A 144,179-nucleotide genomic window follows, 5' to 3' on the forward strand; every position below is an offset into this window, starting at 1 on the left:
ATTCTGCTGTTAGTAAAAAGCAATCGGTAAATAAAAATTAATTTGTACTATAATGGTTTAAAAACAAAATAGAGAACTAATTTAATAAAAATAATAAAAAGAAGTTATCATTTAATCATTCATTTAAATTTTATACATAATAAGTCAGAATAAATATAATAAACATTAATAAGGACGTTAACAATAACAATAATGGCAATAATTAAATTAAGTTCATAATTTTTGTTAAGATAAAATGTTATGCGAACTAATTCTTTATGTTGTTTGAAATAAATAAATAAAGTTATGTTCCTTTATAATAAGAATAATTACTAGTTATGAGATTGAAACAAATTAAATCCATTATTAGTTACGTCATTGAACGGTACGAAATTCGACGAATAAATTCCAAGTACGACTATTGTCGTAAATATTATTACTACTTTTATTCAGTAATTAAGCACCTAACAAATTTTGCCAATAGTACGCTAATTAACTGCAATCATTGTCGTGAGATTATTATTTTTCATTATATTTTAAGATGATCATTGTCATAAGTATTATTATTTTATGTTCGATATATATCGAACATATCGATTCCAAAAATTTTTAAAAAGTGAAGTCACAAAGAATATATTATGATAAATAATGCTATAGTATTGAAAACACGTTTCATTTCATAAAATCCTAACAAATAAAACTGTGAAAAACCTATTATAATAAATCACGCCGTAACGTTCATGCTATTTATCGAATGTATCGATTTTGGAACTTTTACCGATGTAAACCTATAGGAAACATATTATAATAAATTCCTGATATTTATAGAATATTCCTGATATATGTAGAATAGTCGAATCCGAGAACTCTAGCAAGTGAAGCTACAGGAAAGGTATTACAAGTCGCGCCGTAACGACTTCGACGTATCTTCGATGAAATTTTTGCCAGCAACATTATAAAAAACCATATAATAATACAAATTATGAATTTTTTTAATGAATAAAACCTATAAAAAAGATAGTGCAATAAATCGCATTGTAGCGATATATCGAACATCTTTATTCTAAGAACTGAGTGAGCAAAAAATGAGCAAGAGTATGAATTATACACATGCTGCATGTTAGAATGTATCACGAAACGATACTTATCGTTTTGATTCTAAGAAGCGTTAATAAGCAAATGTAATTTCAGTATACTTCTAAAAGACGCAAAAAAATTGCTAATACGGGACAGGCCTATTAATTTTATTTAAAAATAAAATAATTCTTTGAAATACCAGATAATTGAGTTAGGTTCAAAATGATACATTCTTTTTTAATAATAAAAAACTATTAAATTCAAGCGTTATTGTTCTATTTCATAGTAGCGCCAATGAATTAATTATTTATTTTATTATATTTTCATTTGATATATTTCTATAGCGCAATATAAAAATGTATTCATGATTCTATTTCTTAGAAGCATGGGAATTCAATATAATTTTCAAGGATAATGTGAAACAACTCATTACTTTGTAAGGAGATGCGTGAGTAGACACACGTGCAGGAATGTAACTGGGTTGCGATTTTTCGTCCTTGGCAGAATAAGCGCGCGAGCGAACTCGCGCTTGTAAAATATATGTCATGACACAACCATGCAAAAAAGTGGGAAACGCCTAAAGTCTATCGACATAAAAATGCGATCTCCGGAGCAGCGAAGCGGTAGAGTATGAAAAGAAGAGTATTAGTTACTAGATTTCGAGAGACATAAACAAGCAGTATTACAATTTCGTCAGTTTTTTCAATTCCTAATGTTGCGTCGTGAGAACGCAACTACGAGAGTGTTTCTAGATACACGTCTCGCACCTGACCAGTAATGATAATTGATTTGCACGGAAAATATCCCCCATCTCTTCCTTGTCATCCGAGCTATAGACATACTGGTTACGATGAATAAGACCGACGGCACTAAGCTAGGATATCTTTGAAGGCCGTCAGCAAAATACCGCTCGCCGCGTTCCCGCAAATTAATAAGAGAACGCGTGTTCTTTGCGTTCTTTTAAAGGATCCCGTGAGACTCGCAAGGTAGATGCGCGATATCAAATATTGTACGCGTTGAAGTTATCATCGTATATTTTAATGAAATAAGTTACAATTGTTTTTGTGTTTCGTGTAATGATGTGTAGTTAGTTGTACTGGCTGTTTCTGAATAAGACTTGAGAGCTTAGAAGTGGTGAGTCTGAAAGATGTAACTTGACTGACTTTTTTGGCGTATTTAGAACTATCCACGAAGACTGTAATGAGATTAGAAAAGGAAATAAAAATTGGTCGGGGACAGTTCATTGGAATGTTTAAACATAATTTATTCTAGTGCTCGTGTAGATTAGAGGATATCAATCGATATTTCAAAACTATAAGTCAGATAACCCTAGCCTTATCGCGCCTAGGCGTTTACTTTCACTATTTACTTATGGGCTTGACATATTATTCAAACCCAGGTACTTTACTAAGAATGCCTAAGAATACCAGACAAAGGTGGCCATGTGTTTTTTATCTATGCATTTTGTTATCTAATATCCAATAGGTTTCCAAGAGGGAATATTTCTAATGATGATATATGATTATGAAATAAACACAGCTTCGTCAACGCTCAAGTGAAAACATTTTCGCAACTGGTTTGTTCTATGCCGTACATATCGCATATGATCTTTTAACCTTTTAGCTACTAAATGCCATTATAATGGCTTTCGCATATTATCTTTTTGAAAGGTACGCCACTATAGTGGCATTCCCACAAGTCATTTTTTCGAAGGATAAGAAGTCACTATAATTACATTCATGGATATCATATTAACTTATTGTGTATTTTTTGAATTCGTTACATAAAAATATATAAGTAAATTATTCATGTACATCCCTATTCCGATCTAATGTTCGATTTAATAATAAGAAATGTCATCTATAGATTAAGCGCCGAAACTTTGCACATCAAATAACAATAGTAATATTTTTATTTAGCTCGATATACTATAGGTATTTCGATATACTATAGGTATAATCAGGCTGTGACTTTCAGCAGCTACGACTTTGACTTCAAGAAGAGTCCATGAAAGAATAAATGATTTCTTTTGTGTTCACGGCATCTTTATCGTTTACTTTATTTTCGGCGGCTTTGTTGTTTCTCATTTTGTTTGGTTAGTTTCCCACGTGTGCGTGTGGTGGCGCCGAGGCGTGTTAATTACGTGTATTGCTGGAAAACGCGTTATATTCGCAACGAAATCATAATTGCGATTATTGCGCCAAAGCATTGAGTAACTACAACGTTATAGTCATTTTTATAAAATAAAATAAATTATAAATTGACCTTTGGTATTACCAATACTTAAACTATTAGTTGAATTTAACGTTTTAAGGCTGTTAACTACCTTTTGCACTAAGTGTGTGTGATGTCAGCGATAGGTATGGGCAAAATATGAACTAGAAAACAAGCAACGGTATCTGTCCCCATCGTGCATCTATTGTATCAGTTATTTCCCTTAGTTATTTCCCTCTCACGCGTACATAATAATTGGTTTCGTTGGATTATAGTAAGTTGCGTTAGTAAGTAAATTGTGAACTTCCACTTTTCATGCTCTTATATGTATACCTTTGATGGGACCGTTTATCTCGCAGTGGTCCGTATTAGATACGATGTCATCGTATCTTTTTGAAATTATTTCATGATAGATACATAGAAAATAATAAATATAATTAACATATAAGAATTAGTATACAAATCTGCGATAAAAAATAAGAATTTGTCGAATTTTTTCTAAAAAATGATTAATGAATACTTATATATTATATTATTAAGATTTATATTAGTAAGATTAGTCCACTTTATTCTGCTTCAACTGTCACTACTACTACTGATAATAATAACGATATAATATAATATAATGTAATATAATAAAATATAATATAATAATACTAATAATACAGACTTTGAAGAGTCAATTAAAGGGGTATCAAGCGCCTAGCATATGCTTCAAAGATGAAAATGATAAACTTGGCCTAAGCAATGCTGAAAACTGTGAAATACTTGCGAAGCATTTCGATCAACTTTTAAACTGCCCTGAACCAAAACATAAGTTGGACTTCTCTGAAACAACTGAGAATCTGGAAGAAGATATACCACCCAATGCTGAAGAAATTAAAGAAACAATTAACAATCTAAAAAATAATAAAGCTAGTGGAGAAGACTCTATAACAGCTGAACTTTTGAAATGGTCTCAATCAAAAATCATTGAAGAACTACAATTAATCTTTGAAGATATTTTGAGAACAGAGAGATTTCCAGAAGAATGGAAAGTAGCTCTAATTCACCCATTACATGAAAAAGGGGACAAACTGAATGTTGATAATTACAGAGGCATCTCTCTTCTGCAAACTGCATACAAGATAATCTCAAAAATATTGCTGAATAGAATAGAAACAACACTTGACAAGCAACTGGGCAAGTATCAAGCTGGATTTCGAAAAGGTAGATCTTGCTCAGAACAAATATTTAACTTAATATCCATAATTCGCCAAAGGATACTGAATTCAAAGGACATAGGTGTAACTTTTATAGATTTTAAAAAGGCATTTGACTCGGTTGATAGGGAAACTATAGATAAAACAATACGTGAATTTGGAGTTAAAAATAAATTGGCAAACTTAATACGTGAAACATTTGCTGTTTCATCACGATTTCGAAAATAAAATTTATGGGTGAGATATCCAAACCTATTGAGAATATATATATAGTATATATATATATAGAGAATATATATATAGTATAGAAGAATATATATATAGTATAAATACAGGTGTAAGGAAAGGTGATGGTTTATCACCTCTTCTCTGTTCAACTGTATTCTAGAAAAAATTGTCAGAATTTAGAATGTAAAGCTAAAAGAATATAACATTTCGCCAGTAACTTTGGGGAGAAAAAACAAAGGCATTGAAATAAGTTGCCTAGCATTTGCAGACGATTTTGCTATAGTGTTAGACAACCTAAAAAGTGCAACAACACAAATCAATCTCTTGGAAGAAATAGCCAACAAAGCAGGTTTGAAAATTTCGGTAGAAAAAACTAAATTTATTACAAACATCAAGAACGCTCCAAAATTTTTGACTACAGATATTGGTCTAGTGGAAAAAGTAAAGAAATTCAAATACCTGGGAGAAATAATTCAAGAAAATGGTTTAGAAAAATCTGCAGTAGAAGAAAAGTTACCCAAGATGGAAATAGCGTATGGTATCACTAAGAATTTTTACAACAAAAGGTGTTTATATAAAAATCTTAAAATAAGGCACTACGCTACAGTAGAAACTGGAATGCTTATACGCGAGTGAATGCTTGGTTCTAAATTATAGATTAGATAAACTAGAAGTACTAGAAAGGAGAATCATGAGAAAAATTTTAGGTCCAGTGAAAACAACAAAAGTATGGAAATTAATATCTAATAATGAAATATACAGGAACATAGAAGGCATAACTGAAACGACAAGGAAAAGAAGACTGCAATTTTTTGGCCATATTTACAGAATGGATGAGTCCAGATTAACAAAAAGAATACTCATGTACCTTTGGGAGAAAAAGGCAACAACTAGTTGGATTCAAGAGGTAAAGAAAGATCTAGAAAGAAATAATAGAAATATAAGTGAAGAAGAAACTATAGACAGAGAGATTTTTAGAAAGAGGGTATTAAGAATGGAAGGATTTCAAGGAAGATTGAAGAAGAAACCTGGTGCGAAGTGGTCTGAGGACAGAAAGAAACAGCATAGTGAAAAGATGAAGGAATATCGGAGGGAACGGAAAAGAAAACAGCTAAGTGTGAAGAAGTGAAATTGGCACGTCGTCCCTAGCAGGCCTCATCGAAAGAAGAAGAAGAATACTAATAATAATAATAATAAAAATAAACTTAAATATTATTTATATACACCTAGATATTATTTAATACATTTTATATTATAACAATAAAGACAATCAGTTTCGACTGATCGTGGTGAAGAAATAATGTGGAAACAAATACATAACGACCATAAGATAGTAAGACAATGATAGCGGATGAAAACCTTTTCATGATATGTTGTTTTCTTCTCCACTGCGTTGTCGTCGCTGCGGCGGCAACTATAAACAACTTCGTATTTTTATACATATATGGAGATATTTCGGCATCTGTTTATTCTAATCAATCTGGTCAAATGTTCCTGGAGTAGCTGGTAGCTCATTGTAAAAACAACTTAGAGTTGCTAAAAGGTCTTATTAAAAATTGCTTAGAGTGCAAAGAGTTAGTCGTATCTATCGTTGGATAGTCATGCGTTGAAATTATCAAGGACACGATTTGTTGAGAGTTCGTGCATAAAATCATCACATAAAATGACGCTTTTTACTCCTTTTGTTACCATAAATTACCGTTAGCATATGTGTCATGATGTATATAATATAAGTATATTTTTCTATTTTTTCTTATTACTATTCTTATTATTATATTATTATATTACATATTATTATTATAGTAATAGTAGTATTAATAGTAATAATATGAAGTGAACTCCTACAGAGGAAACCGTAACAAAATAGCACTGGGAGAAAAATCTCTTAATGTGGAAACGAACTCGTGTTTTAATTTTTTTTTTAAATAATATATAATATATATGTTCACTATAATATATATACTCCATACGCATGTCATCGAACAAAATTATTCGGCTGTGTCCTATTTAGTAGAGATCACCGTCAGAAATTCAACCATCAGTGGAGGAATTAAATATAAGAGATTGAATAGCAACACTGTACTAAATTATAAAATGAAGAGAAAAAGAGTAAATTAATTCATTATTTTCGTTTATATTGATACAATAAAAAAATAACTGGAAACATTTCTAGCCTCGAAGCTAACATTTCTTTAATTATCAATCTGGATACTTGCCAATGTGTTATACATTGCTTATAGAATATCTGTCTTTTTAATCTATAAAATCTATAAGGAATTATAAATTTTTCCGAAATTTAACAATATTTTAGAAACTCGAATATTACTCGAAAGCTTACTAAAATGACCGATTGAATTACCGTAGCTTCTCTGTGAAAAGCATTTCTTTGCGTTTGAAAATATTCAGAAAATTTGACTATCGGCTATTTACGCACACAGACGAGCTACTTCACGGATATATAAACATACTACATTCAATCGTGTATATAATGATCAGTAGAGGGGATACAAGTTTCTCTTCCGCCGCAAATTTCTAGTACTAAACTTTTTCATCGCGAAAAATATCGAAAATATCATTTACTTCATCAACAGGAGTAATTTTTGACCAATTTTGATGAAGGAAGTCTTATTTTAATCATGAATCTACTATAAATCTTCGTCGAATTTTTGGAAAATCTTTTTATTTGTTTATAAAATTCTTGAAAAAATACTATTTTTAACACGATTTTTTTGTAATAAAATAAAGGTTTTTCAAAAATTTGGAAAAATTATGTACTAGATTAATCCTTCGTCTTTAAAATGCGACCTTATTGTTCAAAATCGGTCAAAAATTACGCCTGTTCTCATTGATTACGTAAATCATTATAAAACCATGTTTAATGAACATCACTTAAACTAAAAAAATGTATATCTATTTTATTAATAATGCTTTTTTATGGGAAAAGAAATATTTTTATACAAAATATCTATTAATGATTGTAAAAATTTGTAAGTTAGATTCAAGTACAAGTCAATTAATAGTAAACGTAGATCATGTTAATGCAAAATAGCCATTGCTACTTATAGCATATATAAAATCACACTAGCATAAATTAATTTACAATTAAAATGTTCACTATCTATTTAATCTTTGCCTAGTGTAAGTCAATGTATATATTTAATTTGTTAAATAATATTTTTGAAACAAAATAAAGAGTTGAAAATTATATATTATGTTTTATACTATTGGTTACATTTGTTGTAGATTATGGTAATACCTTAATAAACAATAAACACAGATTTGTTAATGTTTTAAATGAAATTGAAAAATTTGAACATAAATAACAGTAATTTAGAAGACAATAAATATATTACATACATTTTATTACAAAAAATAAAATATTATTACTTTTTGTTTTTATATCACTATTACCATATATCAACATAAACATAGTTGTTGAGTTACGCTTTGGAAAATCTCAACATGCTTGAGTCTCATAAACAATTGCTTTTTATTGATCATCTACATAGTAGAGTTTTATCTGTGCTGGAAAGATTCAGTTTTGAATCTCAAAGTTTAGATACCTTATGTTCAGTTTCATATGTGTGTTCTAAGATTGTAGATGATTATTATTATTATAATTTTTATTTATTTTTAATAAAAACATGATAAAATGTAAATATAATATATAAGTTACAAATTTATGTTCGTTATCATGAAAAAACATGAGCTTTCCCAACAGACGGATGTGTCTTAGGATTAGATGTCCTTTGATTCTAATATAAGTATGTAAATGTTTTAAAAAATATTCCATTGCATAGAGTAATCTAATTAGTACATTTATATAAATAATTAATATTGTTTTGAAATATCATTATGAATTTCACTTGAAAATAAATTAGATTTTTGTTACTTTGCGACTTATGCTACTGCTGTCTGTAAAGTTTCAGATTTTCTATAAGGAAATGTTAAAATATATGAAATTGCAAAGCCAAAATTTTGACTCTTATATCAAAACCATAAAAGTCGTTTCATTGGTATGAAAAGAAAAACAATTTCTTCCATAGCCGCATATTTTCTTATTAACCTATATCCTTCCCTTTTTTAAATACAATCTTTTATCCATTTTTAATTTAATGCCACGTTCAGAATCATTAATTTTTCCGTACTAATGATGAATATTTTATAAAATTATATACCAGTTTCATGTATTAGTGAACTGGGAATTCTTGGCCGTTTTTTTATACTTTGAAGATTAACTTTCTGAAGATGTTTTGATAATATATAATCATAGGATAACTCTTTAACAATTTGTTACATAAAATGACAAATTAACTTTGTGTTTTTTAATAGAAAAATATATATAAATAAATAATCTTGTAAAAATGCAGAATTTTTTAAGTTATATGTATATAAATTGATTGATGAGTAAAAACTTCATAATTTGACAATAAAAATATCTTATCTATGAAATCACATAAGAAAACTATAAAATAATAAGAATGATTAAAATAACACGAAATATAATTATAAAATATTAAAATGTTTTTGATGTGTCAATTGTTAAGGCAATATGGACAAATGACAAAATATTTTACATTTTCTATGTATTAACCAAGAGTGGTATTACGAGTTAATAGATTTAGAATAGTTAGTAATAAGATTTAATAGTTAAAAATTCTATTCGATTAATCGTAATTTTTTGAATTTATGCAAGATATTTTAAAAGCGTGATACAGAAAATAAAATAAGATATAAAGTTTTTTACGAAGTTTCATATATTGCTCTATGTACAGATCACATACATTACAAGCAAAGAAGTAAAATGCGCTGTTTGCAAGCTATGTGGAGTTTTGTTTTATTTACTAAATATCATACTTTAAAAAGATTTTAGTACGCACAATTTATATCAAAAACGCATATAATTTCAAAGTATTTGTTGAAAACAAATATTAATATGACGATGTTAGAGATTTAAAAATATTTTATAAGAAAAAAGATGGTTAGTAATAAGATGTCTGATCCATAATATGTTAAAATCGTATAATATAATGACATTGTGTTTTCAATTTCTGATGAACAGATTATAGTAGAAAGTGTAATTGAAAATTTTAAACATTTTATTGTTACAAATATTTCTATATCATTTAGAATAGAATAAAATAGTTAGCTAGTGTATAATATTAATTCTTTATTCATTCATATAATCAATGTTTTATAATATTAGATACGTTTATATAACATTACGTAAAGCTTATATGAGAATATGTATCTTATTTTCTCCTTTGATTGCCGATAAATGATGCTTTACCGATTTCTTTCTCCTTTAGGTTCACCTTTCACCTTTATCGTAGATTGTAAATAACAATTTTAATTTCTTCACAACGTTCAAAAAAATTGGCCTATTCGATCTTGAGTTGCCATTGTATTATTTCTTGTTGACAAGATGAAATTTTTTCTTGAACCCGTGTACACGTATGTATATAAGTGTGTGTGTGTGTGTGTGTATGTGTGTGTTTGTATATTTATATATATATGTACATATATATATATATATATATATATATATATATATATATGGCGTATGTTTAATGAAGGCATATATGTAAATTCGTCCGCTAAGACAAATTCTTGTCAATTAAACTTTGCATTCTTTTCAAAATCATTTATTATAACAATCACTTTTTGTGTAACTTTTTTTATTTTATTTTTTTCTTAGACATGGTGATAACAAGTGTTTTATGAGTCAACAGGCATTTTTCTTTGTAAGATCTTTTTTCTAAGTATCCAATGTGATTTAGAAGGCAATGAAGGATGGAGACTATCTTCGAAATGGAGACTAATAGCGTAACAATACGAATATTTTATGTAATACATTATAGATTGATGTAAAAATATACAGAAATGAATTATTGTGTGTGTGTGTGTGTGTGTGTGTGTGTGTGTGTATAGAATGATACATATACACTTTCATATATTAGGTGGACCGGAAAGTAATGTCGTTTCTGCGCATGTCGATATTCGATTGTGATTAAAAATAAAAACTTGTTAAAAATTTATTCGTTTGAATTTAATTTAAGAAAGCAACATTACTTTCCGGTCTCCCTAATATATATAATAAAGAGCATGCAAGTCGACCGAATAGAACACGCGCGCCTGCCTGTACGTGCTGACATGAGTGCGACACGTGATGTTGGTGCGCATGTGCTGCCAATCAGTTGGGGTCTTTGTTCTTCTCATCATCTGTTTATGCTTATTTCAGTTCTGAAGGTCCACGAGAAGTGTCGTCAGTACTGTCGTCAGTTACTATCAGTTGTAAGGACGAAGAAGATGGTAGAAGAAATTTCATGATATTACTTTGAACAAAGAGCAGGTGTTTTATTTTTTGTTTCTCTTCATATATAGTAAAAGCAGATAAGTATATATGTATCAAAATACTGGTCCAAGAAAGTAGATTAGTTATTTTTTTGGGTAGGACATTAATTTATTAAAACTTGCTTTTTGCATATTTGTTGCCATTAATTCTTTGCAACGTTATATAATTTAAAAATTGTATTTAACGCTCATCTGTATTTTGAAAATTTCATTTTATTTCATCAGTAAAAAAGAAATTCTTACTTTATATGTAAAACTTTTCATATGTTTAATAAATATGTGTTATACTTAATATATATATATATATATATATATATATATATATATAATATAATTGTTTGCATATAATATTAATTGTATATATATAATAGTATAGTTGTAGAAGTAATATTATAATTTCACTTACATAATTCTGTTTGTATATACGAAAAATAAATTGACTTGTAGAGGATGAAATTAAAGAAAAAGGGTCACAGCAAAAAAATTAAATGTCGAACAAATGCAAGGTTTATAATGAAGATTTTGTGTAAAAGTCTTTATACCGTTATTTATTGAAAATTAATAGTACTTCACGAAAAGCATCACTTTCTTTTAAAAACCGATACACATTTCTGATAATACTCAACTTTCTGATTATACCGAATTCTAATATTTTATTTCAATTATATAATATTTTAACTATTATACAAGTTTATACTTTATACAATTTAACTATATTATACTATTATAATTATATTATTAAACCCTTACAGATAACAATGAATAGTAGAGATAAATATTGTTTTTTCAGAATATTTACACGAAATATTCAAATTTATTACATAGATAAATTTATTTATTATTCGATTTATTATTTGCTTGTACATTAGTATAAAAAATATAAAAGACGGTGTTCCATAGATAGGTCTTCGTCATTCTTGTTGCCGGTTTCGCTGAGATCAGTTGGGATCAGCATGTGGTAACGAAGTTTTATCATCTCGTAATTATAGGTAATAAAGATTTTTTTTTCTAAGTTACTAATTCGCCCAATGTACATAATCGATCACCAAACATGAGATATTTACAACATAGTGTTCGCAAATCAAGAAAATGTTGCATTTTTGAAATGTTGGAGAAAATAAAATTACCGTCTACATATGTCCACCGCCGTGCTATTGCGTCATATTTTTTCTCGAATTTTTGACCTTTATTTTCATAATATGTTTGCTGCTCTTGTTTTAAAATAACTTAGTCCATACTCTTTTCAACGAGTCGAATAGAAATAAACGAAACATTCGCTTATTAAGTACGTGATAGATGCGATGGACATCAGCTATTGGCTTTCAAACTACTACTGATAGTTAATTGTAAAATTCAGTAGCGAAAATGGGTCTTTATTAGATAATTTCGATTCTTGGGTTTATAAAATGGATAACGGATTACTGACAGATTGTTGAAGTGGAGTCAGAAAGTTGTAAATACGGTCCTGTTCCGATCACGCATGTTTATTTCTACTGATGACTCGTTGAAAGGAATATAATAATTTATCACTTATTAATCCTATTATGTGTTATACTCGACTTTTATCTAAATCGTATATATTCGTGTACATACATCTAAACTTAATGTATCATATATGTAATATATATACATGTGTCTACATTTCCGATAGATACTATACATGAATACTAATACTATATATGTGCGTACATATATCTCACGTATTCGTTGTATGTATGACTCGTCATGGATAAATATGTCATTTATTTATTACAGATACGCACATATATTATGTAGAATTCTCAAAATTAAGGCATTTCTTTGTCTCATCAACGAGCGAGTGACTTGTTTTGTCCGGTATTGTTAATATCAAGCACATGGTATGATACATAAATAAGACATGGAATGCTATCTTATTTATAATATAAATTAAGGATAAATATATGTAAATAGGTTGGAAGAAAATGGTAGGATTTGAAAGACAAGAAAGGACATTTTGTAAGAAGTTGTGTTGTTGTCAAAAGAATATTATATTACCTTTTATAAGTTATAATACATACTACGTATATTGGGTACTATATATTATATGTAACATACGTACACATTTTGTATATATACAGTAATACATAAAATTCTTTGAATCGACGAAGTTGGAAACACAGTGAAGGTCGTGTATTATATTTTGCTGTTTTTCTTATGTAGTCGAAGTAAGCTAAGTGTGCTGTTAAAAAAAAGATGAAGTATGTTTTGATGTATGAGGGCACGTTAAATATGAATAAATCTTCTATTACATCCTAGGAAATGATATCAGTAATTGTTAACGGAAATTTGTTTTCGTGTACGAACTTACGAAAGATTTGTAGCAGGGATGGGTATAGGTGATCTCTCTTTCTCAGAATGATACGATACCTACTCGCAATAATATTCTTGACTATTCTTCTGTTGTATAAGTATTTGCGTGTCAATTATTCCAGTGAAAATTTAACTATATTTTATTTTAGAATAATTAATAATTATTATAATTATTAATAATTATGCTATGTATTTTTATTAAAAAATAATTTGTATCGTGAACATTATTAATATTTTTTAGATAATATTGTGATTCGTAGGTGATATTATTTTTTAATTATTTTTGTTACCGTTACAATGTTTTTGTTTATTTCATTGCTACTTTTTGCTACTAAGAATTTGAGTAATCTTTTATTTTTTGACTTTATACTTTTAACAATTTTTTTGAATTGTACAATGATATTGATATTGTTTTTTTTTTCAGATTATGATTGCAGTTGTTCGTACAGCCATAGATGAATCGATCTTTGTTTCGATAAAATAAAGAAGGAATTGTGAAGTAGATTTGTTGTTAATGTTTTTCGGTTAATTTAAATTTGTTTGCTTTTTATAATGTTAAAAAACTTTTAGGAATATCTGTATGAATAATTTGAGTCCAAAGCAGTCATAGAGTCAATATTTGTTCGTATAAAATTTTCTTTTTCTTTTTTTCTACAATCAGATATACTGTAGATACTTATATATAAAACAAGCAATAGATATTTGCGAATTAAATTCATTGTTTGCCTCTTAATTATTAAATAATTATTGCGCATTTGAGTCAGCGCATCATGGAAGATGATCAAGGACCTATTACACTTCTGTAGAAGAATATTGGTAAATAAATGTTTAAATTTAATAGCTAATATAATTCTACATTTCTTTTTATTACGATAAATATAATAAAAATTGTGTTTAATCCTTTTTCAGATTTGCATTGTCATTAAGCCAATGTATTACAAATTCAATCTAATTAATTTTCCATCTACGTCGATTTATTTCATTTTGGACTTATGACGGAACAGCTTACATAAATTTCGAGCTACAACGGGGCGAGTGTTTTGGAGCTATTGTGGATCTTAAGCAGTGAGTGAACAAATTTCAGTCTCACCAGTATATATTATGTTGAGGATGAAAGATTCGACTTGACATGAGTTACTAGTTTTAATTTTTTCTATTAATAGTTGACAAATAACCATTAATAATTAACTTTTTGGATTTACTCTTGAATGGTACAGTTTTAATTTTTTTTTTATTGGGCATAGTCCAGTTTCATTAGCTTAGGATAGTATTTTCTTGTTTTATTAATGAATCATTTAATTAATACAAGTCATGCAACAACTCTTTGCAGTGTGATTTAAGTGCGATTGGTTGTCATAACTGGTGACGAAGGCGCTCGCTCACACGTTGGCTTCTGCAGCTTTTTGACCATGCGTGCTTGAACGTGTACCAATTATGTGGATGTTAACGAAATTAATTATTATAAAAATCATAAAATCTGATTAATTTGAATAAATATGTTTTTGCACATGCATTTAAACGTTATAATATAATCAGACAGATCATAACACAAAAAGTAAGCCTTTCGAGATCTTCTTTAGATGCAATAATCGAGAACAATTCATCCAGTAAAATGAAATAATTTTTGGCCTAGAAGTACTAGTAACATTCTATTTCAATTTGTGAAGATAAGCTTATTTTTAATTTTTAACGTTTAGAAAAAATTAATAATCGTGTGATATCTTTCAATGCAGTATGGTGCATCTAACACAATTTGGCATCTTTTGTATTTCCATGTTGTTTCAATATATTTCTTATATTTTTCACCAATTTTATAAGCTCTTATTTATTTTTTGATATTGTTAAATTGTTTTTTATTTTCTTGTTTTTTTTTTTATTGTTTTTTTATATTCTTTGAAAAATGAGCCCAATGTTGCATCTATAGTTTTCGTGATGTTTATTGCTATTCTATAAGTTATTCTGAATCGTTTTTCATAATCCACTAATTGTGCAGTTTTTAATAATAATTCTATAATATTTATTCTATATTCAATATAACTTTGTTTTTTTTCTTCATTTATTGTTTCGTATAGTATATATCTATTAAAAAGTGCCTTGTCGAATGTATATAAGATGAATTTTCTATATATTTTCATATATTATCTCATAATACGAAAAGAAATTAGCGATTAATTCCAATCATGCTTTTATTATATTCAGTGACATATTTTGGTTTCAAAATACGATTGAATTGTGTTTATTCTTGCCTACAATTAGTTATTTCTGCAGTTTTGTACTTTGTAGAAATGGCATAAACGTTTCATTTATTTTCTCCTTTCAGTTATATTTTCCCGTTTTTAATTTTTAATCGACAAAATCTCGGTATATTGGTTTTATTAAAATGCATAGTTCCATGTGTTTTATGTTTAATTATTGTTAAAAACAGGTTCGGTGACGCATATTATTTTTCAACATATGAAATAATTTATTGAAAATTGATTGTGACAATTTCATAATTTTTTGGTGCGTTATTATTAGAATTTATTTTGTCATTACCTATATATATCATAATATGATAGCAATAATTTCACGCTGATTCACATTATTTATAAATTATTATGCCAAATCTTTGTAGGTTGGATTATGTTTATATGGAATAAGTCTCTTAAATTGCAATAATGATTGATAATGAATGAATTTATTAATGATGACATCTATGTGTATACATTTTTGAATTTATGAATAAGTAAATTTATTATAACTTTTATTTTATGTAATCAGTCTGTATTGTCAACTGCATCATTATTTGTTAAATGCAAAAATCTAGTAATTTGTAAAATTCTAATGAATGGTATAATCTTGGCTATCCGAATATTGGCTATTTTGTAATGACTCTTTCAAAGCAGTCATTTGAATTTTTATTTTTACTTTTTTTTTATCTTAATTATTATTATACATAATTTAATTTTATTTCATCACAATTTATAGGAACTTCAGGCACGTTACAATTTTGCTTATTTTGCTTAAAATCAAAAATGAAAAATTCATTTTTATCAAATCTTCTATCTATCAATATATTGCACTAAAGCATTTGAAATATAAATGTAGCTGATCAATACAATCTGGGAAGTATATGGCTTTTTGTCTGAATTTTAATACTCATTGTTCTAAAACTTGCAAAATTTTTTTGCTAACATTGTAAAATTTTCGCACCGTGTATGCTAGTCCTACCTTCTTTTACATTTTATGATTTACTTTTCTTCGGATAGATATATTTGATGGCCCCAGTGTTTCTACATCACGGCACTATGTGAGATGCATTGACAGTTCTATTCTAAAGTTAAAGATCTTTATTTTTCCCTTTTCGTTGTCAGTTTATATATTCGTAGCTGATGTATTTAATAACAATTCGATAGCTAATTTTATATACCGCATAAAGGTTTTTCTGTGTGGTGTAGAATATCCTATCATCTGATTGGACAAATTACATCTCATTTTCCTACATTGTAATTTAAAACTACTGTTAGTTTTTCACGTGTGTAATTATTTTTGCATACAGTTACTGTTTGCGCCAAATATTTTGTGGAAATTATTAAAATATCTCGTCTGTTGTTCAAGAACCATAATCCTTTTCCTATTTTCCATTGTAGTCAATTTTTCTCGTTTTAATTTTTTTAGTTTAACTTCTACGGATATTCTTTTACGGTTTTCCCTTATAGTTTCTACCAAAGGAGTGTTACAAGGAATTAATTTTTTAGCTAAATTGATATTAGTCTATCAATTGTCTGCATAAATTGTGTGGCCTTTATGCGGAATATTTTTACACATGCTCATTACAAGACTTGTTAGTCTTAAATATGGTGCGTTTGATTTTTTTTCCAAAATATATTTGAAATTGGTATGTATATCTTGGATCATAAAATAATTTAAATAGTTTAATATTATTTTTATGATACTTCTGTTTTAAAAATTATTTAAGAATTATGCATCCTCAAAATGGTATTAATGATTGTTTATTAATCGTACATCAACTATTCCATCGAGATCGTAATATTTACAAAAATTTTGATTGGATACATCCCCAAGTCTGCTTATCTTATATAGCCTTCTGGTTGTTTAATTTTTTGCTATCTGGTTATTATTAATTTTATGCCAAAAATCTCAATGTAATTCCAGATCTTTGATTTATTACTTTTTACTTGACTCAAATCCATTGATCTGATGATTAATGACTAGTACCTTCTTTATTATCAATAGACTCTGGATGTTTATGCACGATAAATGTGTAAGTGGCATATGATATTTATCCACGAAAACATATGCAAATATGTACGAAAAATATGCAAATATACACAAAATATTTGGTATGTTAAGTATTAACAATTTATTTTGCAATTACTGTGATATATTAAATTTCGAATTATAATATATTATAAGCGTCTTTCCCATATTCGATGGTGTTAATTGGGGACTTTTATCTATAAAAATTAATTTATATGCGAAGAATGACCGTTCCACATCAGGATATAATGGGTGCATACTTAAATTTACTCTAACATTCTGGTTCCTTTGGTCTGACAACGAAATTATTATTCAAAATTTTTGAGACTTCTATTAATATAGACAATCCCATATTTTTTGTTATAATTCCCCATGCTTTCTTTTTGCTTTTTTCTCCACAATTACCAGGTATGTTGCACAGACCATTAATACAATTTAAATATATTTCTGTTGAATTGGTTAGCGGTAAATTTATGGTTTCTATCTTTTCCATTATGTTCGGTAAAAAGCTAAAATAAGTTTTCATAAAGATTAAATCTTGTGAGAGTTTTTCTTATTAGACCATATCTGTTGCAATCTTAATTACTGTAACATTTATTATATTAAAATTTTCAACTACTATTAACATAAAAAATAGAATAAATACGTATGTATATAGAAAAAAGTTTTTCTTATCAAATGATTGCATACTACTTACATTTCTTATTTTATTAAAATGTTCGATATAAAATAGTGCAGTTTCAATCTACGTATCCCATCTAATTAAAATAGGTTCTTATGGCAAAAGAATATTTTGTAATATTTTCTTATATACTTCAATATGAAGTGATGCTTTTAAAAATACTTTTTTCACAGATTTTTACCAAAAGTTTTTAAATTTTGATATATTACGTCACGGATCATGTCTCGAACAAAAAAAAACAAAGTTAAAAATTTTGTTTCTTTCGGCCCGTTTATTACAATCTAGTGACTTGCCTCGTTGTCGGTTAGCGCAAAACTTCACTCGGGATTGAGACTGTTTTTATTCTCTCTGTGATACTTCAAAAATGTAACTATCTTAGAACTCCTGTTTGAAGTTTCGATGTTTCTCAAAATGCTTATTCTTTTATTGATGACGTCACTGATTAAGAATGTAGTTCACCTCCAAATTAACTCTTGAATAGAAAACGACAGTTCTCTACTTGTGTTTCTCCCTTGAGGCATTTACTTTCTCCAGTAATCTATCAATACATTGATATTAAAAAGAAGAGGAAGCAGGTCGAAAGACTGAAACGATGGCTGTCAAATTGTAACAATTGTTTAACAGTAACAATTATTTAATATATTGGGTGGTCCGGAAAGTTCGTGTCGACTTTTAGAAGTTAATAAATAAAAGAAATAATAAATTATGATAATTAATAAAAGAAAAAGTACGATGTTCACTTCACTGATTGATCAACAGATTTTTAGAGATGTTTGTATAAAGTTATTATTTGCGCATGATGCTATTTTAACAAAGTTATTTGTATTCGCTTATAGCGCGCACAATATTCGTGTGTCTCTTTACCTTCGATTCGAGGTTTGGATTCGATTGTAAGATAAAATGATGTCATATGTAGACTGACTTTATGATCCTATTATTATAAATTGAATTCGGATTTAAACTGTATTAATTGTATTACAAGTACTAAGACTGTTTGTCTTATTATAAAAATTATTAACTTTCCAAAATATTAATGTACTAATAAGTGGAAAACAGAGTCGTCCTTCCTCATCTATGCTGTGTAGAATGTGTACTACATATGTAACATGTATCATGTTAGCATAAAATAATTTCAATTTCTTCCCTGTTTTGGCTATGTATGGTGTGCTGCATTCGTTGTAAGTAGAACTTTTTCTTCACTACCATGTGATAACAAAATTCTTAAGTGAATTTACAAAGTGAGATATATTTTCATAATTTATTTCTCCCATTATTTTATATTTAAAACACAATAAGTGGAGTTTTGTCGTTTCTTTCTCACAAAGTTATTCTACTATTAAATTTACAATGTATTGCTCAGCTTCATTGGTCGTTTCATCTACAGAAATTCATATGTAATATTCTCCTATATCTTCCCTAATGATCTGAATACTCGAATTATAGCAATCATCTAAGAAATTTTTGCGTAATATAGATTCGTTGAAAGCGAATGATCTATATATTTTGCAAGAAAATTTTTTCGTGTATGGTTATTTAAATAACTTCACAGTATATTACCAGCAACTATTACTTGTATTAAATATTTGTAAAATTCTTTGTTCCTTAATTTGATGGTTGGTGCTCACTTTTTCTTTCACATGGATTACCTCGATCTTCAACATTTCTTTTATATTTAAATAAATTTATATGTTGCACTAACTTTGTTTTTCTTTCACATTTAACACTTATCATAGATTTCATAATAAATACTTTTTTTATTATTTTCATGAATCTTTCCATTAATGAGATTCTATATATATATATTAGTTCTTATTATATTATATTCTATTTATATTAGTTTTCATTTCAGGCCCAGAAATAGGATATGAATATAGGTTATGAATATATAAGTGGAATCTCATTTGATATAATCTTTATATTGCTTCTTATCATTATCAGTTTATAATCTTTACTATACAATATAACATAATATAATGTATTATATAATACATGCTTTAATATTTATATATAATAATATATATAATATATAACCACACATAGGACTTAATAAGCATTATATTAAATTAAATTATTAAATCAAATTGAACTGATTAATTCAAACATCATATTTTTATTTCCGCTATCATGTTAGTACTCCAACTAACTTACATCTGCACTACTTCGTTAAAATAAATTATATCACCTCCATATTAAGATCAAGTGTTTTGGCTTTCTCAATCTTTACTGTACCCTGCACATCTTTTCGTAACTTAGCACACATTTGTCCGTTTTCGTCCATATCTGCTTTTTTTAATATCCCTCTTTTTCTTAATTATTCCTTTTAACCACTTTATCGCTTTTTACGTCCCTTCAGCACTGAGAACTTCTGCTACCTGTAACCACATTCTATTCACCATTTCGCATTCATTCACCCAGTATTCAATAGAATCTTCCTCTTTACTACAGAACTTGCAGCATTTCTCTTCTTCAGCTCCCCACAATTTTTTGGCTCTTTCCAACGAACCGCATTTTGCTTTTACACTTATTGCATAATCCTCATTGTCATCTGTTTCTTCTTCATTAATTTCTTCATATTCTTGAATGTATTTTAGTTTCTTAATGATATTCTGCTATATCAAGCTTTTGGCTTTTCTTATTAATATTCAAAAACAGTTACTAAGTTTACACAATTTTCAATAGTATTAAATTAATCTGATTTCACCAATCAAATTTGAGATATCAACTGAATTTGTAATTAAATATCCAAGTGAGTGATTTAAAGTCATGAAAATATATTTCATTGTGGTTTATATTTAATACATATTATGTGTTATCCCTCTCTGAAGATGTTATTATGATTGCTATGTAGACTGAATTTATAGATAGATGATACATTAAAATATAACAAATATAAACAAACTTTCATTCTCATGTATAAAAATTTAATCTTTGTAAAAAAAAACCAATAAACATAAAAACAGCATTGTAATAAAATTTTTTTCTTTTTCTATACCACAGTTTTACAAATCAATGGTTGCTCTACTAAGTACTTTCCTCACGTATATTTTTCATACTGCAAGCAGATTTCCGTTGTACAAAACAAAGAGTAACAATTAAAGCCTTGATCAAGTTAGGGAAAGAGGAAAGGATTATAGTACTTAAATTGTAACACTTTGAGTTGTAACCAGAATAAGTGATACGAGTTAGTTAGTCCATATCTTATAGGTAGGATTATAAAAAATATCTTTCATATATTGTATGAATCTGCATCTAGTATTAGTTGGAAACAGTTGTTTTTTAACGGTAAAATTCATGGCTAGCTTCTAACAATTTTAGCTATTTTCAATAAATTCATTCCATACTTCAGAAATTAAAGAATATTTATTAGTTTGTAGACATTGGCTTCGAATACTTTTTTCATTGATTAAATTAAAAAACTTGTATAAAACAATTCTTAGTTGTCGTATTTGGAAAAAATGTAGTCTCCCACCTCTTATTCCACAAACATGAAATGTTCAAATTTTTTTCTTCATATACTCTACGTGCTTACAAAATAACAAGAAATGTATTTAATTTTGCTGGAGGTAGATTCCATGTAATTCCTAACACTCGATTTACTTCTAGTTCTGTGCATTTTTGCATGAGTTCAATAATAATTATCAAGGCAAATATAGTTCTTATTTAATCCTTCATAATGTTTTTTTTTGTGTATACCGTTGGATTTGGTAATGGCCGTCCAAATCTTGAACCCTTTTTGTATTTCTTCTCATACAATTTCATTAATAGCAACTTCAATGTCCTAGTCATTTTCTTCAGTCTCATTTTCAGAACTTGACGGAAATCCTCTTCCCTTTTATCTCCTGTTTGTTCAAAATGTTCCTTTCTTCATCCTCATTATTTAAGCATTTATTATTAGTTTCGAATAAATTATATCCAATTAGAATTTGGTTATCTTGAATTTTAGAAAATTTATCTTTATCGTCTTCTAAATGCCCCTTACTTATATCGTTTATCTCTTTCACTGGTATCTTCTTTATTGAACGTCTTGTCATGTTCAGGAGTAAATATTAGAAATATTAGTAAATATTAGAACAATACAGTAAAATAAAATGTAAACTAACTATTAAGTTTTGTTCACTTTCTCTTTTCTTATTATTTTCACACTGTAATGCTCTATTTGGAACTATCAAAATTAGACTGTTTTTTGATGTAGCAGTATGTACGATAATAATATTCGAGAATAATTTGAATGATTTTGTTTAGATCAAATCTCATATGCCTACTTTATTGTCATTCTTACAAATGGTCATTTAATTTGTTACGGTTGATATGACAAAGTACATATTTTTCTCAGAATAAACAAAATAAAAGCAAGCGTAAATATTGATAAAATTATTAAATGGATATTATAGAAATCATAGTTATATTAATATAGGAATTATAATTATAAATCAAATAGAGAAAAAAATAACAATGAATGCAGAATTTGTATTCAAAATCCAAAACCGGTCATTTGAGATACTGTTGTATGGTTAGTGTTAAAAACATTTAGACGATCGTTATCTGTAATACTAACATTTACTATTTTACTATTTGCGATTATGTCAGCACATTTTTCCTTACTCTTATTTCTTTTTAAAAATTACATCAGGCTTTTTCTTAAATGTATTTAAACACGGACAGTAGAGAGCAACAATAAGATTAATATTTTGCTTTGGAAGATGGTATGGAAGTACATCTGTGAAAATTAAACCATTGTTCTCAATCGTATTTCTCATGTTTAGCTTTTATAGATCGATTCACATATTTCAGTTCAATCTTAGTTTTATTTCCGTTCCGTCTCCGCTCCGTTATTTCAGTACAGAATGCAGTTTCACCACTCAGTTCTGTTTCAGTTACATACATGTATTTATACATCAATAATATATTATATAATATACTATCCAATATATTAGATTCTATTCTATGGACATCAACAATGTAAAAAATAAGGATGGGTGTAGCCATAGAAAATTTTCTTTGTAATATATAAATATATAAATTTATTCATTCTGTTTTCTCCACTTGTTGACGGAAAATAACTTTTAAAACCTTTATCAACTTTACGTATGCAAATATTATTTTTCGTTCCATAAAAGTGACTTTTGGCATTATTTTAATAAAATTTTGTTTTGTGATCAGTTAACCATAATTTTTTTTTGGGGAAATATTAAATATGTTAGAAAATAAAGGATATTTTCGTCAAATTTGTTTTTTCTATTACCGAAAATGCAAAAACCTGTGGTAAATTCGTGAGGAAATTTGTCTTTTATATGGAGCCACAGAATGCAGTAGATGATTCAACATACAAAAAGTGGTTTAGAATATTTATAGTAAATTTGGATGTAGAAATATTTTACAAAAAACGTTAAGCCTAAGTTATCGCAACCAAATTTTATTGCCTTACGATTTAAGTTCCAATAGCATATTGGCATAAGCAACAACAAGAACAGTCACATATCGAGCTTTTTCACGATTAGGCTAAGCGTTCGAAGTTGTGCAAATTGTACATGTCTCTTGATATATAAATGTATGTGTAAGGTACAACTAATTTTATTTTGCAAGATGTTTGATAAATAATAACTGCCAATTGATCATTGAACAAGAAATATTTATTATCTTAAAGTGAATAATAAATTAATACAATATTTTATTACAATTTTTAAATATACACAATTTAAATTATAAGCGTCTTGTTAAAATGTACAAAAATTTAATATTCTTGCATCATGTGGTATCTTTCGAAGCATATTGGTACATGTAATGCAATTTTACATTTTGTGCACTCTTACATTGTTGGAGTTACCTTGTACGATATTGTAGGTTAAGGAGTTAAAATTACTTCTAAATGGAAGGTAATATTTGCGTGTGTGTAGATGATAATAGTGCAAACTGATATGTTTTAAAATCCTATTTTGTGAACTTCGACAGCATCAAATGAGATGCGTGAAACAATTGAAAATCTTCTTTGTCCATAGACAAAAAACGTTAATAGAATTCATCCCAAAAATATTGTTGATAAGCATCGTTGACATAGTAAACAGCGTTATCTATCAATAATAACTTTCTCTCATTTGTCCGTTTTTAAGTGTTCGTTATTCCACTGCTGGAATAAAAATCATTGAAAATTATTCAATAAAAATGTTATAATTCATCTAAGCACTTTTCTAGGACATATATATAATAGGCATAGTACTTAAATATACATCTTTTGAAACATCGAGGCTTATTACTTTTTCCAATTAATAGAACAGGATTCTTGTCACGGGAGAAGAGCTATGATTCGACCTTTACTGATTTTATGACTCGATGCTAAGCATTCATATTGACACATGTCCTTTGCGAAAATGATTTCCATAACAAGCTAGTTTCATCTGCGTTATACACATTTTCCAACAGATAATCTTCTTTCCTTAGATATTCTATAAACTCTTTTTTAAAGCTGCAGATTTATCCGATGAAGGTTTTTGCCTGACATACGTCTACGATATCGTAACTTGATTTGAAATTTAATAACCAACTCGATAATGCTTTGAAATTACAATCTTCATTCAATTTTCGATTATACTATAGCTTTTTCGTATACGATAGACCCAGATATCCAATGCTTCTCTTTTGACAAAACCATTGATACATAGCCATGTCAAGAATTTCATTGTTAACAGACTTTATATTTTTTTGTGTGCACTGCGATCAACTTACTATATATAATTTCACACTTTCGTCTTATAATGTCAAACTCTTGATATTCCAATTTCACAAGACGCTGCAATTTCAGTTATTATTTTACCACTATTTAACCGACTTAATATTTCACATTACATTTGAATTGATAAAACGGTATGATTACATTTCGACATACAGGTTTAGAAAGTAAAGATCAATTGACAATGATATGTTAATATATGTTAATATCGCTGATCGCCACATATCCTCAATATTTATCCGGCTAATCGATGTTCGGAAATCGAGGTTCTATTGTTTTATATGTTATGATGTAAATAATTGATTCGAACAAACTCTTAAGTGATGTTGGTGAATATTCTATCCTCTATGTGATGTAATGTAAATAATGATTTGGACAAAGCTTTGGAATTTAGTGGTAGAATTTCAAATAGATAATTCGAAATTCAGCCGAATAAATTATAAACCAGTGATGTATCGATAGATAATCTTTTTCTAGAGAAGCAGTGTAAGAAATTGTATTATTTTCATTTGGTCTTTTATTTATTGATGGTTTTACCAACTTACTTGATTTTTGTATTGTCTTACTTTTTCCTATATTACTGTTGCTTTTTAATAGTAGTTGTTCGAATTTCAGAATTTTTAATAAAGCTCTCACATCAACACTTATTCTGTTTGATATACTTTCACGACTAAACATTTTGATACATTTGAAAGAATTACACTTAATGTTTACTAGAAACATTTACTTATGATTCTTCAACTAAGTCATGTAAGTAATTTTGATTATTTTGGAAAATTACTATTATATTATCTTTTAATTAATTTTCATCTGTACGATTTTTTTTTATTTCATAATTTAGAATAATTTCTTAAAAAGATTAAATATTTAACAACAAATCCATGGGAAAAACTATATACTTACATTGAACTACATCATCACAGTATTCCTATTTTAATCCTGTTGTGTACCTAAAATAACTTTGTAAATAGTTGTAAAATTAATATCTTTAGTTAGCTGGTTCAACTCCTGTATCCTTACATATAATTTATGTTTCCGACATTTCTGCTATTTTCTTTCCATTATGTTTTCGTATTAATTTTTTAATATTTTAAGATTTGTAAATTCTGTAAAAAGATCGTGTCGAAATCTTTGGTAAGTTTTATTCATGTATCAGTTTTTGGTTATTTTTACTTATTCAAGCAAAGAAAAGTATGTTGTGCCTTTTGGCAGCGAAAAGGATGTTTTAGTAGACTGTCGTAAAAAGATGTACGGTTTGTTTTTAGTAGCGAAAAGTAGCATGCTTCCCTTTTAGCCGCGGAAACTATTACATTAAACAGGTTGTATTCTACTGCAAAAACGAAAAGATTTATATTTTTTTTTTACCTGAAATAAATTCTTTAATGAAATAAGTAAAACTTAATCAATTAATGTCGTCATGCACATGGAGTATTCATTTATGAGGATACGAGTAGTAAAAATCGACACATCATTAACAATAGCATGTGACAATCTTTGTATCATACTAGAATTATATATCTTTTATAATTTCTCTTAATAAATAATTATTACAACAAAAAATGGTGTTTATTGTCAATCACGGATCACAAGTGTAAACAAACGTCAATTAATCTATTTAGATAATATTACTAAATTATACAATTGAATCAATTTTCTCGGGATAAGATTTTTAAAAACCATTGATGATAAATTTTTTTTCTTTGAATAATAGTTGATTTTTAGTATCGTAGGCATTTTATATATATTTCATAATATTTTGCTTTAAAACGTAGTCTTAAGATTTTAATTTTTATATTGTTTCTATTAAAATCATATTTAACGCTAATTGAATTCCTATTTAATCGCATACTTATTTCTCTGTAATAATTGAAATAAAAGAATTGAAATGATTTAAATAAAAGGTCAATTAAATTCTTTCGAAAAATTTTTAAAGTTAAATATATTTGCTTACAACTTTTCTTTAATAATGTATGAATTATGAACTTTCCATTTTCTCATGTGTATGCACTATTCATTTTGGATATATACGGATTTGTTTTTATAATGCTATTCGATACAGGTATGCATGGAATCATCATCACTCTACGTATGGCTTATCTCCGAAAATTTAGAAAAATAATGCTAAAATAATTAAAAAATATACTTTCTTTTTTATACGTTTTTGATTTTGATATTAAAATGTACCTATGAGTGGAATCTAATGTTGAAATCTACAACAGCTTTAATAAACATAATAGTCCATTTTGTTATTGTTTGATCTGCTGTAACTATTAACACTAGAACTACCAACAGTTGTTATATACCTATTTCTACCAAACCGGTCATTTTGACTGGTCTGATATTTAGTTGGCAAAATATAAACATTCAAAAAAAAGTTTTAAAGAAAATAAAATGTATTTTGTTCTAATATTGCAAGTAAATGATATATACATCTATTTACATAAAAGGTAGTACTATTATTTGTTTTTTATTTAGGTTTAGTTATTATTTGAATCACCACAATTTTTGCATAAAGAAATTTTTTTCGATGTACATTTACCACAAACATGTTTTTTACAGCCAGCACATATATTCATAGTTTTATTTTCATTACAAAAACCTATTTGGCAAGTTTTTCGTATATTAGAACTCTCGGGGCTCTTGAAGAGGTCATTCAAGTTTTCCAGTTCAGATGGATCTTTATAGTCTGTGCTAAGTTCTGCTAATTGAAACAAAAAATTTTTCCTCGATATATTTTCACCAGTTGTTTCGTTGTATAAAACCCAGGCATTTATTGCCTCTGAGTCGAGGATGTTAAAAAATACTTGAAGAGGCCACCTTCGAGATTCTGATTTCACATTATACTTCCTGGCCATCTGATCCGTCATGTCTACCTCGAATTTGGTTTTATTATAAAATATTATAGTTTCAGGCAGTTTTTTATTGTCTTTTTCAATGTTTACTGAATTATGTTTCGTACTCAGTAGAAGTACTTTTTTCGTTGCCTTACTTTTATATACTGTAAAGTGCAATTATCTGTTTTATAAATTTCAGATGAAAATCGAGGTAAATTATTTTTTTTTTGTTTGGCCAGTTTGGGCAATTTTCTTTTATTTGCACGAATTGTTCCAACCAAAGTAGTCCGTTTTTCCATGATTTTGATGCCAATGATTTGCTAGTAAAAAAATTATCAGTGGTTACATTTCTTCCAGCACCGGTAAATGGTTCAATTAATTTCAGAACGACAAATTCACTCAAAGGAATTGATGACTGTCTTGTTTCGTTCTTTCCCAAATACGGGAACCCATTTATTATAAATTTACTTTTGAGATCAGATGCCAACCAAAATTTTATTCCGAACTTATCGGGTTTGTTCGGCAAATACTGCGTGAATCGGCATCTCGCTTTGCTTGGGAATAGTTGTTTGTCGATTCTAATATTTTGTCCTGGTACGTAACAATTCTGGCTATTTTCAATGAATGAATACCAAACATTTGAAATTAATGCAAATTTATCCGATTGCAATCGTACATTCCGTTCATTTCTGTTATCGAAGCGGATAAATTTTAAAATATCCTTAAACTCCTTTCTACTCATAGTTTTCGAAAAAAACGGTCCCCACTTTTTAGACCAAAAAATGGTCCCCACTTTTTAGACCATAAATAAGATAATTTCAAATTCTTAGCTTCATAAGCACCACGTGCATATAAAATTGCAAGAAAAGCATAAAACTTTTCTTGAGATAGATCCCATTTTTCACCAAGAACTCTAAAAGCTTCTAGTTTTGTGCATGTTCTAATCCATCTAATCCATGTCATAATCCATCACTTGTCGATTAATTATAAAAAAAAAGCTCTACTTATAGTGCCCTTCATTACTCTTCGTTTTGCATATGCTGTGAGTCCAATTACTGCTTTGAAAATACTATTTATTAATCTCCTTCCTGGAGTAGATCCAGCTTTTATTTTTGTCCAGATAGTTCCATCAGGAGCAATTTCAGTTTGTTCACGGTCATTTTCATCCGAAAAGAACGACAATCTCAAAAGTCTTCTTGATCCACGTACATTCAGGATGTTCTCTTCTTCACTATTGCTGTCTGTGGAAACACACACTTCTTCTTCTGATTGATCCTCTGAAATATCTGCTGGTCCAATCTTAGGGTCAAAATCACCTTGGTCGATATCGGAAAAGTCTTCTCTTATATTTGTTATGATCTCTAAAATTTTAGGTATTTTCGGACATCTCGGTATTTTTAGGGTAAAATTTCTATATAAAAATATTCTAAATATATTTTCCCTTATTATAATAAAAATATTCACAATTTACTTACATTTCAAGCTACGATAACTATAAATTGAAAGAAATATATTCAGCACAATTGTTCACAATATTAAAAATATTTCAACCGTATACAAAAACTGCCAATAAAAAAATGACTGAATACTGTACTGAATGTAGGTATTTCAACTGTATACAACAATTATCAATAAGAAAATAAAAAAGTATCACAAGACATTAAAAAATTCCGAGAATTAGAGAAAACCCAGTGATTTCAAAGCAGTAATTTTGCCGGTAATTTCCATTGGCTGACGCCGTAGTGGCGGATTGCCGTATTAGAAACATTAAAAATACCGACCGGTCATTTTGATTATATATAGGTATATCACATATGTATATCAGAAAAATTTAAGTGAACGATCAAAATAATTTAGAATATATGTTAAATACATGAATTTAGTAAAAGTCATAATATTATTATAAAATATTAAATGAAATTTCAAGACATGATCTTGTGAACAATTAATATAATTGGTTATTTTGACCGGTCGGTAGTTCTAGTGTTAAAGATGCTCCATCACGAAAATCACCTATAAGTTGTTCCAACAAAAGCACGAGTTGTGTGTAAGTGAAAGTTCCTTGTAGCATTCCCCCACTTGCCTTATTTTTTCTTCGGTTAGTATACATTTAATTAAGTGTATTACTTCGGCTGCGGGAATGACCATATATCCAAGTTTCTTCATTATCGTATAGGCCATTTCATCTGGTGCGATGGATATTAGTGAAAGTGCAATTTTCAAGACTTGTTCCAGGATGCACTTTTGTCTCATGATGTCTATATATAGAGTGGTTGGTTACGTTTTGATGTCTCGTTCTACGTAGATGAATTTTGAATTTACATATGCGAATATGTCTCGGTTTTCCACAGAGGTTCTTGTTTTATTCTTGAAAATTCTACCAGGAGATGTTTCTAGTATTTATAGCTTTGGGTGCTCTATGCGTGGCAGAATATACCCGCACAGTGAGAAACCATTAGTCGTGTGAGCGCAAAGGTTTTTTTGCATGTGCCATCGGTAGAAATAGAGCCGCTTAATATGAAACTCCTTGTATCGATACTGTTTTTCTTTAATCCGGAGATAAACGTGTTGTGACCCAAAAGAAGACTTCCCGTTGCATGCATCTACTGACATAGTTGTTGAGTGAGTGAATACAAATACTTCCTACACCCATTGTGGACCGCCGAGACGTGTGAATGCATTCCACAGTGATAAATTATTCAATCTATTTCGATTCGACATTGTTGGATTCTTGCTGTATCGTAATCCGAAGCTTGCAACAGTTATCGAGTTGTTCCTTGGTTGCAGATCCGGTACTTCACATTCAGCCACATCCAAGAGGGAGAACGTTGAGATATTTAACAAACTGCCGGCACAGTCGTACACTATTAATGCGTTTATGGTACTTATAAAGGTAAGAGCTATTATAAGTTTTATTGTGCTTACTAGTAAGAGGTTTACGCGTCGACGAATGAATGATGCTCGGAGCTAAGCCTGCGCTGCTTATATCTAAGATTTAACAGCTAACGTAATGATGGGGATCTTACTTGACGATCGTCGTCATGGAAGGGAGAATGACTCTTGTGCCATGCTGCGCTTGCAAATATCATAGATCGGTGCTGTAGATTTTCATGACGGCGATTGATCGACATTTTATTTCGATTTATCGACCTTTAGTCGATTAGCGTGCACTATGCGAGTGCCTGTCGGAGTGCGTACCTTTGCATTGCATTTATTCATTACAGTTATAATTTTGTATGGTCCTATGTATTTGTCGTCAAGTTTCTCTTTATTCGTACCTTTAAGGAGGTACACAGGATCGCCTACCTTAAAATTAACAATTTTTGTTTTCTGTCGTAATAGATTTTCGACTTATTCTTTGCATTAATTAAATTTCGTCGAACTGCTTCTTGGGATTTATTTGTTCGTTTAATTCTCCTAAGTAATGTGTATATGTTTCGTTTTGAACGTCATTGTAAGTTGATTCGTTCGGAGTCCTTTCTAACCTCCCGTAAACTAATTCGTGAGAGTTGTAATGTGTTCCCTCGTGCACGCTAGTGTTATATGAGAATGTCACTATATTTTACCAATGATCCCAGTCACTGTTGCTTTGAATATGATGTTTTAAGAATTCGGTCAGTACATGATGTGATCTTTTTATTGATCCATTCGATTGCGAGTGATACGCCCTAGTTTGGTATTGATTGATTCTAAATTTCTTTGCGATTGCCTTCATGAGTTCTGACAGAAAATTAGTGCCCTGGTCGGTTAGAATGTCTTTCGGTGAACCAAATCTACATATTATATTTTTTATGAGAGCGTCTGCGACTTCCTCCGAAAAAGCTTGTTGTAAAAGTATCGCGACTGAATATTTTGTTAGTAAATCTTGGATAGTAAGTATATAATTATGCCCTGATTTTGTAATGGGCATCGGGCCCACGATGTCCATAGAAATTTTATCGAATGCCATTCAGGGTGTCTGTGATTGTCATCGGCTGATACGTTTTTAAACTAATGAGCTTCTTAGATTGGCAGCTGCAACAGTTTTGTATAAACTTCTGGATGTCGTGTTTTAATTTCGGCTAGTAGTACTTTTATTGGACTCTAACGTATGTTTTTGATAAACCTTTATGACCTCCAATGGGAGTTGTGTGATTACTATGGATTATCTCAATTTGTTCGATCTCTTTCGGTATCACTATTTCGTGTTTTAATATAACTATTTTCGTTTGTCTTCCTGAAAAGATTGAACGGATCTTTCGTCTTACGTCGGTCCAGGGTATATCAGCCACTGGTCTTTCAGCTATCCCCATCGTGTTCATTTGTAATTCGATAGCTGCGTCAAGTAGAGAATAAACAGCTTCGTCTAACGTTTCTAGCTGGATAGAGAAGGATATTCTTTCTTTGACGGGTAGTGCTATAAAATAACTTTTGTCATTTTTTCTTGTAACCAATACCCTGGCAAGAATTACATTGGTAATGACGGGTAATTCACCGTGGTCAGAGCTAATTCTTTTGCCCCATTGTCGACAGGTGTTCCATTCATCGTGACAAAATATGCGATGTTTCCGTTATGCATTCTAATTCGGTCTTTTATTTCTATGATATTGCTATCGATGTGTTCGAACGTTCCTATTTCGTTGCTTGTTTCGTTTTCGTGTATTGTTGACGTTTCGTTATCATTTCTGTCTTTGTATCGAGTTACATTGATCTTGTCGTATGTAGTGAAGGTTTTCTGAAATGTTTCGTTTTGCGTTACCGAAGAGTCAATTCTTCGTTTTTCGTGGGACTCTTGAAAAGTAAATCGTTTATTTCTTGGTTCATAAAGATCTTCGTCACTCGAGCTGCTCCCTGCTATCGGAAGGGCTTGTTTATATGAATCTATGGGTTTTTGATATAAGGCATCGGCGTTTACGTTTTTTTTTGCCTGCTTTGTAAATAATTTATAATCGTACTTTGTTTTTTAAAGTCGCCATTAGATCAATCTTCAAGTTGGATCTTTTATCGAGTTCAGCCAGACGAAGGGTTTTGACCAAACTGAATTGATTACCGTATAAATACGGTCGAAAATGACTGACTGCGTATATTATGGCGAGTAATTCCTTCTCTAATGTTAAATAATTTTGCTCGGCCTGATTTAATAAACGCGGTGTGTAAGCGACGGGCAAATTTTGCCCGATTTCTCCCTGACTCGAAATTCCGCCTATGGCAAATTTTGAAGCGTCTGTAGTTACTATGAATGGTTTGGAAAAGTCAGGATATTGAAGGAGAGGTTCCTTACATAAAAGGTTATATAAGTGGCTAAATGCGCGGTCGTGACTCTCTTCCTACTTAAATGGAACGTCTTTCTTTAGCAGATTCGTCAGAGATCGACTAATAGCGGAAAAGATAGGAATAAAACGTCTGTTGTATCGCGCTAACCGTAGAAATTGTTTAATATTCTTTACTGTTCGTGGTGTCGGAAATTCCTTTACTGCACTGATTTTTCCCGTCAAGTTTCACCGCTAAGGCTCTTATTATGTGTCCCAGATAAGCGACTTCTTTTCAGAGAAAGTTGCACTTATCTGGTTGTAACTTGAGTCCTGTCTCTCTTAACATATATGAGAGTTTTTTATAATTTATTGACGTGTTCGTTGAAGGAGCTCGAATATATAACTATATCGTCCAAATAAACAAACATTTCGCTTGCCTGTAATCCGGAGAGAACGGAATTCATCAGCCTTTGAGACGTTCGTGGTATGTTTTTTAAATCAAAGGGCATGCGAGTAAATTGGTAGTGCTCGTATGAGGTGTTGAAAATGCTGTTTTCTGTGTGTAGTCTTTATTCATTTCGATTTGATGAAAACCTGAAGCTAAGTCAATAGTGCTGAAATATTTAACGCTACTCAGATGATTTAGAATTTCGGTTATATCCAACATTTGTTTCCATTTGATTCTGCTTTTTTTGGTACGATTCATAAAGGAGAATTATAGGGTGACACCGATGGTCGTATCACCTCATTCTTTAGCTTGTTTATTTGTTTGTTAATTTCTTCTTTGTGGATCGGCGGGAATCGATATACCGGTGTTGTGCCTAGCATGTTTAACAGATCGCGTATGTGTTAATTTATTGCCTGTTAAGTAGAATAGGTCTAAAGCGTCTTTAATCATTTCTTTCGCTACTCCTTTTTCTTCTTTATTCAACGTTTCTAAATTTATGTACTCTAGTATTTGTCTGTAACGATTTTCATCTATTTTGGAGATCGTTCTGCAGGGTCGTTCAAAGTGAGAAAGTTTTGTACGGAGAAAAGAGGGATCGGAAGATATTTCTCGGTTTAGATTTTCTGCGTTTTCTTTTATGTTATGCCTGCATGGGTTTTCGTAAGAAGCACTCTCTATGTTGTCGGAAGCGTGTGAGTCACGCCCTAATACGGAGTCATTCGCTTCATCGGCCATTTCGAATTCTTCTATTTTGACTTCTATTTTGACTTCTATTTTGACTAGGAACTTAAACTTATTCCACATCCTTCTGAGTATTAAAGACTCTTGTATTCGAATGTCCATCGACATTAGATACAATTGCTTTGCAAGCGTAGATGCCATCTCCCAAGTTTAATAACGGAACGTAGACCGTTTTTATATTTGTATTTGAAACGTTTATTTTCAACAGATCGCATGTTCTGGCTGCGATTGTTTTCTTTACGTTTTTCCACATCTTACGCTTTTATTTAAAAAGTTGATTTCTACAGATTCGTTGAGGAAATCGGTCCCGAGAATGCCACCATGAGGAATCGGAAAGGAGTTGGGTACGAGATAAAATTTCACCGAATATCCAAATAGGTCAATAGTGCGAAAGTTATAAGTCAAAATAATCTCGTCGGTAATTCCACTTAATTTTATTTTTCTTGATTCCTCAACGAGGATTTCATCGTCGGCTTTCTAAATTTTTAATACATTTGGCTTGGAGTCTTAATCGATTAAAAATGTTGTTTCTTTTTTTTTTTAGATCTTTGGAGATTATTTTCACCGCTGGTTTTTCCGGGTTATTCTCTAGTTTAATTGTGTGAATGTGGACGGGATTTCCGTAGTTACGATTTTCACTGGACGCGTTTGTGTGGTGTTTCCCCGCGTCGCGTTTAGTCCCGGGGAGGACATTGCGTTTCCCGAATTCCTTTCGTGCCACATCTTTTTCCGGCATTCTTCGATTGTGTGACCCAGATTTTGGCAATATTTGCATTCCTTCCTCGGAGCATAGGAATTAGGTATGCCATGTTGTTCGTCGGGTTGCAGGGAAGATGGAGGACGATCCCTATACGAGTATTCGTGCGGTCCGTTCTGTCTTTCCCACTTTGTTTTATAGCACTCCTCTTTCACGTGACCGATCTTGTTGCAGTGCGCACAAAATTTTGGCGTCGGCTTGAAATTTATCTCTCGTGACTGTCTATCCCTAATCTCCATTGTACTACTGTTTAACGGTCTATCCCTATGAAATTTGGTTTATTTATATCTTTGGTGACGTAGCCGGTCCTGCTTGATCATCAGATAATGTTCCTGTGCTTTCTTGTATGCATTGAATATGTCCCTACACGTAGTTGGTTTGATCTCTATCCTGTAATCTCGTGGAACTTTCGCAGAAGCTTACCAGTGTAAATTCCTCTATCTCGTTAATTTTCTCTTCCGATAACTCGTTAGCTTTAAGAATCTCTTCCTCGTAAATTGCCTGCTGTAAATCTTTAACTTTACTTATGTATTGCAAGATGTGCTTGTCAGGTTCCATGCAGATGTTATTTAATTCGGCCAGATCGTCTAGTGTAAATATTTCCCGATCTTCTACGACGATGTAAGTTAAACCACTGAGATTATTCATAATGAGGCGAATTACTGTTGCCTCGCTATTTGGCGGTGTTAATTCACGAGCGTGTTTGCATGCTCGAATAAAATTATTTAATGTTATATTTCGTTTATCGTAGGTCGAAACAGCGTCCACGGCTTGATAAATCACGTGCTTCTCGTGAGCCGCTCCGCGTATCGTCTACCTGTCGCTGTGCGGTTACTATTTCCCGCAATAAAGATTCGAACGAGGTGAAATCCGGTTTAACACTTTGAGTGCAGAATACTTGTGGCCTATGCAGTCCGTACGGACGGCGCGTGGCTGGCGCTGACGATCGCCGGGGATTAAATACTTTTTCGCGCAGTGTGGATCTCGTTGACGTGTATGACACATTATAATATAGTATACAATCCAATTACTATTCCGTTGTCTATTTCACATTGAATGAAAACATTTTTATTTTCAATATGTACTGTTTACTTACTTGCTAGAATTTGAAATCCCAGTAATTTGATAATTATAATGTATTTGGATATTCAAAATCAGAAAATTAAACAAATTATAAGAAGGATTATATATAATCATGGAAAGGCTTCAAATATATATATTTTAAGAAATTAACATTTAATACAAAATTAATAATTGATTTGCGTATGATAAATCTCAAAAAGAAGTATCATTTCATAATCTGACGTTGCATTTTTTACATTCATATAGTGTATCCTTCGTTCTTTGCTGTCTTCTACAGACAAGATATTTCCTTCTTGTCGATTTTTTCTCTGCATTTCAAATTTTTGAAGGGAAATGTCTCTCAGTCAAACGAAATGGTAAGTTTTCTACGCTTCTTTTGCCACCGCCCGCTTGTTTTCTATTTTGAAGGTATTTTTGCAGAAGTTGTTTAATTAGTGACAGATGAAAATCGTTATATTGTAGTTTTTTACCAGTCACACATTGATACAGGACATACGACTTATATAATGAGATGTCTACTAAATGGAAAAAATACTTCTTATACCACTTTAGACATTTTCTGTATGAATTAATTGCACTTAGAACCATGTCAACGTGGTCTATAGAGTCCATTTTGATGTTGTAATCTGCAACACATTCTGGTTTTAACTTGGGCGATCCTGTAAGATAATTTCTTTGACCAGATTCTTTCATTTTCGGTTCGTGAGCACTTGATAATATACATACATCTTTTCTATCTCGCCACTTCAATGCCAATAAATTATCTGTACATCTGTAGTCAAATTGCCCTTTTGTCAATTTTCCCTCAATATGGGGCATATCTCTTCTGTTTTTCCGTACTGTCCCAAACGCATTAATTTTATGCTTATGAAGTACATTATACAAATGCGGGCTTGTGGACCAATTATCTGGTATCAATGTATGGCCCTTTTCAAGGTATGGATGTAAAAATGTCATAACAACATTTGCTGATTGCCCAATGGTTGTAGAATTATGTACAATATCTGTATTTTTTCCGATATATACTATATAATCTAATACATAGTTTGTTGTGCAGTCGCACAGGATAAATGATTTGATACCAAATCTACTTCTTTGGGACGGAATAAATTGTTTAAAATAACAGATTTTTCAATAACATAAGACTTTTGTCAATGCACAAATCTTTGTACGGGTAAAATGACTGTAAAAAAGAGTTCTTCAGAGTATCAATTGTATGTTGTATTTTTATCAATGAATCATCACTTTGTACATTATTATCATTAAAATGCAACATTTGCAATAATATCATGTATCGCACCATAGTTCTTCGAAAAATATTAGTTTTTAACATGTCATCGGTTGACCAATATTCTTTTAGAGTCAATTTCTTCATCCGCGACATTAACATCGTGATAGCCAAAAATCCGTACATCTCACATATTGATGTGTCTTTCCAAGTATTAATACGAGAAACAATTGCCGATCATATACATTTGACCATAGTACACTGATCATTTTTGCCAGGAGCGTATTTGTGTCCATAGTCCATACTACTATCGCATCTGCCGAGCACGTATTTGCGTCCATAGTCTATATCGATAGCTTTCACTGGACACATACGTGCGCCCATAGCACTCAAAGGGTTAAATATGTTACGTCTCACTAGGCACGGACCTTAAAACTAATTTTCTAAGGAGCTCCGACTTTCACGAGATCTTGTGCCTTTTCGGCAATTACCTGCCTGGGCAGTTCTTCTGGCTCGAGATCGGCACCAAACAGAATGTCGAAGCGACGTTGCAAACGCTCTCTTATCTCTTGGGAGAGTGATTCCAGACTGGATTCCATACTGAAGCCTTATTTCAAAATACCTCGGAGTTCTAGGAACCAAGACAGGAAGGTCCACTGAGGGGAATCCACATTCTGGATGGCTGCAAGGGCATCAAGCGGTACGGTGGAAGGTTCTCTTTCTTCTCTTCCACGGGCTCGACACTTAGTACGTCGTTGTAATTTTTCGTTTTATGTTAGAATTCCTCTAACACGTTCACGCCGGGGTCAATTTTCGTTTGTTTTCTTATGAGGCGGCGCTCGAATTAATATCGCGCTTCATCTGGCAGCGCGTGATTATTGCCTGTTCACCCTGGCATTGCAAGGGTCAGCCAAAACTTTGCTTGAAATGTTTTAACAAATTACATAAAAAATAATAAATAATGAAGTTATAAATAAAACAGTATCAGATTTTATGTTATTTTTACCGTATTTGTGTTTTTTTTATAATACTGTATAATTATGTTTATGTTATTGAACAAAACTTATGTTTCTGATACATTATTAATTATAATTATTATTAAAAATAAATGTTTTTAATGAATAGACGTTAAACTTTCATTATTTTAATTTTCAGTATATAATAGTCTAATACTTCAGAACACAATAGAATGCGTTCCGCCGGTGACCCGCGCTATCCGATGAGACAATCTAGTGCGGGTCACCGGTGGCCCGCGCCGGAGTGTACGTGTCAATAACCGACGTAATAGATATTTCCTGCCACCACGACGTACTTTAAGCATAAAGGTAGGAAAACGTGACATCTCCCCCCTTAAGTAAGTCGTCCGGAGATTTTGTTCTTCAAAACGTTTTCTGAGTGCGCATCTATTATTTTCTCTAATGTAGGGTACCTTACTGATTTCCTTGATGCAGGGGTTGGAATCACATCACTTCCTTTCATTATCACTGGCTGGTCATTATTTATGCTTGCACTTGAATCATTGCTATTCGCAGAATACCCTCAATAACCTCTTTATGGTTTCCTGGTGATGGTTGACGAAGAGAAGATGCATTAAGGAGCTCCTAGCAGATGCACACTCCAACCGTATACCACATGAAGTGTATACCCTCTGATTATTGCGTCCACGCAGAGTTTGATCTCTTTGATCATTGTGAAAGTCCGATTACTCCCACACTTGCCGATTCGAAGGTTAATCGACGTTTGTCTGTTCGTATTCTGCCAGCTAGACGAGCTGGTTATAGATTTCCATGGAGTTCGGCGTTTGCATGGGGATATTGCAGTCCTCCGTGTTCTAGAGTCATGATGTTCATAGATGCTCCTCTACAATCATATCCTAGCAAGGCGAAGCAGATTTTGGCCGAACATACGATTATTGTCGTTATCGCTAACGCCTGCATAGTTCTGAAATAGAATGTTACTCGACTTATCTTTAAATATTTTTAGTTTATTACAATTCGCTATTTTTGTTGTTCCGTCCATCTATAATTTAACATTATTTTGAGGTAGCAGTTCTAGTATCTTATATCGAACCTTTATATCGAACTCCAAATTTTGATGGAGATCAATATTTTCAACAAAAAGACCTCGTCTCCTTTTAATGTTTAAAGATTTATCTTGCGGTCATAATATTTTGACATCATTTTTTGACATCTTTTTGGTTCTCCTAAGATTCCATCGCGCTACCTCTTGCATATAATTAATCTTAACTAACTTGATATAGTACTCTAGAGATGTTTGGTACATGCTTTCTTCTAAGAATGGATCTGACGTCGGTATTCGAGTTATCCTCCCGAAAGCAAGTTCGTGAGGCAAGAAGCGTGTTTTTTCGTGAATGCTGGTATTATAAGAGAACAATCCAGCCATTCATCCCATTCTTTTTCTCTATTTGTAAATTGTTTAAAATATTTCATTAATACGTGTTGTGATCTTCTGATCGACCCATTAGATTGCGGATAAAATGTTGTTGTTTTATATAGCTTAATTCGTAACTTCCTCGCTATTGCTTTTATCAGTGAATTTAGGAAGTTGTTGGTTTGATCTGTAAGAATATAGCGCGATGACTCGAATTTGTATATTAACACTTTCGACAATTTTTGGTTTATAATGGCAAGAAAACTACAATTCGCATTTAAATTGTGGCATCACCAAGCGACAGAAAGACAAATGTGATAGCTATGACCTCTATCACAACTGAGAACAATAAAAAATATATGTTGCCAGAAAATGAAAAATTTGCAAGTAACCACAACGAACTAACAAAAACAGAAAGCTATAAGAGAATGAAAAAAAGCCTCAATCAAAGAGGGCAAGAAAGAAAAATATGGATTAAATGCACACAGGAAATGGACAGTACGTATTTTGATGAAGATGACAATATAATGTTTTATGATCTATATCTAGAAAAAATAGTGAAAACAATTGAAACAACATAGTAGAACAACAAACATATTAGAAACAAACATAGTAGAACTCACACAGAAGAAAGAATACCAAATAGATTTAAAGTGTATATCAGAAAAATTCATGATTGAAAAATTTGTATGTAAACACTCAAATGCAGAACAATGGTTAGAGACATTTGAAAAAGAATGTCGAAGATTCGAAATTAAAGAAGATAACACGAAAATTGAGATTTTAAGATTATTTCTTGACAGGGCATGTTTAGACTGGCACTCAGCAACACTAACAGCATTGACAAGGGCGGCTGGTTGGAACGAATGGAAACAGAAATTTTTGAAATCATTTGCAGACAAGGGATGGAGTACAAGTATATACACTATATCCTACAGATATAAAGAAGGTTCACTAATAGAGTACGCTATGAGGAAAGAAAAACTTCTACTGGACATGAACAACAATATCAGTACAAAGACTCTGATGATGTTTATAGCAGCAGGATTATCAGAATTCATAAGAGATAAAATAGATAGAGAAAATTGTCAAAGCCCAACAGAATTACTACAAGAAATAAAAAAATGTGAAAATCTAGTAAGTAAGAACAGTTTTACAAAAAAGAAAGAGGAAAGACAAGATAATAAGAAGAAATTTGAAGAAAAGAAACCATATAAGAATTGTGAAAAACTAAACAAAGATATTAGATATCATTCAGAGGATTCCTGTTGGTTCAAATAGGAAAATAGAAAGGAAACCAAAATAAATGGAAACAATTCGATGATAGAAGTAGATATATGCAGGGGACAAAAAAAACGAATAACCACACCATTGATCAAAGTAAAGATAGTATTATAAGAGAAGTTAGAGGTAAACGGAACATATGACCCAGGTTCCCAAGTCTCTCTAATAAATTCGAGACTAGTCAAAATAAAAAAAAGAGACAGAAGATAAAAATAAAATATTTTTAAAGACGGTTAATGGTGTGACTCAAATGTATATCAAAGAAATATTAAACATTGTAATCTATAATGGAACATAATTATTTAAATAACTATTAAAAATATTGAAGCATCAAACCTTGTATAATAATGTTACTAACCTTTCCTATTACAATTATACATAAATAGCATTCACTTTGCATGTCACAAAAAAAATATGTAATGCACATTACGTTGCTTAAAAACTATCGTTTATTAAAGTATTTTTTAGAATCAATTTCATATATAACAACAACGAAAAATATTACATCTTATAAAAATGTAAAACAAATCAACTGTTACAATCACTTTTCCAGCACATAAAAAAATGTTTAAAATCGGTAATAAGTTAATTAATATTTCGAATGATAAGAAGTGCACAGTTTGAAAGGATATTATTAAATATATTTTTTTCATGAGTCCTCAAAAATAATTATATTAAAAGTATAATTGATACCCCTAATTTATTTAAAAAACAAGTTTATGCATAATAAATCAGATCTTATTTATACAACTTTATTTTTTCCAATTATTATATATAGAATTTATATTATATAGAATTATCCTTAGAATTACAATCTTACTAAATAATTTTTGGCTCAGAGGAGTTTCTCACTTTGGCTCCGTTAACGAGCAACAAGAAATTAGCGATTTTAATACTTTAACGACCGCTCACACAACATGTGTGTGATGCTACCGTCACACTGATTACGTGTTAGCGTCAGCCACTGTGATCCGGTTGAAAACGTCGTAAATTGTTTCCTCGGAGATGATCTTCTAGAGTTCATCGCGGTAGAAAAAAATAAATATCATGCACAGAATTACAGGAAATTTAAAAGAGGGAAAAAATGCGGAATGTGGCTTTACGATATTTCAACTAAACAATTTTTTTAGATTAGTAATAATTATGGGGTTAATTAGAAAGGCAAGAATTAGCGACTATTGGACCACTAACCCTATCATTGAAACACCAATTTTTTCAAAAACCATGAGCTGTAATAGGTTTCGAGAAATCCTGACATATTTACATTTTTCTGACAACGTAAAAATGCCTCCAAACGCTAACAGGTTGTACAAAGTGCAATATTTTCTCGATTACTTTTCCAAAAAATTTGAAGAGAACTTTTTTCCAAGACAGAATATATCCATCGATGAGGGCATGATACCGTGGCGCAGACGACTCAATTTCAAAGTATACAATCCAAGTAAAATAACTAAATACGATTTACTTGTCAGAATGGTATGTGCTTCTGTTACTGGTTACATATTGGGCTTCAAATTATATTCCGGTACGGGACAAAAAATAGAGAAAACTGTAATGGATTTGTTAAAAAACTACTTCAATAAGTGGCATCACGTATATATGGACAATTTATACAATAGTGTAAATTTGGTAAAAATATTAGTTTTGTATAAAATCAGACTATGCGGAATAATTAGGGTACATCGGGGTTTACCAGAATTCTTTAATAAAGCTAAATTAAAAGTGATGGAAACCATATTTGCTCGTCAGGGTAATATATTGCTGCAGCTATATAAAACTAATAAAAAAAGGGACATTGGAATGATATCAACTATTCATATAATGCAGATATTTTTGATACCGGGAAAGAGAATAAAAATGGTGATGCAATCTTTAAACCAAAATGCATTATAGACTACAACCGGTATATAAAAGGGGTCGACCGCGCGGACCAATACTTGAGTTATTACCCCATTTATAGAAAAACAAGAAAGTGGACCAAGAAAGTTTCTTTATATTTCATAAATTGTGCCATATTTAACTCGTTCTGTACATATCGACATTTGGACAAGGAGCACATTCGGAAATTAAATTACCACATCTTTTAATTAAATTAGGAACTGCGTGGATTAAAACTAATGATGGTGATCCTACTACATCTCGCGTCGTTCGTTCCAATCCAGTGGAAAGATTAACTGGAAGAATAAAACATCAATTAGTTCAAATATCGGCAATAAAAAAGTGTGTACGAAGGGATTGCCATGTTTGCTATGCAAATAAAATTAGAAAACCTACATATTATATGTGTAAGACATGTAAAATACCATTACATGTAGGTGATTGCTATAATAATTGTCATACAAAGGAGAAATATTAAATTTGTTGTTAAATTGTTGTTGTTTTTTGTTTTATGTTAACTTTTTCGTGAATTTAATAAAGTTCTTTAAAAATTAATTCTTCAAAAATACTGCCGGCCCCTGGCGACGTTCGACTGCATAGACATGCGGTCGTTAAAGTGTTAATGACAAAACTTTCTCAAAAATCTACTTTGCCAGTTCACAAAGTATAGCAGAGTCTTACTTGTGCTTTGAACACTTTACATTGTATTGTGTCTAAAAAATTCAGTTTATCAGGATGCACCAAGCATTGATACATACACATCTATATGGATACAAACATGATTCCAATTTTTTTTTCATAATTATTATTCTTCTTTCTATAGTGGTCCTGCATTTACTACACTTTTATAATCGCGTCAGGGTATTTCAAATACAACTTATATACTTACTATATAAGTACCTATATAATTACCTATATACAGATTTATTACGGGCCACTATAATGGCCTTCCATAAGATGCCACTGACGTACTACAGGCCACTATAGTGGTCCTCCATAAGATGCTACTGAAGGCATCTATGGCGTCGCGTAACGTGCAGCGATGTCGCGGCGCTCCGTTCAGCGGAAGTACCGCGGCGGATAACCCGCCCGTAGCGAAAGGTTTTAATGAGTAATCATTGCGCTCGCAATATCTATAGGGGTGGTTTTGCAGAAGGGTACAGTGATGGAGTGCTTCCTATATTGGATCCTATATTGTGAGCGGATTCTATATTGATAAAATATATCTATACTCACTACATCCATCGCGACTTTGTCGCAGCTCCGTACGTGTCAATAAATATCATAAGCTGTTTACCCTTAATCACGACTAATTTTTTTAACTGGCAATCTAGACACAGTTTTGAATGAACATCTGGATTTGTTCCTTCATTTGCTCCCCTAGATATCTCTGCCGTTATATTAAATGTTTTCATAAACCCTTTATGATCGTCCAACTCCAACGAATGGTTTTCGCGTATCATTCTCTCTCTCTCTCTCTCTCTCTCTCTCATGCTCCTCAAGTATCCTTACTATGTTCTTGCATATGCATATCATCCAAGTCTCCTGGTCGAATAGCTCTCCCACTCTCTGTTGAATGTATGGCCAGTTGTCAATCACACTTGTTTGTGATATACTGATCGATTGGATCACACAGCTCCCGCATTAACGATAAAAGTGATTCTAGAATTAAATTTAGTATTTTGGTATGCAATATAACGTTATCTATCTCTTTGACCGATAAAGGTATTCATATTTTGTTCCTAAATTAGTTACATGTGCCCGTCCCAGCATCAAGTCCCTACATTTAGGGAGTTTCAATAATTCTAGTCGTGGCACGGCGCAAATCTGGTCGCATGACTTTGCTAAATTTTGCGAATCTTTCAATATATCTTCCAATTGAGGCGCAGAACACGAGGACGGATCGAATAAATCCTCCGAGTTGATATCTGAATCGTATTCTTTTTGATCGGGTTACTAAGAATCGTTCAAAATCCTACCTAATGCTTTATAAAATACTGGGTCCGGACAATAGTAGTTCACTTGTTGGTATGCATGTCTAACAATGTCATCAATTTTTTCTTTGAGATAATCCCATAAGTGTTCTATAACTTTTAAGTCTTCAAACTGTGGTGGGATTTTTAATTGATTTGATTTCGTGAAATATTTTAAGCGTTATGATTTGAATCATAATCTATAACACATAGTTGCGTTGTAATCCAGTTTTATTTACAATTGCTTGAAGATGTTTTAAAATTTACATATACAATTTTTCGTTCATATCATCTATAAAATAGAATGATCAAATTCCGTTTTCATTTATGTAGCTCCAAACTATGATCTACCTTCCTCCCGTTGCAAATTGTTTGTCTCCGATTCGGTATTTTTTTCTCTATATAGTACATATTCTTTCCGAACCAAATATGTTAAATTTACTTTCAACACTTAATATAAAAAGTTTTTATTACTTCATAGGAATATTAACATATTCTTTCGCAAATTCTAATCGTTTCTTTCTATTAACTTCATTTATGAAATATTTTGTACGGGCTACTCTCCCATGACATTAAGCAACTCGTAAAATATTACGCACTGTACTATTGCACACATTAACCCGTTGCACTCGAGAACATTGTCGCTTAATCAACTAGCAACTTGAGAAGATTTTGGTTATATTAGGTAAATGTTTTATAAGTACTTTCAAATGATTTATACTCAAACAAACGTATTCAAATAATAAAATTTTATTTCTACGCTTTACAAAACTTTAAATATTATATTCTTTTTGTTTTTATATAAAATTTTATAAAACAATGCCCGAGATGCATCTTCAATTTGTTAGGGCACATATTACAATAATTTGAGGTTTCAGATATACAGCCAGAAATACAGTCTTAATTCAGTTAGAGCAGATCTTACAGTCCCTCTTCACTCCTTTCAGAACAACGTGGATCTTTCCATTTATTCAGGATTCATTGATGCTTGACGTCGACGCTCGATCACGAGGCTGGCGATAATTTTCTCTTCATTGATGAACAACTGTTTTTAAATTGCGTTAATGAGTTAGTCTTTCCCTTCTTTTCTTCTTCTCAAATTTATAGAGTATGTACGAATTAATCAATCAAATTTCCAAGCCCAAAAAAATGTTTACGATTTTTTTTTAACACGGGTTTTCGGAGAAAACAATATGTCGAAGTTTATTGATCTGCTCGATCAACGCCACTCATATAATTTATATAATTTACTATAGTATTAGGTTTTTTGATATTAACTTTCATACCACTTCGTTAAATCCTTTTACGGAAGTTATTCCAAGTTGTCAATCCCTAGTTGTCAATCAAGTGACGGTCTTTTTATTTTTCCACGCTAAAAGTAGAGGTGTTACTTCTTCAATAAGGTACCATGGAAGGTACCATTATTGGGCATGTATTGAATACATCTACATCGTGCTTTTGTTGGAAACAATTGTTCATCTATAGAAAGATATTGTCTTGCTTTATTACAGTTTTGTCTGCTCTTGATATACTTGTGCCAGATATCAAAGCGAATTTATTGGTTTGTAGGAGTTCGTTTCGTTGATTTCTATTATTAAACCGAATAAACCTTATAATTTATGTAGTTATTTCAACTCATAGTTGTCGAGAAAAATTTTTGGTTCCATTTATTGTTCTATAAATATGATATGTTTTTGTATGCTACCTTATGTGCGCCGCGTGTTTACAGAAGTCCAATAAATACATATAATATTGTAATAGATAAATCCCATGTTGTTTTCAAAACTCGAAATGCTTCTAATTGCATGCATTTTCTTATGCACATTAAGTCATTCGATTGTGTTATGATCAACAATCAACGGAAATTTCGACACTTTTCTCTAATATTTCGTTTAGTGTAGCCAGGCGATCCTGATGTTTCCCTGAAAATATTATAGATCCGCTATTAGACTTTTATGTCATTTTCCGAACAATCTTCGTCGATATTATATATTTCGTCGAATAAATTGATATTTTTTGATTGTCTAGACATTTTTGGGATGAATATACAAATAATAAAGTAAAAACTAAAATATAAAAATATAAGCCAAACTGATGAAAGGTAAAAAATGGATACATAAATAGAGAAAAGTTCAAATTTTAATCCAATTACAAAATATTGTTAGTTCTGTTCATTTTGTTGAAACCACCATTTGTAACACGTAATTCACTCTGTTATACACTCCGTATACGTAATAGAACTGTGGAATTTTAATGCTTTATGATAGGATCACAAGATCGTACTGTCGCACAAAGACGGCTAGGTACTTTTTCGAATTGCGTATTTCTTTACATAGTGGATAAGATGATATAGAAGACAAAGACAATAGACTTTTAAAAAAATTCTAGAAATGCGTTTCCAGACAATTTCGTTGTAAATAACATGAACTGTGCAGGTCATCAAATGACCACTCGTGATAGGCCAGCCAGGCTACGAATTTTTTTCAGATAGTGAACAATAAAAAAAGTTGGGAATATTGAAAAATGGGTTGTATATATATTAATATAGGAAAAGTCATAATGTTAAATGGCAATACAATAACGTTGTATACAGGAAATCTTAGACGAAATTTTAAAAACGGTCATTTCACAGCACGTGGTAGGTTTAGTATTAATGGTATGGAAATGTTTATTAAGCTTATACAAAAAGGAGTTGTGATACAATGATTCATCTTTGGCTGTAAGAAATTATGCCGTAATGACTCGTTAAAGAGCATTTCTGATGCAGCGCCAAGGTTCTCTTTAAAGGCTGTGTAAATTTAGAAGCATAGTCACAAGAGTTGTATCCAGAGGATATTTGGATTACACATTAGGATTACCTTAAATTTACAACTTAAGTAGTTTCAACCTTTCCACTTTACTGGCAGTGATACGACATAGTCCTGATTTTTTGTGCTCCTATAATGTTCGCAAATTTCGAGAAAAATGATAATTTGAACTGTATACCTCTGTCGGTGGTGATAACGAAAGTGACAGATCTAGTGATGATAAAAAACTTCTATAATTATGTCCACTTCAATATCTCTTACAGAAACAACAAAGGGCCACTTGATAAATCGATTGAAATTTTGAGATTAATCTACTAGAAATAACGTAATGACATCGAGGTGAATATTGGAATGGCTATTAGCAGCGATGTAAAAGACAATTTTATTCTGATATTGTGATTACATTGAAGTGTGTAATATTGAAGGTTAATGACGTAGTAATGGTATTAATGCGAAAGAGAGATGAATCAGTTGAGAAATAAATTGATAAAATCCAGTTGACAAAGAAGTTTCCTTGGAGATACTTTAACTTGTTGTAACAAGCCATAGATAACTGGACAATGGTCGACTTTATTGATCAATTTCTAGCTTTTGCAGCATGTTCAAAATTTGTAAAGTACTACTTGATGACGAGCAATATGAGAGAGGCAATGCCTACAATAGTATAGTATCCCAAGAAAATGCCTAAGATCAACGATAATCTTAGGTTTGGAATGGTTGAGAATTATCATGATTGTGCACTGAGATACTTAATAGCTTTACTGATGAATGGAGCAGTATAAATAGATGACCTTTTCTTTACAAAACTGTCACTTGCCTAGATTAATACAGGGATGCTTCAATTTTTTCTTAGGATATTGAAAACTTTCCTAATGTATTGTAGGTGTTTTTCTTGAGTGTCTGAAGTTATTAAATCGTCGATATAGCATAAAGTACAATCTAGGTCTTATAGAAAATTATTCATGTGATGCTGATAAGTTCATGTAGCGAAGTTTTGGAGCATTTCAATGTACTCATATAAACCAAGGTAATAGCTATTTTGGGAATACCGTCAGTAGCTATAGACTATCTGGTGATACATGTGTAAATTTTTATCACATAATTTCTTACTTTCCGTTGGCTTATTCTATGATTTCGTTTGAATTTCTTAACTCACGAATAGAAAGCTTGAAAATAAATACTTTGGAATTGACTTGCAAATACTTTGGAATTGAACTTGAGACCAAGTTTCTTGTTGCAAATTTCGTATTGCAATGACATATAAAGGACAATGAAAAAACTACAAGGTCAATATCAGTAGACGATGTGGGAACAAAAAGTACGTATAAACTATTCTTCAAATTATAAACAATGATTAAACTAAATGATAACATTGTTCAGACAAAATGACGAGTAAAGTCATTCTAAAAGAATCGCCTTTCTTGCGCGAATCTATTGGGTAACAATAACATGCTCCATGCCACGTATACCATTTATGGTAGACATGAAACTTGATCTTCAAGCCAAGTGTACCATAAGTGGTACACTAAGACATGTTTATTTAATGTGCTAAAAATATATTTTATGGCAAATTTAATTCTGTAAAATATATTTCCACTAAAAGAATAAAATATTATAAATAATCTAGTATAGAACAAAGTACTTAAATTTGATTAATTGTTATCTATATAATAATTAATAATTACATGTAATTGTTGACTTTTTTAATGCAAGAAATGTATAAAAACGACTTGTTTAGATTACAGAACATCACTAATCTTCTAGTTTTTGTCTTGACATGACTTGATTTTTAAGATGAACATGTCGTTCAAAGATATGACTGTTTCTGAGCCAATGTTTACATCGCGTAAATGTTCATCTGTTCTGTTTTGTCATGGAATATTTCTTCGTTAACAAGTAGTAAGTAAAAATCTTCTTTCCACAAATAATCCGATAATATTATTTCAGGTGTACCCATGAATAATATAAGTGAATATTAATTTCCACTTGGATTTATTCATTGATCTGTTAAATTATCAGTAATATTTTGTACTTCATCTTCACTTTCGCAGCTATATACATTTCGGCAGCATTTCGATCTATGGCGCGCGGTAACATTGCTTGTCTCATCGGATGATAATACAATATAAATCTACGCGAGCGTTTTATACTAAATGGGAGTTCTATTTCATTGGAAATAGAATTGGAACTATCTGCGTCTTGTACTTTCATATTGCATATCATTAGGGATAAAAATTGAAAGTTGAATCACTCGATCAAATAAAAAATTAAAAGATGAAAGAATAAATTAATGAAAGTTAAAAATACAAACTTGTTTTCCAACACAAACGAATGAAAAACCAAAAATATTATTTCCATATGTTTACCTACTTATTCTCTTTTTTATTCAATATTTTATTTCTTTGGTTTTTTCCTAACAAATTCGAATATAGCAGGTTCTTTTTACTAATCGATAAGTTTCGGACTGATTGAATTTTACAATCGATTTACAAAACTGATTGCAGAACCACCAGGTTATATATCCACCAGGATAATTATTCTAAACAAGCTTATGGATTGATGATGTAATGAAATATTGTGTGATAATATACCATTCTTTAGTCAAAAAATCAAATGGCCTGAACGACAAGTCGGGCAAAAACGGCTTGCCACGGAACATGTTAATGAGAGGATACATTAAGAGCAAAAAGTTTAACGAACTTGAATGTGTCGTGTTAAGCGAATACTTCATTGAGGTTTACAACTAGAAGGTCATTCATGAATTGCTTCGCGGTAGCTGTTTCTTCCCTCGGATAATCTATGTAGTTATGAATCACGTATTTTTCAAACAAAATTTCGACTCTCTAAGATTCGCGGAAAATACGCAGCATTAGCTGAATATGACTATTCAGCCGTATGCTCGAACTTGCGCAAAATGTATACTTCTTATGATATGTATATTTCAGCGCAACAAAAGGAATTGTGAAATAATAAACAACGTTTCGGCGTAACTAGTACTTTTAAGCAATCTTAGCCGTAATCATGATCAATTCGTCAGTGAACAAAAATAATTTATTATTTCAAAGCGGATAATGAATCAATAACAATTTTTTGTTTTTTTGGACAATAATATCACAAAAAACATTGTCAAACATTAGATTAAAAAAATCCAACTCTCTATCATTTTTACCTAATTAGTCTAAAATTGCTGTTATTATGCCAGGAGTTTGCATATATTTCCAGAGTTTGGCTCGTTATTTTTTTCTTTCCAAAACCATAGCTCCGATAATTGCTGATAAATGCTATCTTCTTTGTCGGAGTCATCTTTAATGATTAATTTTTGTGAACGTTTGCTTACAGGAAGCACAATATTACTGTCCTCACTATCATTATCAAAATGATCAACCACAATGCGTAATAATAACACACTTCTCTTCACTATTATCATCAGATTTTTTTTTACTAACATGATGGGTATAAGGGATGTTTTATTTATTCTAGAGAATATATATTTGGAAACGTCTTAACGCAATGAAGCTTTAAACTTAACTAAAGTAAGAAATTATGAAGAGCAGTTGAACCACCTGTCGGACTCATTTGTTTTCGTTTGCCCCAAAAATGCACCACGAGCAATGCTTGACTTGTTTACATTTGATCCGAACACACCACGGCTTCAAAGTATTACGACTATGACTCCTCCGTACTGCTAATAACACAAATTCTTCACCACGAGTCTGACTTGTGATTTTCGCTTATGACACAAATTCCTTACCACGAGTCTGACTCGTGGTCGTAGAGCAAAGAGTAACACATTCATGACAGGCTGAAATACTGATGGTACATGCATATTTGTCCCAAGGGACGAGATGCACCACCGATGGTACACATACAAATATCCCATCGGACAGGCTGAGTCACTAGTGGTACGTGAACTATGAGCCAGAATATCTGTCTATAAAATGATGGTTGCTAATAATTTATCAATAACTTTCCCTAAATTTCAAAATGCTTATTTGACAACTACTCTCTTGTTTATGTATGTAATATGCATTTACCACTACTATACCGCAAAATAGCTGTACTACAACCTTTTTATATCATTGTACTGTCTTTCCTTGTACAATTATAATGACATTTGATTTGATAAATTAATGCCTTTTTGCATTACCAAAAACGATATTATTTCCTTCGAATAGTACACACTTATCATTTTTTGAAGGACAACTATACAAGTTGATAAAATGGAAAATGTTCTTTTATCAATCTACTTGATGAATTTCATGTCTGAACTATTTTTAACGGCAATAATTTCACCACGTTTTTACGTTTTCTTTTCTTCTATTGATAAAAATTTTTAGAATTCCTGCACTGTGCGGCAAAAATACGTTTGTTTTTGTAAAAGTGATTGTGCTAAAGGAATACTGGAATAATAGCTGCCTGTATACAAAGTTCGATGCTCAAATACTAAGCCATTCATCAGTGTTTTAATAACATCATATGAATTTCCATTTGTTGAAGCGGTAGAGTTTTTTCCGGTATATACATCTAAGTCATAAGTATAACCATTTGGTAAAAATAACATATATAATTTTATGCCACATTTATGACATTTCCCTTTGAAATATTGGCGGAAATGCAAGTGGCCATAAAATCATGTTCTCATTATTACATTATTACAGTTTTCCTAGGTTTTACTGTATTCTTGAAATTATAAAGAATTTCTTCTATGATGTCTCTAATTTTGTTTAAAGGATTCTCGATTCTACATGTTGTATTATCAAAGACATGTAAATACTTCAAAATGGCCAAGAAATGATCGCGCTTCATAACATTCTTTTTATGGGCATTACTGTACATTTATTTTCGGACCAATATAATCTAATGTCTGGCATCTTCATAATTAATAATATACCGATAAAATCCTTCATTTAGCTTATTGTAGTGGATACCCAATAGTTCCTATGTTTTTTTCTTTTTTCAGCAATGCCACCTTATGTAGAATATTTATTTGTTTGTTTAACTAGAAGTCAAATTATGCTATCGGTTACAAATAATTCATACGTCTTCAATGGATCATCACAATTAATATTTTTTGTTAGAAGTTCCGTGTCTTGGCCACGCTCGTGTTTTATCATTTCTTTTTCTATTTCTGTTTTCTGAATCGGTTGCCATTCTCTTTCTTGGAATGTTATATTCGTACACAAATGTAAATTCGAAAGTCCAATACATGTATTGTCAATATTAGATTTTTCCTCTAATTTACTCTCGTCTGAAATGTAGTAGATAGGTCGTAGCTTTTTCCTTCGATAATATATAACAGATTCATCTGACGAATTATCAAATTTCCTTTTTAACACCCTAATGGATATTTATTTTAACTGAAATTCGATTTGGATTATAATACATATATAATGTTATATTACTTCAAAAATATTTCAACTAAATATTGAGATATGTACAGAGGATCACCTCGGAACAATAATAATTATGTAAATTATTATAGCAAAATATTTATAATATGTTATACTACTTAGATGAATAACAATAGTCAGGTATAGTTCTGACAGAAATAATGTGTGTTTTTATTTTGATTGTTTTATGTTCACAAAAGATGGACAATGTTAAATCAAGTAGCATATAATTTATTTCAAATCGCCTAATTTATTTCGCCTCAGGGCGAAAACAATAAATTCAGGCCTTATATGACATAAACCTCGTTTAAATGGATAATGGAAACGATGCATTACTTTATTAGTAATAAGACACTATTAGATAATTTGTCATTATCATTAAGGCTTTGCTGCTGCGTTTGAATTGCATTATTGGAACGATTTAATTAGAGTACGAAATTAATTAGATTGGTTTCTGAAATAAATTAGTTTTTATTCGATGGCCAAAAAACTGTCAGTTAATGATATTAAATAACGGAAATTAGGGAAATTTATTATGAATAAAAAACTGAGGATTCCATCAAACGTTTTGACATTTAAATGTAAATAAATTCAAAATGTGGAGTTGATCGATTTAACTTGTCTTATACTATTCGCCTTATCCTTAAAAATTGAGTATTCAGTTTCTGAATACATATCATTTAAAACGGAAATTGTTTATTTTTAAATTTAAACAAGTAAATAGATTCTTGAGTGGCAGGTAAATCAGCATTGTCAATTTGGATATTTTCAGCTAACTTCGAAATTTATTTATGTCGGAAAGCACATTCTGATATATTTAACAATTATATCGTTATATAATAACTCACCAAAGTAATTTCGAACAAAATACTTAAAAATGCTCTGTTGATTACTATTTTACTACCAGATGTCTTCGAAAACTATCTTATGAAGAAATTCGGATATATATTCCGATATATATATTCGGCTGTAGCAGCCGGAGAAATTATTTACATATTCAAGTTCCCTTCTCACTCGTTGAAGTAATCGTGACAAAGACAGCGGAATGCTACTTTAAAGAAACTTAATTTTTTTAACATCTTAAATTCATACTGTGCTAAATCAATCTACTTAAGTAACATAAGACAACCTATCATTGTTATCTCTATGTTATATTAATAAAATTCTTATTACAAATCCATAACTCTAAAATACATAGAATCGTTACTATTTACTATGATAAAACCGATAACATAATCAACGATACAAGCCCTGTAGTATTTACCGATAGCTCTATATATTGTTATTAGCCGGCCTAGAGAGGTAAACTTGTAACTAGAAGGTCGTTTCTAGGTCCTCAGAAATTGTGATTAATAACAACGGTTTGTTATTACAAACGGTTGTCGTTTATCTTCTAAAGGAACTCAATCTGAGAGAACGTGATTCCCGGAATATTTGTATATTTTCTAAAGAAAGCTTGTAAAGCAGCTAATTGTACATAAGTTGTTCTATATTTTTCAAACATGTTGTCCTACAATATACACAAGAAAAGCTAAATGAATTGAGAAGCCACATAATGTTTTCTGCCGAGAAACCTGCAATATTAAACACACTAGCGTAAGGATCAATCAAAATCAGTTTCACAAGAAAGGTAAATTTCCATGTTACGTCCCACGCGGTACCGGCTTCAAAAAAATATATAAGTTATTGAACTTACCGATATGTAATTGCTTGGGTGAGCTTTGCTCGAGGATCGGACGGCGACAGTCGACTCGAATAGTAAGTCTTCTTCTCGACCGTGATGGGTATGAGGCGGTAATAGGTACACCTTCGTGTTGGTCAGTAGTTTCCGTTGGAACAATTTCCAAATCTTTGTGGTAACGAAACGAATCGTAAAGTAACACGAGTAGTTGGCGTAAATGGTACTCTCTACTACCCCGTCGTGTTCTCGGCATAAATGAAGCTAGGATTCAAGGATAAGATACATTAACTCGTGCGATTCGTACGCACCACCTAGTAAAAGAATAATTTAAGGTTGAAGATTCACGCCTTATGGAAAGATACCTTTTATTAGCTTTGAACTTGTCGACTGCGCGGCAGAAAGTTCTTGAAACTCGCGAGAATAATTAATGTAACTTAAAAATAGATTAGAACGTCGCGAGGTTTTGTTGGAAAAGCAACCACGGTTATTTAAGGCATACTGGCTTTAACTTAACAATATTAATTTATTAATACTTTATAAAAACTGTCGAGAATAACCTTCTAAAAATAACCGAGAATAACCGTTGGAAAAAAAATACAACAACCCTGAGATGCGTTGTGCCGCCGCTTATACACCCAGCTGAACTGCGGTAGGCGGCACGAGGTGACTTCGTTGCCGTGAGTGGTGGGGGGATGATGCCGCTGTGAGGCTTGGTCGGAGCGCAGCATCCGTTGATTATGGGAGGGGAATTTCCAGGTGTTTGGAAAATTCCATTTCATGTCATCTGTTTCTTATTCCGCTGTTTTCCTTCTCCACTTTCTCTTTTCTACATTTCCTTTTCTACCCTTTTACTCTTCCTATTTTTAGTTCGTATTATACACCTTATATAATTTTTGACGATTGTAAAACTACGAATATCTTAAGCACTAAGGCGTACTTGTTACTTACTATCGTGTGATTTATAATAAAATTAGTTTGTATTATTAATGACTCCCTTTACGTCGGGCTCGAATGATTTACAATAATATTATTAACGACTTATTTTTAGAAGACCAAGATTTTTATAGGTGGATCACAGGTTTTTAAATCTAAGTATGAGAGGGGTGTGGGATGTAACATTTTTCTCCTTATTTGAAAATGTGCGTAAATATACGTACATTTTAACATTTATCTTTATTTAAGTATGTGTTCCACTCTTTTGACGAGATGGTGGAAGAGGTGTGTTACTGAACTCCATAGGGCTCTTAAGAGATGTAAGTTCCATCCATAATATTATGTAATGTGTATCCATGGATGAGAGTGTCGACGATGAACTTGACAGATTGAAGAGCCATAAAAATGGCTAAGATTTCGACGCTTGCTGATCCGAAGGTTACGAAGGCTCCCCAGAGTCATTGTGTCGTACTTGATGCAATCTTACTTAATGATTCTTCATCCATTAGGTTATATGAAGAGATTTTGCCTGAAGGTATATGTCTCCCACTAGCTCCTCTAGCAAGGGTGTCGATAATGGCGGGTTTTTCAGCTGGTTGGTTTCATGATGTTCGTATTTAGAGCTCGTTCGTACCTGAGCTTCGTATTTAGATCCTCGTTTGAGTAAGTACTGCTTCTTCCTAGGTGTTCAGAGTCGATGTATCTCCACTGTGGCTTCGCTAGAGGTTGAATTACTGGGGGAGGTATTAATTCGACCAGTTTCGGAGTCATTATACCTGGTTCCATGTAGATTATATATGTTGGGCAATAATTCATTATAATCTTTTGGGGAAGCTTCTTTCAGGATATGTGTTTTAGGTGCTAGGAAATATGAGTTGTTCTGATAAGTGATCGGTAATTCCTTATAGCATTCCTCAGTTTGTCTGACCTTTACTTCCACATGAATACATTTTATAATATATATTACTTCTGTCACGATGACTACCATGAATCCTGGCTACTTCATCATAAGATGAAGTATATATACTGAATATAAGTATATATACTTCAGTATATATACTTATATATACTGAATAAGTATATATACTGAAGTATACATACTGAATCATAAGATTCAGACATAAGCCATTTCGTCGGGTGCTATTGTTGCTAAAGAAAGAACATTCTTGAGAACCTCTAAGATACCCGTAATGTCGACATATAACAAGGTTAGTTGTGTCTTAAGATATCTTTTTAATATATAAATCTCGAATTCACATAGGCAAAGATACCTAAGTTTTCTATGGAAGTTCTAATCTTTCCTTTAAATATTCTTCCAGGTGATGTTTCTATGATAAATAGCTTAGGGTGTTCTGTTTTGATGATAGAGTATCCGCATAAAACAAATTCGGTGGTTTTTGTTAGAGCAAACGTGACGTCTTTTGTTGTCACTGTGTAAAGTATGGGTCCTTGAGATGATTCAGCAGATGTTAGTTTCATTGCTGGCCATTCGTAAAAAACGTCATATTCATGGAAACCACAGCTGTCGGTCGGGACATTTGACCAGTAACTTTAGTCTCCATCTGAGTCGAGATAGGCTTCCTCGTCCAATGCGCATACGGTTCTAAATTTTAGATGAATTTGATTGGCCTTTGTCTCGACAGTAGCAAAGTAGTCTCATAGTGTGATCCTAACGGAAGCTTGTACAATAATACTACATCGTCTCATGTTCCATAGAGGTCGCTATATTGGGAACCTTTGTAAATACCATCTATCGTGCCGCTCAAGGTTTCTTGTATCGGTGCTGTTTTTCTTTAGGCCTAGAGAAAGAGTGCCCGTAGAGTGCAGCTGTTGGCACAATTGGTGGGTCAATGTGAATAGATATTCCCGTCGTTCATTGTGAATTATGGACGCGTGTGAGTGCATGCCGTAATGAAATGTGCGATCTATCTCCACGCGACATTGTAAGACCTTTACGGAGTGGTAATCGGCAGTCTGTAATACCTGTACGCAGACTGTGTTATTAATTGGCTGGAGATTCGGGATCTCACAGTCGGCTATATCTAAGAGGAAATACGAGGAAATGTTCAGGTATAGTCACAATGGGTTCCTACTAGTGCTACTGCTACTTTTACTAGATTAGAATTAAAATAAAGATTTTTTTATGTCGACTTCTGAGCTATTCCGTCTTGCAAAGCGTCGAAAAGCAACTGATGCCGTTAGCTCGTTTAGCGTTTCTTATATTCTAACTTATTGAATGTGGTGGAGGATCATCTTACTAACCGTCATCTTGGATGGGAGAGTGATCATTGCGTCCAGCTGCGCTTAAAGGAACCGTGTATCGATACTACAGTTTTCCATGATGGCGACTGTTATTTGAATTAATCGACCTTGAGTTTGTTGGCGTGTATTATGCGATCGCCATTATCGGTACGTATTTTTATATTATGCTTATTTAATACTTCTACTACATCGAATGGTTCGGTATATTTGTCATCGAGTTTAACTTTATGTGTTCCCTTCAGATGGTATACTCGGAATACTGTGCTATTTTAAAATCGACAACTCGGTGTTTTTTGTCATAGTATATTTTTGATTTGTTTTTAGCATTAATTAAATTTTATCTCGCAGCTTCTTGTGATCTATTAATCTGTTCATTTAATATTCCCAGGTAATGCGCATATGTTTCATTTTGTAAATCATTATAGGTAGATTCGTTTGGCGTTCTGACTAATTGGCCAAACACTAATTCGTGAGATATATACATCGTTCCTTCGTATACGCTTGTATTATATAAAAACATTGCCACATCAATCCAATCCCCCCATTCACTGTTTTCGGTAATGAAATGTTTAAGGAATTCTACGAGGACGTGATGCGATCGTTCGATTGTGAGTGATACGCGCTTGTCTGATATTCATGAATTTTGAATTTCTTAGCAACGGCTTTCATTAATTCCGACAAGAAGTTGATACCTTAATCGGTCAAGGTACTTTTTGGAGAGCCAAATCGGCGTATTACATTTTCAATAAATGTATCACCGATTTTCTCCGAAGAAGCTTGTTGGAGGGGAATCGCGATAGAATATTCACTGAGAAGATCTTGCATTGTTAAGATATAGCTGTGTCCGAATTTCGTGATAGGCATCAGACCTACGATGTCCATAAATATCTTATCGACCGTCTTCCTGGGCGTATGTTACGTCCCGCTCAGTACGGGCCTCAAAAAAATATATTACAATTTTTCTAAAGAACTCCTACTTGTTGCGAGATTAGTACCTTATTGGCCATGATCTATTGCAATTCTTATCTAGTGCAATTCTTGGCTCGGGATTGGTACAAGCACACACAAAATGATTCGAGACACGGCACTTCAGAGATTTAATTATGGATTTATGGAATTAATGGATGTACTTACCTTGTTCGTTGATCTTCGTGAATTCCGCTTCGATTTTCAAATACCTGGGTGTTTGCGGGTCAAAGGGTGGTAAATGAAAAACTGGAACAGCCTTCCTGTCGAACGTGATCGGGATGAGGCGGTAAGGTACCTCGTTCTCCTTGTTGGCTTCTTCGTTACGATAGATACCGATGACGTCAATGATACGTGTAGGTACCGTGTAATATCGCGAGAAGTCTGCGCAAGTGATACTTTCTACCGGCACGACGTGTTCTCGGCATATGTGAGGATTTTTAAGAGAATGGCTGATAAGGACTCACTCGTGCGAGCCGTATGCACATCTAGTGAAGGTTTGATAGGAACTACTTATCTTTCACTTGTGCGAACCGTACGCACCTCTAATGAAAATATAATTTTGAGGTTTTAAGGTTGAATAGTAAGGAGTGGAAGGATACCACGTGAGAGAATTTGTCTGCGCGGTAGAGAGTTCACTTAATTAATCGATTCTGTTACGTCCGATGCCGCTCTTACATTTAACAAAAGACACATATAATTTTTTTCCTCGTGCCCACCATATAGGGAGTCATCATACACATATCAATGTAATACGCCTTAGATATAATATGAGAATACACCTTACATACTTTTCAATCTCTTTATTATTCTAAAGGACCAAGTTTTCTAAAGTATTCTAAAGGATACAAGTTTTAAGAAACTTATATCTGTAAGTCACTAACACCATTATATGAAACATACTAGCCCGACGTAATGGGAGTCATAAATAAAACAAACTAACTCTATTATAAAACACGATAGTAAGTAAGTAATAAAGATACCTTAGCGCTTAAGACACTCGTAATTCTACAACCAAAAATTCCATAAAGAGTATAATACGAACAAAATGGAAAGGATAGAAAAGGGAAAGTGAAAAAGCAATGAAACACAGATGTTCTCCAGATGTGGAAAAGAGAAAGTGAAAAGCAACGAGACACAGATATTCTCCAGATGTGGAAAAGAGAAAGTGGAAAGGAGCGAGAAATAGATGACGCGAATTGGAATTTTCCAAACGTCTGGAAATTCTCTTCCTACGATTCACGGATGCTGCGCTTCTCACCATGGCTCATGGCGGCATCATCCCCACCACTCGCGGCAGCGACGTCACCCTGAGCCGTCTACCGCAGTTCAACCGAGTATATAAGCGGTCGCACAACGCATCTCAGTGGTTATTCTGACGTTTACTTCTTGAGGGTTACTTCATCAGTTACTTTCTGAAAGTCATTTCCGACGGTTACTTTGGCATTTTAAGAATTATAAGGGGCAGTCAACTTTGTCCGCGATTGTACTTTATTGTTATACTTTAATAAATTCATAAATTCATTGTTATACTCGCTTGTATATTCACTTGTATAACCCTGGTTGCGTGTATCGAAGTTCATTCAAGATCCTGCTTATCATCTCAATTAAAACCTGTAAGATTTCATATCTCTACGATTCGAAAATCGATTAAACAAGCGAACTCTTTACCGCGCAGTTGGCAAATTCTCTCACATGGTATCCTTTCACTCCTTACTATTTAGCCTTAAAACTTCAAAGTTATACTGTCGTTAGAGGTGCGTACGGCTCGCATGAGCGAAGGATAGCTTCCTATTGAACCCCCATTAGAAGTGCGTACGGCTCGCATGAGTGAATTATCAGTCTTTCTCCTGACATCCTCACGTATGCTAAGAACGCGTCGTGCCGATAGGAAGTATCATTTGTGTCGGCTTCTCGCGACGTTATATGGTACCCATATGTACTTCATCGACGTCATCAGGATCTATGGCAACAAGGAAGCCAACAAGGAAAACGAGGAACCTTACCGCCTCATCCCGATTACGTTTAACAGGAAGCCTGTATCAATATTTCATTTACCACCCCATGACCCGCGAATACCCAGGTATTTGAGGATCGAAGCGGAATTCACGAGGATCTCCGAACAAGGTAAGTACATCCATTAATAAATGTCTGAAGTGCCGTATCTCGAATCATTTTGTGTGTGCTTGTGTTCCAATTCCGAGCCAAAAACTCCACATATCAGGTAAGGGCCAAAAAAGGTACTAATCTCGCGACAAGTAAGAGTTCCTTGAAAAAATTTGTAATATCTCTTGTTGAGGTCTGTACTAAGCGGGACCTAACAATTCCCGAATCGTAGAAATAAGAAACCTTATAGATTTGAATTAAGACGATTAGAAGGATCTCGAATGAACTTCAATACGCGCAACCAGGGTTATTCAAGTAAATTTACACAGCGAGTACGAACAAAACTGAATGTATTAAAGTATAACGAATGCAAAGTTATAAAGTACAATGACTTAAAAGTCGCGGACAAAGGTAACATTTATATGTATTATACCGCTCGATGTGTGCTACTCGATAGCTGCCGTGAAAAAACCCACGATGACCATCGTGCACCCGCTTATATCCGCGTTCTTGGACGGTCATCGTCGTCGGCAATTCGAACTGTTCTGTTGCTTCCTCCAATCTGGGCGGCTGAATAGGGCCGGAGGAAGGGAGCGTCGCGTCTGCTGCTGGGCGGAGCTTTAGTGCCGTAAACATGGACGCTCCAATGGGGCGGATGATGCAGATGGGTTCTCTATAGGTTTGCATAGAGGTAGCTCCGGAGTGGGGAGCTTCCCTGCGCCAGTTGCCTGGGCCTCTCCAATGTTCCTCTGGCGCATCGTGTTGAGGGTTTCCCTAACTTTCTCTTTTCGTGCACGTCTATTGGGCTGCGGCACGAAGGCATTTCCAAGGCAGCTGTGTGCTCCGTGATGAGGAGGATTTCCCGCGTCAGCTGCTTGGGCTTTCCGAAGCTTCCTGGCCGCGTCGGAATAGGGTTTTCCCACTTTCTTTTTTCGTCGCTTTCTCTTGCATGTGCGTTAGGTTGCTTTGTGCAGGGATTTCTAAGGGTACTTGAAATTTGGAAGGTGGAAAATTTTCCGTTTTCACTTTCACTTAAGCATGTGTTAGACATATGCGCGCTGGAATTTCCCAGAGTGCTGGAAGTTCCGGAGTGAGGGAGGTTTTCAATGCAAGTACCCCGGGTGTTTCCGAAGGTTCTTTGAAACATCCTGTCGAGGCTTTTCCCACTTTCTCTTTTACCTGCACATGCGTTTGAATATTTTTATATGTTCGTGTTTTATTTTACTGTATGAAACATTTCTTATGAATAAAATATGATCACAATTTTAGTATCAAGCGTCGATCTGTGTAAACGTGTATCCCCATCTTATATCTAAGGCGTAATTACATTGATATGAGTATGATGACTCCCTTGTATCGGGCACGAGAAGTAAACGTATAATAGTGTTTGCATTTCATTTTGTGTCTTATGAGTAACAATATCTTTAATTGAATACATAAGTATTATGAAAATGACTCCCTATATGGTGGGCACGAAGAAAAAATTTATATGCGTCTTTTCGTTAGATGTAAGAGTGGCATCGGACGTAACACTATAGCTGGCTTTATATTTCTACATAAAATTTAGAAGGAAGATATTTTAACGTTATTTTATTATCATAATGTGAACATTTCGTAAATGAAAATTTGATTAATAAAATATTTGTAATATTTAAGGCTATGTACCATTTAAAGTAATTAGCAGGATGTAGGTCTAGTTGACGATCGCAAGTTTCACATAAATAAACGGTTTGTCTTCTAGTCTTTTTGGTTAAACAGACAAGGCAGTTTATTGCAATATTTTTGTTTTTTTCTTCACTACTGAAATAATGTCATTATTATCACAATCATAGCTTGTTCGCACGAAACAATTACTTTCATATTCGTCCTTAATAAATTTATCATCACTGCTGTCTTGAGACGACGATTCTTCTATCACATTTTTCGTCATATTAAGTAGTATTTTTTCTTTACTGGTCCAACACACGAATAAATTGTGAAATTAATGACATCATATATAACCTGTAAACTACAATAGTTTAATCTTCAGTGCCTTCATATTGTTGGTGTGCCTGAAAAGCATTCTGCAGACTCCAAGAACAATGCAAACTTTGGCAGTCTCTTTGGAGAGTATTGGAGCGCAAAGGGTTAAAGCGTCTGATTATCCTGAATACCTGAAAAATAAGATTATTTAAAAAAAATTTTAAATGTAAAAGTATCAAATGAACATTTTTTATTTTAGGCCACATGATAGTTTATAGCTTAGACAATACAAAAATCATTAAGAAATATTTAAAAATGGTGGCGCTGTAGTTGATACAGTGGATGTCCTCCGTTAAAACGCGAATCGTTGACTGAAAGTACATTTTTGTAATAGCGCATTTGAAAAAAAGTGGTTTTCTCATTTGTGAATATTATGGCTCTAATGTTACGAACGATTTTTTTCTTGGGAAAATGGCGCTGAGTAAAAGAAACACTATATTTGCACAAAAATTTAATTACAAAAAAAACAAATATTAAAAATACTTAACATATTTCGAAAATCGTACTCTACTTTGCAGATAATGTACCTGAGAATATTGCGTCCAAATTTCAAGTCAATCAGTGCGGTACTTTCCGAGATCTAGTTACAATTATGTTAAAAAACACACTTTCGAAAAAAACGAAAAAAAAGTGTCCAGTTATTTGGGTGATAAAATGATTTTTTTATTGTAATCGATTACAATCCTCTAGAATTCGATTATCGTTTATGACAAATTGGGATTTATTTGCAAAAGCAAGCCACTCTTCATGTTGACCGCTGAAAGTATATTTGTGGTAAATTTATAGTTCAATTACTCTTTAAATAAGCAGATGATAATCGCGTTGCAAATTCCATTTCGGATTGAACAAGTGCCACCGTTTGCGGTTCCGCTTTGTTTACTAATTCTTCCGCGATAATTATTATACCTAAGTAATGGTCGTCAATATCCAATTTTTATTCTAAATATGATTCCGCATTGATGAAGGAGCTTAGTAATTGCAATTGAGCATCAGTATAGCCAGCGAAGATTTCCTTCATGTACTGAATTTTCTTTTTTAATTTATCTAGAGCTTTATCTGCAAGATAGTTTCCAATCCCGTTTTTAATTGACCTTTGAAGGTTCGCCGCTTAACCTTGAGATCAGTTAAGTTTTGCTCGTCAGGGGCTTCCATTGTGGAAGAGGATAAGAAAGGAGTAATAGTTTAAAAATAAACGACGTTACTTGAGAGATGTAGAACTATCAGGTTGATGAATCCGGAGGTTGCAAATTACTTTGTTGCAACTTCGGACGGCTCGTCAAATGGTAGACAACAAAACTCAAAAAGCTGTGATTGAAACCGGAATCTCGAAAATTTCCTACTTCCCTTATGGATAGAAATTAAAAAAGGCGCGTCTTCTAGATCTAAATTATCCATGTCGATCTCAAGTCGATTAATTTGGATACTAATTTAATATCCTCAATGTGCACCGTATTAATGAAACAATTAAAAATTTTTTAATTTAGTATGAATCTCTTTATATTTACTATTTGATTTGTCTACTAAAAAATAAAAGAAAATAAATTGGGCTTCTTGGTCATGGCAGGTTTGAATAGCCCCATATTTCAACAATCTATCTGTAGCCTCCTTCCCCAGTTCCTCAACTGTTGAGCCTAATTCATTGACTCAGTTAAATGAAAAACAGACCACTTAAAATTCATCTTATAACCTTTTATACAATTTAAAATAAAACTATTATGAGTGATATTTCTCTACTCATTAATAAAAAATCTAAGTCCTCCTGTTTCCTGCTTGTGTCAGTGATCTGTTCTCGGACGGGCCGATTTGGATTGGCGTTAAGGGAAACAGTAAGCTTTTCTTGGTGCACTGTTGACTTCCGGGTTTGATCCCGATTGACTTCCTCTTGGAAGGTATCTATCCTCGATACCTTGGAAGGTGAGGCTTTCCAATTTAACTGATCCGAAGGTTTTAACAGCAATTTCCTTGGAGTCGGTTTCAGATTAATTTCTGACGCGACTCACTCAATCGATTTAATTTTGTCTGATAGGCTTTCTACAAAGAGAAATTTAGTGATCTAACAGTACTCCAGTACCTCTTTTTGCCGTCTCCCAATAATGAACCCCTAGTTGCCGTCTCCCAGTAATGAACCTCTGCTATAAGCTGACCAGTATCGCAGAAATATTTCGGCAGTAATTTCTATCAACCGCCCGATTTTTCTCATCTAACATTAATGAAATTTCCATACTTAGAGTGAGCATTACCGAACCAATAGTCTTTTGGATATCGCTAACATACTTGTCTTTTTTGAGAGCTACTTGTTTAATAGCTGCGATCTTTAAGAATCTCCTTCTAATTGACAACTGCTTGAGTATGAATATTTTATCATCACTCTTAATCTCTTCCTTTAAACTCTCATTAATCCAGCTGGACGAACGTGTGGCTAGTTGGGGTGTAAACTCCTCAGTAGAAGGTTCTCTATAAGATAACTTCCAAATCAATTAGATTATTGATCAATTTATTTAATGTTTCTATAAGAAAAAACAATAAAACATGGTTATGATTGTACCACTCGTGTAAGCACAACACCAGGTGAATGAACGATTTGTCCCACTACTTGTATGGGCCAAATTAAATATTAACAATAGTCCATAATACTGCAAGCAGTAGATATTAAAAGACCGATGCTTATTCGTTATTTTTACCATACCTATGAACGTTGACGGTTGGCGGTTGAGCACTGATAAGTTTAATGCCTCTTCCAATTCCATTGTGGAAGAGGATGAGAAAGGAGTAATAAGCTCAAAAATAAACAACCTTATTTAGAAGATGTAGGGCTACCATTGTAGGATTGCAGACGACAAAAAATAGGGTTGATGATTTCGGAAACTACAAATCTCTTTGTTGCAATGGCTTATTGTTCGTCTGGTGTTTCGTTATAAGGTATATACGACCTCATGATGGCACTGCTTCGTTCTCTTATGTGATGATTTAGCTTCTCTTTGGATTGCTCACAGTGTCATCAGAATCTGTCTCGAAGGACCAAAATTATGTTACATCGTGAAGGTGCAACTATGAGAGCGTTTCCAGATATGCGTTTTGCACTGAACTAGCGATGATAGTCAATTTGCACGAAGAATTTCTCTTGTCTCTTCCTTGTCAGAGTTATAGATTCACTGGTCGCAATGAATATGGGTGGTGGCACTAAGCTAGGATGCCGTTGAAGACCGTCAGCAAAATAACGCTGGCCGCATTCCCGCAAATTAATGGGAGAATGTGCGTTCTTTTAAAGGATCCCGTAAGACTTGTGAGGTGGATGCGCGATAATAAATATTACATTCATTGAAGCCGTATATTTAATGATATTAATTTATTAAACATTAATTATTATTTATTGTGATGATCGGTGACCTAGGTGCAACAGAAGGTATGTCAAGGAATTCAATACTGTTCGTAGCAGATGTAGACTCCACGATGTGAAGCACGTAATCTCGAATTATAATCTGATATCTTAGAATTAGTATCTGAATCATTTCCTTTCGAAATAGGAAATTGTCATTTGTTATATTTCTACTTTGTTTTAGATATGGTTCGGCTAATTTTAATGTTACAAACTCGCCCAACGATTTTGAGCATCGAGTGTCATCTTTCCCCATGTAAGGAAAAATGCTATTTGGACGTCAACTGCTAACCAAAACTTAATGCCAAATTTATGAGGTTTATTTGGCATATATTGCGTAAACTTGCATCGGGCTTTCATTGGAAATAATTGTTCATCTATCGATATGTTTTCATATAGTTTACAACAAGCCTGACTATTACTTATATATTTGTTCCATATTTCGGATATCAGCGCAACTTTATCTATTTGTAATTTTTCGGATTGTTGGTTTTTCTTTTTGTCAAAACGTATGAATCTCAGAATTTCCGTAAATTTATCTCTGCTTATTGTGTTTGCAAAGAAAGCGGGTCCCTATTTTTTCGACTATAAATAAAAAGCTTTCAATGATCTCACTTCATATGCGCCCCGGGCATATAGAATTTCTAAAAAACTACGTAACTCAGCAACTGTGATTGTCCAGTGTTTTTTCAAAACTCGATGTGCCTCCGTTTCAGTGCAATCTTTTATGTATTCCACTATGTGTCTGTCAATTATTAATTCAAAACCACTTGTTACAAAACCCAACATAATATTTTTCTTGGCGTAGCCAATAGGCCCTGCGATATCCTTGATTATCATACGAACGGGCGTCCTACACTCAGATCCGCCTGCTTTCAGTTTTATCCACTGTGTCCCGTTAACTACAATTTCAATTTCACTCATTACATTTTGAGATGTGCTTCAAATGCTCATCTTCTCATCTTCGGAGTCAAAACTAGAAAGAATACGCATCCTTTTCTTGTTACGACACATTTTCAAGAAGTTTTCCTCTTCACTAACCGAAGATCCTCCTATCTCTCCAAATTCAATATATTTAGAACTTTCACTCTCATCTTCGCTTTGGTCTAATTAATACTGATCTTCTTTAGAAGTACCCTCAGAATAATCTTCGTTGATATTATCATCTGTTTAATATTTTATTATATCTCCTGGAGTTACTCATGATAGAAAAGAAGGGGGATTGGTCAAAATAAAAAAATACTGTGCCCAAATTCAATTACCCTATTGTAAATACAATAAACGAAGACTGTCTACAATAAATGAAAATTGTACATACTGTCTTTGAAAAATATTCTTACTCGGTCACTGCAACAATTATACCGAACATCGCTTCTTGTTTTAAGGTTTCTACGCCGATAAGATAATCGATTTCACACAAAAAGACAAAGATGAAGATAAAGACTATAACTCAGACCATACAATCGGCTTTTCTCTTTTATCAACTAACCCGTCAATTTGACGGGTTTCGTAGAGATAGGTATACTACATACAAATTTCAAAATTTAGAAAGCTTAGGAAAAAAATAATTGTGTGTATAAATTCTTTGGATGAAATAATTCATTTACGATGTAAAATGGTTAAAATTAATGCTATGGTTTTTTGGCTATTTCATTTCAGAGTTTGAAATCCGTCAAATTGACGGGTCCCGTATACCTAGTGTTAAACATTCTCCTGCTAGATGAGAGCAGTCTGAGCTGGCTGCCAAAAGCTTCAACACATTTTTTCCTTTCCTCCGCGTTTAAATGTTCCAAACACAGTAATGATTCTACCTAACCTGCCCTATCACTTTTATTAATTCCATTCTTCTGAGACTTACATTGATTATTCCAGTGATTATTATCGAAATGATCTTGAAGCTAGCTGCAATATTTTAGCATCCGAATTTTGATACATTGTAATTAATAATTGGTTTTCATACATTGTATATTCTAGTAATATCAGCGTTGGCATGACAATCTCATGATCCTCGTAGGTAGTCGTAAAATAGACTCATCTCTGCTCATTTTTAATTAACGAGTCTCCAGTATATATTTCTTGCAATGATTCCAATCTGGGAATATATCCTTTCCTAACTTCTTTATTCTCTACGTGACACCGAAATAAAATACTGTTCCAAGCGGCGATATGAATTAGTTCCCTATGAATGAACAATATTTCCTGACTGGAGGATTCGTTCTTTGGCGTAATTCACGTATGCACCGACTCCTTTCAGGAATTCACTTCAGAATTCCGTCCTGCTCTATGGGAAAAATCGATTCAACTAAATGAAAGCGGACTGGTTTCCCGAAAAGATTTATATTGAGCGAACCTTTCGTACAGATATGGCTATTCGTTATGCTACTTATTCTTATAGTCTTATTTTCGTTTTCATATCATAGTTACTGACTGCGTTATTACCAAAAATTGTGCTGTTATTGACGCTTTATGGTATTATTTAATCGTCTAAATTAGATCATTAACTCTTTGCGGTCATTAAATTTAGATACATGCGTATCGATATAGGCTATGGACGCAAATACACGCCTGGCAAAAATGATCAGTGTACTATGGTCAAATGTATATGTTCGACAATTTCCACTTAGTAGACATCTCATTATATAACTCGTATACGTCCTGTATCAATGTATAACTGGTAAAAAATTACAATATAACGATTTTCATCTGTCACTAATCAAACAAATTCTGTAAAAATACCTTCAAAATAGAAAAAAAGCGGGCGGTGGCAAAAGAAGCGTAGAAAACTTACCATTTCGTTTGACGGAGAGACATTTCCCTTCAAAAATTTTAAATGTAGAGAGAAAATCGAAAAGAAGAAAATGTGTTGTCTGTAGAAGACAGCAAAAAAGGAAGGATACACCATATGAATGTAAAAAATGCGACGTCGGATTATGTTTTGAGATTTATCATATGCAAATAAATTATTAATTTTCCCATTGTTTTTTCTTGAAATATCAATGTATTAAATGTTAATTTCTGAAAATATATATATTTGAAGGCTTTCCATGATTATATAATCCTTTTTATAATTTGTTTAATTTTCTGATTTTTAATATCCAAATACATTATAATTATCAAATTATTGGGATTTCAAATTCTAGCAGGTGAGTAAACAGTATATATCGAAAATAAAAATATTTTCATTCAATGTGGAACAGACAACGGAATAGTAATTGGAATGTATACTATATTATAATGTGTCATACAGTGTCGATAATATCCATACTGCGCGAAAAAGTATTCAGTCCCCGTCTATCGTGAGCGCCAGCCACGCGCCGTCTGTACGGACTGCATAGGCCACGAGTATTCAACACTCAAAGGTTTAATTCTATGGCGATTGAACCTGATTCGATATTTTTCGAACCCATTTGTTTCGCTTTACGACGATTTTCGCGTACGCGGCTGTACATCAAAATATGAAAAATTGAAATCTTATCCTACATTCCCGAAACCGGATTCTATAAATGAGATTTATCGATAGTAACAGAATATAACATTCTTATGAAGATATTATTTGAATTACAACTGGAAAGTTGGAGTCATTTTGGAAATATGTGCGATTTCTAATTCAGCAATTAAAAATCGAAAAAACTTTAACAGAACTTGTGTCACAGTTCTGAAAAAATTACCAATCGTTTCAGCGGAGTGAGTTACAGAAGAAACTAGTTTCGTTCGAAACGGATGTAAGGTTTCGAAGAAAACGGGACTGTCCGCCAAAATATTCAAAGTTTAAAACGTACTCTTCGATACATTATCCGTTCGGATCCTTTTAATAAAACAGCCAATTTCCTTCTCGACTTGTTTCTTATAATTTTTAAATTCAATAAAAATATCTGAACATTTCTTAAGCATAACGGCTTGCGTTTATCTGATGTAATTTTCAATGAACGTCGCAAAATATTTTGCACCACTAATAGATCTGACATTAAATGGACCGCATATATCATAATGCACTAAATCCAGTTGTATTACAATGGTCAGAATCCTTATATGGTTATTGATGAATTTTCCGTTTATCACATACTTAACTTGTAAATTGAACACGAAATGGTTTCATATCCATATTCATCACCACTTCTTGTATCAATTTATTCAAGTCACAAAAATTAAAGTGTCCATATCTCTCATGTCATCTCAATTGCTTCATATTTTCATTTGTCGAATTATCTGTTACTTTATTATTTGGCCGTTTGGACTTCATTTGCCGCGTACAATTGGCTTTTTCCCTTCATTTTAATTGCAACAATTCCATCTCTACGCTTAATTTCTCCGAAATTCACTGTCAATGTTATTGGGTTGTTCAGAAAGTAATTTCGTTTTTTCCCGACAGAAGATTTAATTGTATTTTTTTGCACTCAAATTCACACTTAGGTCGCATAATCATTATATGTTTTGAAAGCTGATATACCAAGGCTTGTGTGTGAAAAAGTCCAATTGATTCTACGGAGTAGTTTTTGGTTGGTGCCCTTTTAAATATGGAGAGCAATAAGCAGCATTTTCGTCATATTTTACTTTGTTACTATAGAAAAGGTAAAAATGCTGTTCAAGCCAGAAAGAAATTAACCGATGTGTATGGAGAAAATGTGTTGACAGTATGCCAGTGCCAGAACTGGTTTGCAAAATTTCGTTTCGGCAATTTTGATGTCGAAAATGCACCACATTTTATGTGGAAAGCCGGTTGAAGCTGTTAAAGACACAATAAAGGCATTAGTTGAAACAAACCAACGAATAACAACACGTGAGATCGGTGAGATGTTAAATTTATCAAATTCAACTGTTTATGACCACTTGAAAGGCCTGGATTTAACCTCTAAACTCGATGGATTCCCTATATCCTCACGGAGAGAAATTTATATCGTCGCGTTGACGTCTATGATTCGTTTCTCAAACGTCACGAAAATGATCCATTTTTGAAGCGCATCATTGCAAGGGACGAAAAATGAGTTGTATATAACAATGTCAAACGCAAGAGATTATGTATCAAAAAAGGTGAACCGGCTCAAAGCATTTCCAAAGCCATATCATTAGAAAAAGGTGATGCTGTCAGTTTGGTGGAAATTGTAAAGGAATCGTTTTTTTGAGATTTTACCGAATAACACAATAATTAATTCGGAAGTCTACTGTCATCAGCTGGACATACTGAATGATGCACTTCAACAGAAAAGAACAGAATTAATCAACAGAAATGGTGTAGTGTTCCTCCAAGATAATGCGAGACGTCATACAAGTTTGGTCACTCGCCAAAAGCTTTTACAGCTTGAATGGGATACAATGCCACACCCACCATATTCTCCAGATCTGGCACCTTCGGATTATTATTTGTTTCGGTCACTGCAAAATTTTTTAGACGGTGAAACCTTCACTTCAAATGAGGAAGTCAAAAACAACCTCGATCAGTTTTTTGCCGGCAATGACAAAAATTTTATGAGCGTGGAATCATGCTACTACCAGAGGGATGGCAAAAGGTATTGGACCAGAATGGCCAATATATAATTTAATAACATATTCGTTCATTATACGAAAATTGCCTTTCATTTTCACAAAAAAAAACGAAATTACTTTCCGAACAACTCATTACTATATATCTATTCATTATCTGTCATACATGGCACTGACAATAAATTATTTCGGATTCCTAGTACTAATATAGTATTCTGCAATTTAATTTGGTTTACATTTCCGACTTTTAATTTGACATTTAATTTCATAGTTCTTGCACCAGTTGATTTTGTACGTTTTTTCGTAGCTATGTGGATTTAACAAATTTCTGTGTCGTCTAACTCTGAAAATTTCTTTGGGTTACTGCATTTGTGTCACATAGCGCTTCTATCTAAATACTATTCATTTAGTATGATTCTGCTATTAAGACCGTTGCAGAAATTGCATTCTCCGTATACGTCCTCAGTGTCTGCTTTTTTACACTTCTGCAATCCGAAGATTTATGTCCTGGTTGTATTTCCCCGCAAACTTCAATCTTCCTTTTGTATTCGCGTTGGTTCGATTGTGTATTTCTATTTGATTTAAATTTGTTTTTGGTCACTAAAGCGTCGTTTTCATCGTCATGGACGAAATGCTTACTATCACGTTCTAATTATCTTTCTTCTTCCTTTATTAATTTTGCTTTTAATAATTCAATTCATGATATTACATCTTTAGATTCTTTTGTATTGCGATGCAAAAGCTTTCGTATTCGTAATATAAAAAGCTTAGAATCATAATTGATAGTAATTCAGTCGGTATTTTTATTCCCACTTCTTCTAATTTTTTTAGCGATATTACACAACGAACTAATATATGATAACATAATTTGCGAAAATTCCTTTTTCATGCGATACAATTTCTTATGTAAACTAGCTTTTCTTACTGGACCTTTCGACTCATACATTTGTCCTAACGTTTCTCATACTTCTTTCGATGACTGGACTCTTTTTATGTGATTCAACTGATTGCTTTTACACTCAACGTGATTAAAGTCAATATTTTTCACTCTTTATCATCCATTCGGTTTGATTTTGCTTGGTTCTTACAGTTACTCTATTTACATAGGACCACAATTCGTTGCAAATTAATACACTTTTTATCATTGACTTTCATGATTCGAAGTTCGTTTCGATAAATTTTTCGATGTGTGCACATTTACATTTATCTTTGCCGTAATTATGAAAATCGAGATTTTTTTGTTGAAATATTCACCTGATTATTTGGAATTTGGATGTAAACTATGGCATAATTCTGAACATAATTCTCAACGTAATTTTGGGAGTAACCCTGGATCCATAGCCTATCATTTATTAAATATCTTGAGTTTAGAAAAGAACATTTTATGCTGCTTTCTTAAGGCAGCCGAGAAAGAATTTCTTAAAATTATAGTTCAGTTCATATCATTACGTTGCGCGATAAAGTCACGATTCTTAATGTTTACGCTAGCAAGCAAGAGAATAACATTATTGGCCATTTTTTATTTTCGCAACCCTGACGCAACCTTTTTATTTGTTTCGTCAGAAGGAAAAACCTTCATAGGCGTCCTGAGCCCAGTACTCAGGGCAGTGTCAGATTCAACCCGCCTGAACATACTCTCAGGTTCGGATCGCCTACCGACTAAAAAACCTCCCGATGCTTAATACTAACTTGCTGAGGAAAGAGGGAGTGGGCGGTATCGCGCATAGACGTAGTACATAATCACCCAATATCCCTCCTCAGTGAGCCAGGCCGGCATTCGCCTTGCTCTCATTCATTCATCTACATTCATACCACAAATATTTAAAATTATGACGCATTCGACAGGGGCCCACGAGTCCCCGGAGATGCAAGTACTCCCTACATATATACATATATACATATATACATACATATACATACCTAGACATACGTATTGGCCTGATCACTATCTCATGGTGCGCTGACCAGGCCCATTCACATCCGTATACACATTCTGTATACACTCACACCTAATGGGAAGCATGAGCCAGGCGCAGCCTGAGCCGTTCGGAGACTTACCCGAGGAAGCCGCACTGGAGCTACTCTCCTATGCGGCCTATTATCCTTCCTTCTGTCCACATACACACTTGCACGCACACTCCTACGTCCTCCTTCTTGCGTACGTTCCCTGCGCCTCTCAGCATCCTACTTTTCTCGCATGACACGCCCTGCGAAGGTCTGGAAGGCCGCCGATCCCCCCGAGGGAGGCCACCAGAGAGAGACCTTGACTTTCATGGGAAGAGTTAGCTGCACTCCACACTCCGCACCGATCAACTCATTCCTAGCATCCGTCCATGCCAGCCAATCTACCAGGTTGTGTTCCCCCGTATCCTCACTCCCCCACAGTGAAAGCAACGTGGCGAGGGAATCTTTCTTATATTGTATTAGTACGCCGAAAAACAGGCATGGCTGGTCATCAGCAGTGAAGCGTGAAAGGTCGTTCTGATAGAGAACAGCCTTAGTCCACGGGGAACAGGTACCTCCGCGTCCCCAACTGCCGCAAACATCTCCGCCAGCTGGGGTACCAGATGAACTAAAGAAATAATATCTGCAATCATCATAGCCGCGTGGAAGGTGACCGTCTTATAGGCAGAACACGCCCCAATGGCCACCATTCTCTGGATTCTCCGAATAGTTCTGATGATCCTTATTCATTCCACGACGTCGCACTACTACACTGACACCCCATAAAGAAGCAGCGAGTAGATCACTCCGCCGTACAGGCGTCGCTTCTTCTCCCTCGGTCCGTGAAGCTTCGAAAGGAGGCTCCTAAGGGACCGCGGCGTATACCCTCCGCTTTAGAGATTAGGACTTCACAATCATCATAGCCGCGTGGAAGGTGACCGTTTTATAGGCAGAACACGCCCCAATCGGCACCATTCTCTGGATTCTCCGAATAGTTCTGATGATTCTTATTTACTCCACGACGTCTCACTACTACACCGACACCCCATAAAGAAGCACAGAATAGATCACGCCGCCGTAGAGGCGTCGCTTCTTCTCCCTCTGTCCGCGAAGCTTCGGAAGGAGCCTCCTAACGGACGGCGGCGAATACCCTCCGTTTTAGAGATTAGAAATTCACAACCATTATAACTGCGTGGAAGGAGACCGTTTTATAGGCAGAACACACCTGAACCGCCACCATTCTCCGGATTCTCCGAATAGTTCTGATGATCCTTATTTACTCCACGACGTCGCCCTACTACATAGACACCGCATAAAGAAGCACCGAGAAGATCACGCCGCCGTAGAGGCGTCGCTTCTTCTCCCTCTGTCCGCGAAGCTTCGGAAGGAGCCTCCTAACGGACGGCGGCGAATACCCTCCGTTTTAGAGATTAGAAATTCACCATCATCATAACTGCGTGGAAGGAGACCGTTTTATAGGCAGAACACACCCGAACCGCCACCCTTCTCTGGAATCTCCGAATAGTTCTGATGATCCTTATTTATACCACGACGTCGCACTACTACACTGACAACCCATAAAGAAGCACCGAGTAGAACACGCAGCCGTAGAGGCGTCGCTCCTACTCCCTCCGACCGTGAAGTTTCGTAAGGAGCCTCTTAAGGTAGAACGGCGAATACCCTCCGCTTTATAGATTAGGACTTCACCATCATAATAACTAAGTGAAAGGAGACCGTTTTATAGGCAGAACACACCCGAACCGCCAAACTTCTCTGGATTCTCCGAATAGTTCTGGTGATCCTTATATACTGCACGAGGTCGCACTACTACACATACACCGCATAAAGAAGCACCGAGTAGATCACGTCGGCGTAGAGGCGTCGCTTTTTCTCCCTCGTTCCGTGAAGCTTCGGAAGGAGCCTCCTAAGGGACAGCGGCGAATACCCTCCGCTTTATAGATTAGGACTTCACCATCATCATAACTAAGTGAAAGGAGACCGTTTTATAGGCAGAACACACCCGAACCGCCAAACTTCTCTGGATTCTCCGAATAGTTCTGGTGATCCTCATATACTGCACGAGGTCGCACTACTACACATACACCGCATAAAGAAGCACCGAGTAGATCACGTCGGCGTAGAGGCGTCGCTTTTTCTCCCTCGTTCCGTGAAGATTTGGAAGGAGCCTCCTAAGGGACAGCGGCGAATACCCTCCGCTTTCGAGATTAGGACTTCACAATCATCATAACTGCATAGAAGGAGACCCTTTTTTAGGCAGAACACACCCGAATCGTCTCCTTTCTCTGGATTCTCGTAATAGTTCTAATGATCCTTATATATTCCACGACGTCGCACTACTACACTGACACCCCATAAAGAAGCACCGGGTAGATAACGTCGCCGTAGAGGCGTCGCTTCTTCTCCCTCGTTCCGTGAAGCTTTGGAAGGAGCCTCCTAAGGGACAGCGGCGAATACCCTCCGCTTTCGAGATTAGGACTTCACAATCATCATAACTGCATAGAAGGAGACCCTTTTTTAAGCAGAACACACCCGAATCGTCTCCTTTCTCTGGATTCTCGTAATAGTTCTAATGATCCTTATATATTCCACGACGTCGCACTACTACACTGACACCCCATAAAGAAGCACCGGGTAGATAACGTCGCCGTAGAGGCGTCGCTTCTTCTCCCTCGGTCCGTGAAGCTTCGGAAGGAGCCTCCTTAGGGACCGCTGCGAATACCTCCGCTTTAGAAATTAGGACTTCACAATAATCCTAACTGCGTGGAAGGAGACCGTTTTATAGGCAGAACACGTCCCAATCGCCACCATTCTCTGGATTCTCCGAATAGTTCTGGTGATCCTTATATACTCCACGACGTCGCACTACTATACAGACACGCCAAAAAGAAGCACAGAATAGATCACGCAGCCGTAGAAGCGTCGTTTCTTCTCCCGCTGTCCGTGAAGCTTCGGAAGCAGCCTCCTAAAGGACCGCGGCGAATACCCTCCGCTTTAGAGATTAGAAATTCACAACCATTATAACAACGTGGAAGGAGACCGTTTTATACGCAGAACACACCTGAATCGCCACCTTTCTCTGGATTCTCCGAATAGTTCTGGTAATCCTTATATAATCCACGAGGTCGCACTACTACACATACACCCCATAAAGAAGCACCGGGTAGATAACGTCGCCGTAGAGGCGTCGCTTCTTCTCCCTCGGTCCGTGAAGCTTCGGATGGAGCCTCCTAAGGGACCGCTGCGAATACCTCCGCTTTAGAGATTAGGACTTCACAATCATCATAACTGCGTGGAAGGAGACCGTTTTATAGGCAGAACACGCCCCAATCGCCACTATTCTCTGGATTCTCCGAATAGTTCTGATGATCCTTATTTATTCCACGACGTCGCACTAACACACTGACACCCCATAAAGAAGCACCGAATAGAACACGCAGCCGTAGAGACGTCGCTTCTTCTCCCTCGGTCTGTGAAGCTTCGGAAGGAGCCTCCTAAGGGACCGCAGCGTATACCCTCAGGTTTAGAGATGAGGACTTCACAATCATCATAACTGCGTGGAAGGAGACCGTTTTATAGGCAGAACACACCCGATACGCCACCTTTCTCTGGATTCTACGAATAGTTCGGATGATCCTTATTTACTCCACGACGTCGCACTACAACACCGACACCCTATAACGAAGCCCCGAGTAAATCACGTAGCCGTAGAGGCGTCGCTTCTTCTCCCTCCGTCCGCGAAGCTTCGGAAGGAGCCTCCTAAGGGACTGCGGCGTATACCCTCCGCTTTAGAGATTAGGACTTCACAATCATCATAACTGCGTGGAAGGAGACTGTTTTATAGGCGGAACACGCCCCAATCGCCACCATTCTCTGGATTCTCCGAATAGTTCTGATGATCCTTATTTATTCCACGACGTCGCACTAACACACTGACACCCCATAAAGAAACACCGAATAGAACACGCAGCCGTAGAGACGTCGCTTCTTCTCCCTCGGTCTGTGAAGCTTCGGAAGGAGCCTTTTAAGGGACCGCGGCGAATACCCTCCGCTTTAGAGATTAGGACTTCACAATCATCATAACTGCGTGGAAGGAGACCGTTTTATACGCAGAACACACCTGAATCGCCACCTTTCTCTGGATTCTCCGAATAGTTCGGATGATCCTTATTTACTCCACGACGTCGCACTACTACACTGACACCCCAAAAAGTAGCACCGAGTAGAACACGCAGCCGTAGAGGCGTCGCTTTTTCTCAATCCGTCCGTGAAGCTTCGGAAGGAGCCTCCTAAGGGACCGCGGAGAATACACTCCGCTTTAGAGATTAGGACTTCACAATCATCACAACTGCGTGGAAGGAGACATTTTATAGGCAGAACACGCGCCAATCGCCACCATTCTCTGGATTCTCCGAATAGTTCTGATGATCCTTATTTATACCACGACGTCGCACTGCTACACTGACAACCCATAAAGAAGCACAGAGTAGAACACGCAGCCGTAGAGGCGTCGCTTCTTCTCCCTCCGTCCGTGAAGCTTCGGAAGGAGCCTCCTAAGGGACTGCGACGAATACCCTCCGCTTTAGAGATTAGGACTTCACAATCATCATAACTGCGTGGAAGGAGACCGTTTTATAGGCAGAACACACCCGAACCACCACCCTTCTCTGGAATCTCCGAATAGTTCTGATGATCCTTATTTACTCCACGACGTCGCCCTACTACATATACACCGCAAAAAGAAGAACCGAGTAGATCACGCCGCCGTAGAGGCATCGCTTCTTCTCCCTCCGTCCGTGAAGCTCCGGAAGGAGCCTCCTAAGGGACCGCGACGAATACCCTCCGCTTTAGAGATTAGGACTTCACAATCATCATAACTGCGTGGAAGGAGAACGTTTTATAGGCAGAACACACCCGATACGCCACCTTTCTCTGGATTCTACGAATAGTACGGATGATCATTATTTACTCCACGACGTCGCACTACTACACTGACACCCCATAAAGAAGCACAGGGTAGATAACGTCGCCGTAGAGGCGTCGCTTCTTCTCCCTCGTTCCGTGAAGCTTTGGAAGGAGCCTCCTAAGGGACAGCGGCGAATACCCTCCGCTTTCGAGATTAGGACTTCACAATCATCATAACTGCATAGAAGGAGACCCTTTTTTAGGCAGAACACACCCGAATCGTCTCCTTTCTCTGGATTCTCGTAATAGTTCTAATGATCCTTATATATTCCACGACGTCGCACTACTACACTGACACCCCATAAAGAAGCACCGGGTAGATAACGTCGCCGTAGAGGCGTCGCTTCTTCTCCCTCGTTCCGTGAAGCTTTGGAAGGAGCCTCCTAAGGGACAGCGGCGAATACCCTCCGCTTTCGAGATTAGGACTTCACAATCATCATAACTGCATAGAAGGAGACCCTTTTTTAGGCAGAACACACCCGAATCGTCTCCTTTCTCTGGATTCTCGTAATAGTTCTAATGATCCTTATATATTCCACGACGTCGCACTACTACACTGACACCCCATAAAGAAGCACCGGGTAGATAACGTCGCCGTAGAGGCGTCGCTTCTTCTCCCTCGGTCCGTGAAGCTTCGGAAGGAGCCTCCTTAGGGACCGCTGCGAATACCTCCGCTTTAGAAATTAGGACTTCACAATCATCCTAACTGCGTGGAAGGAGACCGTTTTATAGGCAGAACACGTACCAATCGCCACCATTCTCTGGATTCTCCGAATAGTTCTGGTGATCCTTATATACTCCACGAGGTCGCACTACTACACATACACCCCATAAAGAAGCACCGGGTAGATAACGTCGCCGTAGAGGCGTCGCATCTTCTCCCTCCGACCGTGAAGCTTCGTAAGGAGCCTATTAAGGGAGGACGGCGAATACCCTCCGCTTTATAGATTAGGACTTCACCATCATCATAACTAAGTGAAAGGAGACCGTTTTATAGGTAGAACACACCCAAATCGCCACCTTTGTCTGGATTCTCTGAATAGTTCTGGTGATCCTTTTATACTCCACGACGTCGCACTACTACACCGACACCCCATAGAGAAGCACCGAGTAGATCACGCCGCCGTAGAGGCGTCGCATCTTCTCCCTCGGTCAGTGAATCATCGGAAGGAGCTTCCTAAGGGACCGTGGCGAATACCCTCCGCGTGATAGATTAGGACTTCACCATCATCATAATTGCGTGGAAGGAGACCGTTTTATAGGCAGAACACACCCGAACCGCCACCCTTCTCTGGAATCTCCGAATAGTTCTGATGATCCTTATTTACTCCACGACGTCGCCCTACTACATATACACCGCAAAAAGAAGAACCGAGTAGATCACGCCGCCGTAGAGGCGTCGCTTCTTCTCCCTCCGTCCGTGAAGCTCCGGAAGGAGCCTCCTAAGGGACCGCGACGAATACCCTCCGCTTTAGAGATTAGGACTTCACAATCATCATAACTGCGTGGAAGGAGAAAGTTTTATAGGCAGAACACACCCGATACGCCACCTTTCTCTGGATTCTACGAATAGTACGGATGATCCTTATTTACTCCACGACGTCGCACTACAACACCGACACCGCATAAAGAAGCACCGAGTAGATAACGGCGGCGTAGAGGCGTCGCTATTTCTCCCTCGTTCCGTGAAGCTTCGGAAGGAGCCTCCTAAGGGACAGCGGCGAATACCCTCCGCTTTCGAGATTAGGACTTCACAATCATCATAACTGCATAGAAGGAGACCGTTTTTTAGGCAGAACACACCCGAATCGTCTCCTTTATCTGGATTCTCCTAATAGTTCTAATGATCCTTATATATTCCACGACGTCGCACTACTACACTGACACCCCATAAAGAAGCACCGAGTAGATAACGTCGCCGTAGAGGCGTCGCTTCTTCTCCCTCGGTCCGTGAAGCTTCGGAAGGAGCATCCTTAGGGACCGCTGCGAATACCTCCGCTTTAGAAATTAGGACTTCACAATCATCATAACTGCGTGGAAGGAGACCGTTTTATAGGCAGAACACGCCCCAATCGCCACCATTCTCTGGATTCTCCGAATAGTTCTGGTGATCCATATATACTCCACGACGTCGCACTACTACACAGACACGCCATAAAGAAGCACAGAATAGATCACACCGCCGTAGAGGCGTCGTTTCTTCTCCCTCTGTCCGTGAAGCTTCGGAAGCAGCCTCCTAAAGGACTGCGGCGAATACACTCCGCTTTAGAGATTAGGACTTCACAATCATCACAACTGCGTGGAAGGGAGACATTTTATAGGCAGAACACGCCCCAATCGCCACCATTCTCTGGATTCTCCGAATAGTTCGGATGATCCTTATTTACTCCACGACGTCGCACTACTACACTGACACCCCAAAAAGTAGCACCGAGTAGAACACGCAGCCGTAGAGGCGTCGCTTCTTCTCCCTCCGTCCGTGAAGCTTCGGAAGGAGCCTCCTAAGGGACCGCGGAGAATACACTCCGCTTTAGAGATTAGGACTTCACAATCATCACAACTGCGTGGAAGGGAGACATTTTATAGGCAGAACACGCCCCAATCGCCACCATTCTCTGGATTCTCCGAATAGTTCTGATGATCCTTATTTATACCACGACGTCGCACTGTTACAGTGACAACCCATAAAGAAGCACAGAGTAGAACACGCAGCCGTAGAGGCGTCGCTTCTTCTCCCTCCGTCCGATAAGCTTCGGAAGGAGCCTCCTAAGGGACCGCGGCGAATACTCTCCGCTTTAGAGATTAGGACTTCACAATCATCATAACTGCGTGGAAGGAGACCGTTTTATAGGCAGAACACAACCGAACCACCACCCTTCTCTGGAATCTCCGAATAGTTCTGATGATCCTTATTTACTCCACGACGCCGCCCTACTACATATACACCGCAAAAAGAAGAACCGAGTAGATCACGCCGCCGTAGAGGCGTCGCTTCTTCTCCCTCTGTCCGTGAAGCTTCGGAAGGAGCCTCCTAAGGGACCGCGACGAATACCCTCCGCTTTAGAGATTAGGACTTCACAATCATCATAACTGCGTGGAAGGAGACCGTTTTATAGGCAGAACACACCCGATACGCCACCTTTCTCTGGATTCTACGAATAGTACGGATGATCCTTATTTACTCCACGACGTCGCACTACAACACCGACACCCTATAAGGAAGCCCCGAGTAAATCACGCCGCCGTAGAGGCGTCGCTTCTTCTCCGTCCGTCCGTGAAGCTTCGTAAGGAGCCTTTTAAGGGAGAACGGCGAATACCCTCCGCTTTATAGATTGGGACTTCACCATCATCATAATTAAGTGAAAGGAGACCGTTTTATAGGCAGAACACACCCGAACCGCCAACCTTCTCTGGATTCACCGAATAGTTCTGGTGATCCTTATATACTCCACGAGGTCGCACTACTACACATACACCGCATAAAGAAGCACCGAGTAGATCACGTCGGCGTAGAGGCGTCGCTTTTTCTCCCTCGTTCCGTGAAGCTTCGGAAGGAGCCTCCTAAGGGACAGCGGCGAATACCCTTCGCTTTCGAGATTAGGACTTCACAATCATCATAACTGCATAGAAGGAGACCGTTTTTTAGGCAGAACACACCCACATCGTCTCCTTTCTGTGGATTCTCCTGATAGTTCTAATGATCCTTATATATTCCACGACGTGGCACTACTACACTGACACCCCATAAAGAAGCACCGGGTAGATAACGTCGCCGTAGAGGCCTCGCTTCTTCTCCCTCGGTCCGTGAAGCTTCGGAAGGAGCATCCTTAGGGACCGCTGAGAATACCTCCGCTTTAGAAATTAGGACTTCACAATCATCATAACTGCATGGAAGGAGACCGTTTTATAGGCAGAACACGCCCCAATCGCCACCATTCTCTGGAATCTCCGAATAGTTCTGATGATCCTTATTTACTCCACGACGTCGCTCTACTACATATACACCGCAAAAAGAAGAACCGAGTAGATCACGCCGCCATAGAGGCGTCGCTTCTTCTCCCTCTGTCCGTGAAGCTTGGGAAGGAGCCTCCTAAGGGACCGCGACGAATACCCTCCGCTTTAGAGATTAGGACTTCACAATCATCATAACTGCGTGGAAGGAGAACGTTTTATAGGCAGAACACACCCGAATCGTCTCCATTCTCTGGATTCTCCTAATAGTTCTAATGATCCTTATATATTCCACGATGTCACACTACTACACTGACACCCCATAGAGAAGCACCGAGTAGATAACGTCGCCGTAGAGGCGTCGCTTCTTCTCCCTCGGTCCGTGAAGCTTCGGAAGGAGCATCCTTAGGGACCGCTGCGAATACCTCCGCTTTAGAAATTAGGACTTCACAATCATCATAACTGCGTGGAAGGAGACCGTTTTATAGGCAGAACACGCCCCAATCGCCACCATTCTCTGGATTCTCCGAATAGTTCTGGTGATCCTTATATACTCCACGACGTCGCACTACTACACATACACCCTATAAAGAAGCACCGGGTAGATAACGTCGCCGTAGAGTCGTCGCTTCTTCTCCCTCGGTCCGTGAAGCTTCGGAAGGAGCCTCCTAAGGGACCGCTGCGTATACCTCCGCTTTAGAGATTAGGACTTCACAATCATCATAACTGCGTGGAAGGTGACCGTTTTATAGGCAGAACACGCCCCAATCGCCTCTATTCTCTGGATTCTCCGAATAGTTCTGATGATCCTTATTTATTCCACGACGTCGCACTAACACACTGACACCCCATAAAGAAGCACCGAATAGAACACGCCGCCGTAGAGGCGTCACATCTTCTCCCTCCGACCGTGAAGCTTCGTAAGGAGCCTATTAAGGGAGGACGGCGAATACCCTCCGCTTTATAGATTAGGACTTCACCATCATCATAACTAAGTGAAAGGAGACCGTTTTATAGGTAGAACACGCCCCAATCGCCACCATTCTCTGGAATCTCCGAATAGTTCTGATGATCCTTATTTACTCCACGACGTCGCCCTACTACATATACACCGCAAAAAGAAGAACCGAGTAGATCACGCCGCCGTAGAGGCGTCGCTTCTTCTCCCTCTGTCCGTGAAGCTTGGGAAGGAGCCTCCTAAGGGACCGCGACGAATACCCTCCGCTTTAGAGATTAGGACTTCACAATCATCATAACTGCGTGGAAGGAGAACGTTTTATAGGCAGAACACACCCGATAAGCCACCTTTCTCTGGATTCTACGAATAGTACGGATGATCCTTATTTACTCCACGACGTCGCACTACAACACCGACACCGCATAAAGAAGCACCGAGTAGATCACGTCGGCGTAGAGGCGTCGCTATTTCTCCCTCGTTCCGTGAAGCTTCGGAAGGAGCCTCCTAAGGGACAGCGGCGAATACCCTCCGCTTTCGAGATTAGGACTTCACAATCATCATAACTGCATAGAAGGAGACCGTTTTTTAGGCAGAACACACCCGAATCGTCTCCATTCTCTGGATTCTCCTAATAGTTCTAATGATCCTTATATATTCCACGATGTCACACTACTACACTGACACCCCATAAAGAAGCACCGAGTAGATAACGTCGCCGTAGAGGCGTCGCTTCTTCTCCCTCGGTCCGTGAAGCTTCGGAAGGAGCATCCTTAGGGACCGCTGCGAATACCTCCGCTTTAGAAATTAGGACTTCACAATCATCATAACTGCGTGGAAGGAGACCGTTTCATAGGCAGAACACGCCCCAATCGCCACCATTCTCTGGATTCTCCGAATAGTTCTGGTGATCCTTATATACTCCACGACGTCGCACTACTACACATACACCCTATAAAGAAGCACCGGGTAGATAACGTCGCCGTAGAGTCGTCGCTTCTTCTCCCTCGGTCCGTGAAGCTTGGGAAGGAGCCTCCTAAGGGACCGCTGCGTATACCTCCGCTTTAGAGATTAGGACTTCACAATCATCATAACTGCGTGGAAGGTGACCGTTTTATAGGCAGAACACGCCCCAATCGCCTCTATTCTCTGGATTCTCCGAATAGTTCTGATGATCCTTATTTATTCCACGACGACGCACTAACACACTGACACCCCATAAAGAAGCACCGAATAGAACACGCCGCCGTAGAGGCGTCGCATCTTCTCCCTCCGACCGTGAAGCTTCGTAAGGAGCCTATTAAGGGAGGACGGCGAATACCCTCCGCTTTATAGATTAGGACTTCACCATCATCATAACTAAGTGAAAGGAGACCGTTTTATAGGTAGAACACACCCAAATCGCCACCTTTGTCTGGATTCTCTGAATAGTTCTGGTGATCCTTATATACTCCACGACGTCGCACTACTACACCGACACCCCATAGAGAAGCACCGAGTAGATCACGCCGCCGTAGAGGCGTCGCATCTTCTCCCTCGGTCAGTGAATCATCGGAAGGAGCTTCCTAAGGGACCGCGACGATTACCCTCCGCTTTAGAGATTAGGACTTCACAATCATCATAACTGCGTGGATGGAGTCCGTTTTATAGGCAGAACACACCCGATAAGCCACCTTTCTCTGGATTCTACGAATAGTACGGATGATCCTTAATTACTCCACGACGTCGCACTACTACACCGACACCCCATAAAGAAGCACCGAATAGAACACGCATCCGTAGAGCCGTCGCTCCTTCTCCCTCCGTCCGTGAAGCTTCGGAAAAAGCCTCTTAAGGGAGAACGGCGAAAACCATCCGCTTTATAGATTAGGACTTCACCATCATCATAACTGCGTGGAAGGAGCCCGTTTTATAGGCAGAATACACCCGAACCGCAACCCTTCTCCGGATTCTCCGAATAGTTCTGATGATCCTTATTTACTCCACGACGTCGCCCTACTACATATACACCGCAAAAAGAAGAACCGAGTTGATCACACCGCCGTAGAGGCGTCGCTTCTTCTCCCTCTGTCCGTGAAGCTTCGGAAGGAGCCTCTTAAAGGACAACGGAGAATACCCTCCGCTTTATAGATTAGGACTTCACCATCATCATAACTGCGTGAAAGGAGACCGTTTTATAGGTAGAGCTCACCCAAATCGCCACCTTTGTCTGGATTCTCTGAATAGTTCTGGTGATCCTTATATACTCCACGACGTCGAACTACTACACCGACACCCCATAGAGAAGCACCGAGTAGATCACGTCGCCGTAGAGGCGTCGGATCTTCTCCCTCGGTCAGTGAATCATCGGAAGGAGCTTCCTAAGGGACCGCGGCGAATACCCTCCGCTTTAGATATTAGGTCTTCACAATCATCATAACTGCGTGGAAGGAGACTGTTTTATAGGCAGAACACGCCCCAATCGCCACTATTCTCTGGATTCTCCGAATAGTTCTGGTGATCCTTATATACTCCACGACGTCGCACTACTACACCGACACCCCATAGAGAAGCACCGAGTAGATCACGCCGCCGTAGAGGCGTCGCACCTTCTCCCTCGGTCCGTGAAGCTTCGGAAGGAGCTTCCTAAGGGACCGCGGCGAATACCCTCCGCTTGATAGATTAGGACTTCACCATCATCATAACTGTGTGGAAGGAGACCGTTTTATAGTAAGAACACACCTGAACCGCCACCCTTCTCTGGAATCTCCGAATAGTTCTGATGATCCTTATTTAGTCCGCGACGTCGCCCTACTACATATACACCGCAAAAAGATGAACCGAGTAGATCACGCCGCCGTAGAGGCGTCGCTTCTTCTCCCTCTGTCCGTGAAGCATCGGAAGGAGCCTCCTAAGGGACCGCTGCGAATACCTCCGCTTTAGAAATTAGGACTTCACAATCATCATAACTGCGTGGAAGGAGACCGTTTTATAGGCAGAACACGCCCCTATCGCCACCATTCTCTGGACTCGCCGAATAGTTCTGATTATCTTTATTTACTCCAGGACGTCGCACTACTACATCGACACCCCATAAAGAAGCACCGAGTAGATCACGCCGCCGTAGAAGCGTCGCTTCTTCTCTCTCCGTCCGTGAAGTTTCGGAAGGAGCCTCTCAAGGGAACACGGCGAATACCCTCCGCTTTAGAGATTAGGACTTCACAATCATCATAACTGCGAGGAAGGAGACCGTTTTATAGGCAGATCACACCCGTTACGCCAACTTTCTCTGGATTATACGAATCGTACGGTTGATCCTTATTTACTCCACGACGTCGCACTACAACACCGACACCCCATAAAGAAGCACCGAGTAAATCACGCCGCCGTAGAGGCGTCGCTTCTTCTCCCTCTGTCCGTGAAGCTTCGGAAGGAGCCTCCTAAGGGACCGCGACGAATACCCTCCGCTTTAGAGATTAGGACTTCACAATCATCATAACTGCGTGGAAGGAGACGGTTTTATAGGCAGAACACACCCGATACGCCACCTTTCTCTGGATTCTACGAATAGTACGGATGATCCTTATTTACTCCACGACGTCGCACTACAACACCGACACCATATAAAGAAGCCCCGAGTAAATCACGCCGCCGTAGAGGCGTCGCTTCTTCTCCCTTTGTCCGTGAAGCTTCGGAAGGAGCCTCCTAAGAGACCGCTGCGAATACCTCCGCTTTAGAAATTAGGATTTCACAATCATCATAACTGCGTGGAAGGAGACCGTTTTATAGGCAGAACACGCCCCTATCGCCACCATTCTCTGGACTCGCCGAATAGTTCTGATTATCTTTATTTACTCCACGACGTCGCACTACTACACCGACACCCCATAAAGAAGCACCGAGTAGATCACGCCGCGGTAGAAGCGTCGCTTCTTCTCTCTCCGTCCTTGAAGTTTCGGAAGGAGCCTCTCAAGGGAACACGGCGAATACCCTCCGCTTTAGAGATTAGGACTTCACCATCATCATAACTGCGTGGAAGGAGACCGTTTTATAGGCAGATCACACCCGTTACGCCAACTTTCTCTGGATTATACGAATCGTACGGTTGATCCTTATTTACTCCACGACGTCGCACTACAACACCGACACCCCATAAAGAAGCACCGAGTAAATCACGCCGCCGTAGAGGCGTCGCTTCTTCTCCCTCTGTCCGTGAAGCTTCGGAAGGAGCCTCCTAAGGGACCGCGACGAATACCCTCCGCTTTAGAGATTAGGACTTCACAATCATCATAACTGCGTGGAAGGAGACGGTTTTATAGGCAGAACACACCCGATACGCCACCTTTCTCTGGATTCTACGAATAGTACGGATGATCCTTATTTACTCCACGACGTCGCACTACAACACCGACACCATATAAAGAAGCCCCGAGTAAATCACGCCGCCGTAGAGGCGTCGCTTCTTCTCCCTTTGTCCGTGAAGCTTCGGAAGGAGCCTCCTAAGAGACCGCTGCGAATACCTCCGCTTTAGAAATTAGGATTTCACAATCATCATAACTGCGTGGAAGGAGACCGTTTTATAGGCAGAACACGCCCCTATCGCCACCATTCTCTGGACTCGCCGAATAGTTCTGATTATCTTTATTTACTCCACGACGTCGCACTACTACACCGACACCCCATAAAGAAGCACCGAGTAGATCACGCCGCGGTAGAAGCGTCGCTTCTTCTCTCTCCGTCCTTGAAGTTTCGGAAGGAGCCTCTCAAGGGAACACGGCGAATACCCTCCGCTTTAGAGATTAGGACTTCACCATCATCATAACTGCGTGGAAGGAGACCGTTTTATAGGAAGAACACACCCGAACCGCCACCCTTCTCTGGAATCTCCGAATAGTTCTGATGATCCTTATTTACTCCACGACGTCGCCCTACTACATATACACCGCAAAAAGAAGAACCGAGTAGATCACTCCGCCGTAGAGGCGTCGCTTCTTCTCCCTCTGTCCGTGAAGCTTCGGAAGGAGCCTCCTAAGGGACCGCGACGAATACCCTCCGCTTTAGAGATTAGGACCTCACAATCATCATAACTGCGTGGAAGGAGACCGTTTTATAGGCAGAACACACCCGATACGCCACCTTTCTCTGGATTCTACGAATAGTACGGATGATCCTTATTTACTCCACGACGTCGCACTACAACACCGACACCCTATAAAGAAGCCCCGAGTAAATCACGCCGCCGTAGAGGCGTCGCTTCTTCTCCCTTTGTCCGTGAAGCTTCGGAAGGAGCCTCCTAAGGGACCGCTGCGAATACCTCCGCTTTAGAAATTAGGACTTCACAATCATCATAATTGCGTGGAAGGAGACCGTTTTATACGCCCCTATCGCCACCATTCTCTGGACTCGCCGAATAGTTCTGATTATCTTTATTTACTCCACGACGTCGCACTACTACACCGACACCCCATAAAGAAGCACCGAGTAGATCACGCCGCCGTAGAAGCGTCGCTTCTTCTCTCTCCGTCCGTGAAGTTTCGGAAGGAGCCTCTCAAGGGAACACGGCGAATACCCTCCGCTTTAGAGATTAGGACTTCACAATCATCATAACTGCGAGGAAGGAGACCGTTTTATAGGCAGAACACACCCGATACGCCAACTTTCTCTGGATTCTACGAATCGTACGGTTGATCCTTATTTACTCCACGACGTCGCACTACAACACCGACACCCCATAAAGAAGCACCGAGTAAATCACGCCGCCGTAGAGGCGTCGCTTCTTCTCCCTCCGTCCGTGAAGCTTCGGAAGGAGCCTCGTAAGGGAGGACGGCGAAAACCATCCGCTTTATAGATTAGGACTTCACAATCATCATAACTGCGTGCATGGAGACCGTTTTATAGGCAGAACACAGCCGAATCGCCACCTTTTTCTGGATTCTCGGAATAGTTCTGGTGATCCTTATTTACTCCACGACGTCGCACTACTACACCGACACCCCCTAAAGAAGCACTGAGTAGATCACGCCGCCGAAGAGGCGTCGCTTCTTCTACCTCGGTCCGTGAAGCTTCGGAAGGAGCCTCCTAAGGGACTGCGGCGTATACCCTCCGCTTTAGAGATTAGGACTTCACAATCATCATATCTGCGTGGATGGAGACTGTTTTATAGGCAGAACACACCTGAATCGCCTCCTTTCTCTGGACTCGCGGAATAGCTGATGATCTTTATTTACTCCACGACGTCGCACTACTACACTGACACCCCATAAAGAAGCACCGAGTAAATCACGCCGCCGTAGAGGCGTCGCTTCTTCTCCCTCCGTCCGTGAAGCTTCATAAGGAGCCTCTTAAGGGAGAGCGGCGAATACCCTCCGCTTTATAGATTAGGACTTCACAATCATCATAACTGCGTGGAAAGAGACCGTTTTATAGGCAGAAAATACCCGAATCGCCACCATTCTCAGTATTCTCCGAGTAGTTCTGATGATCCTTATTTACTCCTCGACGTCACACTACTACACGAACACCCCCTAAAGAAGCACCGAGTAGATCACGCCGCCGTAGAGGCGTCGCTTCTTCTCCCTCCATCCGTGAAGCTTCGGAAGAAGCCTCCTAAGGTACCGCGGAGGATACTCTCCGCTTTAGAGATTAGGGCTTCGAAGTGAGACCTGAACGACATTCTTGAATCTACTACTATGCTGAAGTATTTAACTCTGGTTCTAATTTCTACGCAAACCCCTCTGAGGCAAATCATAGGGGGCAGAACATTCCTGCGCCTGCAGCAGAAGACCATGGCCTCCGTTTTTTGCGGCGCCACTTTAAGACCCAATCCCTCGATCTCCTCCACCAAAATGTCAAAGTCCCGCTCGGCGTTCATGATAACTTGAGACAGGTCCCATCGCGATGACAGTAGCACCGTGTCATCCGCATAGCAAATAACACAGGAGCCACTTGGTTTCGGGGACACTGTCATAGGCAATGTTTAACAGCGTTGGGCCCAAAACGGATCCCTGTGAGACCCCACAATACACTTGTCTTTCCACGGCGCGTCCATGTTCGTCTGTATATGTTATGGTAGGATTGTCTAAGTAAGGTTTGATAATGGTCACCAGGTATCGTGTTTTTTCGCTCCATCACCCTAACGAGAACGGCCCACGTTAGGGAGTTGAAAGCGTTAGAGATATCAAAACTCACCAGAATAACTACTTTACTGTCCTGCGTCGATGCCTCCACAAATTTTTTAATATCGAGGACGGTATCTGCTCGTCCTAAACCCATACTACAATGGGGCCATGATCCGAGTCTCATTTAAGAAGCTGTTGATCCGCCCAACAACTATGCGCACAAATAGTTTCCCCAGTTCGCCAATCCCGCATATGGGTCTGTATGATCCCGGTGAGTCCAGGGGCGGGTCCCTTTTTTTTTATCAGCGCGAGCTTCGCTATTTTCCACGCTTTCGGGAACCTTCCTGTCCTCAAGCATGCGGAGAAGCACTGCGCCAACTCTATTCCACTGTGTGTCGACGCAGCACGCACAACCACACCCGGTATCCCATCCAATCCAAAAGCATTCCTTCCTTTACCTTTCCTGGCGGCAGCCAAGATCTTTTCCGCAGAGATAGTCACCTCTGGGAATGTAAGTTCCAGCGGCTCATCATTTCGCGTTCCTGCTGGGAATAGTTCAAAGAGGATATTCTCCAGTACCTCATCCTCCAGGGTTTCAGTTACTGATGGGACATAAGGCCTAAGTTTTCCCAAGACCAATTTGTAATGTCTGCCCCATGGACCATCCTCTATAGAGTCCTGCAGGTCCCTCCAGGAGTTCTTCTTGGCTTCCTTAATAGCCCTAGTCAGTGCCCTCCTTGTGTCCCTTCGGGAGTCCAGACAGCGCACTATTTCCTCCCTGTTCTTCCTTTTCCTGACTCTGGAAAGTTTCCCTACCGTGGTCGTTGCAACGGCCCTAAGGTTTGTTAGTTCGTCCGACCACCAGTAAGTACTTTTACTACCGCGGGTTTGTCCACTCACCCGGGACATGTCACCATATTTTATCGCTTATATGTTTATTACTTATTTTCTATTATGTGCTATATAATAATGTTAGTTTGTGATAATAGAGACTCCCTTTACATCGGGCTCGAATGTGTTACATAATTGTGTTAGTTATATATATGTAAGAATCTTAGTTTGTACGTTTCCTTTATTAATAAAAGTTTGAAAAACATTTATATAGTACGTAAGCGTAAGGTGTCCCCATTTACTCCTATACTTAATAATATAAGAAAGATTTATTTACAGATCTTAGTGCTTAAGTGTGAGAAGGGAGCGGAATGTAACACTTCCCCTCTTATTAAAAAATGTGCGTGATTATACGTGCATTTTAACTTCTTTTTTTACTCAAATAAGTGTTTAGTTCGTAGAATGTGTTACGTTTTTCATCAGTAGCGTACTCTCCTCTTTCCTTGTCGGTGGTGGTAGCCTCGGGTGCCGTACTTGTTGGAGTTTCTTCTTTCTTTTCTCTTTTTCCTAGGTAGAGAAGAAAATTTGTCACCAAGCTCCATAGTGCTCCTAAGAGATGTAAGCTCCATCCGTATATGTCATGCAGGGCATAACCGTGGATCGATGATGAATTTTACCAATCGTATGGCCATGAAGATTGCTAAAACTCCAGCGCTTGCTGACCCAAATGTTATGAACGCGCCCCATAGTCATTGTGCCGTACTTGATGCGATTTTATTTAATGACTCCTCGTCTATTAAATTATATAACGAAATTTTTCCGGAGGGTATGTACCTTCCGCTGATTCCTCTGGCGAGCGTATCGATGATAGCAGGTTTTTCGGCTGGTTCCATTATATGAGACCTTAATTTGCTTAGGTCTTCGTTGGAATAAATTCCGCTTGTTCCCAGGTATTCCGGATCGATATACCTCCATTTTAGCTTTGTTAGTGGTTAAATTACTGGCGGATGTATCTATTCTACTAGTTTTGGTGTTACCCTATACCATGTTCCGTGTAGGTTATACATGTTAGATAGAGCAGTTCGTTGCAGTCTTTTGGAGATGCTTCCTTTAAGATGTTGCGTGCCTCCTTATAACAGTCCTCTGTTTGTCTTATCCTGACTTCTACTGGAACGCATTTTATGATATAGATAACTTCTGATGCGATGACAGCCATATATCCCGGTTGTTTCATTAGGGCATAAGCCATTTCGTCGGGCGCTAACGATGCCAACGAGAGAGCATTTTAGAGGACTTGTTGCTCCAATACGTATTTTTGTCGGGTGATATCGATATACAATGCGTGTAACTGTGTTTTGAGGTGCCTTTCTACGTAGATGAACTTCGAGTTTACGTACGCAAAGATATCAAAATTCTCCACGGAGGTTTTCGTTTTACCTTCGAAAGTTCTTCCAGGCGATGTTCCGAGTATGAATAGTTTGGGATGTTCTATCTTTATTATCGAATATCCACATAGAATGAATTCGCCCGTTCTCGTTAATGCAAATGTGACATCTTTTGTTGTTACTGTATATAATATAGGTCGTTGCAACGATTCGGGTGTCAGTTTCGTTGCCGGCCTTTCATAAAGAATATCGTATTCGTTAAAGCCACAGCTATCGGTAGGTATGTTTGACCAGTAAGTCTCACTTCCGTCTGAGTCGAGGCAGGCTTCCTCGTACAATGTACAAACGGTTCCTGTCTGTAGGTGTATTTGATTGGCTTTTGTTTTCACGGTGGCGTAGTAGTCTCGTAACGTGATTTTGATAAATGCTTGTACCACTACGTCGTCCCATGTTCCATAAAAGTCACTATACTGGGAGCCCTTACAAGTGCCATCTGTTGTAGCAGTACCACTTAAATTAATGCTCCTTGTATCAGTGCTGTTCTTCTTTACGCCAAAGATAAAGACATTTGGACCGAGAGAGTGTACCTATAGAATGTAGCTGTTGGCACAACTGATGCGTTAGCGTGAACAAATATTCTCGACGTCCATTGTGAACGATAGATGCGTGTGAATGCATACCACAGTGGAATATCGTGCGGTCTATTTCCACACGACATTGTAGAACTCTCACCGTGTTGTAGTTGGCAGTCTGTAGTAGTTGTACGTATACGGTGTTGTTGATTGGTAGTAAATTCGGGATTTCGCAGTCAGCGATATCCAATAGAGAGTACGATGTGATATTTAAGGATTGCGTGGTGCAATCATATCCTACTAATGCTAGCGTTGATCTTGCTAAGGTAAGTATAAGAATATAAGTTCTTATTGAGTACATTGTGCGTTGATCTTTGAGTTATTTTATCACGTGGAGTGTCGAAAAGGTAACTGATGCCGTTGGTACATTCACAGTTCCTTATATTCTAATTTTTTAGTGGGAGACCACCTTTACCAACCGTCAACATGGAAGGGAGAGCGATCGTTGCGCTATGCTGCGTTGAAAAGACCCGTTTGTCGATATCATAGCTTTCCATGATGTCGACTACTATTTCGACTTATCGACTTTAAGTCTATTGACGTGTACCACGCGGTCGCCAATGTTGGTACTTAATTTTATATTATGCTTGCTTAATATTTCTACTATCTCGAACGATCCTATGTATTTGTCGTCGAATTTACCTTTTTGTGACCCTTTTTGGAGATATACTTTGTTTCCTACCTTGATATCTACGACTCTCTGCTTTTTATCATAGTACTTTTTCGACCTGTACTTAGCGTTTATTATGTTTTGTTTAGTGGCTTCTTGAGATTTATTTATTTATTCATTTAAAGTCCCTAAGTAATGTGCGTAAGTTTCGATTTGTAGGTTGTTATATGTAGATTTATTAGATGTTCGTGCTAGTTGACCGAATCCTAATTCATGCGGTATGTATAATGTTCCGTCGTGTACACGCGTGTTGTATGAAAACATAGCTATTTCAATCCATTCGTCCCATTCATTATTATCGGTAATGAAATGTTTTAAGAATTCGATAAGAACGAGATGCGATCGTTCGATCGAACCGTTCGATTGTGGATGATACGCACTTGTCTGGTACTAATGGCTTTGAAATTTCTTAGCTACTGCTTTCGTCAATTCTGACAGAAAGTTAGAACCTTGAACAGTTAAGATGCCTTTCGGAGAGCCAAATCGGCATATTACGTTTTTTATAAACGCGTCTGCTATTTCTTCCGAAGAAGCTTGTCGAAGAGGAATTGCCATCGAATATTTTGTAAGAAGATCTTGAATGATTAAAATGTAGCTTTTTCCATATTTCGTAGTCAGTAGTGTACCTACGATATCCATTGATATTTTATCAAACGCCTTCCCGGGCGTATCGGTGATAGTCATTGGTTAGTGAGTTTTTAGTCTGACAAGTTTCTTCGTCTGATAGCTTTTACATTGTTGTACGAAATTTTGTATGTCCCGTTTTAGGTTCGGCCAATAATACTTCTCTCTAATTCTTAGGTAAGTTTTAGAAACATCTTTGTGTCTACCTAACGGTGCCGAGTGGTTATCATATATAATACCTATTCGTTCAATCTCTTTAGGTATTACTATTTCATGCTTTAATATAATAATTTTCGTCTCGCTTTCTAAGAAGATTGAATGAATTTTACGTTTTACGTTGGCCCAGGGTATATCACCCACTGGTCCTTTAATGGTCGCAATAGTTTTTAATTGTAATTCAATCACCCTTTCAAAAAGAGAGTGAAGGACTTCATCTAAGTTTTCTAATTGAATTGAAAGCGATATTCTCTCCTTGACAGGTAATGCTATTAGACATCTTCTACCCATTTTAGTAATTTTCACTCTACCGAGAGTTGCATCGGTAATGGTGGGTAGCTTGTTATTGTCAATCAGTTCTTTCGCACCTATATCTACCAGTGTACCGTTCGTTGTTGTGAAGAAGGCGATGTTGCCATTGTGCATAATTATTCTATCTTTTATTTCTATAATTTTTCTATCGACGTGCGAGTATGTATCATCGCTCGAAATTTCGTCGTTCGTTATGTCTGTTGCGTCGTTTACGTCAAGTGGGGCTTGAGTGATTTCATGTGTCGTATCGTTCGCTTTCCTATCTTGAGGGGCTTGTTTATTCTTGGACGTGTATAATTCTTCCTCGCTTGAGCTTGTCCCTGCTGTGGGAAGTATTTGTTTATGTATTTCAACGTTTTATTTTTAAGTTTCCAGATAATGCGTCCGTGTTCACGTTTCTCTTTCCTGCATTATATATTAAACTATACTCATACTCGGCAAATTTCAATCTCCAACGTATTAATCTTGATGTTGGATCTTTGACTGAATTTAACCATACTAATGGTCTATGGTCTGTTACGAGTGAAAAGTTAGTACCGTAAAAGTAAGGCCTAAAATAATTTACTGCGTATATGATAGCTAGGAGTTCTTTTTCTATTGTAGAATAGTTTTGTTCTGCCTGATTAAGAAGTCTAGACGTATATGCGATAGGTAAATCTTTGCCCATTTCGCCTTGGCTCAATATACCACCTATAGCGTAATTAGATGCGTCGGTTGTAACAACGAAAGGTTTCGAGAAGTCTGGGTATTGGAGAAGTGGTTTCTGGCATAGTAGATTTACTAACGTTTTAAATGAATGCTCCTGACTGGTTTCCCATTTGAATGGAACATTCTTCTTTAAAAGGTTTGTAAGTGGTTTACTTCTTGCTGAAAAATTAGGTATAAATCGTCTATAGTAACCGGCTAGTCCTAAGAACTGCTTAATATTTTTAGCTGAGCGTGGTACTAGGAATTCCTTTACCGCTCTTATCTTTCCCGTATCGGGTTTCACACCGTCCGAACTTATTATATGTCCTATGTAAGTTACTCCCTTCTTAAGAAGTTTGCATTTCTCGGATTGTAGCTTTAATCCTGCGGTTTTTAATCGCGCATAATTTTCGATATTTAATAATGTGTTCTAAGAGAGATCTGGAGTAAATAACTATGTCGTCTAAATAGACAAAGAGCTCATTTCCTTGCAGTTCCGTGAGAATCGAGTTCATTAGTCTTTGGAACGTAGAAGGAGCGTTTTTTAAACCGAAAGGCATTCGTGTAAATTCATAATGACTGTAAGGAATCGAGAAAGCAGTTTTCGGAGCGTCTTCCTTGCTCATCGCAATCTGATGGAATCCGGATGCTAAATCGAACGTTCTGAAGTACTTAGCGCTTCTTAACTGGTCTAATATTTCCGTGATATTAGGTAGAGGATAACTATCTTTAACTGTTTTTTCATTCAACATTCTATAGTCGATTACGCCATCGTTTCTTTCCATCGGCGCCTGCTTTCTTAGGAACGATCCATAGAGGAAAATTGTAGGGTGACGTCGAGGGCTGAATGACTTCATTCCCTAAGAGCTTGCTTATTTGCTTGTTTATTTCTTCTATGTGAACGGGAGGGAAGCGATACTGTCTAACAAAGACTGGCGTCGTATCTACCGTCTCTATTTTATGCGTTACTGTGTTAGTAAATGTGAGTTTGTCTCCCGGTAAGTGGAATAATTCCAGCGATTCCCTTATAATCTGTTTTGCCATTCTAATTTCTTCCGCGTTCAATGATTTTAAATCTATATTCTGTAGCGCTGTAGCGTAGCGTTCGCTAGTTCTGTTTGTGACTGTCTTACAAGAGCGAGTGTGAGAAGAGAGGAAGAGGGAAGGACTCGTGGCGGCGTTTGCCGATTGCATAACTTTCGAAATCTCGGTCTCGTGCTTAAGGTGTTCTACGTGCGTCGTTATCTCGCCCTAGGGGAGATAAGGTCCGCATTCCAGACTTACTAGTCACGTTCGACGAATTGTTTTTGACAGGGAGATAAGAATCCCTTATATTCTTTTTATCCTTATCCGTGCTTCTAAGTTCTGGACTCGGTACAATGCATGCGTCGACCGTATCGAAATCTTGAAGCTCGATTGTTGAAATAACCACGTTTACGTCTTCCTTTTTCGTATTAAAGACTTTTATGAGAGCCTCTCCATTATTACTGTTTACTATAGCCTGGCCTGCGTAAATTCCTTCTTCTAATTTTAATGGAGGCACATAGCCTATTTTATTTTCTTTATCTAACGTGTTTATTTTGATTATATTGCTGATTCGCGCCGGAATGGTAATCTCCTTCGGTTTGACGACAAGGGCATAGTCATTCCATGCCATTCTACGTGTTCCTTAATAAAATTTATTTTTGCAGCATCTTGGAAAAAATCCGACCCGATAATGCCGCCATGTGGGATGGGAAAAGAGTCGGGAACAATGTGGAACTCTACGGGGTATCCATAAACGTCGATGATGCATGTTCCGTACGTACCCACCGTTTTCTTTGTAATACTGCTTAGATTTATTTTATTGGTTTCATTGCACATTAGATAATCATCAGCTTTACCTATTTTTAATATGTTTGGCTCTGACCCTGTGTCGACTAAGAATTCTGTTTCTCCCTTAAGATCTTTGTAGGAGATGACGACAGAAGGTGAGCTCGGATCACTGCTTAAGCAGACTGTGCGGACGTAGTTGGCTCGTCTGTTCTTACTATCATAATTTGACGCGTTTGCGCGTTTACCACCGAAGTCGCATCTCTCGTCGGAGGGTGGCTCACGTTTTCAGACTGGCGTTCCTGCCACTTCTTTTTACGACATTCCTCGATCGTGTGTCGGAAATTTTTACAATACCTACACTCTTTCGTAGGAGAGCGGAAAGATCCTACAGCCGGAGATGTGTGAGGTAGACGAGAAGGAGGAGGAGGAGGAGGATGGTATGATCTATGTGTAGGAGTATTTTTTACGACTCTTGCCTGTTATTAGCTTGGCGCGAATGAAATGTCGGATTCTTAAGTGAATATATTAAACTGCATATCTTTTTCCAAAAGCTGTTTATTTAATCAAAATATGCTCCATTTACTTCAATACACTTTTCCCAACGAGATTTTAATGCATAGGTGCCTGTCTTGAAGAAATTCTGATCTTTAGAATCAATGAACTCTGATATGGCATTTTTCAGACTGTCTTCATTTTCGTACTGTTTAGCCCGTAAAAACAGTTCTAAATGTTTAAATAAATGAAAGTCGGTTGGCGAAAGATCCGGTGAATAAGGTGGGTGGTGCAAAATTTCATATTTTAATTCATTTAATTTCGCAATTGTTTTGTACGATGTATGTGACCGAGCGTTGTCGTGGAGAAATATTGCGCTATGCCGATTAACAAGTGATGGGCGTATAATTTTCAATTTTTCATGCATTTCTTCAATGTACTGACAATACTTTTCGGCTGTAATTGTCATTCAAGTTTGAAGGAATGAGTAGTGTATTACTCCAGTCACATTCCACCAAACTGTGATTAAATTTTTCCGTGGATAAGGTGATGGCCGTGAAGTATGAACACAAGCAGGAGCCCTTATCAAGTCACCGAGCACACATTTTCCTATTGTCGTAAAGAACCCATTTTTCATCACAAGTAATGATCTGATCGAAAAATGAATCTCGATTAAATCGGGTTAGCAATGATGAGCATTCGTTCAAGCGATCCAGCTTATTTCGCTCGATTAGTTCGTGCAGTATCCACTTATCCATCTTTTTCACCACGCCAGTTTCAGAAAGCTGTCGCAATATTGTTGTATGGTCAACTTCCATTCTGGCAGCAAGTTCCTTTGAAGAAACAGTTGGATTCGTTTCCACCAATGCTTTCAGAGCATCATTTTTCACAGACGTTTCGGGTCTTCCACGCGGTTCATTTTGCAGGGAAAAATCACCAGACCGAAATTTTTTAAACCAACGCTGCACTTTTCGATCGTTCACAGTATTCTCCCCAAACGCCTGGTTTATATTGCGTACAGCTTTTGCAGCATTATTACCAAGTTTATACTCATATAAGAAAATTACACGAATATCGGTTGAATTCATATCGGTCCAAAATTCAAAGCAAATAACAAAAGGAAACACTTTTGAGAAAATCTTCTTTGCTAAAATGTGAGTCTGGCAATGGACAGTACGACTATAAACCAGGTTATGTCAAAAACAAAAACATAACAAAAACAGGGAGACAAACGATCATATTTAAAGAAAATCCAACATTTCGTATGCACCGACCTAATATTATAGCATCGATCCTGCGTATGTCCTACTTTCTTACAATACGAACAGACTTCACGCGTGTCTTTAATCCGTGCTACTCGCGTGTTGGATCCTTTTGCTCTCCGTGACTCATGGTAGTAATGGTCAGCTAGTCGTTCGCTGCTATTTCGTACTGCATTTTGGCGTGTAACTCGATTGCTCTATCGCATGCATCTGACAGATTTTTATTCCGTTTGTCTAATATATAAGAGAAGTACTCCATGGGGAGTCTGGCGCAAAAGCTATTGAGAGCTAATTGATCGATCTCGATCTTCTTTGCTTCGGACGCTTCTTCCCAATACTCTTCGTCCATAAGCGCTTCGTGTAAATCCCTCACTCTACCGATATATTCTATCATCGATTCATTCTCGCGCATCAAAATATTCCTAAGTTCGGCTCTATAAAATTCTTGGGAGTGTATTGATCCTAACGATTGTCTAAGACAATTACATAACGCGTTCATATTATGAAGTTCCTGTTTTTCTATGGCGCGGTACGCGGTATCGTATATTTTCCATATAGCAACTTTAGTGAATAGTACTTCTGGATACTCGGGTATCATTTGATGGGCCCTTTTGCATGCCTTGATAAACGAAGTTAGAGGCATATTCTTCCCGTCAAAACGCGGTATCATCCCTAGCGCTTCGTTTATTGAGTGCTGATCGGATTTGGAGCGAGTCTCGTTCCTCATGGCAAGAATTTCCTGCATCATGAAGATAAGAGGATCCAATTCGGTCTTTGTACGTTCTGTTTCGCGCCTCATCGCGTCTTCACGTGCGCATAATGCTTGTTCGCGTGCAACTAATTGAGATTCAAAATTGAGTAATTTTCTTTGAGCATCTTCTAACTCTTGCTCGTTGGGTCGCCTAGGCCTTGCACTACGCGTTTGCATTTTTTCGGGGAGGTTTGCCTTATCGGAAGACATCGCGTATATTTCGCAGCTCCCACCGTTGTCATCAGTTTTGTGCTACGTCCCACTCGGTACGGGCCTCAAAATTTTTTTTAAGTTTGAAACTTACCTTGAGGAGCTCCAACCTTCGTGAGATTTGTGTCCTTTTAGGCCGTTACCTGTTATGCGCAGTTTGTGGCACGGGATGAACACCAATACGCGCGGTCGTCTAGCTCAGCAACGTTGACTGGAAACTTCTGACTGTTCTTCGCCCTAGAATCGGATGGTGTCAAGTTCCTTGACATGTAGATACGAAATGTAGATTGTCTCTTCCGTAGTAATAGGCACGAAACGATATGGAATTGTTTCGCGTTTGTTAGTAGTCTCGGATGACGCGATTCCCAAGTCTCCGTGATGACGAGACGGATCGTAATACGCCACGAGTATCTGCCGTAGGCGATACTTCCTATCACCACGTCGTGATCTCGGCATAAAGAAAGATGAGGTTTAGGAACGGAAAATAATAACCTAAGTTATAATTTAAAGGATGGTTACAGTAACTCGTGCAATTCGTATGCTTCTCTAGTTATCGGGGATTGGATGAGGTTACAGCAACTCATGCGATTCGTACGCACCTCTAGTTATCGGGTAAGGATTTTATTGCCTTTACTCGTGCGATTCATACGCACCTTTAGTAAAGGATAACTTAGGTGAAAGGTTTTCACTTGAATAATGGAAGCTTCTTAGTTTCGAAATTGTCGACTGTGTAGTAAGAAGATCTTGAGACTCGCAAGAGAATTTAATAAGTTTAAATTAGAATTACGCGAGGTTGCCTAGGAAGCACAGCCGGGGTTAATTGAACGAACACTGAATTTAAACTTAATAAAACTAATTTATTAACACTTTAACGACCGCACGTCTACGAAGTCAAACGTCGCCAGGGGGCGGCAGTATTTTTGAAGAATTAATTTTTAAAGAATTCTATTAAATTCACGAAAATGTTAATATAAAACAAAAAACAACAATAATTCAACAACAAATTTAATATTTCTCCTTTGTATGATAATTATTAAAGCAATCACCTACATGTAATGGTATTTTACATGTCTTACGCATAAAATATGTAAGTTTTCTAATTTTATTTGCATAGCAAACATGGCAATCCCTTCGTACACACTTTTTTTATTGCCGATATTTGAACTAATTGATGTATTATTCCTCCAGTTAATCTTTCCACTGGATTGGAACGAACGACGCGTGATGTCGTGTCATTAGTTTTAATCCACGCACTTCCTAATTTAATTAAAAAATCGTGGTAATTTAATTTCCGAATGTGCTCCTTGTCCTAATGTCAATATATACAGAACGAGTTAAATATGGCACAATTTATGAAATACAAAGAAACTTTCTTGGTCCACTTTTTTATTTTTCTATAAATGGGGTAATAACTCAAGTATTGGTCCGCGCGGTCGACCCCTTTCATATACCGGTTGTAGTCAATAATGCATTTTGGCTTAAAGATTGCATCACCATTTTTATCCTTTTTCCCGGTATCAAAAATATCTGCATTATGAATAGTTGATATCATTCTAATGTCCCTTTTTTATTAGTTTTATATAGCTGCAGCAATATATTACCCTGACGAGCAAATATGGCTTCCATCACTTTTAATTTAGCTTCTTTTAAGAATTCTGGTAAACCCCGATGTACCCTAATTATTTCGCATAGTCTAATTTTATATAAAACTAATATTTTTACCAAATTTACACTATTGTATAGATTGTCCATATATACGTGATGCCACTTATTGAAACTTGTTTTTTAACAAATCCATTACACTTTTCTCTATTTTTTGTCCCGTACCGGAATATAATTTGAAGCCCAATATGTAACCAGTAACAGAAGCACACACCATTCTGACAAGTAAACCGTATTTAGTTATTTTACTTGGATTGTATACTTTGAAATTGAGTCGTCTGCGCCACAGTATCATGCCCTCATCAATGGATATATTCTGTCCTGGAGAAAAGTTCTCTTCAAATTTTTTGGAAAAGTAATCGAGAAGATATTGCATTTTGTACAACCTGTCAGCGTTTGGAGACATTTTTTCGTTGTCAGAAAAATGTAAATATGTCAGGATTTCTCGAAACCTATTACGGCTCATGGTTTTTGAAAAAATTCGTGTTTCAATGATGGGGTTAGTAGTCCAATAGTCGCTAATTCTTGCTTTCTAACTAACTCCATAATTATTACTAATCCAAAAAAATGTTTTAGTTGAGATATCGTAACATCACGCCACATTCCGCATAGTTTCCCTCTTTTAAATTTCCTGTAATTCTGTGCATGATATTTATTCGTTTCTACCGCGATGAACTCTAGAAGATCATCTCCGAGGAAACAATTTACGACGTTTTCAACCGAATCACAATGGTTGACGCTGACACGTGGTCCCGTGGCATCTTCGAAAACTTCATGATCACATGGTCTATCAATGTCAGACCAGCCAATTGTATCCTCCTCGTTTTCCTCTTCGTTACTGCTGTTTGGTGTACGAAGTCGGCAGAGATTTCTTCTTGGGGGCGGGAAAGGATTCTCCTTTTCTTCTTCTTCCTCACTGCTACTAGATATACGAAGTACACGGTGATTTCTTCTTAGTTGTGGGAAAGAATCTTCCTCTTCCCCTCTTTCAATATTTTCTCCACCATTACTATCGCTGCCTTCTTTGTCTTCGGCATAACTGGGAACGTCAGAAAAATTATCTGCGCATTCTTCTTCAAACACTTCGTCTTCCATTCTAAACGAGTTTTCGAGGGGTTTCGCGAGGTTTCCGAGAATTGAAAAATGCAAAAGTTCCGTTTCAATTTGTTCCTCTAAAAGATGCAAACTTTTCTGTTTCTCCTAAATCCAGAAATTCAATTAGAATATCAAATAAATTATCCGCACATTCGTCTTATATAAGCTTACCTTTTCCTTCGTAGAAAGATCGTCGAAATATCTGCACCAAACATGCCAAAATAAAACTTGCTAATATTGTCTTATTGTACTTATTTTTGTCATATTGAATTTTCTGTTACTTGTTGTTACTTCAAAAAAACACAAGTGAGACTAGCACTGTGCAGTAGCTTTGCACAAAACATCAACGCCATGGCACAATTCGTTATAGAAACACAATCTATTTCAACATTTTGAATTAGAAAACGCGCGCAACACTAGCGCTTGTACGGTAGCTTAGCGTACTACACCAACGTCGAGCGCCAACATTTGCTCCATAATTTACGTGGTACACCACTATAGTTTAAAATCAAAAATTAAAAATAGGCAATAATTACCTAAAATCAAAGACATGGCGATGAAATACGAAGCCTATAGCAATATCCACACTTGTTTACATTTATAAATTATCACACAAAGAGTGTGCTACTGGCCAACAAACTTCGGCGGTAGCATCATACACATGTTGTGTGAGCGGTCGTTAAAGTGTTAAAATTGTCAAGTACAGTTTATAGACGAAATTTAGTATAAAAATGAAGTTCGTATAAGAACAAGACTAACAGTGCGTTAGTATTACCGAAGAGAAGTATAATCGTTGAGAGATGAATCAATATAACCGCGGATACGAGCGATGCAGCTCCTTATCTGCGGTAGGCGGCTCGAAGTGGAGCCACCATGGGGATGAAGCCGAGGTGCATAGTGGGGATGAATCTGCCGCTGCCGTGGCCCTGTGGTGAGGATGGAAATTTTTAAGATTTCTACCTAGCAAACACGCACGTCGAGCGATGATTTCACTTCTTTACCAATTCCTCGAATTCCTGCGTTCCTTTTATTTTTCTGGAGTTTGGCATCGCTTTTCATAACTTACTTTTCGTGTCCTGTATTTATCGTTTATATGTTTGTTATCTATTTACTAGTGTGTGTTCTATAATAGTGTTAATTTGTGATAATAGAGACTCCCTTTACATCGGGCTCAAATGTGTCATATATTTGTGTTAGTTATTTATATATGTAAGGATCGTAGTTTATATGCTTCTTTGATTAATAAAAGTTTGAAAAATTTTATGTGGTACGTAAGGTGACCCCATTTACTCCTATACTTAATGGTATAAGAAAGTTTTATTTACAGATCTTAATACTCAAGTATGAGAAGGGAGCGGGATGTAACAAAAATACGTCTATTCCAAATTCTCTTCTAATGGCGGGTCTGACGCTGGTATTTTGGCTATCTTTCCGAAAATTAGTTCATTAGGTGAGAAGTGAGTTCCCTCATGAGTACTGGTCTTGTACGAGAACATTGCAAAACCTAACCATTCGTCCCAAACCTTTTCCTTCTTGTCGATCGTTTTTAAATATTCCAACAGTACATGGTGAGACCTTTCAATCGACCTGTTAGACTGCGAATAAAATGCTGTATTCTTATACTGTTTTATTTTGAATTCTCGCACTATTGCCTTTATAAAAGAACTTAGAAAGTTCTTTATCTGTAAAGATAGCGCGCGGTGCTCCGAATTTACAAATTAAGTCACTGACCATTATATTTGCTATGTCAATGGACGTGATGTTACAGAGGGTTGCTGCGATGGAGAACTTTGTAAGTTGATTTTGGATGGTCAGTATAAATTTATTTCCCTTTGGAGTTTAAAGGAGAGGACCGACAATATTCATTGCTACTATATCGAATGCAGCACCTGGTGTGTCTGTTAGTATCATCGGGTGTTTGTTATTTATTCTAACCAATTTTGGTAGTTGGCATTCTAAACAATTTTGAATAAAAAGTTGTATTTGTTCTTTCATGTTTTTCCAATAATAATGTTGTCTTATTCTGTTGTAAGTTTTTGTTGTCAATAATAATGCTGTCTTATTCTGTTGTAACTTTTTGTTATCTCTTTATGTATACTCCTGATGCGTGATATTTTCGTATTAGATACTCCTTCTTATGTTTCTCAGGTGTTTTTGTCAAATTTTTACAAATGCAAATCGTATAAGATTCTCCATTAAATATCTCTCCCAGCCTTTTTTCGATGTATTGCCATGGTACATTATCAACTTTGACAGTCTTTGAAATGGATACTGTACAAAGATCCAGCTCTCGTATTGCCGACAATAGCGATACGAGTGCGGAATCTTGTATTTCATCACTTAACATTATGTTGTCCGTTTCCTTAATGAGTAGAGATATTAATTTGTTCTTTCAGAAATTTGTTACTCTTGCAGGTCCCAACGTTAGATCTTTATATTGAAAAAGCTTTCCGAGTTTGGCCAATTGTTTAGCTCCTTCATCATAAACAATTCAGCGCATAGCTGATGAAGATCGCTGAATTGTCTTTTTTAATCGAAATTTGATCGTGTGATTCTACCATATTCCACGAATCGTTATGTTTCCTCTGAATGAGGCGATATAATGTACGGACACGAGGCAGAATCAAACATACTTTCTGATCTAGTGTACGAATCGTCGTCTCTTTGATTGGGGCGGAGAGAGATATTGGAACCACTACCTGAAGCCTCACGCAACACTTATCTTATTTCGGAATTATCACCATTTACCTGGTTTATACAGATGTCTAATAGCGTCGAAACTCCTACTGATGGTTCTTCTCTCAGGTCTAATGTTTGTTCATTTATCTTTGGTCTGATTGACATTGACTGATCTGACGATTTGTCAGATGATGTTTCGTTCGATGGAGGAATAGTTAAAATCTGCATAGTTTCGGGAAGATTCCGAGATAGAGCATCCGCGTTTGCATTAACTGTTCCCGATTAATAGATGATATTGAAATTATATTCAGCTAATTTAAGAGCCCCTTTAGTTAGTAGAGAACTTGGATCTTTAACTGACTTTAGCGCTACTAATCTCTGTCTCTCTCTCTCTCTCCTTCTCCCTCCCTCTCCGTCTCTGTCTCTCTCTCTCTCGTTTTCGACGATCAAACGATTCCGTTATAAATAATTCTTTCTGTTCTAAGCTCGATGATTTCGATCGTTACTAACCATTTTACACAACTATCACACCAAGTATCCATATAAGACCAGTTTATATTTCTCCATTGTTCCGGCGTAGTAGCGATAATGTTAATAAACCAAACTTACGAGTGACCAAGCTAAGATGAACGAGGAAACACAAAGTGTACGTGATTCTAAAAAAAAGAAAGAAAGAAAGAACAAGAGAGAGAGAGAGAGAGAGAGAGAGAGAATGAGAATGGAGTTAAAAAGCCGCAAGGATTGTTTTGGCTGGTGCACAACAACAAAAATACTAAAAGAGAGCCAGAGAGAATGCGGGAGGTAAAACTAAATTCCACGATGGTTCGGGAGAAATGTCAACTTTCTTAATGCGCATTTTGTTCTTTTTTTCGTATTATCACTGAAGTCATACATCTTGAACGATATTGGACAAACAACTTTGTGTTCAATCGTTTCTTACCATTATCTGGTAATTTTCAAGAATAAATTTCACACCAATACATGAAAGCCTGTTTTCTTTATTTCGCGATACAGTATGTGAATTGTTTGCAAATGCTTGAGGAGTAAGAAGAATTGCTTGTAACAGATAGATCACAATCACATATAGGGCTAAGAAAATGTGGTCCTACATCGTGGAAAGATTGTGAAAAAATATTGTTAACGCACCGTAACATGTTTTTGGCCATCATACCACGTGCGTGATTAAAGAATATTTTTGCAACGGAAATTAATTTATATTACGTAACTCATTAGTAGTATAAATACGAATGGAGCACATAAATTATCAAATAAAGATCTGAACATATATTAACACATAACGTACGAATATTTGTAAATATCTTTTTATAAGTAAATTTTTAAACATCTGTTTATATATCTTGTAATAATACTATAAATATTTTTGCATTTATTGTATATAATCAAACTAACGTAGGTTGTACATCTACATAGATTTGATTCTATAATCTTAAAACTAACAGAAAATTCGTCGCTTCGGCAGGAAAACTTGTATTTTACAATATCAAATAAATATATCTATTAATTTCTTCAAAATAATGTAGTGCAATAACTAGTTTATTATTATATGTATTTGATAATAATAGCAATATGAGAGAAAACGAAGAATTGTAATACTTTTTGCAAGTAGATATAAGTGTATCAATGAGCTCCTTCTAAATAATATTTTCACCAGTTTATTATTATAACGCATTATTTTTGACAAGAAGAATAATATGATAAAATTAACGAAGTATGAATCATTATTATTATTTGAATTGAAGCTATTGTCTGTAACTTTGACTAGATTTAACGTAAACCTATTTGTTCTTTGTCAATAAAACGAATAATTTTGAGTATATTTGCATTATTATTTGCGGTTATTGTACATAAGAACTACTCACTTGCCAAATCAATTAACTCCATAAAACAAAAACTGGAGAAATATGGTAAAATAATATAAATTGCTTTTTAAAATTCATAAAAAATAGCCAAATTACATGATCTTGGTTACCAAATAATATGATCACTTCACAAAATAACGAATTCTTTGAATTTTTCAGCCAGTAAGTCACTTGACGATTGATGAGAAGCCAATATCATTCGTGTTATCGATGAAATTAAGTCCTATTCGTATGATAATGTAATCGAAAATTAGATAGAAATGTGATCATACAGAGCTAAAGTGGTCACTTGACCATTATTATTTTTCATACATAATGATATCAGCTGAATGTATTTTAAAATGAAGTAAAAAATATTACAATATCACAAATATAATTTGCTTTGTTTTAATTTAACCCTTATAATTAACTAAGTGTGTTTATCAGGCATTACACTGACTATTTTATTCTTAATTAACTTTACTTTTCGACCACTCAATTGTGTCTCTAAATTCCGTATACTTTTTATTCGCATCTTAGTTAATCTTTTTTTTATTTTATTCTAAACGCATCCATTTCACTTTTATGACTAGAAAGAAAAAAATTATTTGCTGCTAATTTGGGAAGATAAGTGAATTGTAATCATAGAAAAAGTTTCAAAATCGAATATGATTACTGATTATTATCGAAATTATATTTTTCTTGGAAATGTATAAAGATTGTTTTAAAATGATTTGAAGATTATTATTTGCATGTTATGGTCGCATTTAAAGTAAGATATTCCAAATTTAATACGCAAGCATATATCAAAGATAAATTAGAGCTGCCGATCGTTAATTGCATTAAATAATCGGAGTGATAATAGTTAAAACTTGTTGTAAGTTCTTAATGGAAAATCCTATTTTAAATTACTACCTTTCTAAAAGCTTCTGAATACTTTGCATAAAATAATGCTATCTCTGATTAAATTCCCTATTTTATAATATATATATTGTAAAATTTCGTAATATTTACAATATAATATATTGTAAAACCTCTGCATTACCACTTTTAAATATAAGTTATTAGAAGTGATAATATAATATTTTAGATATAAAGATGTTAAATATAAATTATAGAAAATTGTTTATTATTTATAAAATATAAACTGTATTTACATAAAAAAAAACTATCAAAGCATAATTTTATACCTTTTACATTTTATAAATTAGTCAAGACAAATATAAAATTCTCCACAATACTTATATTGCCTATTTATAAAATATAAATATAATAATAATATAAAAGATATAAATTATTTTTTATTGTCCGATTCTAATTGTTAATTTTCATTTTGAGCAGTTTCACTACAAATTTTTTGCTTTATCCACGCTTTCGCTAATGCCAAGAAGTTAAGATTTGCTCTTTGGTATTCGTCTTCTGGGAATACGAAGTCGAATACTTTTTCCCGAAGCCGAATATCTACTACTTAATATAGATTATTATTAATATAAATTAAGAATACTTCTTTTTAATTTAAATTCCTCCAAAACTATTCAATGTTATTGTACTATTTAATGTATATTATAAAAACTACATACTCCATCTTCTTCAACCATTCGACTTCTTCATTTAATTCTTCTAGGCATTTTGACAATAATATTAATCTATTTTGTTTGTCTCCTTTCTCTTTTTCGAAATCTCTCCATGTTCCCAAAAGTAATATTCTCCTTTCTTTGTCACCGTTTGCAAATAATGCATAATTCCCATGTTCAAAAATTCTACGAGCTAAGGTAACATTATCACCATCATCTTCCGATGGAGAATTAACTAATTCAAATTTAGCATAAGTTATTCAAACGTGTATTATAATGTAAAAATATTTATAAATTAAGTTTAATATATGTATATATATATATATATATATATATATATATATATATATATATAATCATACTATGAAATCAAACTTACTTTGACATGAACATTTCGTTCTAATAATCTCTCTAATAGTTGTCTGATATTTTCTATTTCATCCTGAGATATTTCAAAATCTATATATGACTTCCATAAAAGTTCAGATATATCCAAACTAAATAATAAAAATAATAAAAATATTAAACATGTTTTTGATAAAAAATAAAAATAAAAGAAAAAGACAGCTTTAATTACATTTAGTAGTAATTTATAAAAATATAACTTAATTCGTCTAAGACACAGCTGATTCATAAATAGCTCTAGGACGGTTAAAGTCTCCTAATAAAGTTTCTAATTCTACGAACTATATAGACATTATGACAATTAAATAAATATAAGTACAATAAAACATAAGATAAATGTAACTATAAGAAAAGTAGTTTACTTTCATTCACATTGTGCAGTTTTGAAGTGCTAATTCAAATAATTTTTTATACAGAATCCTGCATCTGTCAAATTTTCTAGATTGTACCTCTAAATCATTGTAACAACAGAACAATTTCTATTTGGAATACACACCCAATACCATACCTTGAAAAAAATGAAATTAAATCTTTCAAAATACAATAATTTAATACTTATAAATAATAAAAAAATTATTATAATAATAGGATACTAATGTTTTTCTCGCTACAGTCAAATTTTTTTGTTGTATTTCGAAATATGCATAACATAGCCATATCTTAGAAAATGTGAAATGTTTATATAGAATAAGATCTAAACAGATTCTAAAAAATAAAAAAATGTTATAAAATTTTATCTTCATATGCAACAATAAAGTATTATAAAGCTATCTCTTTATATATAACAATAATTTTATACAAAATGAACTGTACCTGTAAATTTGACGACATCTATCTATAACTTCCGTGTCAATTTCTTCATACAAAGCATAATTTATGTACAGATAGACATATCGTTTCCATGCTCCGATAAAAAATTTATTTAATGGAAAGGAACTTCAATTTGACTTCAAAATTGTTAAAATATAAATATTCATTACCTTAGTAGAAGGGACATTTGCTATAGCTCGTTCATATGCTCTTACAACATTATGATTTTCTTTAGATTTTACTAATCTCAAATAGTCAAACCGAGCATCATAGAAGAATTTTCCTTGACTGCTTGCTCCTATTGAAATTTTCTTTTAGTAATTATTACATCTTCAATGCCTATTTAAAAATGTTATGAAATTTGTGTTATTTTTTTATAAATTTGTACAAATCCATATTAATACTTAAAACTTTTAAATTTATATTTCGTATTAAATAAATCTTAATCTTTATAGTATAAATTACTTGCAAAATCATCATATTTCTTTTCGTGTATGGTATATGCATCATATATTTCTTTTGTTCCTTCTTTTGAAATATTGTCTAAAGCATACTTAGAAATTATTTTTGTTTTATCATGCTATCAGAGAAATATTAAAATTATACTTATAACAGAGATACAAAATATATTGTTATCTTAAAATAATACTTCTCTTTGTCCTTTTTCAAATCCTGCAAATGCTATAAATAGCTTTTCATCTAAGTTTTCATCTCCGAAAAAGTTTATAACATCTTCATAAACTTTGCGTCCTACATTTATTACAAAACTATATATCTCCCTATACAATTATATATCTCTACCTAGCTCTTTGTATTTCTTTATATCGTAATTCAAATTTAATTTATGTTTACCATGCCTCTTAGTCAGGTCCCCATTCCATCCATCGTTCAAAAACTTGACGTGTTTCTATAATAAATCTCTATAAAATCAAGACAGATAATAAAAAATAATCCCTAATTTTATATCAAATCTTACCAGTAATATTTTCTAACATTTCTTCTATATATATGTATTTGTATCAAAATTGATTTATTCTAGGTAAAATTGTGACCGCACGATCTAATAAATTTCTGGCATAACTTATTTACTTACTGTGCATTTCTATTTCAATATAATATAGCCATAATGTAATGTTTCTATGATCAACATCCAGCGCACGTTCATATACAGATTTAAAATAAATTGGACATATAAAACCTTTAAATATTTTTAATACAACTAAGACTATAAAATGTACTATTTTTTGTATTTAAAGTACCTTGCTCTTTGCATTGTTTCTAATTTTTTTCCCATCGGGCATATTTCATCAGATTCGTTATAACCATATGATTCTTACACATATTGTAGTCATAGGTATTTCATTTTCCATATTGATAATCAACCAATTTATGGGGATTTTTTATTTTCTGCTTAGGTGGATAAAAGGGGATACTTACAAATGAATTATTCTCTATGTAAAATTATAGATAGGTATAACAGTATTGCATAAAGATTTTTTTCTTTGTTTCTCTTAATAGCTGTTTTGCTATGATTTAAATTTTCTCGGGTGCTTTGTTTTTCATCTAAAAAAAATTTTAATTGTGAATATTACAATTATAAGTTGTGCATGCTATAATTTATAATTATAAAATAAAATATTCTAATGTATAATAATCATTTTACCTTAGCCACTTTGGGCATTTTTTGTAACTTTTCCGTGACGATGGGTAATCGTTATTCTAATCAAATAAACACAGTTTCGTCAACGCTCAAGTGAAAACATTCTCGCAACTGGTTCGTTCTACGCCGTACCTATCGCATATGTTCTTTTAACCTTTTAGCTACTAAATGCCATTATAATGGCTTTCGCATGTTATCTTTTTGAAAGGTATGCTACTATAGAGGCATTCGCGCAAATCATTTTTTCGAAGGATAAGAAGTCACTATAATTACATTCATGGATATCATATTAACATATTGTGTACTTTTTGAATTCTTTACATAAAAATGTATAAGTAAATTATATCTTATTTATGTACAGCCCTATTTCGATCTAATGTTCGATCTAATAATAAGAAATGTCGTCTATAGTTTACGCGCTGAAACTTTGCACATCAAATAACAATAGTATTATTTTTATTTAGCTTTGTTCGATATACAATAGATCAGCTTGTGACTTTCAGCAGTTACAGCAGTGACTTCGAGAAGAGTCCAAGAAAGAATAAATGATTTCTTTTGTGTTCTCGGCATCTTTGTCGTTTACTTTGTTTTCGACGTCTTTGTTGTTTGTTTCTCACTTTATTTAGTTAGTTTCCCACGTGTGCGTTTGATGGCGCCGAGGCGTGTTAATTATGTGTATTGCCGGAGGATGGGTCACAGTCGCCACGAGACCGCCACAATTGCGATTACAGCGCCAAAGCATTGGGTAAATACAACGTCATAGTCATTTTTATAAAATAAAATAAATTATAAATTGATATTTGGTATTACCAATACTTAAACTATTAGTTGAATTTAACATTTTAAGGCTGTTAACTACCTTTTGCACTAATGTGTGTGATCTTAGCGACAAGTATGGGCAAAATATGAACTAGGAAACAAGCAACGGTATCTGTCGCCACCGTGCATCTATCGTATCGGGGTAGTTATTCCCCTCTCACGCATGCATAATAATTGGTTTCGTTGGATCATAGATAGTTGCGTTAGGAAGTAAAATGTGAAGTTCCACTTTTCATGCTCTTATGTGTATACATTTCTTTGATGGGACCGTTTATCTCGCAGTAGTTCGTGTTAGATACGATGTAGTCGTAACTTTTTCAAATTATTTCATGATAAATCCATAGAAAATAATAAATATAATTAACATTTAAGAATTATACAAATCTGCAATAAAAAATAAGAATTCGTCGAATATTTTCTTAAAAATAATTAATGAATACTTATATATTATATTATTTTTATACAAATTAAAACATGATTTCATTACTACACTATCTATTAGGAAGAACTCCCAACACTATTTTTTATGAGATCTTTCCTGTAAGATTAGTCCATTCTATCCTGCTTAAACTATCACTAGTTCTACTGATAATAATAACGATATAATATAATATAATATAATATAATATAATATAATATAATATAATATAATATAATATAATATAATGTAATGTAATGTAATGCAATGCAATGCAATGCAATACAATACAATACAATACAATACAATATAATATAATAATACTAATAATAATAATAGTAAAAATAAACTTAAATATTATTTATATACATCTAGATATTATTTAATATATTTTATTTTATAACAATAAAGACAATCAGCTTTGACTGATCGTGGTGAAGAAACAATATGGAAACATATACCTAACGACCATAAGATATTAAGCAACGATAGCGGATAAAAATCTACTTTTGATCATATGTTGTTTTCTTCTCCACTCCGTTGTCGTCGCTGCGGCTGCATTTACAAACAACTTTGTATTTTTATACATATAGGAAGATATTTCGGCATCTGCTTATTTTAATCAATATGATGAAATACTCCTGGAGTTGCTGGTAGTTCATTGTAAAAACAATTTAGAATTGCTAAAAGGTCTTATTAAAAATTGCTTAGAGTGCAAAGAGTTAGTCGTATCTATCGTTGGATAGTCATGCGTTGAAATTATCAAGGACACGATTTGTTGAGAGATTTGTTCTAGATTAATTCTTCGTCTTTAAAATGCGACCTCGTTCATCAAAATCGGTCAAGAATTACGCCAGTTCTCATTAATTACGTAAATCATAAAACCATGTTTAATGAACATTCTTAAACCAAAAAAATGTATATCTATTTTATCAAAAATGCTTTTTTATCAAAAGAGAAATATTTTTATACAAAATATCTATTAACAATCGTAAAAATTTGTTAGTTAGATACAAGTACAAGCCAATTAATAGTAAACGTAGATCATGTTAATGTATTTGGCAAAAAAAAATAGACATTGCTACTTATAGCATATGTAAAGTCACACTAGGATAGATTAACTTATAATTAAAATATTCACTCTCAATCTAGTCTTTGTCTGGTCAAAAGCATTGTGTATATTTATTTGTTAAATAATACTTTTGAAACAAAATAAAGAGCTGAAAATTGTATATTATTATATGTTTTATATTATTGGTTACATTTGTTGTAGATGATGGTTATACCTTAATAAACAATAAACACAGATTTATAAGTGTTTTAAAAGAAATTAAAAAATTTAAATACAAATACCAGTAATTCTGAAGACAATAAATATATTACATACATTTTATTACAAAACATAAAATATTACTACTATTTGTTCTTATATCACTATCATCATATATTATCATAAACAAAGTTGTTAAGTTAAGCTGTTATGGAAAATCTCAGTTGCATGAAAGTCATAAATAATTGCTTTCTATTGATCATCTACAAAGTAAAGTTTTGTCTGAGCTGGAAAGATTAGGTTTTGGACCTCAAAGTTTACATATATGTTCAACATATTTCATATGTGTGTTCTAAGATTGTAGATCATTATTATCATTACTATAATTTTTATTTATTTTAAATAAATATATGATAAAATGTAAATACAATATATAAGTTACAAATTTATGTTCGTTATCATGAGAAATCATGAGCTTTTCCAACAGACGAACGAGTCTTTGGACCAGATATCCTTTGATTCTAATATAAGTATGTAAATGTTTTAAAAAATATTCCATTGCATAGAGTAATCTAATTAATACATTTATATAAAAAATTAATATTGTTTTGAAATATCATCATAAACTACACTTGAAAATAAATTAGATTTTTGTTACTTTGCAACTTATGCTATTGCTGTTTGTATAGTTTCAAATTTTCTATAAGGAAATGTTAAAAGATATGAAATTGCAAGGCCAATACTTTGGCCCTTATATAAAAACCAGAAAATTCGTTTCATTGGTAAGAAAAGAAAAACAATTTCTTCCATAGCCGCATATTTTCTTATTAATCTATATCCTTCTTTTTTTTAAATACAACCTTTTTCCATTTTTAATTTAATGCCACGTTCAGAATCATTAATTTTTCCGTATTAATGATGGATATTTTATAAAATTATACATCAATTTCATATATTGGTGCGCTGTAAATTCTTATACAGTCGTATTTTTATACTTTGAAAATTACCTTCTTGAAGATGTTTTGACAATGTATAATCATAGGATAACTCTTTCACAATTTGTTACATAAAATGACAAAGTAACTTTATGTTCTTTAACAGAAAAATATATATAAATAAATAATCTTGTAAAAATGCAGAATTTTCGAAGATGTATCTATATAGAGTGATTGATGAGTAAAAACTTCATAATTTGACAATAAAAATATCTCATCTATGAAATCACATAAGAAAACTATAAAATAATAATAATGATTGAAATAACACGAAAGACAATTATAAAATATCAAAATGTCTTTATGTGTTAATTGTTAAGACAATATGGACCAATGACAAGATATCTCACATTTTCTACGTACTAAGCAAGAGTGGTATTATGAGTTAGTAGATTAGTAATAAGAGTTAATAATTAAAAATTCTATTCGATTAATCGTAATTTTTTGAATTTATGCAAGATATTTTAAAAGCGTGATACAGAAAATAAAATAAGATATAAAGTTTTTTACGAAGTTTCATATATTGCTCTATGTACAGATCACATACATTACAAGCAAAGAAATGAAATGCGCTATGTTTGCAGGCTATGTGGACTTTCGTTTTATTCACTAAATATCATACTTTAAAAAAATTTTAGTACGCACAATTTATATCAAAAACGCATATAATTTCAAAGTATTTGTTGAAAACAAATATTAATATGACGATGTTAGAGATTTAAAAATATTTTATGCGAAAAAAGATGGTTAGTAATAAAATGTCTGGTCTGTAATATGTTAAAATGGTTTATTATTATGACATATTGTGTTTTCAATTTCTGATCAAAAGATTATAGTATAAAGTGTAATTGAAAATTTTAAACATTTTATTGTTAAAAATATTTTTATAATACTATTTAGAATAGAATAAAATAGTTAGCAAGTGAATAATATTAATTCTTTATTCATTCATATAATTAATATTTTATAGTATTAGATACGTTTATATGACATTACGTAAAGCTTATATGAGAATATGTATCTTATTTTCTCCTTTGATTGCCGATAAATAGTGCTTTACCGATTTCTTTCTCCTTTAGGTTCATATTTCACCTTCACCGTAGATTGTAAATAACAATTTTAATTTCCTCACAACTTTAAAAAAAAATGTCCTATGCGATCTTGAGTTGCCATTGTATTATTTCTTGTTGACAAGGCGAAATTTTTTTATACTCGTGTAAACGCGCGTATGCAAGTGGGTGTGTGTGTGTGGGTATATACGACAGACGCATGTGTGTATATGACGTATGATTAATGAAGCCATATGTGTAAATTCGTCTGCTAAATCACATTCTTGTCAATTAAATTTTGCGTTCTTTTCAAAATTATTTATTATAACAATCACTTTTTATTCTTAGCTTCTTTTATTTTATTTCTTTCTTAGACATGCTTATAACGAGTGTTTTATGAGTCAACAGACATTTTTCTTTTTGTAAGATTTTTTTCTAAGTTTCTAATGTGATTTAAAGGGCAATGAAGGATAGTTTCTTCGAAATGGAGACTAATAGCGTAACAATATGAATATTTTATGTAATACATTATAGATTGATGTAAAAATATACAAAAATGAATTATTGTGTGTATATATATATATATACACACATATATATATATATACACATAAAATATAAAAAAATATATAAAATATATAAAATATATCTTTCTATTATATATATCTATGTATATATGTATCATATACTGTGACGTACACGTGTGTCCCTCAGTTATTCACAGTTCTTTCTCCTAAGGGTCATATATATATTACTATTCGAAATATCTGCTTTTGGGAACTCCTTGGATACTTGCTAAGAATGAACATAGATAAAAAACATATTACCACCTTTGTTCGGGTTTTGACATTTTTAGTCAAGTACCTAGTCTTCAATAATATGCCGAAATGGGCAATAAATAAACTGTGAAAGTAGACTCTTAGGTGTGACGAGCCAAGGGTTTGTCTGGCGCTTATCCTTCAAATATCAATGCAACTCTCATGAGTCCACACAGTCACCAAGACAAAGTATCATACATGAGACTGTTTAAACATTTCGAATAAACTATCTTAGCACGCTCACTATCAATAAGGATGCTGCTTTCATTTTCCTAACATTTTTTACTTAAACTCTTTTCTTTCCATTTTCCTTTCCTAATTCATTAATACGTTCGTGGATAGTTCGGGAGAAATCTACAGTCAATCGCAACAAAGCATTTTCACTTAGCAGTAAAATAATCGAGTCTTATCAATATCACTGGCTATGCCTCAATCGGGGCTATCCAGCACATTCTAAACAGCAACAACATAAGTACACGTTATTATACAAGAGCAACAATTGTATCTTATTTCAACAAATATACTCTGATAACAACAATTCACACTATATTTGTTATCTACCTTACAAGCTGCACGGGATCCTATAAAAGAATGCGCGTTCTCCCATTAATTTGCATTAATAAACTCCGATGGTATCCTAGCCTTGTGCTGACTCTTATTCATAGCGTCCAGTTAATCTATAACTCTGACGATTAGGAAGGTCGGGGAAAGATTCTCCGTATAAATCAGTTATTATCGCTCGTCTAATCTCTATTAGAGACGCGTATTTAGAAAAGCTCTCGTAGTTGCTTCTCACACGACGCAATATACACATATAGGATAATACATTTCTATATGTATATATATATATATATGTGTGTATATATGTGTATATATATATATATATGTGTGTATATACATGTGTATATATATATATGTGTGCATATATATGTGTATATATATATATATGTGTATATATATGTGTGTATATATATATATATATATGTGTATATATATATATATATATATATACAAAGAATGATACACACACACTTGCATATATATAATAAAGAGCATACAAGTCGACTTAATAGAACATGCGCGCGTGCCTGTACGTGCGGGCATGTGTGAGATATGTGATGTTGGTGCGCATGTGCAGCCAATCAGTTGGGCTCTTTGTTCTTCTCATCATCTGTTATGCTTATTTCAGTTCTGAAGGTCTACGAGAAGTGTCGTTAGTACTGTCGTCAGTTACTATCAGTTATAAGGACGAAGAAGATGGTAGAAGAAATTTCATGATGTAACTTTGAACAAAGAGCAGGTGTTTTATTTTTTGTTTCTCTTCATATATAGTAAAAGCAGATAAGTATATATGTATCAAAATACTGGTCCAAGAAAGTAGATTAGTTATTTTTTTGGGTAGGACATTAATTTATTAAAACTTGCTTTTTGCATATTTGTTGCCATTAATTCTTTGCAACATTATATAATTTAAAAATTGTATTTAACGCTCATCTGTATTTTGAAAATTTCATTTTATTTCACCAGTAAAAAAGAAATTCTTACTTTATATGTAAAACTTTTCATATGTTTAATAAATATGTGTTATACTTAATATATATATATTAATATATATATATATATATATATATATATATATATATATAATAATAATATAATTGTTTGCATATAATATTAATTGTGTATATATAATAGTATAGTTATACAAGTAATATTATAACTTTCACATTACACAATTCTGTTTATATATACGAAAAAGAAATCGATTTGTAGAGGATGAAGTTAAAGAAAAAGTAACACAATAAAAAAATTAAATGTAGAACAAATGTATTATATATAATGAAGGTTTAGTGTAAGTCTTTATTCTTTTAAATTTTTCTTTTAGAAAGACACAGTTATTTATTGAAAATTATTAGTTCTTCACGAAAAGCATCACTTTCTTTCAGAAACCGATTAAACATTTCTGATGATACCGAATTCTAATATTTTATTTCAATTATATAATATTTTAACTATATTATACAATTTAACTATGCTATACTATTATAATTATATTATACAATTTAACTATGCTATACTATTATAACTATATTATTAAACCTATATAGATAAAAATGAATAGATAGAGATATTGTTTCTTTAGAATATTTACAAGAATTATTCAAATTTATTACATAGATAATTTTACTTCTTATTCGATTTATTATTTGCTTGTATATTAGTATAAAATGTTTAAAAGATGGTGCTCCATAGATAAGTCTTCGTCATTCTTGTTGCTGGGATCGCTGAGACCAGTTTGGACCCGTATGTGATAACGAAGTTTTATCATTTCGTAATTACAGGTAATTAAGATTTTTTTTTCTAAGTTATTTATTCGTCCAATATACATAATCGATCATCAAACATGAGACTTCTACGACATAGTATTTGCAAGTCAAGAAAATATTGCGTTTCTGAAATGTTGGCGAAAATAAAATTACCGTTTACATGTTTTCATCGCCGTGCTATTGCGTCATATTTTTCTCGAATTTCTGGCCTTTATTTTTGTGGTATGTTTACTTTTCTTGTTTTAAAATAACTTAGTCCGTGTCCTTAGTCGAATAAAAAAGTCGAATAAAAATAAACAAAACATTCGCTTGCTAGGCACGTGATAAGTGCGATGGATAATAGCTATTGGCTGTTAAACTACTATTGATAGTCAACTGTAAAATTTAGGATTGAAAATGGGTTTTTATTAGTTAGTTTCGATTTCTCGGGTTTACTAGACGGATGACGGGTTACTGGCAAATTGTTGAAGAAGAGTCTGAAAATTGTAAATACGGTTCTGTTCTGATCACGCATGTTTATTTCTACTGATGATTCGTTGAACGGAATATAATAATTTATAAATTATTAATCTTGACTGATCGTATTATGTGTTATATTCGATTTTTATCTAAATCTTATATATTCGTGTATATACATATGCGTACTTAATATATCGTACATATAATGTATATACATGTGTGTATATTCCTGATAAATACTATACATGAATACTAATACTACATATATGCATACATATATGCATACATATATCACACGTACACGTTGTGTATATAACTCGTCATGGATAAATATATGTATGTTCATACATTTGTACAGATACGCACATGTACATATATAGAATTCTCAAAATTAAGACATTTCTTTGTCACATCAGCCAACGAGTGACCTGTTTCGTTCGGAATTGTTATTGTCAAATTCATGATATAATACATAAGACAGCGAATGCTATCTTATTTATAATATAAATTAAGGATAAATATATGTAAATAGGTTGGAAGGAAATGGTAGGATTTGAAAAACAAGAAAGAACATTTTGTAAGAAGTTGTGTTGTTGTCAAATGAATATTATATTACCTTTTATAAGTTATAATACATACTACGTATATTGGGTACTATATATTATATGTAACATACGTACACATATATATACAGTATATATATACAGTATATATACAGTAATACATAAAATTTTTTGAATCGACGAAGTTGGAAACACAGTGAAGGTCGTGTATTATATTTTACTGTTTTTATTATGTAGTCGAAGTAAGCTAAGTATGCTGTTAAAAAAAAGGTCAAGTATGTTTTGATGTATGAGGGCGTTAAATATGAATAAATCTTCTATTACGTCCTAGGAAATGATATCAGTAATTGTTCTCGAAAATTTGTTTTCGTGTACGAACTTACGAAAGATTTGTAGCAGGGATGGGTATAGATGACCTCTCTTTCTTAGGATGATACGATACCTACTCGCAATAACATTCTCGGCTATTTTTCTGTTGTATAAGTATTTGCGTGTTAATTATTCCAGTGAAAATTTAACTATATTTTATTTTAGAATAATTAATAATTATCATAATTATTAATAATTATGCTATGTATTTTTATTATAAAATAATTAGTATCGTGAACATTATTAATATTTTTTAGATTATATTGTGATTCGTAGGTGATATTATTTTTTAATTCTTTTGATTACCGTTACAATGTTTTTGTTTATTTCATTGTTACTTTTTGTTAGTAAGAATTTGAGTAATCTTTTATTTTTTGACTTTATACTTTTAACAATTTTTTTGTATTGTACAATAATATTGATATTGTTTTTATTTTCAGATTATGATTGCAGTTGTTCGTGCAGCTATAGATGAATCGATCTTTGTTTCGATAAAATAAAGGAATTGTGAAGTAGATTTGTTGTTAATGTTTTTCGGTTAATTTAAATTTGTTTGCGTTTTATGATGTTAAAAAACTTTTAGAAATATCTGTATGAATAGTTCGGGTCCAAAGCAGTCATAAAGTCAATATTTGTTCGTATAAAATTTTTTTTTTTTCTTCTACAATCAAATATACTGTAGATATTATATATAATACAAGCAATAGATATTCGCGAATTAAATTCATTGTTTGACTCTTAATTATTAAATAATTATTCCGCATTTGAGTCAGTGCATCATGGAAGATGATCAAGGACCTATTACACTTCTGTAGAAGAATATTGGTAAATAAATGTTTAAATTTAATAGCTAATATAATTCTACATTTCTTTTTATTACGATAAATATAATAAAAATTGTGTTTAATCCTTTTTCAGATTTGCATTGTCATTAAGCCAATGTATTACAAATTCAATCTAATTAATTTTCCATCTACGTCGATTTATTTCATTTTGGACTTATGACGGAACAGCTTACATAAATTTCGAGCTACAACGGGGCGAGTGTTTTGGAGCTATTGTGGATCTTAAGCAGTGAGTGAACAAATTTCAGTCTCACCAGTATATATTATGTCGAGGATGAAAGATTCGACTTGACATGAGTTACTAGTTTTAATTTTTTCTATTAATAGTTGACAAATAACCATTAATAATTAACTTTTTGGATTTACTCTTGAATGGTACAGTTTTAATTTTTTTTTTATTGGGCATAGTCCAGTTTCATTAGCTTAGGATAGTATTTTCTTGTTTTATTAATGAATCATTTAATTAATACAAGTCATGCAACAACTCTTTGCAGTGTGATTTAAGTGCGATTGGTTGTCATAATTGGTGACGAAGGCGCTCGCTCACACGTTGGCTTCTGCAGCTTTTTGACCATGCGTGCTTAAACGTGTGCCAATTATGTGGATGCTAACGAAATTAATTATTATAAAAACCATAAAATCTGATTAATTTGAATAAACATATTTTTGCACATGCATTTAAACGTTATAATATAATCAAACAGATCATAACACAAAAAGTAAGTCTTTCGAGATCTTTTTTAGATGCAATAATCGAAAACAATTCATCCAGTAAAATGAAATAATTTTTGACCTAGAAATACTAGTAACATTTTATTTCAATTTATGAAGATATGCTTATTTTTAATTTCTATCATTTAGAAAAAATTAATAATCGTGTGATATCTTTGCAGTATGGTGCATCTAACACAATTTGGCATCTTTTGTATTTCCATGTTGTTTCAATGCATTTCTTATATTTTTCACTAATTTTATAAGCTCTTATTTATTTTTTGATATTGTTAAATTGTTTTTTATTTTCTTGTTTTTTTTTTTTATAGTTTTTTTATATTCTTTGAAAAATGAGCCCAATGTTGCATCTATAGTTTTCGTGATGTTTATTGCTATTCGATAAGTTATTCTGAATCGTTTTTCATTATCCACTAATTGTGCAGTTTTTAATAATAATTCTATAATATTTATTCTATATTCAGTATAACTTTGTTTTTTTTCTTTATTTATTGTTTCGCACAGTATATATCTATTAAATGTGCCTTGTCGAATATATATAAGATGAATTTTCTATATATTTTCATATATTATCTCATAATACGAAAAGAAATTAGTGATTAATTTCAATCGTACTTTTATTATATTCAGTGACATATTTTGGTTTAAAAATACGATTAAATTGTGTTTATTCTTGCCTACAATCAGTTATTTCTGCTGTTTTGTACTTTGTAGAAATGGCATAAACGTTTCATTTATTTTCTCCTTTCAGTTATATTTTCTCATTTTTAATTTTTAACCGACAAAATCTGGGTATATTGGTTTTATTAAAACGCATAGTTCCAGGTGTTTTATGTTTAATTATTGTTAAAAACAGTTTCGGTGACGCATATTATTTTTCAACATATGAAATAATTTATTGAAAATTGATTGTGACAATTTCATAATTTTTTGGTGCGTTATTATTAGAATTTATTTTGTCATGACCTATATATATCATAAAATGATAGCAATAATTTCACGCTGATTTATATCATTTATAAATTATTATGCCAAATCTTTGTAGGTTAGATTATATTGTTTATATGAAATAAGTCCCTTAAATTGCATTAATGATTTATTAATGCTGACATCCATGTGTATACATTTTTGAATTTATGAATAAACAAATTTATTATAACTTTTATTTTATGTAATCAGTCTGTATTGTCAACTGCATCATTATTTGTTAAATGCAAAAATATAGTAATTTGTAAAAATCTTATGAATGGTATAATCTTTCTGAATATTGGCTATTTTGTAATGACTCTTTCAAAGCAGTCAATTAAATTTTTATTTTTACTTTCTTTTTTATCTTAATTATTATTATATATAATATAATTTTATTTCATCACAATTTACAGGAACTTCAGTCGTGTTACAATTTTGTTTATTTTGCTTAAAATCAAAAATGAAAAATTAATTTTTATCAAATCTTCCATCTTACGATATATTGCACTAAAGCATTTCAAACATAAATGTAGCTGATCAATACAATTTGGGAAGTATATGGCTTTTTGTCTGAATTTTAATACTCATTGTTCTAAAACTTGCAAAATTTTTTTGCTAACATTGTAAAATTTTCACACCGTGTATGCTAGTCCTACCTTCTTTTACGTTTTATGGCTTACTCTTCTTCGGATAGATATATTTGATGGCCCTATATCTACATCACGGCACTATGTGAGATGCATTGACAGTTCTATTCTAAAGTTAGAGATCTTAATTTTTCCTTTTTCTTTGTCAGTTTATATATTCGTAGCTGATGTATTTAATAACAATTCGATAGCTAATTTTATATACCGCATGAGGGTTTTTCTGTGTGGTGTAGAATATCCTATCATCTGATTGGACAAATTACATCTTATTTTCCTACATTGTAATTTAAAACTACTGTTAGTTTTTCACGTGTGTAATTATTTTTGCATACAGTTACTGTTTGCGCCAAATATTTTATGGAAATTATTAAAATATCTCGTCTGTTGTTTAAGAACCATAATCCTTTTCCTATTTTGCATTGTAGTCAATTTTTCTCGTTTTAATTTTTTTAGTTTAACTTCTACGGATATTCTTTTACGGTTTTTCCTTATAGTTTCTATCAAATGAGTGTTACAAGCAATTAATTTTTTAGCTAAATTGATATTGGTATACCAATTGTCTGCGTAAATTGTGTGGCCTTTATGCGGTATATTGTTACACATGCTCATTACAAGACTTGTTAGTGTTAAAAATGGTGCGTTTGATTTTTTTTTCAGAATATATTTGAAATTGGTATGTATATCTTGGATCATAAAATAATTTAAAAAGTTTAATATTATTTTTTTGGTACTTCTGTTTTAAAAATTATTTAAGAATTATGCATTCTCAAAATGGTATTAATGATTCATTAATACATACATCAACTATTTCATCGAGATCGTAATATTTACAATAATTTTGATTCGATACATCCCCCAGTCTGCTTATCTTATATAGACTTCTGGTTATGTTTAATTTTGTTTGCTATCTGGTTATTATTAATTTTATGCCAAATATCTCGATGTAATTCCAGATTTTTGATTTATTACTTTTTCCTTGACTCAAATCTATTGATCTGATGATTGATGTCTATAATCTTCTTTATTATCGGTAGACTCTGGATGTTTATGCACGTTAAATATGTAACATATGATATTTATCCACCAAAACATATGCAAATATGTACGAAAAATATGGAAATATTTGGTACATAAGTATTAACAATATATTTTGCAATTATTGTTATATATTATATTTCCAATTATAATATATTACAAGCATCTTTCCCACATTCGATGGTGTTAATTGGGGACGTTCATCTATAAAAATTAACTTATATTCGAAGAATGACCGTTATACCTTTTGGTATTTTTTGATGGGTATAATGTTTTGCATTTTTTCTCTTAGTATCTTTATTGTTCTTCTATATGTGTTGACGTTTTCAACTTGAATTTTTTAATTATTACCTGAGGATCGTAGTGTATATGTATTCGATCTCAAATTACTTTTATGTATATTCATTCATAGAACGCTTCAATACGAAGTAATGTTTTTAAAAATATTTTCTTCACAGATAATATTAATATATGAATAACTGAAAAACAGAATCGCACTCAGCTATCCTCAGCTGTCCTGTGTAAACTATACATTACATATGTAACATGTATCATGTTCGCACAAAATAATTTTAATTTCTTCCCTGCTTCTTCCCCATACAATGTATGGTACTGCATCCATTGTAAGTAATTCACTATCGCTTGGTAACAAAATTCTTAAGACTGAATTTATAAAGGGAAATATAGTTGCATAATTTATTTCTTCTATTTTAGAAAACAGTAAGTGTCATTTTGTCGTTTCATCCTCACAAAGCTATGCTACTATTAAATTTGCAATGTATTGCCCTTTTGCATTGGTCGTTTCGTTTACAGAAATCCATATGTAATATTCTCCTATATCTTCTCTAATGGCTTCAATACTTCTTAATTATAACAATCATCTAAGTAATTTTTGCATAATATAGATTCGTCCGAAACCGAATAATCTATGTATTTTGCAAGAAAATTTTTCCATGTATGGTTATTTAAAGAACTTCACGGTATATTACCAGCAACCATTACTTGCATTAAATTTTTGTAAAATTCATTGTTATTTTAATTTGATGGTTGGTGCTCACTTTCTCTTTCACATGGATTACATCATTCTTCAACATTTCTTTTATATTTAAATGTATTTATATGTTACAATAACTATGTTTTTCTTTCACATTTAACACTTTTACTATAGATTTCATAATAAATACTTTTTTTATTATTTTCATGAATAACTTTTCATTAATGATATTCTATATATATTAGTTTTTATTATATTATATTCTATTTACATTAGTTTTCATTTTAGGCCCTGAAATAGGGTATGAATATAGGATGTGAATATATAAGTGGAATCTCATTTGATATAATCTTTATATTGCTTCTTATCATTATCAGTTCATAATCTTTACTATATAATGTAACATAATATAATATATTATATAATACATGCTTTAATATTTATATATAATAATATATATAATATATAACCCCACTTAGCACTTAATGAGCATTATATTAAATTAAATTAAATTAAATTATTAAATCAAATTGAACTGATTAATTCAAACATTATATTTTCATTTCCACTATTATATTAATATTCCGATTAACTTACATCTGCAATACTTCGTTAAAATAAATTATATCACTTCCACATTAAGATCTAGTGTTTTGGCCTTCTCAATCTTTATTACACCCTGCACATCTTTTTATGAATCTGTACCCAGTTTTAGTTGGAAACAGTTGTTTATTAACGGTACGATTCATTGCCAGCTTCTAACAATTTTAGCTATTTTCAATAAATTTATTCCATACTTCAGAAATCAAAGAATATTTATCTGTTTGTAGACGTTGGCTTCGAATACTTTTTCCATCGAATAAATTAAAAAATTTGTATAAAACAATTCTTGGTTGTCGTGTTTGAAAAAAAATGTAGTCTCCCATTTCTTATTCCACAAATATGAAATGTTCAAATTTTTTTCTTCATATACTCTACGTGCTTACAAAATAACAAGAAAAGTATCTAATTTTGCTAGAGGTAGATTCCATGTAATTCCTAACACTCGATTTGCTACTAGTTCTGTGCATTTTCGCATGAGTTCAATAATAATTATCAAGGCAAATATAGTTCTTATTTTACCTTTTATAATGTTTTTTTTGTATATACCGTTGGATTTAGTAATGGCCGTCCAAATCTTGAATCCTTTTATATTTCTTCCCATATAATTTCATCAATAGCAACTTCAATGTCCTGGTCATTTCTATCAGTCTCGTTTTCAGAACTTGACGGAAATCCTCTTCCCTTTTATCTCCTGTTTGTTCAAAATGTTCCTTTCTTCATCCTCATTATTTAACCATTTATTATCAGTTTCGAATAAATTATATCTAATTATAATTTGGTCATCTTTAATTTTAGAAAATTTATCTTCATCGTCTTCTAAACACCCCTCACTTATATCGTTTATCTCTTTCACTGGTATCTTCTTTACTGAACGTCTTGTCATATTTAGGAGTAAATATTAGAAATATTAGTAAATATTAGTATATATAACGTATAAATAGTATAAATATAGTATATAATAATTAGTATATATAATATTAGTATATATATAACAGTAAAATAAAATGTAAACTAACTATTAAGTTTTGTTCACTTTCTCTTTCCTTATTATTTTCACACTGTAATGTTCTGTTTGGAACTGTCAAAATTAGACTGTTTTTTGATGTAGCAGTATGTACGATAATAATATTCGAGGATAATTTGAATGATTTTGTTTAGATCAAATCTCGTATGCCTACTTTATTGTCGTTTTTACAAATGGTCAATTAATTGGTTACGGTTGATATGACAAGCTACATATTTTTCTCAGGATAAACAAATTAAAAGCAAGCGTAAATATTGATAAAATTATTAAATGGATATTATAGAAATCATAATTATAATAATATAGGAATTATAATTAGAAATCAAATAGAGAAAAGAATAACAGTGAATGCAGAATTTGTATTCAAAATCCAAAACCGATCATTTGAGAAACTGTTGTACGGTTAGTGTTAAAAACATTTAGACGATCATTATCTGTAATACTGACATTTACTATTTTACTATTTGAGATTATGTCAGCACATTTTTCCTTACTTATATTTCTTTTTAAAAAGATTACATCAGGCTTTTTCTGAAATGTATTTAAACACGGACAGTAGAGAGCAACACTAAGATTAATATTTTGCGTCGGAAGATGATATGGAAGCGCATCTATGAATATTAAATCACTGTTCTCACTCGTATTTCTCATGTTCGGTTTTTAAATATTGATTTACATATTTCAATTCAATCGTACTTCTGTTTCCGTTCCGTCTCTGCTGCGTTATTTCAGTACGGAACGTTGTTCCACTATTCAATTCAGTTTCAGTTACATACATGTATTCATACATCAATAATATATTATATAATATACTATGCAGTATATTAAATTCTATTCTATGGACATCTTCAACGTAAAAAAATAAGGATGGGCGAAGCCATGGAAAATTTTTCTTGTAATATATAAATATATAAATTTATTCATTCTGTTTTCTCCACTTGTTGACGAAAAATAACTTTTAAAACTTTTATCAACTTTACGTATGCAAATATTATTTTTCGTTTTATAAAGGTAAAATTTTTGGTATTATTTTAATAAGATTTTGTTTTGATCAGTTAATTATTATTTTTTTTTTTTATGAAATATTAAATATGTTAGAGAATAAAGAACATTTTCGTCAAATTTGCTTTTTTTTATTTCCGAAAAAACAAACATCCGTGGTAAATTCGTTAGGAAATTTGTCCTTTATTTGGAGCCATAGAATGCTATAATGCTATATAATCCAACATATAAAAAGTGCTTTTGAATATTTAGAGAGTAAATTTGGATGTAGAAATATTTTACAAAATACATTAGGTTTAAGTTATAGCAACCAAATTTTATTGTCTTACGATTTAAATTACAATAGCATATTGGCATAAACAAGATCAGTCAAACGTTGAGCTATTTTACGATTTGGCTCAACGTTCGAAGTTGTGCAAATCGTACATGTCTTTTGATATGTAAATGTATGTGTAAGATACAACTAATTTTATTTTGCAAGATGTTTGATAAATAATTACTACCAATTGATCATTGAAGAAGAAATAATTTTACATTTTGTGCAATTTTAAATTGTTGGAGTTATCTCACACAATATTATATGGTAAGGAGTTAAAATGACTTCTAAATGAAAGATAATATATGCGTGTGTGTAGATGATAATGGTGCAAAACTGATATGTTTCAAAAACCTACTTTGTGGACTTCCACAACGTTAAATGAGTGCGTGAAACTAACGAAAATCTTCTTTGTTCATAGACAAAAGACGTTAATAGAATTCAACCCAAAAGCATTGTTGACAAGCATCGTTGACATAGTAAACAGTGTTATCTATCAATAATAACTTACTCTCACTTGTCCGTTTTTAAGTATTCGTTATATTACTGCTGTAATAAAAATCATTGAAAACCATTCAATAAAAATGTTATAATTCATGTAAGCACTTTTCTAGGACATATATGTAATAGTCATAGTATTTAAATGTACATTTTTTGATACATCGAGGTTTATTAGTTTTTCCAATTAATAAAACAGGAATCTTGTCATTGGACAAGAGTCATGATTCGACCTTTATGACCCGGTATTAAGCATTCATGTTGACACATGTCTTTTGCGAAAATGATTTCCATAACAAGCTAGTTTCATCTGCGTTATACACATTTTCCAACATATAATTTTCTTTCCTTAGATATTCTATAAACTCTTTTTTAAAGCTGCAGATTTATCCGATGAAGGTTTTTGCCTGACATACGTCTACGATATCGTAACTTGATTTGAAATTTAATAACAAACTCGATAATGCTTTGAAATTACTATCTTCATTCAATTTTCGATTATACTATAGCTTTTTCGTATACGATAGACCCAGATATCCAATGCTTCTCTTTTGACAAAACCATTGATACATAGCCATATCAAGAATTTTATTGTTAATAGACTTCATATTTTTTTGTGTGCACTGCGATCAAGTTACTATATATAATTTCACACTTTCGTCTTATAATGTCAAACTCTTGATTTTCCAATTTCACAAGACTTAATATTTCACATTATATTTGAATTGATAAAACGGTATGATTACATTTCGACATACAGATTTAGAAAGTAAAGATCAATTGACAATGATATGTTAATATATGTTAATGTCGCTGATCGCCACATATCCTCAATATTTATCCGGCTAATCGATGTTCGGAAATCGAGGTTCTACTGTTTTATATGTTATGATGTAAATAATTGATTCGAACAGACTCTTAAGTGATGTTGGTAAATATTTTATCCTCTATGTGATGTAATGTAAATAATGATTTGGACAAAGCTTTGGAATTTAGTGGTAGAATTTCAAATAAATAATTCGAAATTCAGCCGAATAAATTATAAACCAGTGATGTATCGACAGATAATCTTTTTTAGAGAAGCAGTGTAAGAAACTGTATTATTTTCTTTATTTTCATTCGGTCTTTTATTTATTGATGGTTTTACCAACTTACTTGATTTTTGTATTGTCTTACTTTTTCCTATATTACTGTTGCTTTTTAATAGCAGTTGTTCGAATTTGGGAATTTTTTATAAAGCTCATATCAACACTTATTCTGTTTGATATATTTTCACAACCAAACATTTTTGATACATTTAAAAGAATTACATTTAATGTATACTAGAAACATTTACTTATGATTTTTCAACTAAATCATGTAAATAATTTTGATTATTCTGGTAAATTACTATTATATTATATTTTAATTAATTTTCATCTGTACGATTTTTTTTATTTCATAATATAGAATAATTTCTTAAAAAGATTAAATATTTAACAACAAATCCATGAGAAAAAATTATATACTTACATTGAACTACATCATCACAGTATTCCTATTTTTATCCTGTTGTGTACCTAAAATATCTTTGTAAATAGTTGTAAAATTAATATCTTTAGTTAGCTGGTTCAACTCCTGTATCCTCACATATAATTTATGTTTCCGACATTTCTGCTATTTTCTTTCCTTTATGTTTTCGTATTAATTTTTTAATATTTTAAGATCTGTAAATTCTGTAAAAAGATCGTGTCGAAATCTTTGGTAAGTTTTATCCATGTATCAGTTTTTGGTTATTTTCACTTATTCAAGCAAAGAAAAGTATGTTATGCCTTTTGGCAGCGAAAAGGATGTTTTAGTAAACTGTCGTAAAAAGAAGTACGATTTGCTTTTAATAGCGAAAAGTAGCATGCTTTCCTTTTAGCTGCGGAAACTATTACATTAAACAGGTAGTATTCTACTGTAAAAACGAAAAGGTTTATTTTTTTTTTTACCTGAAATAAATTCTTTAATGAAATAAGTAAAACTTAATCAATTAATGTCGTAATGCTCATAGAGTATTCATTTATTAGGATACGAGTAGTAAAAGTCAACACATCATTAACAATAGCATGTGGCAATCTTTGTATCATACTAGAATTATATATCTTTTATAGTTTCTCTTAATAAATAATTATTACAATAAAAGATGGTGTTCATTGTCAATCACGGATCGCAAATGTAAACAAACGTCAACTAATCTATTTTCTCGGGGTAAGATTTTTAAAAACCATTGATGATAAATTTTTTTTCTTTGAATAATAGTTGATTTTTAGTATCGTAGGCATTTTATATATATTTCATAATATTTTGCTTTAAAACTTACTGTCTTAAGATTTTTATTTTTATATTGTTTCCATTAAAATCATATTTAACGCTAATTGAATTCTTATTTGATCGCATACTTATTTCTCTGTAATAATTGAAATAAAAGAATTGAAATGATTTAATCAAAAGGTCAATTGAATACTTTCGAAAAATTTTTAAAGTTAAATATATTTGCTTACAACTTTTCTTTAATAATGTATGAATTATGAACTTTCCATTTTCTCATGTGTATGCACTATTCATTTTGGGAATATACGGATTTGTTTTTATAATGCTATTCGATACAGGCATGCATGGAATCATCATCATTCTACGTATGGCATATCTCCGAAAGTATAGAAAAATAATGTTAAAATAATTAAAAAATATACTTTCTTTTTTATGCGTTTTTGATTTTGATATTAAAATGTACCTATGAGTTATAGTAATGTTGGAATCTACAACAACTTTAACCCATTTGCATTATATGGAAATATGAAAAAAAGGCCCATATCACCGAAAAATTTTTATTTTATATTTAGGTATAAAATTGTATAAAAGTAAAAAAAAATCATTTTTCAGCGTTATTTGTTAGAAATTTTGTTGAATGTGGTAATATTTGAAATGTAAGATGCAAATAAGCACTTCACAATTTTCACACTGATAAATAATTTCCCTCCTTTTCTTTTCTTGTAAACAAACAACGCAACGCTTTTGAGCTTGTTTTGATGAAGTTGATGGTATGACCATTGGAAAATGTCCAGAAAATCTTGGTGGCAATGATACGGATGTTGAAACTTTTCGTGTTTTTCTTAGTGCATTTAGTTTTCCTATATTATTTGCAATATTTTTTTCAGCAAGTTTTTGTTTGAATACGTGAAATGCTCTGTCTTTATGAATGTTTTTGAAAATAATATAACTATTCAAAAGTATCATATCGACGCAATAAAAAAAAATCTTTTCGTATGCTTTGTGATACCGTCGCATAATATGAAATTCACTTAGCATTTGATCACTTCCATCGATTCCTCCCATATTTTTATTATAATTTAAACCTACAGTAGGCTTTATAATTTTTCCTTTGGTTTTGTAATTAATTTTTCCCGTATCAGCAAACTCGAGAGAGTACATTGTTGATAACATTTCTACGTCTTTTTCGCCATTCCATTTTATTGCTGATATGTTTTTACTTTGAAAAATAGCAGCTTATACTGTTAGGGAGTGTATTATTTTATTTATTAAATATTTGGATTCAATGCCGAACACAGCCGTGTATATATACGCTCCTGTGATAGTGACCAGGAAAATTGAGCGTATATATATGCTTATGATGAAAATGGGTTAATAAACATGATAGTCTATTTTGTCATTGTTCGATCTGCTGTAACTATTAAAGATGCTCCATCACGAAAATCACCTATGAGTTGTTGAATCTCCGGACAAACATAAAATGTGACATAGGTGTCTTGTTTTCTCTTATAACTGACACCTTATATTAGATGTAGCTACTGGTTGCGCATATTTCTAATCCCAAGAAAAAAAAGTTTTCCCCGCCAATTTCACGATTTTCTCATTAAACAATATGAATTTGCATATTGATTAGCCTTATCGACACCTTCTATATTTAAATTGTATTTTTAAAATAATTTTTAGCTTGCTGATGTTAAGAATGGTATCTTGTTTAATCTTCTTTGTATATTTTTCATATCTGAATTAAGATTACAGAAAAAAATGATTAATTAATGAAAAGACATTTTTAACAATCCGATAATACGAAATTAAGCATAGTGTAATCTTGCGTAAAAATTATGTTGTGTAGTCTAATTATTGTCATAATAAAAAAGTATTAAAAACATTTATCACGTTATAATTAATGAAACTTTATGTGGAAGGTTAGAAAATATAATTTTCATACAAATGTTTCGTTAGAATTGTATTAAAGTCAGTTTGCCATTGATGATCGTAACAATATAATATATAATGTTTAAAGGCAATGAATCAGATTCGGAATTAACACTTGATGAAATTCAATCGACTTTTCAAAATATGAAATCTGAACGACAAATATTTTTAAGGAGATTGCACAAGTAAATAATAAAAGTAGAGGATGAACTGAGTAGATCCTAATGTAAATGTCTTCTTCTAAAACAATTATTTCTGATGATATTATAATTCTTTTTTTAAATTGACAAACATTTTATAAAATACGAACTTTCCAACATTCTTTGATTACATCAAAAATTCTTTGTATTTAATGATATATATGCATGTACATTTTTTTACAAGCACAGAGTCAGATAGATTTAAGTATTTTTCTAGTAACATTATTCGTACAATATCTAGAACAATTTCTAATATTTTATATAACAAATTATATATTTTAATTACTTATGTTAATGTATAATAAAATAAATGTGATTAACGTACATTTATTGCGAATTGTACTCAAAACAGACCCAATTGCTGCTTCCTTCGTTGTAACTTTTCTCTTAGGACATTTCGGCGTAAAATGTCACTACGCACGGCACTCGAAGCAATTGGAGCTCAGCTTCTTTGTCGGTTCGCATTCGTGTTCTCACACGGCATACTTAAAACAGTATTTATCACGGATACCTTTTGCCCTATCGCTGCTTCTTGTGAAACCGTCAGATCGAAGAAATAGTTTACCTCCCATCGCTTCATCATTCCGCCCACCATATCGATTTTGTCCCTATATGCTGCAATTTCGCTAAGTTGTATCCACGAATTTTCTCTCAAAGGTCTATCATCAATTAAATTTTTTCTATAGAAATGTGATGATCATGAATTGTTTCTTCGAGATAATAGCATGAATGTTCTATAACTTTGAAGTCTGCACATTGTGGTGGGATTTTTAATTAATTTGATAAATCTCTCGTGACAATTTAGCCCGTATTGTAAGCATTTAGCTTTGTATCCTTATGCGAATTCCCTTGAAAGTTGAGAGGTTCTATTTATTGTCCAAGGTGTGATATATTGAGTTTAGAACAGATGTTTATTATAATGCGATACGGAAATGGTAAACCACTTTGCTAGCTCGCCTACTCCCAAAAAAAAAACAAAAAAAGAGAAAACTAAGACATACAGGAAAATTGTATACCAAACACAAATCGGAATTTGTAGCTTCTTATAACTAATGGTACTAGAAAGCCTGTCGATCGCTTATCTAGTAATTTATTTCCAATAAAAGAAAATTGGCTATCAGAGAACTTTGTATGAGTGCTTCATCGCGCAACGTAGTGTCCGGAAGGCCATCTACGATGTGCTCGGTCGACTAGACCTAGCCTGTTGGAACACTGTTATCTATAATTATTTTCGCTGGAATGTGTTCAAGAAAATTTTCATTCTTTCTTCATACCCGATCCTTAAATTTTTTTCGTAATATGGCTCTGCTTTCGCAATGCCAAGACATTGCTTTCAATTTCCCGATGAATTCCTCGGACGGCATTTTCAAATATTCTGATCTGCAATGAAATAACTTGTACGCTCTTTTCTTCAATCTCAATCAGATCAGGACTTTGTCGCATTCATCGTGCATAATCGTTTTCAGGAATCTTAACTGTCAATAACTATTTATCAAAATATATTGCCACTTCCATGAAATTCGCCCAACAGATCTGCTATCGTCACAAGGCTTACACACGACCATATAAGCGCCTTCTCGTCCGTGGTATTCCCTTTAGATTGTGTACACGGTCAAAGCCTTTGTGTCATCGAATTTAAAAAAATGTCTTGTTACGGTACTAAATATTTTATTTCACTCTTCTAAGGGATCATTTTTTAAATATATTTTTAAAGAAATGTGATGATCACGAACTGTTTCTTCGAGATAATACCATAAATGTTCTATAACTTTGAAGTCTGCACATTGTGGTGGGATTTTTAATTAATTTGTTTTCCTGAAATATTTTAAGCATTGTGATTTGAATCATAATCTATAATACATAGTTGCCTTGTAATCCAGTTTTATTTGCAATTGCTTGAAGATGTTTTAAAATTTACATATACAATTTTTCGTCCACGATATCATCAATAAATTTGAATGATCGAACTCCGTTTTCATTTATGCAGCTCCAAACTGTGATCTACCCTTTTCCCGTTGCAAATTGTTTGTTTCCGATTCGGTGTTTTTTTCTGTATATAGTTCATACTCCATCCGAACCAAATATGTTATATTTACTTTCAACTCTAAATATAAAAAGTTTCCATTACTTCATAGGTATATTGTCATATTCTTTCACAAATTCTATTCATTTCTTTCTATTAACTGTATTTATGAAATATTTAGTACGGACTACTCTTCCATGGTATTAAGCAACTCGTAAAATATTTCGCACTGTACTATTGCACACATTAACCCGTTGCACTCGAGAACTTTGTCGCTTAGGCGAACTAGCAACTTGAGAAGATTTTGGTTATATTAGGCAAATATTTTATAAATACTTTCAAATGATTTATACTCAATCAAACGTATACAAATAACATAATTTTATTTTTACGCTTTACAAAACTTTAAATATTATATTCCTTTCGTCTTTATACCAAATTTTATAAAACAATCCCCGAGATGTATCCTCGGTTTGCTAGGGCACATATTACAATAATTTGAGGTTTCAGATCTACAGCCAGTCTTAATTCAGTCAGAGCAGATCTTACAGTCCCTCTTCACTCTTTTCAGTGCAACGTGGATCTTTCCATTTAGTCAGGATTCATTGATGCTTGATGTCGACGCTCGATCACGAGGCTGGCGATAATTTTCTCTTCATTGGTAAACAATTGTTCTTAGATTGCGTTAATGAGTAAGTGGTCTTTCCTTTCTTTTCTTTTTCTCAAGTTTATAGAGTATGTACGAATTAATCAATTAAATTATCATAGCCAAAAAAAGTTTACGATTTTTTTTTAACACGGTTTTCGGAGAAAACAATATGTTGAAACTTATTGATCTGCTCGATCAACGCCACTCATTTATTTTATATAATTTACTATAGTATTAGGTTTCTTGATGTTAACTTTCATACCACTTCGTTTAATCCTTTTTACGGAAGGCATTCCTAGTTGTCAATCCCTAGTTATCAATAAAGTGACGGTTCTTTTATCTTTCCACGCTAAAAGTAGAGGTGTTACCTCTTCAATAACGTACCATGGAAAGTACCATTATTGGGCATGTATTGAATACATCTACACCGTGCTTTCATTGGAAACAATTGTTCGTCTATAGAAAGATGTTGTTTTGCTTTATTACAGTTTTGTCTGCTCTCGATATACTTATGCCAGATATCAAAGCGAATTTATCGGTTTGTAGGATTTGGTTTCGTTGATTTCTATTGTTAAACCGAATAAACCTTATAATTTATGTAGTTATTTCGACTCATTGTTGTCCAGAAATATTTTGGATTCCGTTTATTATTCTATAAATATGATATGTCTTTAGCCTCATGTGCGCCGCGTGTATACAGAAGTCCAATAAATGCAATATAATATTGCAATAGATAAATCCTATGTTGTTTTCAACACTTGAAGTGCTTTTAATTCCATGCATTTTCTTATGCACATTAAGTCACTCGATTGTGTTATGATCAATAATCAAGGAAAATGCCGACACTTTTCTCTAATATTTCGTTTAGTGTAGTCTGTCGGTTCCTGATGTTTCTCTGAAAATATTATAAATCCGCTATTAGACTTTTATGTCATTTTCCGAACAATCTTCGTCGATATTATATATTTCATCGAATTAATCGATATTCTTCGGTTGTCTAGACATTTTCGGGATGAATATACAAATGATAAAGTAAAAACTAAAATATAAAAATATAAATCAAACTGGTGGAAGGCAAAAAATGGACACATAAATAGAAAAAATTTCAAATTTTAATCCTATTACAAAATATTGTTGGTTCTCTTCATTTTATTGAAACCAGCATTTATAACACGTAATTCACTCTGCTATACACTCCCTATACGTAACTGTGGAATTTTATTGCTTTATATTAGGATCACAAGATCGTATTATCGCACAAAGACGGCTGGGTACTTTTACGAATTGCCCAATTTTTTACACAGTGGATAAGATAATATATAAGACAAAGACAATTTTAAATAATACGGCTCCGATATAACGCTTGGAATTAAAAAATTTTAACTTGTTACTTTATATATTTTTAAAAATACTTATATGCATTAGTCTTTTATCTTTCGTATGTTGGCATAAAAAAATCGATGAAATGTTTAAAGATCGTGATCTGTTCGTAACTTTCACAATTTTATATATGTACTATCATTTACTTCATAGTTTGTATGTTATCTTAGGTTTATGAATTACTTCAATCAAATAAAAATGTATTTTTCTTTGTCATGTGTTATAATTTAAAAAAATATATAAAGTATATAATTTGAAAAGAACTGTAAACAATTTGAAAAAGATTTGCAACGATTTTTTTTATTATATTCGAGTCGCATAAAATGATTTATATGACACGACATTTCTATAAAATAGAACATCAGCGTTATACAAGGGTTACTTATAATCGAAAATAAAACTGATTAAAGATTCGGATTTATTAGAGTGCAGTGTTTAGACCACAGTCTCATTGAATGTAGCTCTGCATTCATTAAAAACTATGGACAAACAAATAATAAATATTTTTTATCAACAAATATCTTACAAGACAATCCCATCATCAATATTGATAATCGTCATTCTAAAAGAAGATATCGAGATGATTCAAGAGTCTCATTTTCATTTATGACAGAAATAGAACATATAAATGTTTCTTATAATGAGGATTGAAAGTAATTAAAAATATTAATACCTTGATTTTTCCATATGTCAACAGAAAAGTTCAATTCAAAAGAATAATGAATGACGAATAATTGTATATTCGTCATTGAATACGTACAAATATCGACACGAAATGGTTTTCGCATTTTTACAAGCTAAGCAGTCAATTATATTTGATGGAGGATTCTTTAATTTCTTATAAGTAAATTCTAAGAAATCTTACATAATTTGAATATTAGAACATTTTCCATAATTCTGATAAAAATATGATATGCATTCTGAAAAAATAATAAAAATATAAAAAACCGAATCTGTGAAATATCTACGATATTATATATCTGTGTAATCGATTTGTTGATACTTCATTATTGTAAATTGTTCAGCGAAGGTTTTAATTTAATGTTAACAATGGCAATAAGTAGATATAATTAGTATTATCAATTATTGGGAGACTGTATAAATAAATAGCGATACACAAAAGTCGATTGGTTTTTGCAATACTGTAATTTGTTAATGATTTCGGGAACAACATGATTTTATCCACGAGAATTGAGAAAAATGAAGATTATAATCATCTATAACGTTCTTATTTGGAAAAAACTAATCGATTTGAGCGCATTTATGTGATCAAATATTTAAGAAGTTTACTAAAAAATTTGCTCAATTTTTAAATAATCGTTGATAAAACTGCATATTTAAAATTGAATCTTCATATTCAAAATATAATAAAATGCATTATAAAAAATGCATTTTATTGTTATTTTTTTGCAGCTTTCCAATAATTTTATGAATTACGTTCGAATTTTATAGCAGAAAATGCAAGTAGCAAATTTGAAAAATGTTATTCACTTATTTTATATTTTATATTTTATATTTTATATTATTATATTTTTGCAATTTGTAATTTGTAACAGCTAGTTTAAACTTTGAAAATCTTTATCATCATTCTTACATTTTTAATATATTACATCGAATAAATTATATTTATTGCGGCAAAATACTCAGCTATATTCAGTTGTATGAAAATTATTAGCATAAAAGGATTTCAAATAGTTACATTTTGGAAAGGCAAAAAATGTTTCATTTAGATGATAGATTCGAAGTAGTAGGAGAAAGTAAAAGAAGAATATATTGTTTTTTACAATAATAAACAAATAACGTAGTACTATCTGTATTTTTAACTACGGTCCAAGAGATATACGGAACCAAGATGGTTGGCGAACTGACTTGTCAGAAATTCCGAAATGGCTGAAACGAATTCGCAACAAGATCGTTGCTACAAAGTTTTGACAATATTTTATATGACGCATAGACAAAGCCTAAGTACAAGGAGCTATAGTAGATATAATGATAGATCTTTATCGAAGTGCAATCAGAGAAAAAATTGACGGTTGAAGCTCGACAGGGCATATAAAACTGAGGATTTCGTACGATTATATAGCCTTGAAAGAATATCAACGCTCATCAGGAAATAACATCTAGTAAAGGTGCCATCTATCATGAAGTAGAATTGTTACCTACTATGATTAAAACCAGATGATTACAGATAATAGTTACTGAGATAGTAGCAGGTCTAGCTTGCAGAACGGAAGCCGAATGGTGTGCAAACCAGATGTGCAAACGCTGGAGACGCGGTTATTCTGTTGTGCTCCAGGAAGATTGAGTGGTATGACCAACGCCCTAATTAATGGGAATGCGCCATTATCAACGTTATGGTGTCTGGAGAGATGATGGCAGCTAAGTGCAACTAGGAGCTGTGTTGTAGTAGTATGTAGACTTAATACTTGCCGCTTCAATTTTTCCAAAAGTCCTGTAAGACCATAGGTCCATAAGTCTCGTTTGCGCATTTGTTCGTCAGAATTTGTCTTCAAATTAAGGATTAGGCCCCTACTTTTGATATGAGAACGAGATGAAAGTGCGTTGAATTGAATATAAGAGTAATCAGCTTCTGTTCGCCGATAGTTTTTCTGAGATTGTATTTAGTTAATTTGATAGCTGCCTCCCGCAATTCATTTGAGTGCAGATTGACTGGTGGAGGAATGGACTGCCAGTCAGTATTGAAGATGTATGCGCTGCCGCAAAGAAGCTGTTGATGGACTGTGGTACTGAGCAACGATCTAGCTCGTGTAGTTGGTGATGCGATCCAAGAAAGTTGGTGACGTTATTACTGAAGATGACAGCCGAGTTTAGCAAATAGATAAAGAAGCGGCGATGAAAAAATAATATTGGATCAAAAAACTAAGAATGAATTGATTCCTGATGCTCCTTTAACATAGGAGCTTGGTGCACGACACAAAGAAGGAAAAACACAAGTTCAGAAAGGGTGAGATGATTGGAGTTTCTTCAATGAAATTTTTGTATTGCAATTTCTGTTGTGGAATACACATGCCTAGTTCTTTTCCTCCTATAAGTCATTTCTATAGATATTCCATAGATATTCTATAGATATTCTGTCGATTTATTGACAGTGACGAATTAATGTGGTATTATACACTTAAGATAGTTATTTATCCAAATTCTTTATTAATGGGAAAATATTCTAAAAAACCGAGTCTGAAAAGAAAAAAACTAATTAGAGAGCGAGCGCAGCACACTGTTTGTCATATAAAAGATATATTTATAAAGAAATTTATACGAAGCATGCATACTCCTTATCACATGATAAGGAGTTTGATAATTAAGATAATACGAAGAATAGAATAATATAGACACTCTGTGAGGATCAGAGTAGAGTATTTTCAAGGGAATCTGATCAACTCGTGTAAGCACATGAGAACACTTTCAAACTACTATGAATAAATTGTTTTATTTTGGATTAATTGGAAATCGGGACAAGTTTAATGGTATCGAATTGTTTTATTAAGCCTATATAAAAAGGAATTGTGATACGATGATTCATCTTTGGCTGTAAGAAAATCTGCCATAATGACTTGTCAAAGAGCATTTCTGATGAAGCGCCAAGATTCTCTTTAAAGACTGTGTAAATTTAAGAGCATAATCACAAGAGTTGTATCCAAAGGATACTTGGTTTGCACATTAGGACTACCTTAAATTTACAACTAAAGTAGTTCCAACCTTTCCACTTTACTGGGAGTGATACGACGTAATCTTAATTTTTCGTGCTCTTATAATGTTCGCAAGTTTCGAGAAAAGTGATAATTTGAAATGTATACCTCTGTTGGTGTTGATAGCGAAAATGGTGCTAAAATGACAAATCTAGTGTTGATAAAAAGCTTCTATAATTATTTCCACTTCAATATCCCTTACGGAAACAACAAAGAGCCACTTGATAAATCGATCGAAAATTTGAGATTAATCTGCTAGAAATAACGTAATGATATCCAGTTGAATGTTGGAGTGGCTATTAGCAGCGATGTAAAAGACAATTTTATTCTGATATTATGATTACATTGAAGTGTGTGATATTGAAGATTAATGACGTAGTAATTGTATTAATGCGAAAGAGAGATGGATCAGTTGAGAAATATATTTATAAAATTCAATGACAAAGAAGTTTCCTTGGAGACACTTCAACTTGTTGTAACAAGCCATAGATAAAAGGACAATGGTCGACTTTATTAATCAATTTCTAGCTTTCCAGCATATTCAAAATTTGTAAAGTGCTGCTTGATGACGAGCAATATGAGAGAGGCAATGCCTGCAATAATATAGAATCCCAAAAAAATGCCTAAGATCAACGATAATCTTAGATTTATATGGTTGAGAATTATCATGATTGTGCTCTGAGATACTTATTACCCTTACTGATGAATGGAGCAGTATAGATAGATGACCTTTTCTTTACAAAATTGCCACTTGTCTAAATTAATACAGGGTTGCGTCAATTTTTTTTTAGGATATTGAAAACTGTCCTAATGTATTGTAAGTGTTTTTCTTGAGTGTCTGAAGTTATTAAATCGTCGATATAGCACAAAGTACAATCTAAGCCATATAGAAAATTATTCATGTGGTGCTGATAAGTTCATGTAGCGAAGTTTTGGAGCATTTCAGTGTACTCGTATAAGACAAGGTAACAGCTATCTTGGGAATACCGTCAGTAGCTATAGACTATCTGGTGATACACATGTAAATTTTTATCACATAATTTCTTACTTTCCGTTGGCTTATTCGATGGTTTCATTTGAATTTCTTAATCCACGAATAGAAAGCTTGAAAATAAATACTTTGGAATTAACTTACAGACCAAGTTTCTTATTGCAAATTTCGTATTGCAAGGACATGTACAGGACAATGAAAAAAGTACAAGGTCAATAATTAGACAATTTTTTTTTTTTTTTTTTTTAATAGAGGAATATACAATCAATTCTCGCAAAGAATTATAAGTATTTTTGCTGACGTGATATATTGGCATGAGTTATAAGTTCAAGACGACATTACAATGATAAATTAATCTAATTAAAAAATTAACTAAATCTTCTTCCTAGATCAGAAGTGTAGAACCTTTTTAGCCTACGTATTAGTTCTGAGGTTTCTAGCAATTTATTTGCTAGAGGATTTGGATGTTTAGCTAGACGAATATTGTAGCGCTCACTGAAATTAACAATTTCTTCCATGACTGTAGGAATTCTTAAATCTATATTTATCTTTTCGTTTGTTACATACCAAGGGGCATTGCAAATGTTCCGCAGGGTTTTTGATTGAGTTTTTTTGTAGAATTTCTATGTTTGAGTTATTAGCGGTTCCCCATAGTTGAATTCCATAGGTCCAAATGGGTTTTAGAATAGCTTTGTATATTATAAACTTGCTCTCCAGACTTAACTTGGATGATCTGCCAATGAGCCAATATAGCTTTCTTACTCTTTCCTTC

General features: G+C 33.9%; 2 protein-coding genes, 2 long non-coding RNA genes and 3 pseudogenes across 20 annotated transcripts; 3 read left to right on the top strand and 4 right to left on the bottom strand.

The window, feature by feature from the left end:
* The first annotated feature begins 1,654 nt into the window (after nucleotides 1-1,654).
* LOC118445651 (uncharacterized) lies at nucleotides 1,655-5,829 on the top strand. Its single transcript, XM_035875342.1, has 4 exons — nucleotides 1,655-1,684; nucleotides 3,939-4,662; nucleotides 4,984-5,266; nucleotides 5,358-5,829. Exons 1-4 carry the CDS (start codon nucleotides 1,655-1,657, stop codon nucleotides 5,827-5,829), a joined length of 1,509 nt encoding a protein of 502 aa, XP_035731235.1.
* A 5,110-nt stretch (nucleotides 5,830-10,939) lies between these two features.
* LOC146872407 (uncharacterized) lies at nucleotides 10,940-98,165 on the top strand. Of its 7 annotated transcripts, none has more exons than XR_014983249.1 (7): nucleotides 10,945-11,052; nucleotides 11,955-12,043; nucleotides 13,810-14,201; nucleotides 14,295-14,450; nucleotides 30,673-30,778; nucleotides 35,601-35,683; nucleotides 35,814-38,172. It is a non-coding gene; the product is annotated as an uncharacterized LOC146872407 (long non-coding RNA). The 7 variants fall into 7 exon arrangements; XR_014983250.1 differs by having other exon boundaries at nucleotides 11,010-11,052; nucleotides 11,959-12,043; XR_014983248.1 differs by lacking the exon at nucleotides 11,955-12,043 and having other exon boundaries at nucleotides 10,940-11,052.
* Nucleotides 27,529-28,184, bottom strand: LOC146872408 (uncharacterized; annotated as a pseudogene).
* Nucleotides 28,228-30,138, bottom strand: LOC146872409 (uncharacterized; annotated as a pseudogene).
* Nucleotides 67,087-67,646, bottom strand: LOC118445610 (uncharacterized; annotated as a pseudogene).
* An 11,170-nt stretch (nucleotides 98,166-109,335) lies between the features above and the next one.
* On the bottom strand, nucleotides 109,336-113,087 carry LOC118445629 (protein crooked neck-like). Of its 10 annotated transcripts, XM_085662443.1 has the most exons (9): nucleotides 112,755-113,087; nucleotides 112,485-112,613; nucleotides 112,081-112,384; nucleotides 111,915-111,958; nucleotides 111,674-111,741; nucleotides 110,825-111,571; nucleotides 109,986-110,103; nucleotides 109,613-109,792; nucleotides 109,336-109,499 (listed from the first exon to the last, which is right to left on the bottom strand). In XM_085662443.1, the coding sequence occupies exons 7-9, from the start codon at nucleotides 109,997-109,999 to the stop codon at nucleotides 109,424-109,426; spliced, it is 270 nt and encodes an 89-aa protein (XP_085518569.1). In that variant the 5' UTR covers nucleotides 110,000-110,103; nucleotides 110,825-111,571; nucleotides 111,674-111,741; nucleotides 111,915-111,958; nucleotides 112,081-112,384; nucleotides 112,485-112,613; nucleotides 112,755-113,087; the 3' UTR covers nucleotides 109,336-109,423. The 10 variants fall into 10 exon arrangements, 8 of the variants coding, with proteins under 8 accessions (XP_085518569.1, XP_085518566.1, XP_085518568.1 ...); XM_085662440.1 differs by having other exon boundaries at nucleotides 110,825-111,958; XM_085662442.1 differs by having other exon boundaries at nucleotides 110,825-111,728; nucleotides 111,798-112,384.
* A 5,955-nt stretch (nucleotides 113,088-119,042) lies between these two features.
* On the top strand, nucleotides 119,043-123,357 carry LOC146872410 (uncharacterized). 2 transcript variants are annotated; one of them, XR_014983256.1, is made up of 5 exons: nucleotides 119,043-119,150; nucleotides 120,104-120,192; nucleotides 122,009-122,393; nucleotides 122,487-122,642; nucleotides 122,908-123,357. It is a non-coding gene; the product is annotated as an uncharacterized LOC146872410 (long non-coding RNA). The 2 variants fall into 2 exon arrangements; XR_014983255.1 differs by having other exon boundaries at nucleotides 122,487-123,357.
* Nucleotides 123,358-144,179: the final 20,822 nt, after the last annotated feature.

This window comes from Vespa mandarinia, chromosome 18, assembly GCF_050613455.1.
Source record: "Vespa mandarinia isolate Hongniang chromosome 18, ASM5061345v1, whole genome shotgun sequence".
Taxonomy (NCBI): Eukaryota; Metazoa; Arthropoda; class Insecta; order Hymenoptera; family Vespidae; genus Vespa; species Vespa mandarinia.

Excerpts from the sequence above, each read along its gene's own strand:
- LOC118445651 (XM_035875342.1), top strand. The coding sequence starts at position 1,655 with ATGCGATCTCCGGAGCAGCGAAGCGGTAGA. Across the intron at positions 4,663-4,983 it reads TAAATTGGCAAACTTAATAC|TGTTAGACAACCTAAAAAGT; the intron begins GTGAAACATTTG and ends ATTTTGCTATAG. Across the intron at positions 5,267-5,357 it reads AAGAATTTTTACAACAAAAG|ATTAGATAAACTAGAAGTAC; the intron begins GTGTTTATATAA and ends TCTAAATTATAG.
- LOC118445629 (XM_085662443.1), bottom strand. Across the intron at positions 109,500-109,612 it reads GAATGGTTGAAGAAGATGGA|TAGTAGATATTCGGCTTCGG; the intron begins GTATGTAGTTTT and ends ATCTATATTAAG.